Source organism: Acomys russatus, chromosome 7 (genome assembly GCF_903995435.1).
Source record: "Acomys russatus chromosome 7, mAcoRus1.1, whole genome shotgun sequence".
NCBI lineage: Eukaryota > Metazoa > Chordata > Mammalia > Rodentia > Muridae > Acomys > Acomys russatus.
In genome coordinates, this window is record NC_067143.1 from 7,134,962 (window position 1) to 7,276,752 (window position 141,791).

Consider the following 141,791-nt stretch of genomic DNA (forward strand, 5'->3'; position numbering starts at 1 on the left):
GACTTGCTTTGTAGACCAGGCTGGCCTCGAACTCACAGCGATCCGCCAGCCTTTGCCTCCTGAGTGCCAGAACAGATGTGTTTAACTAGGGTATCATATGGGAGCATGGGCAATTCACCACTGGTTGCTCCTTGAACACAGCATCTTTCCCTCCCTTGACTGCCTATAGATCCACAGGAAGGGGCAGAGCCTTGTGAGACTCTTGCTGCGCAATGACAGAGTATTGATGGTCCTAGTGTTACACAGGTTATTGCTGCTGCTTAGAGACCAAAAGCACAAAGGCTATGTCATCCCTGAAAGACAGATGCAGACAATATTCTATAACAGTCTACTCCTTTTGGCTCTTACCTCTTTCTTCCCCCACCCCCTTTTCCTCAGTATTTATAATGCCTTGGAGCGGGTGAACCAGATGTTCAATTTAAGGCTGAACATCAATGTTACTTAGTCTCAGTACTGGACCAATTAATCTCTGCAGTAAATTGGCTTGCTGCTCTGACTAAAGCTGACATCATACTGATCCTGGGAATAAGCAAGGGTTTCTTTGTGTAGCCTTGGCTGTCCTGGACTCTCTTTGTAGACTGGGCTGGCCTTGAACTCATGGAAATCTGCCTGCCTCTGCCTCTGCTGGGATTAAAGGTGCTCTGCCATGCCCTGCTTGGTTTTATTTTAATTTTTGAGACAGGGTTTTGCTAGGTGGTGGTGGCACACACCTTTAATCCCAGTACTTGAGAGGCAGAGGCAGGCAGGTCTCTGTAAGTTCAAGGCTAGCCTGGATTATAGATAGCCATGGCTACACAGTGAAATCCTGTCTCAAAAAAAAAAAAAAACCAAAACCCAAACAAACAAGGAGAGAGAGACACACACACACACACACACACAGAGACAGAGGGAGAGAGAGAGGGAGAGAGAGAGAGAGAGAGAGAGAGAGAGAGAGAGAGAGAGAGAGAGAGAGAGAGAGAAGAGAAGAAGAGAGAAAGGGAAGGGAGGGAGAGAGAGAGGGAGAGAGAGGGAAGGAGGGAGGGAGAGGGAGAGAGGGAGAGAGAGGGAGAGAGAGGGAGGGAGGGAGGGAGGGAGGGGGAGAGAGGGAGAGAGAGAGAGATGGGGTAGGTGGGGAGAGTCTTGAGCTCAGGCTGGCTTAGAACTTCCTATGCCGTTGCTGGTGACTTTGAGCCCATGATCCTCCTGTCTCCGCTTCAAGTACAGGGATAAGCAACAAGAGCCATCTTTCTCATATTGGTCTTGGTTAATAAGAAATGTCTCTTCAATCAATAGAATTCTTTTATTATCCTAAAACACATCCCTGGTTGTACACATAAGCCAGGGGCTTGTTTCTGGACAAGGCTGACTTGGATCTCACTGACCTACTACACAGTTCCTTTTTCAGAAACATGGATGCCAAAAAAGTTCACATGTCCTTGCTTTAACTGTTGTGCCTTGTTGGATCCAAGACTTTGAATTTGAAACAAGTTAACTGTAATTTTTAAAGGATTAATTCGAGAGACAGAAGAAGAAACACTGGTCCTCATTGGAACCCTGTGAATGTGTTTTTCACCCCCAAAACTTCAGATTTCAGTTGAGACAATTCAGAAAACCATTTTTCCCCCTGCCTAACTAACCATGTTGACGGGAAAGTGTGCAGTGCTCCACGTTCACCTCATCATGCTCCGTACTTGAGCACAGACAGTTCACACACAGACAGTGGCCAGTTCCTTTCTGTTTTTCTGCCGCGTGTCAGCCTGGATGCTTGTCTTCTTTCTTTCCCACGGAGACTCAGCTCTCCATCAATGGGATGGACGTTCCTCTGCGACCCTACATGATAACTGTGTGTCCTTTCAGAGTGGAGCTGATGTTTTCTGGAAAGCCAATGGCCTGGTTGCTCAGAATGGTCTTCATTCAGAAACAGATGCAACAAAGAGCTTTTTATTCACGTAAGTGCTTCTGTTTGGTGTGTGTGTGTGTGTGTGTGTGTGTGTGTGTGTGTGTGTGAGAGAGAGAGAGAGAGAGAGAGAGAGAGAGAGACAGACAGACAGACAGACAGACAGACAGACAGGGACAGAGAGAGAGAGAGAGAGAGAGAGAGAGAGAGAGAGAGAGAGAGAGAGAGAGAGGGAGAGATCGACACAGCAAGAAACAAGACAGAGAGAGCAGTGAGAGTTGGCAAGAGGCCAGAAGGGGGCAGATTAGAGTTAGAGGTGGTTGTGAGCCCACATGGCTGGGCACTGAACTCAGGTCCTCTGGAAAAGCAGTAAGTGCTCTTAAGTCTCCAGCAATTTTTAATTCTGCCCCCTAACGACGGGGTCTTACAAGGCCAGCTTGGTCTACGAAATGAGTTCCAGGACAGCCAAGGCTACACAGAGAAGCTCTGTCTCCAGAAACCAAACCAAACCAAACCAAACAAAAAAAAGGCAGGGTCTTCCTATGTAGCCTTGGCTGTCCTAGAACTTTCTATGTAGACCAGTTTGCACACAAACTCACAGTGATCTTTCTGCTTCTGCCTCCGAGTGCTGGGATTAAAAGTGAGTCAACAATTCCAGATAGCAAAAAAGATTCTTTTTAAAAATTAATTTTACAAGTTCATGGAGATCTTCGTCCCAGTGGAGCCTTAGTAAATGACCAAGGGACCTTATAGCTTTAAAACAAACAATTATAAATTTGCAAAGAAATGATATGACACACAGATATCTGGGCTTGGGCAGTAAGTTCTGGGGGTGTTTCCAGTAAATGAGGGACAAGAGGGTGTTAAGACTGACGGGAAATAAGAGTAAATTTAAAGCATTTGTTTATTCTGTCTCACTGAGGCCCCAGTTACCAGTTTCTGATGACCAAAGGCCTCTTGGAATGAGAGGGACTTTCCTCCCAAAAGAATCTTTATGGCTTGTTGCATGTGGGGAGAGACAGGACAAATGGCTTTGTAGCTATAGTTTCTAGTTGATTTCAACTGGAAACAGTCAAAATGCCTGTTCCCCAGCACTCGGGAGGCCCAGGCAGGTGGATCACTGTGAGTTTGAGGCCAGCCTGGTCTACAAAGTGGAAAAAAAAAAAAAAAAGATGCCCATTTGGCATTTTTGGAGAAGCTATATCTTTAACTCCATGTCATGGCTAGTTTTATGGTAACTTGACGCAAGCTAGAGTCGTCTGAAAGAGGGGAACCTAAGTTGAGAAAATGTCTCCATAAGACCTGGTCATTTCCTTAATTAGTGATTGTTGTGGGAGGGCCAAGCAGCACTTCTCCATGGCCTCTGCATCAGCTCCTGCCTCTAGGTTCCTGCCCTGTTTGAGTTCCTGTCCTGACTTCTTTCCATGAAGAACAGCACCGTGGAAGCGAGAGCCAAACAAACCCTCTCCTCCCTAAGATGCTTTTGGTCACTGTGTTTCATTACAGCAATGAGAATCCCAATTCCTTCATGGGCAGGAACCACTTAAACAAGCTCTGGAGATGATCCTGCCACAAGCTACAGACATTACACTAGATGGATTTCTCCAGCCACAGTGTCTTTGCCTGCACTCTGGACTGTGCCATCCTGTGGACTTCACGCCAGCTTGAAGCTTGGTGTCCGAGTAGATCTGTTGCAATCCGGTCCTTTCTACCATTTCCCTGGTACCCTAAGATGGAGACACACCTACAATTCTTAGCATGCATCTACAATGGAGGCTGGTAAGCCTTATCCTTTAAATGTCAGACATTCTTTCCCCTAGGAAACCTTTTCTCATATCTTCCCTCTGCAAGCATCTTTTAAAAAATATTTACTTATTAATTTATTATCGTGTATACAGTCCTCTGCCTGCATGTACGCTTGCTGGCCAGAAGAGGGCATTATAGATGGTTGTGAGCCACCACGTGGTTGCAGGGAATTGAACTCAGGATCTCTGGAAGAGCAGTCGTGTTCTTAACCTCTGAGCCATCTCTCCACTCCATGCAAGCACCTTTTTTTGTTTTTTTGTTTTTTGAGACAGGGTTTCTCTGCGTATGTAGCCTTGGCTGTCCTGGACTCACTTTGTAGGCCAGGCTGACCTCAAAGTCACAGCGATCTACCTGCCTCTGCCTCCTGAGTACTGGGATTAAAGGCGTGCACCACCACGCCCGGCCACAAGCATCTTTTTAAAAAAGAATTTTTATTAATTATTTGAAAGTTTCATGCAACGTATTTTGTTCATATTTACTCTCATTCCTTTTCCTAACTCCTTCTAGATCCTCCCCCCACCTCTCTACTTCCTCAACTGCACTGGCCTCTTTTTTTTTATAACACATTGATTCCAATTTGTGCTGCCTGAGTGTGGGGCCAGCCACAGGAGCCACACCCTTCACACCCTTAAAGAAGACTGACTTTTTCTTGCTCCAAGCCTTCAGCTGTCCATAGTTCCTGAGTCAGGGTTAGTGGCTCATGAACCCTGCCCTTATCCATGCTAGAATGTTGACTGGCTTGGTCTTGTGTGGGTCTTGCACAGGCAACCACAGCCCCTGTGAGCCCACCCTTTCTTTTGCTTGCAGTTTATCTATAGATTTATGCCTGTTGTCCCTAACTGGTACATCTTCTTAAGGGCTATTTTTTGGGGGGGGGGGGCAGCCGTTGAAAGAGTTCTCACTGTGTTATCAGGGCCCTGTATGAGGCACCTGTTTTCGCTAGAGTTCATTGAATTTGCCCAGCTGCTGTACATACCTTCTGGATGAACGCCCTCAAGCTGCAGGTGCACACAAATAACTTGAGGGAACTTGTTAAAGTGCAGACGTCAGAGCTCCACCCTAAAGCCCTTGAATCAGAGGCTTGTGGGCAAAGTGTGGGCACCCATGTGTTTAACGAGCTTCCCAGTGCTTGTGATGCGTCCAGCTGCTGAGAAGTTCCCCCCTGCTCTTCTGATGTGTCCAGCTGCTGAGAAGTCCCGTCCCCTGCTCTTCTGATGTGTCCAGCTGCTGAGAAGTCCCGTCCCCTGCTCTTCTGATGTGTCCAGCAGTTAAGAAGTTCCCCCCAGCTCTTTAGAAGATCATCCTCATATTATTCCAGGCAGACAGAAGCTCATCCTGGATTTCAGCTCCCTTAAGAGAAGAAAAGCACAAACTATAAACCAGAAATTGCGTATTTTGATGCCTTAGGTACTGCTCTTCTTCCTGTACAAGGAAACTATTTGCTTCCCTATTTCAAAGGAAACTGAGGCCAGAGTTAGTCACCTTTCCAGGAGGAGTTGCTGGAGCTGGAAATCTAAGCCTTCTGGTCTCTGATGCTGTCCCTACGGCATGGGACTGCCTCCCCACACCTGAAGTAATCAATGCCTTTCTTATGTGTGTCCAGTTGTGATGTCATCTTGGTTGATTTTACCTTTGATGAGTATGAAGTGTCCTTCCTCATCCCTTTTGATTAATTTTGGTTGAAAGTCTATTTTATTAGATATTAAAATGGCTACACCAGCTTGCTTCTTTTGACCGTTTGCTTGGAATATTTTTTTCAAGTCTTTTACCCTGAGATAATGTCTATCCTTGTGTCTGAGATGTGTTTCTTGAATGCAGAAGAATGTTGGATCTTGTTTATGCATCCATTCAGTTAGTCTGTGTCTTTTTTATTGGAGAATTGAGACCATTTATGTTGAGAGATATTAGTGATCAGTGACTGCTAAGTCCCTTGATTTTGATGTTGGTTGCAGTAGAGTGTTTGTGTGGTTATGTTTTTGCAAAGGTGTAGTTATCTATTTCCCATGTAGTTTTGGTTGTAGTTTGTCACCAACGCTACAGCTGACAAAGATATAATGTCCAAAATATATAAAGAACTCAAGAAATTAAACACCACCAAACCCAGTAACCCAATTAAGAAATGGGGCTCAGAATTAAACAGAATTTTCAATAGAGGAATATTGAATGGCTGAGAAACACTTAAAGAAATGCTCAACGTCCCAGCACTCGGGAGGCAGAGGCAGGTGAATCCCTGTGAGTTCGAGGCCAGCCTGGTCTACAAAGTGAGTCCAGGACAGCCAAGGCTACACAGAGAAACTCTGTCTTGAAACAACAACAACAACAACAACAACAACAACAACAAAAGAAATGCTCAACGTCTTTAATCATCAGAGAAATGCAAATCAAAGCAACTCTGAGATTCCATCTTTTACCCATCAGAATGGCTAAGATCAAAAACTCAAATGACAGCACATGCTGGTGAGGATGTGGAAAAAGAGGAACACTCCTTCATTGCTGGTGGGAATGCAAACTTGTACAACCACTTTGGAAATCTATCTGGCACTTTCTCAGAAAACTGGGAATAGGGCTTCCTCAAGACCCAGCTATTCCACTCCTTGGAATATACCCAGAAGATGCTCCAGCACACAACAAGCTTATATGCTCAACCATGTTCATAGCAGCCTTATTCACAATAGCCAGAACCTAGAAACATCCTAAATATCCCTCTGTCGAAGAATGGATAAAGAAACTGTGGTACATTTACACTATGGAATACTACTCAGCTATTAAAAACAAGAAAATCCCGAAATTTGAGGGCAAATGTGGAACTAGAAATGATCATACTGAGTGAGATAACCCAGAACCAGAAAGACTCATATGGTATATACTCACTTATAATTGGGCACTAGCAAAAAAGGCATGTCCCATGAAAGTCTTCCCTTACCAGGAGATTGGGATAGATGTGAGGACATCCTATTGGGACTCTAGGTGAGAGAAGTATGGGAGAATGGGGAAATAGAAGGATCCAGAGGGTCCTAGAAACCTGCAAGAAGAACATCGTGATAGGAGGATCTGGGCCCAGAGGTCCTGCTCAAACTATGGCACCAGCCAAGGACAATATGTGCAGTAGACATTGAACCCCTACTCAGATCTTGCCAGTGGACAGGACATTCTCCACAGTTGAGTGGAGAGTGGGGACTGACTCGGACATGAACTCTTGTGCCCCATATTTGACCACTTCCCCTTGGTGGGGAGGCCTGGTGGCTCTCAGAGAAAGAATAAGCAGGCTACCAAGATGAGACTTGATAGCCTATGACCATATAGTGGGGGAGGAAGTCCCCATCGGTCACAGACATAGGGGAGGGGAAAAGGGTGAAAGCAGGCGGGAGGGAGGAGTGGGAGGATTCAAGGGATGGGATAACAATTGAGATGTAATCTGAATAAATTAATAAAATTAAAAAAATCTCAAAAAGTCAAAAGAAAAAGAAGAGCAGGGGAAGAATTAAACACAGCCTTCCAAAATAAACTTCATTGTAAAGCTTTAAAAAAAGGGGGGGCTGAATTTTCAGTTCTGGAGGATAGAGTGGGAGGAGACAGGGCCAAAGCCTCCACTTGAATTAACTTTGACCTTCTTCTGGGGCTTTTGATCAGAATTTGGGCCCTTCCTCCTTTGGAGTGTCAACCCTATTGTAACACAGGAGCCTGAGACATTTCTAAAGCATGTGGTCCTCCGGATGGGAAACCGGAAGCTGGGCTAGGATAGGAAAAGGTTTGGAGAGGGCAGGGATATTATAAATAACTTTCCTGACCTTTGTCCAGCTTCCCCCAGCCTCACTGTCACAGCGGTCTCCTTAAAGGCCCAGGCCAGCCTTCACTGTCCCTGTCCGCTTTTCTGGCTCTTGGAAGATCTGAGGAGAGAGAAGTTACCATGTTGGCTTCCCAGCTCCATAACGACAGGGGAGCTAGCTCTGTTGTGTTGGTGTCTGTGGCTCAGATGCAGCCTGGCCTGGTGTAAGCGGTCAGCGAGTGCCATTCATGCGTCCCACAGAAGGAGCAGGTGTGTGCGCGCACGTGCACGTGGGGATAGCCAGAGAAGTGGTCTGTACAGGAGAGACTATTTGGAAGGAGCTGGGCCCTCAGTGTTCCCTGTTATCCTAGAAGTGGCCCTCAGAGGCTGATGGGGTGGAGGGGGTGGTGGTGGTGGTGTTGGTGGTGTTGGTAGTGGTGGTGGTGGTGGTGGTGGGGTGGGTGGGGTGGGGTGGGGGATGGAGAGCTGGGGGGGGGGGGAGGGGAGGAGGGCTGGGAGGGAGGATAATTACTAATTCAGTCCGAGGGCTTCGCAAGTGAGATCTTGCAGGTATTTCCCCCCAAGGCTATTATTCAGCTCCTGAGAAACTGCTTTCTTTATCTTCCCAGCTTTCCAGCACTGGGGAGGGAACAACCCTAAAGTGAGCCCCAGATGTTATAGGATCTAAGGGGTGTGTCATATTGAGGGGACTGGGATGACAATATGGGATCTGGGGGGTGCTGCTGAGATGGCTTGTGTGTGTGTGGGTGGAAGGGGTAGGAGGCGTGAGGGGTGGGTGGGGGGGGAGGAGTAAAGCTGCTTGCTGCCAAGCCTGAAGACCTGAGTTCAGTGCTCAGGACTCACATGATGAAATCATAGAGGAAGAGAGGAAACAATTGACTTCTTGAACTTCACCCCTAATGTCTCCATGTGTGTTATGGTATGTGTGTGCACGCGTGCACACACACACACACACATACACACACACACACATACACACACACACCTTTACTCCCCATCTCCCCTACCCCCCCACAAGCCATCTTAGCAGTGCACACATAGACACACACACACACAGACACACACACAGACACACACACACACAGACACACATGTGCTTTACTCCCTATCCCCCCCACAAGCCATCTCAGCAGCAGCACACACACAGACACACACATACACACAGACACACATGCAGCTTTACTCCCCATTCCCCCACCCTACCCCCCACAAGCCATCTCAGCAGCACACACACACACACACAGACACAGACACACACAGACACATACAGACACACACACATAGACACAGATACATACACACAGACACAGACAGACAGACACAAATACACACATACACACACACATGCAGCTTTACTCCCCATCCCTCCCACCCTACCCCCCTCCACAAGCCATCTCAGCAAAACACACACACACACACACACACACACACACACACACACACACACACACACAAAGTTTAGGTGCTGGCTGTCATCTAATCCCACATATCCCTCTGGAAGGGAGGGATCCCTCCTGGGGCATCCCTGATACTGACCATTCCCAAGAGACCCTTGGGCTTGACAATTTTTTAGTTATAAAAGTCTACTTGGGGCCTGGAGAGATGGCTCAGAGGTTAAGAGTACTGACTGTTCTTCCAGAGGTCCTGAGTTCAATTCTCAGCAACTACTACATGGTGGTTCACAACCATCTATAATGAGATCTGGTGCCCTCCTCTGGCATGCAGGCATACATGCGGAACACTATATACATAATAAATAAATAAATCTTTAAAAAAAAATTAAAAGTTTATTTGGCGGATCAAGGCCCTTGTCAATAAACAAGAGAGATCCGCATCTTCTGACAGCTGGATGTGGAACACGTGTCAACAAACTTCCTTTTGCATCAGCCCTGCCAGGCTGGCGTTATTTAGAAAAAGAAGCTAAGAGAGGCTCAACCATTTGACAAGGGCACCCAGAATATGAAGAGCCTTAGACCAGGCTGTGCCAGCCCCAAGCAGAGTCTAATCACAGAGCCCGGGACATCTTTATGAGACGACTCCTAACGCTACATCGTATCTCTGACAGTGTCAAAGGTCAGCCTCAGTGAGGGTCCAGAAAGGAGTTCTGCTAGATTCTTTGACCCTGAACCCTGGGTTCCATCGCCAACTCCGGGGCTTATGTCCCCACCTCCATGACAGAGGCATTCTGGAATGAGTGTCCTCAGATGATTTGTCACTCCTGGGTTGGCTTCTGGAAGCAGAGAGGGTAGCACTGTGTGTGTGTGTGTGTGTGTGTGTGTGTGTGTGGTGTGGTGTGTATGTGTGTGTGTGCATGCGCACATGTGAATGCGAAGGCAGAGTCTCACATAGACCTTGGGGGCATGAAACATAGTTAGGAATGGGGATGAGTCATGGTTCACCATCTCTGAAGCTTCTGCCACACCACAAAGGAAAAGTAGCTCCTCCATTCATCACCTGTTCTGGCAGGAGATAACTAAATCACAAATCCCATGTGATCTCTGGGGGTGGGGCATATTCTCTGGTGGTGCCTGTCTCTGCGCGCCCCCCCCCTGCCCGGAGTGCCCTGTGTCAATGTATATCAGAGCTTGCCAGACACATCGTCAGCATATGTTTACCTATGTTTGTCTCTTTCGGGGTGTTCCTTATGTGACATTGTCCCTCAGAGCTTGGCTTGGTACTTCTTTTCTGCTCTATCAAGACCCTTTACTGGCTAGTGGCGTCCATAAAGCTGTCAGAATGTCTCTTACTTATGCACTTGACCTTAGTCAAAAGCCCAAGAGACACTTGGCTGTGCCTTGGGAAAGTCTAGACGTCAATCTTCTGGTCTGAGCTCTAGATCTGTATCTAGTGTCTTCCAGACACCCCCATCTGGCTGACACGTATTCATCTCGAGGGAAGTAGAGGCAGGTGGACCTTTGTAAGCCAGGCTAAGCTACAGTGAGTTCCTGGCCAGCCTGGGCTACACAATAAGGCACTGTCTCCAAACAACCAACCCCAACAGCCTTATCGACCTACTCTCACATACTTTTATCGTAATTTCATATTGACCTTGTCACACCACTAACATTTCTTCTCGAGATCTGCAGGTGAAATGGGAGTATGGTAGGAGTGAAGGTGCTCAAAGCTGGTTAGATGTGCCCTGGGAAGTCTGGACCAAGCAGAGGAGTTAAGAACAGAAGACAAGTGGCTCTACTGGGCCAAGTCCAGATTCCTTAATAGAACCTTCAAGATCCTCCCCCCCCCCCCGCCACTGAACTAGCTCCTCTTATTCCTTCCCCCACGTTCTTTGTAGCCACTCTCCAGCTCACACCGTCCACCTCCCTCTCCCAGAGACGCAAGCTTGCCCCCGATTCAGCAAGCCTCTTGTGCTGTACACGTCTGACTCCGTCTTCCAAAAGAGTCGCACCTATTGCTGTTTGTTCAGTGAAGGCTGCCTTATTTTTCTAGATTAAGCCCCACCTTCTTCTGCTGCGACAGGCACAGTGAGTCACTCTGAAGTCTTCTTGTGACATACCTCAATTATCATTTTTTTCTTGAGGCTGTGTGGACCATAATGGTCTTGACATTGAGGGCCCTAGGAATCTTCACACATCAGGCTCCTGAGCATCCGGGACTACAAGGTATGTGGCACCACACCTGGCTTCACGCCTTAACTGCCTCAGTTGCCACATCACCTGTTTGTTTACCTGCCTGCTTGTGAACTCCATGAGCTCAGGGGCTGATTTTTACTCAGTATTTATAACTCCGGTATCTAAAATGATAGCAGGTGCACATGGACACTTTATACATTTCTTGGTGGAGTCAGTCAGTGAATGGCCTTCTTACAGACAGACAGGTACAGAGAGAACGACAGGGCTGTGTGAGCAGGACCAGATGACAAGTCATTCTGGGTACAGAGAGGAAGGGGTGCTGGTTTTCATTACCCTTGCTACCTGGAATACAAAATCAAGAAATCATAAAACAACCCTCCCCAAACAACGGAAGAAAATAAAAATCTAAAGACTGAATAAAAAATATTTTACCTATAGGAATAAAATTAAAGTAAGTTCTCTCTCCGAGAGAAAGCAAAGTCTTTAGTGTCTGTGTCCATCAAGGCTCAGCACTATTTAACTGATGAGAATCCATTACTACCTGTAGAGATGTGGGCAGATTAACCAAACTGCTGCTAATATCTGGTTCCCTTTCTCCTCTTGGCGTTATGGAGCCCACAATAAAACGGAATGCTCACTGAACAGTGAAGGAGACGTTTATTCTTGGCCAAGAATAGAAACAGAAGACAATGTGCAAAGTAGTGGCTCCAATGGCCAGTGTCAGGAAGTCACAGCCATCAGTGAAAGAAACAAGGGAGGGGTGGGCTAGTGGAGGCCAGAAAGAGGCTTATCATCTTGGGATGGAGGGGGATTTTCAGGATTTCCTATTTTTGTTCCTTTTATGCTTCTTTCTGATCATCTGTTATGGTGCGGAGAAGCGTCATTTAGCATACAGTCATAGGATTGTAAGGAAGTTGAAGGTCATGAGCAGTCCCTCTGGTATCCATCTTAGACCCAACTGGTTAGTTGGGCCTTGAAGAGGGACTTCTGGCCATCAGGCATTCTGTCTTCCAAGATAAGATTAGGGCAGGGCAGAAACTCTGTTAGTTCAGGCAGGCAGAGTCAGGTAAGGATTCGGTAACACCATCAGCCATCGGTCCAGAGGCACACTGCCATAGGCCTGAGGTTTTAGAAAGAGGGCCTGGAGTTAGCCAGGTAGGAGCACAGCTTCTAGAAAGACCAGATTCTCTGCCTGGTCAAGTGGACCTTGTCTGTTTTCCTCCCACCCTGACAGGCCTCTGACACTGAGTTGAACTCAACTAGAAGTGGGAATCCTGGTGAACACTGTACTTAAGTCTAGGGCTTGGGCTCCCAGGGCAGAGAGAAGGAGCAAGGATGGACCCGTGTTGGGTATGCTGGCACACACCTTTAACCTTAACTGTTGGGAGGCAGATGCAGAAGAGCTCTATGAGTTCAAGGCCAGCCTAGTTTACATAAGAGTCCCAGGTCATTCAGAGCCAAACAGTGAGACTTTGTCTCAACAAAACACAATGAAGCAAAAACAACAAACAGCTCTGAATGGGTAGGAGGTCAGACAGACAGCATGGGGGGTGGGGGAGACGCTATGATTTTGTGGGCCACCTATTTATATAACTTCTTTGCCCACTGGTAGAAATACCCTGTGAATGACATTTCTAGACCTTATGGTTTTTGTATATGTGGGTATTTGTATGTGAAATGCATGAAAATTGGTGAATTAGTAGGGCCCAGGTAGGACAATGACATGTTTTTAAAAGACTTCTCAAGTAATTTTGGTTGACCCTAGTTGTTGTTGTTGTTTTTTTTTTTTTTTTTTTTGGGAGGGGGGAGTTTCAAGACAGGGTTTCTCTGTGTAGCCTTGGCTGTCCTGGACTCACTTTATAGACCAGGCTGGCCTCAAATTCTCAGAGATCTGCTTGCCTCTGCCTCCCAGAGTGCTGGGATTCCAGTAGTTCACCACCATGCCTGGCTTGGCCCCAGTTTTTGAGAACAACTAATAAAGTTTATTCTCAGGGGCTGGAGAGATGGCTTTGTGGGTAAAACCATATACTACTCCTGCAGAGGACCCAAGTTCTGGTCCTAGTATCTATTTCAGGCAAATCACAGACATCTGTAACACATCTTTAGGGAGTTCTGACAACTCTGACCTCAGGTACACTCCCCCTCCCCCCTAGTAAGTGAAATCCTCTTAAAGGTCCACATTTCCATCTTTATAATTAGGCAAACTCGGGTTCAGAGAAACAAAAATGCCCTGACTTGGGTACTCCCTTGGGTGACATGGGAGGGGTTGATCTGAAACTGGAATGTATGAGGTGATTTTATACTGAGGCTCCAAAGATGGAGTGGCATTGGCCAATTACACCGCCAGTGAGTCCCGGGTAAGGAGGGACCAAGTCTGTATTGCTTTCAGTTCACGGTTGGTCACAGTGTACATGACAGAGCCTTGCTGACGGCCATTCTCATTTCTCATTCAGATAAGGTAGGTTCCTAACTGAAACAGCAACAGCAGCCAGCCATGGATGTGCCTCTCCTCCCTTTGGGATGAGGGGTACCCAGGGAAGTCCTGGAGGAGAAGTGAAAACTGCCGTGGGAATGGCTCATCAGAATGTGCGTTCAGCGCGTGTCTCTCTTTGGCCAGCACAAGGCAGGGCTCCAGCGTAGGGCCCTGTATCCCCATCTCAGAAAATGGCTAGTGTCCCTTCCCTTCCCAACAGCTGACACCACAGCTAACGCTCTGTGTGTATCACAGACCACATACCAGGTCTTTGAGGCGTGTTTGGAAACCTCCATCTCCACGAGGCCGGCTGGATAGACTTGTATTTCCTGAAACCAGCAACCTTTCCTCTTCCTCATCCTACACAACTTGTCTGGATTGGGCAGGACGCTAGAGGTCACCTAGTCACTTTATAGATGAGGAAATCTAGGCCAGAGGAGACAAAGGGCATGGAAGTAGCAAACAGCTGCAATGTAGTTCATTAGACTCCTTGCCAGTCCACCCAATTCTGAACACATACTTCTAAACCAGCAGTATAACCACTTACGTTGTATTTCAGGCAGTCAGTTCACACTCCAGCAGTATAACCACTTACGTTGTATTTCAGGCAGGCAGTTCACACTCCAGCATTATAACCACTTACGTTGTATTTCAGGTGGTCAGTTCACACTCCTTCGGGTCCTTAAGCATGCTCAGATTTGCATGCCATTCCTGTTTTGCTCTTGTGTAGGTGTTGTCACTGTTGTTCCAGGTGTGAGGGGTGTGTGACTAAGGAAACCTAGTGCCTATAATTTGTTTACCTGCTGCGGTTATGGGGTCCACACACTGGCTGCAGTTTGCTTTCATCCGTGGCTTTTGTGGTGTGGTGAAGGACGGTGGTCAACCCATAGTTCCCTTTCTGTACCTTTATTTGTTCAGTGCACGTGGGCTTAACGCAATTCTCCGATGCAATTAAAAAAACTACGGTTCAGTATAGCTTATGTACACTGTGTGCCTGGAACATAGCTCTCCCATGCTGAAGGTTGAATGTCTGTTGATCCACTGGGACGCATGACTACACTGTCAAAGGCATGTCTTACAGGAATCGCGTCCGCTTAGACTGTATGTTTAAAAGCTGACAAGCATCTATCTGTCTTTGGTTTTTGTTCCGGAGTTAAGAGAAGATGCATCTCGCGGTGCTCCCGGGGCAAAAGATGTTTGTCTTCCAGCCTTGGGGGGGACCGGAGGAGGGGGGAGGGTCGCCGTCACGTTCCGGGATGCCCTGGCATGCCTCCCGAAGGGGCGTGGCCTCGTGGCCCCGCCCCCGCCCGGGGAGGACCTCCTGCTCAGTGCAGAAACAGAGATAGCCTGGCCGGCGCCCCCAGACGTCTCCGCCCACCCGAGGCTCCGGCCCGCTCATTGGCTGGGTCTGTGGTGACGTTGGGGGGTTCGCAGACAGTACTCCGAGCGCCCGGCGCGCGGGAGGTATTGTGCTTCAGCCCGGCTTTGTTCGGTTGTCGGCTCACCTGTCCCTGGGTGCGTCCTGGCGGTGCAACCCGGAGCGGGTGCCAGCAGTCGCCGCCGCCGCCATGGTGTCCCCGGTCACTGTGGTGAGTGCGCGAGCGCGCGAGCACCCCCCCGGGCCTGGGTCAAGGCAGCGGCAAGCCCGGCCGCCTGGGGGCGGAGGAAGCTGGTGTCCCCTCTGGGGAACCGGTGCTGTCACGGCCCCCTTGCTCTTCACTCCCGTAGCACCCCTCCTCCGCGCGCCCCCCGTCTGCCCGCGGGAGGAAGGAAAACATTGTGCACGTGACTCGGAAGCGTGACTTTGTTGATCCATGTGTGTCTGGAGCGGGTCTTGCGGGTCTTGGCCTGGGACTGGGACGCAGCGGGCTGCAGGGTTCTGCGTGGCGGGACCTCAGAGAAGCATTCGAGAGGGTGGGGGGAACCAGAGCTCCTGGGAATCGTGCCTCGAGTTGGTTTTCTCTTCATATTGTAAGCGCAGGAGGCGACGCCTCTTTCTAAGCAACGCTGTTAAGGCGCTGGGTGAAGCTGGACCGCTCTCTATAGACTTGACCTCCTCAGACTTTATCAACTCCAACCTTTGGCTTGTCTCCTCACCCTTCTAAGGCTAGCTTCTCTGACTCTGATTTCACCACTTATTACCAGATTCTTCTAGGAAATATGGGCCTGGGGAATGAGGGGAGAGCAAAGTTGATGTTCCTGAGGGCTGACAGGTGGAGCCGGGATCCCCTGGGTGTCCTCCCTTTGGCCATGACCTCACTCTCACTGTCGGTGATGGCGATAGCGGAGTTTCCATGGGAAGGGAGTGTCACCTCTGCTCCCATCTCTAACCTCTGGCAGAACAAGAGCATTCTTGTATTCTGGACCCACTGGCTATCTCTTCCTACCCTTCCTCAGTTGTGTCAGGTATCTGGTAACCTGGGGATCTGAGTGTGTCCTCAGAGCCCCCTCCCCCCGTGGAACAGCTTGTTCAGACAGCTGGAGCACTTTAGGTGGAGGGTGAGTCTATAGGGAACCCCAACTGCTCCAATTCACCCCCAGAAATCCTGAACTAGCGACCCAAGGGAAGGCACGCCGGGAGACCACACAACATCTGCGGAATCTCTCCCCCCCCCCCCCAGCTCAGACTGTGCCTGCAGCGGCCTTGAGTAAAACCTTTCTTTAGCTGCCCTCCCCCTAATCCAGCTGAGACCCAGTCAGCTGCGCCAACTTCCCCCTCTTGGTTCCCCATCTCCTCCCAGCCTGTCTGCTGGCTCCGGATCAGAAGCTGGGACCAGAAGCCCTCCCCACCCCCTTCCTGTCTCTGGTGCCTCAAGTTGTTCTTGTTCTCTGGGAAAGAAATGGCCAACGCCCCCCCCCCCCCCAGCCCTGGAAATCTGTGGTATTTCCAGGACTGTTTATTGCTCCCAACACAGATCTATTTCACCTCCCGGCATCCTTAGCACTTCTCTTTGTCCTTGATGCCACCTTTAGGTAAAGTGGAAGCTTCGAGGGGCAGACTGGACAGGACAGAAAGCCTGTGGGGTGGAGGTACTGTGACTCCCCTACATTCCTGGCACTCACCTGGTGTTGCCAGGGCTCTAAGCCGGAGTCCTGGCTCTAAAGCTGGGATCATGAGTTGGTTGGTCAGTCGGTTTGTTTCTGTGGTTTCCCCCTGACATTACTCCCAGTTCTCCACAGCTGGGAGCTGAGGCTGACAGGGAGAGGTGTTAAGGGATCCCTCTAGGACAGGGAGGAGAAGAAAGCCGGAAGGGAACAACATTAGGCTGCCCAAAGGAATGTCCTCATAGGCACTGTTGGTCCAGTGAGTGGCTGTTCTGGCCAAGTTCCAGGGCCAAGAGTGGACAAGAGTGACAGGACAGCGGAGCCCTTGCCTGTCCCCGTAAATTGAGCCTCCGGTGATAATGGCTTTGTTCACATCTCGCTGGCTGGCCAGTTGGAGCCTGACAGGCTAGGTTTCTCCGTCAGCCCTCCCTGTTCTGAGTGCCTTAGGGCTAGTGCATGCACAGTAGCTTTGGGGAAAAGGTTAGGGTTTTAGGTCCCATCGTGGGCTTCTGTGCCCCCAACCTCTGAGTGTTGCCCTCATTCTGTCTCTCCTCCAGGTGAAGAGTGAGGGACCCAAACTGGTGCCCTTCTTTAAGGCCACCTGTGTGTATTTTGTGCTCTGGCTGCCCTCGTCCAGCCCTTCGTGGGTCAGCGCCCTTATCAAGTGCCTGCCCATCTTCTGCCTCTGGCTCTTTCTTCTGGCCCATGGCTTCAGATTCCTGCTGGCCCACTCCAGTGCCTCCCTCATCTTTGTGGGACTTGTCTTCTCTGCTGTGGGTGATGCCTTCCTCATCTGGCAGGACCATGGCTACTTTGAACACGGTCAGTGGTTGGAGGAGTTGCCTGGGAGGGTGCCTGGGGCTGGAGGAAAGAGGGTCCTGGCATGGGGAGTGGGGCAAGGCTTTGGAAGAGGGAACAGAGAGCTGGAGGGTTTCTGAGGCTGGGGACTTTGGTCTTCTGTTGGAGGAAGACCAGCTCTCTAAGGGAGATGGTGAGTTTAAAGCTACAGCTCGTCCCACCCCTCTCAGTTCCAGAGCTAAGCTGCTAGGTTATCCCCAGTCCCCTTGATAAGTCATGAAGCCAGCCTTTAGCATGTTATGTTTTGCCTCTCACTCCTTCTCCTCCTCCCTCCCCTCCCCCTCCTCCTCCCCCCCTTTGGTTTTTTTTTTTTTTTTTTTTTTTTTTTTGAGACAGGGTTTCTCTGTGTAGCCCTGGCTGTACTAAACTCACTTTGTAGACATGGCTGGCCTGGAACTCACAGCAATCCACCTGCCTCTGCTTCCCAAGTGCTGGGATTAAAGGCGTGCGCCACCACAGCCCTGCTCGCCTTTAGCTTTTTTTTTTTCTCTGTGTTAGCCTTGGCTGTCCTGGACTCACTTTCTAGACCAGGCTGGCTCGAACTCACAGCGATCCACCTGCCTCTGCCTCCTGAGTGCATTCTTTATCCCCTCTCTCTTCCAGGTCTTCTGATGTTTGCTGTGACGCACATTCTCTATGCTTCGGCCTTTGGCATGCGGCCACTGGCTCTCCGGACAGGCCTGGTGATTGGAGTGCTGTCAGGCCTGTGCTATGCCCTGCTCTACCCGGGGCTATCAGGTGCTTTCACCTACCTGGTGGGGGTCTACGTGGCCCTTATCAGCTTCATGGGCTGGAGAGCTATGGCAGGACTGCGGCTGGTTGGGGCAGCCTGGCGGTGGACGGAGCTGGCGGCTGGCAGCGGGGCACTGCTTTTCATCATCTCAGACCTGACCATCGCTCTCAACAAGTTCTGCTTTCCCGTGCCCTACTCACGGGCACTCATCATGTCCACCTACTACGCTGCTCAGATGCTCATTGCCCTGTCGGCCGTCGAGAGCCGAGAGCCAGTGGAAGACTATAGACTGAGCAAGGCCAACTGAAGAGACTGGGGTCTGCTCACCTCTCCCCTGGGGTTGGGGCCCAGACTTGGGGCGTGTGCTGGAGTTGGATCAGTTGGTAGCTCCTGGGAAAGTGGCAGGCTTGAAGGGGTAAGAAGAAGGAACGCCCAGCAAAGCTGGCAGGCTTAGGAGCAGCCTCATAGCCCTCGCCTGAGTCAGGACTAGATGTCTCCTCACCCCGTCAGGATTGTCAAAGCCCTCCCATAAGGCCATGGTGCTTTTCCACCCCTCTCTTTTTACTAGCTGTGAGAATGTGACCTATGCCCAGGACCAACGGCCATGCCAGGCTCGTCCATTCCCACCTCTCTTCCAAGACAACCCAGGAGCAGGCCTTGAAAACTCCTTCCCCAGGCTCCCCAGTTGGGAGGACTGGTTGGAGGAGGAGCCTTGTTTTCCCTTGACTAGCCTATGCTCCTCCGGCAGTCTCAGTCTGTGAGTGGTGAATGGACGTCTATCTGTGAGGAGGAGGGTACCAAGGCTGCAGATCGGTCCGCTTTCCCTCACAGGCCAGCCCAGAGCTTGGGCCTCAAAACCATCGCCCTCAGACTCTGTCCCCAGAGCTAGGGTGTACCATGCCAAAGGAAGGGGCCAGGCTCCACCTATATGTCTTTGTCCTGCTGTCTGCAAAAGACTTAAAGGGGTAGGCCTCAGAGGGCTCCTGAGGGGTGCTTAACCTGGCTCAGAGCTGGGGCCCTCTCCTGGCACACCAACAATGCTTTCTTCCTGCCCTGGGAGTGAGTTCCAAATGACACTTTGGGGTCTTAAGACCCGAGGCACAGTCAATGCAAGGGGAGTAAGGATGGGGCAACTCCATCCTCTGCTGCCCATGTGAATAAATAAAAATAAAATGAAAACCCGAGGGCCAGTGGCTTCATAACTCGTCTGCCTGTGTGGCACGTGCCTATTCTGGACGTGGGGGTGGGGTGAGGGTGGAGGCGTGGTGCCAGGAGTCCTGTTTGTCCTCACAGCCTGGGTCAGAGTCGTCTTGGCTCAGGCATCTTGGCACCAGGCTGGGTCTCTGGCTGTGCTGACACTTGTTACTTGTTTCAGTGGGTCTCATTTCCCTGGTCACGTGTGTGCGCGTGCATGTGTGTGTGTGTGTTTATAGTCAAGACGGTGGGTAGTGTTTCATCATTGTCTGCCATTTGTCCTTGACATAGGCCCCTGTGTATAGGTGTCTAGCAGTCTTGGTCACTGTTAGCTCTGCAGTGTTCTCTGCTGCTGTTTTACCCACCGCCCCAGCCCCAGCCCCACTGGCTGCAGCCTCCTCTAGTCTCCTCTTGGACTCTGGGTTAGTTGGGCTGCTGAAAGGAGTGGGGTTAGATTGGCTGATTAGTTTAGAGCTGAAGCCCTGGCAGAGGCACTCAGATTTTAACAGGCAGTGCCCTAGTCCAGAAGCAGAAGGAGTCAGAGGTGAATATGCCACTGGTCTATTTGTGGTGCCTTTGGGGGGTGTGATAAAGGGGATTCAAACCCAATGGGTGTTGAATGAACCTATTAATTTTTATTTTGTTCCTGGGGATCAAACCCAAGTCATTTCCCATGCTGAAATTATGCTCTGCTATTGAGCTGTGTATTGCTGTGAACTGTGAACATAGACCCAAACTGTCTTTGAGACCTCTCATGGGGACCGAGAGCAAAGAAATATGGGGAGGAGCAGGGTTCCGGGACTGTCTATTGTGTCAAGCCTCTGGTCGAAAATCCTTTAAGGGGCCAGGCATGGTGGCACACACCTTCCTTTAATCCCAGCACTCAGGAGGCAGAGGCAGGTGGATCACTGTAAATTCAGGGCCAGTCTGGTCTACAAAGCGTGTCTAGGACAGCCAAGGCTACACAGAGAAACCTTGTGAAAAAAAAAAAAAAAACCACACAAAACAAAACAACAAAAAAACAAAAAACCCAAAAACAAACAAACAACCCCCCCCCCCCAAAAAAAACCCAACCCAAACCAAACCAACAACAACAAAAAATCCTTTAAGGAAGTATTCTACTGTAAAACATGTTTAGAGCCAGTTCCTTCTGGCTTCCGTGGGAGGATGGCTGGATACTAAGGGAGCAAGGTCTAGAGTTCTGAATGCAGACATACAAGGTGAGAAGAAAGGGGAGCAGGCTGGGGAGAAGGAGGAAGCCAACAGAACTTGTCCTGTGCTCTGAGGGGCACTGTGAGGGTCAGGAGTGTGGCTGTGAAGAAGGGAAGAAAGCCCCATGGTGACTTCCTGTGGGCAGTTTTGGAGCTGGTCCGTTCCGTATATGTCCATCCCTATTGCACTCCGCTCTCGGGAGCAGAGGGTAAGCTCAGTGAATTTCCTGTTCCATATGTTCACAGCACACAGAGCCAGGTACAGGACAAGCCCCTCCCCTGCATCACAGCTGATGTTGGTACCTCGAGGATGGAGCTCTCGGGAGATGCTCTGCCTTCTGCAGAGTCTCAGTGATTGACCCTGCACTTGACTTGGCGTCTTTGAAAGACCAAAGCAAATATTCACTAGTGCTCACGAGAGAGCTGATACTGCTGCACTTCGAGGCGCCACCTAGGAACTGAGAACTGGTCTCCATGTCTCCCTAGCTGGATTAGCTGTGTGTGGGATCAGACGCTGCCATCTAGTCACCCTTGATATTTTCCGGGAATTGTTAGGCACTTCCTCATAACCGTGTAGGTGAGGAAATTGGCTCAGAAAAGTGGCTACGCAGTTGTGGCATCAGGCCCCTAAGCCATGCTCCTAAAACCAACTAGAGTGAGTCAGGGATCTCTGGTTGGGTAACAGCTGTCTCCCCACACCCACAGTGCTGCTGACCTCCTGGCTTGGTTCTGTACATGATCCGGCAGCCATTCTGGAAGCTTTATCTTCTTAGAGACAGTGCAATGGGTACCATGTTTCCCCGCAAGGGAAGACATCTCTTGCTGAACAAAGATCCGTAGTCACAGAGACCGTAACCATGGAGGGGCACCACCATAGAGGGTTTAAGGGAGTGAGAGCAAGAAGCCGGAGAGAGAGGGAACAGGATGCCTGGCCTATTGGGATTGGGAAAGGCTTGGAGGAATCAACCACGCATGGCAGGTTGGGTCACACTGTTAGCCCTGTAGCCATGAAGGCTATAGACTGGGTGAGGGTCAAGTTATCTCAAGGATGCACATCACAAGTATGCCTGGCAGGCATGTGTGAGAGGAGTGGGCTCCTTTGGTCTTGCTGTGTTTGGGTCTCTTATCTGCCCTTACCTTAGACCAGTGATTGTCAACGCTGGTGCATATCAAAACCACTTGAGAGAATTTGTGAATGGACCAATTTCTTTTGGAATCCTGCTGGATACATCGTGATGGGACAGATGACTGGCATCTTTTTAAAAGGTGGGGCTCAGCCCATCAATATATGCTGGCACTCTTTAGTAAGGGACCATGAACTCCCACAGCTTCAGGTACCAGGAACATACATGACAATGATAAGATGGGAGAATATTTGTACCACTTGATGGCAGATTAAATTAAAAACAAAACAAAAGCCAGCACTAGCCAATTAAAGAGTGATTGATGGCTTGAGCCCCTGCCCTTGGACAGGATGGACGTGATGCGCCTGGTGGTGGTCTCGTCATAGACACTGAGCATGCAGCTTCTGTGGCCCTTGCTTAGCAGTACTCACTGCTGTCCTGTGGTGTGCAAGGGGGATGCAGGGGTACATAGGCTGCTGGTGGAGTTGTGCCAGAACTTAGGATGGACAGCGATGTTGGATGACCTTTGTAGCTAATCACCATGAGCCATGGGTTCCCAAGGAAGGTGTCAGGCACGGTGTAGTCCTGGCCAGAGAGCACAGTGAGTGGCTGGAGTTGGGTCAGAAAGTGGGGTCCATGGCGTCATTCTTGCTGACAGGACTTGAGCTTGGTGCTCAGGTTCTCACTGCATAGGTGGGATGACGGGCAGCTGTGAGCCGTCAGCATCTTAGAGCTCAAAAGAAACCCCCAGGGCTGTTTAAATGGAACCTGGAAGACCTGGGTTGTAGTCTTAGGTGCTAGCAACCATGGGAGCCTCAGCTGTGTACTTTTTCTTTGCTCCCTTTCCCCCTCCTTCCCCGGTTCTGTCCCTCCCCCCCCCCCCACCCTTCACAGAGACCTTCTCTTTATTCAGCCTTGGCTGGTCTGGACCTTGCTGTGTACACTAGGCAGCCCCCACCCCACCCCCAGTGCTGGGACTGCAGGTGTGACCTGTGCACAGTTGTTAAGGACTCTTGCATGCTCACGATGCCCCTAGGTGCTCCAGGGTTTGAGTAGCTGAAGCAGCGCCCCCCCCCCCAGGTTTTTATGTTTTCCTAGTCTAAGGGAGTCTGGATACCTTCCCTGTGCACACTTCTTGGATCCTGCTAGTCTCATCTTTTTATCCTCAGCATGGAGCTCTTCCTCCAAACCTCCCCCGTGTCAACTCAGCCTTTTAAATTCTCCTCTTTGTCCCATTTAGCCCTCCTTTATGGCTTCGTGATGTTATCTGTATCCCTTCAGACTTCTCAGAATCCCAGCCTGCACCCCCACTGGTCCCTTGAAGGCTTCAGATTGGCCCTATAATCTTCCTCTCGGCACTATTATCTTGGCCCCTAAGGTACCTCCCTTTTCATTTCTGTATAGTTGCATTCCCCATCAGATAGCATAAATGATAACCCATCTTATGGTTCTCTGATCTTAACTCTTGGGTACCCTTTGGTGACCCTATGTCCTCTTCACCATCAGGGCTTCCTGGCACAACCGAGACCCCCAGTGCTGCATTCACTCTGGTCCTTACTGACAAGCCAGGTGTCCTTGGAGTACAGTGGGTCGCTGTCACCCATTTCATTTTGAGCCACCACTCTGAAGTAGCGTTTTCTGCTGGGCCACCGTGTACTTGTTGTTGAAGACATGTTTAGCTGCAGTGAACCAGGTGGGGGAGGGGCTCCTTCCATCCATCTTCAGGTGCTATAGTGGGCATCAACATCTCCTGGACATCAGGATTCTGGGTCACAGTCACTGTGTTGGGGGGGCTCTTTAAATAGGTGCAGGCTTGCAGGCAGCCTGGGGAAATGCGGAAGAACTGGAGGTTTGTTGGCTACCCTGGGGACAGAGTTGTCCCTTCACTGTAGCCCCATGCCCAGCCTGTTAGAAGACGGAAACGTCACACTTTCCTTCTGTGAGTGGTAGGCAGCAGATGTCCTGGAGTCGGGAAAAACCTGTTTGTGAAGTGTCACTTTGCCATTTAATAGCTTGTGACCTTCGGCAAGTTATATCTCTTTTATGACACCCGTTGCCTCATTTGCAAAATGAAGACCTTGCAAGATGGCTGCTCATTTAACAGGATTAAGGGATAAGGTGGCCACCCTGTAGTTAATACTCAGTGAAGGTTCCGCTCGCTCTCTCTGTTCTGTCCAGACCGCTGCTGAAAGCCTCCAGCCCCGTTAGGAGGGCACTGTAGTTTGTAGTAGATCCCTTTCCAGTGGCACCTCCTGCCCCTCACCCCATCTCCACTCCTCTCCTTGCGGGTTGTGCTCTGTTTGTGCCTCATAGCTCATCTGATATGGCCAGACTGCAGAATCTGAAACAGGGGCCGTGCCTTAGGTCAACGTCTCCAGGGCTTCAGGACTCTGAGATAAGAGGGTAGAAAAGCCTTTCTATCAGTTAAAGGCTGATAAGGCCTTGCTTTGTGGTGTCAACGCAGGTTTCACTCTCCACCCACCTGCAGAGTTTGTGCCCGTAGGTTGCTAAGTAGCAATGGGGAGATGCATTTTGTAAAGTGTGTAAAGGTAGCTGCAGAAGGCATCTGCCAGCGTCTGTACTTGCCTGGAAAGTATGCCCTGCCCACTGTCTGTTCCTACCACATGCATGCAGTAGTACCACACGCCCCCTGCCCCCTCAGCCCCCCGCACCCCCAGGCCTCTTCCTGTACCTGCCACTAGCAGGTAGACATCATAAGGTGTCTCCAAACTCATTCTGGAGTGAAGGCTGACACTCTCCAGGGTCAGAACAGTTAGTGTTGCCAATGAGAATTGGGAGTAATTTTTTTCCCTTGGTGATGGTTTCCTAGCCCTTGATAGCGATGCTGTCTTTCGGCCAGGTCACAGCGGGTGGTGGTGAGCCCTGGGTAATAACAGGTGACAGCACAGTCAGTCATGGGCAAGTATTTGGAAGAGGGCTCTTTTCCGTTATCAACGATTCTCCTTCCAGGCTCCAGTGAGAAGGATCGGTGAGTGACAGAGTTAGTCAGAGACAATCGGGTAATAGTGCCTACGACATCCAACTCGGTTATGCAGGGGAGAGTGTGGGGGGCAAAATCAGGGACAAGTCAAAGAGGTCTATGTGCATGCAGAGGGCTGTGCCAGCACCTACCATTGTGTGGCTCTAGCCAGGTGCTGAGGTCAAACTGGGCGGCTGGGGTGGAAGACACACAGGTATGGACCGCTCTTCAGCTTTAAGCCTCCCCTCCAGAGCCTTTCCTGACCTCTTTCGTGGTGAGCCACCATGTGGTTGCTGGGAATTGAGCTCACGACCTCTGAAAGAGCAGACAGTGCTCTTATCCGCTGAGCCATCTCTCCAGCCCTATGGTCCACTTCTTGCTGCCTTTGGCTCTCATCTCAAGGCAGAGATAGAGTGAGTCCCTCCCCCAGGCTCATACCAGCCAAGGGAGGTGCTTCTGTTAGAAAAGTGGCTCTCGGCCTTCTTCATGCTGTGACCCTTTAATGTGTGTTATGGTGACCCCTCCACCATAAAATCACTTTCATTGACACATCACAACTGTAATTTTGCTACTGTTATGAACCATAATGTGTTTTCCTAGGCAATTCCTGCGAAAGAGTCACTCAGCCCCCAAAGAGGTCATGACCCACAGGTTGAGAACTGCTGAGTTAGAGGATTCAGACACGTTTAGGCCCCTTACCACGCCTGGAGGTTCTAGGGTAGCACAGACATCCAATTGGTCCCCAAATTCATCTATCCCAACCCCGCGCCTAGTTCCCACAATTAGTATGCCCAAATCCTACTTCCCATCACTTCTACAACAGCTTCCACGGCAAAACCCTTAATATACACACGATTACTCTTCGATGTGCCAATTTAGTTATTTTACCGACTCAGGACTTTCATTATAATTCAAAATTCAATACATCCAACACACTCCACTCATTTACATGCGAAGCCCAGGTTTAATTTAGCCATCTCCGCCACGTCCACCTCACACTCCAGACTCAAGACCTGCCAAGCAGCCACGAGCATCCTCACTCAATCCCAGCATGCCTACTCATGTACATAACAGGAGCCAGCAAAGCTTGAGAAAAACTCTGCCCGTTCTGCCTTCTCGCTGTCCCAGATGCTCAATCTTTATTTGTTGGCTTCCTCTCGAGTGTGAATCCCGCTGCTCTATGAGGCTGGCAGTTGCCAGAGTGGAGATGGTAGTCCTTCCTGTCAGATTTTTCTCCAGCAAGTCTCTTTTAAAGGGGCTGGTTCCACTAATATGTTGGGCCTGGCCTCATACTAGCAGGATCCTTGACCGCCACTGAACTGGTTGGCATGCTGGCATGGCTTACACACAGCCGTAACTTGGAATTTATAGTCTGTGTCCTCTACAGTGTATTCTGTGCCTGAGGTGGGAAGATGAGGGGTCATGAGGCCAGGGACATCTACGAGATAAGAGACCAAAGAGTGGGAGACCACAGGAGAAGAGGCAATGGGATGTTAACACTCCTAAAGGAGCAGCTGGTGGCGCATGCCTGTAACCCCAACCTTCTGGGAAGCAAAGGCAGGCAGATCTCTGTGAGTTCGAGGCCAGCCTGGTCTACAGAGTGAGTCCAGGACAGCCAAGGCTACATAGAGAAGCCGTATCTTGGAAAAGCAAACCAAACCAAACGAAACAAAAAAATCCCCAAAGGAGCTTGAGGTGGGAGTATACCCACTCAGCAAGACTTTCTCTGTCTTACCCTCTCCTGGCTCAGAAGCTTTTTTTTTTTTTTTTTAGGTTTTTCAAGACAGGGTTTCTCTATGTTATCTTGGCTGTCCTAGACTTGCTCTGTAGACCAGCCTGGCCTTGAACTCACAGAGATCCACCTGTCTCCGCCTCACGAGTGCTGCGATTAAAGGGCGTGCACCACCATGCCTGGCTAGCTGTCCCTAGGACCTCGCCCTGAATGGGTCCTTGTTGGCTGGCACCCACAGCTTTGTTGCTTTTCTTTCTCCACTTGACAAAGTAGCCAAGCACTGCTCCTCAATCCTGGGCAGGAACATTTTATGTGATGGTCACCAATTCCATGGTCACATCAGCCACTTGGCGCTGATTGGTAAGGCCAGGGAGTTCTATGTGTCACACTAGAGAGAAAAAGTTAGAAAGGGGGGGGGACACATAGGTAATTCCCCAACCCCTGTCAATTTCTGCTCCTGTTTAAAACACCTTAAACTAACGATTGTTAACACTGGTTAAACATCAAATGGGAAACACATGGAAACCCACCACTAACAATTAGTATCTGGGTCCTAATTCAAAATATCCTAATTGAATTTTCTAGGGGTAGAGGGCAGGCATGGACATTTACTAAGGTGCAGGTGTGTGTGTAAGATGTGGACAGTACCAGTCCTCTGACTCCTGCAATTTTGGTGCCACAGGTCTCAATTGTGACACACTGACACACTGGAAGGGGTGCAGCCAAGCAAATTAATTAGCAATCATGATTTAAAATACTGCCAAGGGGTTTCTTTGGAAAAAATGAAAGTGGCTTCAAGCTTATCCCTAAGTTAAGTGTCACGCATCCTGCAGCTTCCAAAGTGATCTCTGGAAGGAAGAAAGTGGAGTTGGTTTTTGTTTGCCCTTCGTCTGCACTCACTATGTCCTACAGGATAGCTAGAGGCTGAGCCTGTGGTACTCCCTGCCCATCAGCATCCCTCAGTGACCCCTAGGTGCACCCCTTAACACTAGGCAATGTCTCTCAACTATTATGGGATTATGGGATTCCCTGCAACGGCTTCCTCAGTCTCAGGTGGGTCACTCACACCCTCTTGATGGACTGCCAGAATATAGAGTGTGTAAGCTTCCACCTTGTCATCTATCTCTCCTGTTTTTGTTTTTTAATTTCACGTGCATTGATATTTTGCCTGAATGTATGTTTGTATGAAGGTGTTGGATAACCCTAGAACTGGAGTTAGCAAGAGTTGTAATCTAACATGTGGGCCCTGGCAATTGAATCTCGGTCCTCTGGAAGAGCAGCCAGTGTTGAGCCATCTCTCTAGCCTCATGTCTCCTGTCTTAACTCAGGACTTCTTGCCAATAGCTCTTGACTCTACTGTGACCTGTTTCACAGGCAGGCCTTCCATTTCATGTGCCCAGTTACCCAAGAGCTCCAGGAACACACTTGGCCTTAGGAGGCTCCTGATGGTCTAGAGACAGGCAGCAGGAGGGCTTCTCACTGACCTGAGGTCTGGCTAACCTGGGGCATATCTGGACTCTTGAGTTTTCTGCGTCCATCACTTCTCCTGTGCCCAGTGCTCCTTCTGAGGTGTGCTCAGAGAGTTTAATCATTGCCTCTCTGAGCCTCCTGCCCAACTGGAAATGTCTGCTCTGCAGCTGCTGGCAAGCCTTGTTTGGGTGACACACACCACAACCCCTCCCAGAGAAGTTCTCTCTGTTTTCAGAGGTTCCAGAGTAACCATCTTTCTAGTGTTACTGTCTATCTTGGGTTACAATTTCTTATCTGTCTACTAGTTTTACCCTTTTGGGTATGCTACATCTGTGTGTCCCCAACATCAAGAACACAAGGGTGGTAAAACTGAGTGAAAATTCAAACCTTCTCATGCCCCAGGTTTGAGGCATGGTGTGTGTGTGTGTGTGTGTGTGTGTGTGTGTGTGTGTGTGTGTGATGTATGTTGAACATCCCAAGGCAAGCTCACCATCATGTTCAAAGCAATCTAAGATCCCCTTACTACATAAACTCCAGCTTTCCCTTCTTACTTTATCCCAAGTCTTTGATTTCCCACTTCATTCTGTTTTTCTTCCCACCTCAGTGTTCTTTGCAACCAACCTAGCTGACACTCCCCAGTCCTACCCGTTTTTCACCTCATCGCCACCTTACCTCCAACCATATTCTTAGTGTTTAGTTCATAGCAACAGCCAAGTGACTGCTGGGAGATGTGCTGTGTGCAGTGCACTTGGCTGTGCACTTGAAAAACATTAGAAATAGGCACTAGGGTAAAACCCGTACTCTGTCCCTGGTGGAAAGCTGACACTCAGAGCGGTCTATTTGACCAAGGCCACTTAAGGTATTAGCAGTTAGCTTCTAGTTACAAAGCCAGCATTCCAACCCATTCCCAGTCAGAACTCAAACTCTGTCCAGGGCCTCTGTCCCAGACACCCACTCTGATCACTGGGCAGCTGGTGCTCTCACACAACACCGTGCCTGTGCCCTTACATGGCACATTGAGGTACACAGTGGCAATTGCTGTGTGATGATGGTCGTTCTTGAGATTGACCAGGACCAAACTGCAGTCCTTATGTAAACAGCTGGAGATGTTGAGCTCCATGGACATGGCCTCCTCCTTGGTCACCTACATACCATCCTTGTACCATGTCCCTTTGGGTAATGGCCTTGCTCAGAAGGGCATCTTAGCCAGATGCTGGTGGCAATGAAACATACAGGCTGGCCCAACATCCTTGAATATTTTCTCCCTTCAGAGGGCCTTACCTGCGATGGATGCATAGGCTTCATTTTCTGTGACCTTCGCACAGAATGTGTATTTTCCTTCATGCTCTGTGCCCATGTTGGGGAAGATGAGCATGGACACCTTACCCTGCTTCACTATCTGCATACAAGGCAAGTCTGTGATCTGGAGGCGAGGGGCACACATGAGTGTGAGCATGGGCCAAGTCAATATCTCTTGATCTCTCCCTCAGACCCCCCTGCTTCTATCCTTCGGCCACCTTTTTGTTGTTCAGCACTACAGACAATTCCGGTGGGCTGCCAGCAGCTGAGTACCTGTCTGACATGTAACTCTTCAGAGTTGCTAGATGTTCCGAGAAGAAAGAGGGCCAGGGACTGGGTCAGTGTGTTGGTGTGAAAGAGAATTCTGGGAAAAGAGTTCGTACCATGGTTGTGGGAATATTCAAGAGTGTTGTGCCAATCACAGTTTATAATGACCAGGTTGGCAAAGGTCAATAGGTGATGAGAGGGCAGCAAGCAGGTAGAGGGGTGTTGAGGAAGGCTCAGAGGCTTAGCAGTTAGGAGGATCAGGAGATGGTTAGTGGGAAGCTGATTAGTGGAGGATGGACCTTTGGGACTAGGCATGCTCTGTTGATGAAAGAAATAGATGGTGGAGCTTGGTGGTGGTGGCACATCCCTTTAATCCCAGCACTTGGGAGGCAGAGGCAGGCGGATCTCTATGAGTTCGAGGCCAGCCTGGTCTACAAAGTAAGTCCAGGATAGTCAAGGCTACACAGAGAAACCCTGTCTCGGAAAACCAAATAAATAAATAAATAAAAAGTGAAGATATAGGCTGTTAGTGGAGTTGGGATATTTAGTTGTACCTATACTGTTCTGGTCTATGGGACATCCTGACTCACTGAGGTGGTAAAGGGTTGATGTGGAGTCATTATGGTGAGGATGAATAGGGGATGGTCAGGATCAAGAAGTTTGGGATAACTAGGGTTTCTGGAGATGGGCTACTTCAGAATCTGGAAGTAAAAGATGAAGCTAGGGAAACTGGTTTAGAATCTGGGAGATGGAGGTTGATGAGGGCATAAGAATGCGAACAGTGAGAGGTGGCCAGAATTGGGAATGGAGGCACAAGTTGGTTATAGTCTGGTAGAGGGCTGGAGCCAGGAGAAGGGTAAGTCAGTGTCCGTTATGAAGGAATGCTGGGGTCAAACACGTTGGTCAGTGCGGGTCTGCAGAAAGGGTGTGTGTCTTCTGTGGTGAGGGTGCAGTAGGGCGGTATTCAGTAGGGGTTCCCATCCTGCATGGCCACTACGGTGGACTCCCCACCTTCACTGATCTGTGCACCACTGATGACCACCTCAGCTTGCTTGCCTTTGTGGCTCTTACTTTGCTTGGAGCTATGTGACAGCAGTCACTCTTCTTTCTTTGAGGGCAGTTTCACATCCTTAGCCATCAAGTCATGAGTGGCTCCTTCCTTTTACACATGCACTTTTGAGGTGGGTCACAGATCTAAAGGGAAGGCCTGTAGACAGATTAACATTTTTGCCTCCTCCCAAACCACCACAGTTTCCTTGCAATTGTGCACGTTCCCCCCTCTTGTTCTGACCCTAGAAATCAGAAGAACTTGAGACACTGTATATTTTGTGCAACATGTGACCCATGGGAGTGCATGGCAGAAGGAGCATTGTTGGCCTTACACAACTCATTTGCCCATGCACTCTCTTTGCCAATATGTAGAAAGGGACGACAACTTTGATAGCCTTGCAGTCACGAGCTGTGTTGCCCTCCCTGCCTCATCTCTCCGATGTCTGGACTTTTATACAAGTTGTTTCTTTGCGTGGGGATGCTGTTTCCTTCTCTGAGAGCCGACTTACCTTCTGTTCTTCTGGATGAAGCTTGGGGTTTTATGGCATTGCCTGCCTGTCCTTGGCTCCTCACAGCTGCTGTCCCTCCCTCCATCACAGTGGCGATGAATGAGCATGGCAGATTCCAGGTGTGGCATCGCACCATCACACACAAATGCCCCGCGGTAGTTATAATATGGGACCATGTGAGATTGGTGGAATACATGACGTTAGAACTGTAGAGCTGTTATGCAGCTATTTCCTGGACAGACGCATCCCTTCCTGGAGGCAATGGAGGCTCATAAGACACCCGAAGCTAAGGAAACTTGCAACTCTCAGGAAACACAGAGGGTTGCAAGGCCCCTCCCCTTGGTGATGTTGGCAGTAAACAGTCTCGCAGGCAGAGGGGACTGAACGCTGAGCAGCAAGCTCGGGGAGGAAGCTTTTGTGAGTTATCACTCATGCTGAGGTGAGGCTTTGGGGATGCAGTTGATTTTGAGACATCCACACTTCTGTAACACCTAACTCATGTGTGTGAAAGTAACTCTAATAAACTCACTGGTCTGTCAAACTACCCTGGATGGGATAGTCTTTGGGTTATTGTCGGTGCCCTTTCTGGGGGTGAACAGATGTGGATTCATATCTCCATAGGGGAAAGTCACCCAGCTGATAACATGACCCCAGTGTGCGTAACTCCAGCTTAGTAGCGATTACAATGTCACTTTCGCACCTGCCTCCTCTGCTAGAGGAACCTTTCCTTTTCAGTACCCATCACAGAGTCTTATCAGATGGATGGATGGATGGATGGATGGATGGATGGATGGATGGGCATACAGGGGCTGCTGTGACATGAATTCCATCCCTCCAGCTTGCTCGTGAGGCTGAGAGGCTGGTGAGATGAGCCTTCTGTCCCATGTTCCTGCCTGGGCAGAGAACTCACGGTTTTGCTGAGTCTCACATCTTTGTGTGAGTCAGCCTGTCCTCCACCAGTCTGAGATCTGCTGTTTGTCACCCCTCTTCAGCTCTGTCCTGTTGAACTGCTGTGCAAAGGTCACTCACTTCCTTGGAGAAGTGGGGCTCAAGCACAGCGGCGTGGTATTGGCACCATCACCAGTTTCACTTCTTCCGTGAACTTCAGGGCAGGGACAGGGAGTGAAGGAGTGTGGGATATGTGGGCCGTGCCCCCAGGGGAACCAGCATGGAACTGGCAAGGTGGAGCGTGTTCAGCCCCACCCCCCCCCCCAAATCTCAAACTTGGGATCAGCAAGAATAAGAACTGCTCCCTCCCTATTCTGAGCCTGCGTGCCCGCCACTTGCAATCTGGTGACCCTCCACTTTGAAGGTAGCCATTTAACTGGCACCTGGATGCAAACAGAGCATCACCACCATCACAGCCACAGCCAATGAAATACATTCACCCCGAAGACCCTTCCTTCTCCCCAAGGTTCATATAGCACTTGCTCACCATGGAGTAAACCTAAGCTGCTTCACTAAATGCCAGCTGCTGTTTCAGGGGCATAGCTCTGAGCTAAGAGAGCTGTAACTCTACAAACCTTTGGGGAAGGCCTTCTCACCCCCCTGCCCCCCTGCTCTGCACCCCCAGCTGGACTGGGAATCCTGTGGACCCCACCCTTTCCAGGTTCCATTGCATTCTTCCTGGCTCTGCGTGCACTGACGCTCGGACACCCGAGGGAGCGATGGAGCGGAACGCGGGACCACAAAGGAGAACAGAAACACAGGGGTCGTTGACCTCTGTGGCCCACAGCTGGGACAGTTCCCTTCCTTTCATTCTTTTTGCTAGCCACCTTCTGCTCTGGAGTCCCCACCTTATGATGTTTATATAGTCTCCCCTCTAGTAATACTAACAGTGGTAAAAAAGAGAGAAAGAAAGAAAGAAAGAAAGAAAGAAAGAAAGAAAACCCAATATGTAGTATTAGAGATCTGATAGGCACTATTTTAGCTAATTTTTCACATATTGACTAGTCAGTTCTCATCTAGATGGGTTCTATTATGATTCCCCATTTTACAGACAGAGAAACAAGGACAAAGAAGTAAGGTGACTTGCTCTAAGTCACACATGCATAAGTAGCAGAAACTGGCATCGGAACCCCAGTAGTTTAGCTCCAGAGTCTGTCGTCTTAACCACTATGCTACACTGTCCCATGACACTAGTTCATAGCCCGTAAGGAATATCTCTACCCTACACCTCATATTTCCTTTTTGTGCTAACTCCCATCCCCATGCAGTCCTTTTGTGCATAGACCACAGTCCTGTCTCCAGTATAGAGCGTTCAAGGCCATTCCTCTCCCTGAACCCTGACAGGCCTTTTGGGCCTCCATGCCGACGTTCATATCCATATATATCCATATACTGCTTATAAAAGAAAATGCTCATTTGGGTCTAACAGTTTCAGAGGGCTAGCGACCATACGTATAATGGCAGGGAGTGTGGCAGCAGGCAGGCGGGTATGGCACTAGGACAGTAGCTGAGACCTCCCATCTTGAGACATTACTACAAGGCACTGAGAGCTTACTGGGAATAGTGTGGGCCATTGAAACTTCAAAGTCTGTCCCCAGTGACACACCTCCTCCAATAAGACCACACCTCCTAATCCTTCTTGAACAGTTCTACTGCCTGGACACCAAGTATTCAAATATATGAGCCTGTGGGGGCCGGTCTCACTCTCAAACTGCCATGGCGCCCATCCACTTCTCTCCCACAGTCAGGCTGTAGGCATGGGCACTGCTCATGTTTATGCTAGCAATAACTAGCGTGTACTGCTGCCCACCTGCCTCACGCTGTACTTGCCCAGGGAATACTGGGTTCGGAAAGGCTTAGCGTTCTGCCTTATAGAGCAGGTGGGGAAGGTGGTGAAAGTTTTAGGGAGGGACATCTGAGTTCCTCATTCCCCAGAATCAGCATAGCTGGCTCTGGAGGGTGCATACACATCTCTCTAAACATACTGAGGCCACACAAATCTCTCTAGCTTTACTTCCAGACCAGTGAGACCCAAAGTTCCTGCCCTTCCCATAAGGTGTTCTCTCTCTCTCTCTCTCTCTTTCTCTCTCTCTCTCTCTCTCTCTCCTTCTCTCTCTCTCAGTCTCTCTCTTTCTTTCCATACTTTTTTCCATTTATTTATTATTTTAATCTCTTTACAGCCTGATCCCCGTCCCCTTCCTCCTCTCCTCCCAAGCCCGCCTCATGCCCCTCCTCCAACTCTCCCTTCTTTTTCTCAGAGAATGGGAGGCCCCCCAAGGGGTACCACCCAGGCACCTCACGTCACACCAGGATTAAGGGTGCCCTCTCCCACTGGGACCTAACAAGGCAGCCCAGGTAGAGGGAAGGGATGCAGAGGCAAGCAACAGAGTCAGAGACAGCCCCTACTCCCATTGCTAGGGGACCCACATGCTGACCACACAGCACATCGGCTCCGTGTGTGTAAGAGGTCTAGGTCCAGCCTATGCATGCTCTTTGGTTGGTGGTTTAGTCTCTGTGAGCCCTATGGGGCCAGATTAGTTTACTATGTAGGTCTTGTGGCGTGTGTGCTTGACCCCTCTGGATCCCTCCATCCTTTCTCCCTCTCTTTCACAGAACTCCCTGAGTTTTGGCAATGAGTCTCTGCATCTGTTTCCATCCACTGCTGGATGAAGGACTCACATTCTTCATCTGTGTGAACCCATTGGATGCTTTTCCAGAGGACCAGAACTTCCAGGGTAGCCCCTGGCTAGGTGTTCCCCACCTTGACCCATATCATCTCAGTATTGGGGTCCTTCATCTCCATGATGCAGCTGGAGACTTTGGTGGTGTCAGCCTTGGCTTCTGTGTCTTCTAGTGGCTTTAGATTCCTGATGACCTGAGGAACTGTGTCAACAAACTGCAAGGATCCGAGGCATCTGGACTCTGTCTGGAGTCCTGGAGGAGCTAAGCTCATTAGGTAACACCTCCTGCCCCACCAAACTAATTGATCAACTGGAAGATAGAAGAGTAGGATTGGAGGGGATGGGGAAGGAACCGCCATTCTTAGAACAGTCATTATGTGTCTGGACCCAGGACAGAGACTCTATAATTACATGGTCAGTGTTTAGCAAGAGTTTGTCGAATGAACCAGTACATGACAACAGCAGAATAACAAATGACAAATGTAAGAGAGAAGTATTTATTTTTATTTTTTATTTTTTATTTTTTGCTGATGTAGAAGCTGGAACTCAGAGAGATACCGGAGCCAGGGGAAGTGGGATTTGAACTTAGTCTGTCCAAATTCACCTGCATACACCTGAGTAAAGGTAGGAGGGTGACAGGTACTCTCCACGCATTTGTGGTACACAGCCTGCCTTTGAGTGTGTGTGTGTGTGTGTGTTCTGCAGGGCAAGAGAGAAACCCAGCTTGACCCCTGCCCCAGGTCCCTGCTTCTGCTGGGCACTGACCACATCCCCCAACTTTCACTTTCTTCTTTATGTCTTCGAGCTTTTTGAGCAGCCAAGTCAGGGAAACCATACTCCATACACACCTTTGCAAAGTCCTTCTTTGGTGTCTTGGCCCAATTCGTAGGCATCTCTTTCTCATATGTCACCTTGCGTTTCTTTTGTGGGTCAGGAGAACCATAGATTATCAGGGAGGGACCAAGACTTTTACTTACTGTTTCCCTCTGCACCAAGCTTGAGATACCCCTTCACTCTCTGTGGGTTTTTGAATTCAGGGTGTTGTGACAAAGCCTTTGAGACTCCTCAGATGGTTGGGGGAGACCACATCCTGGGCAGTGGACCTCCCCCAACCTCACATCGTGATCTACGTTTTCTTGGCCTGAGGACAGAAAGAGGGCATCGTCCAACAGCCAGACATCTAGCTCTCAGGAGAAAAAGCCAGGAGGAGGAAAAAGGGATGCCCTCGGCTACCAGCAGGGACCGTGTAACGGCATCTGTGTGCTCATTACTTGCAATGCCCCTGTGGTCGTCTGAGTCCTCTGAGGTCAGTTGCTCCAGTTGGACCAGAGTCTGACTATTAGAGAGCAGGAGGGGTGGGGTGCACAGAGATTTTCTATGAGATGGAAAAAGAAAAAGAGAAGTGTGTGTTTTTTTAAGGGAGAGGAGGAGTTAAGAGTTGGGGTTATGTGTAAAAATCTGGGCAAGCAGTGTGGGTATGGGCATGTACTGCCCAGCTCTATAGCAACAGCATTAGCACCCCATCAGACTCTCCCTTGGCTATGAACTCCTACAGGGCATGGATCTCCTGCGTCTCGCAGTGAGATGAGCATTTCATTTAATGCAACTTATTTGTTCATCTCAGGCACTGGCTTGGGCCCTGCAGGAAATAGGAGCGAATAAAATTGGTTTGGTTCTTGCTTGCATGGTGCTTCCAGGCTTTCAGAGAGCTTGTGCGATGGGTGCCCTGTGGGGAGACTCTGGGGGTGGGGCAGCTTGTATGTGGGCAGAAGATCCCAAGACCGGGCTGTGGGAAAAGAAGCCAACTTCTGTTGGGGGAGGGAGGCAGAGCCTTGCCTTTCACAGTGGGAAATGCGGAAGAGCCTTAGAAATGATAGGGTTTCCCAGTTACCCATTTCTCCCTTCCCTTAGCCTCTGGAAGGCAGAACTTGCAGCTGGGCAGTGGTTCTCAGGAAGTGACCCAGAAAGTGGATACCTTAAGGATGCTAGGTCCTTGACAAGGCTTTTTTTTTTCTGAGGATCCAGGATGTCCGGGCCCCACCCCTCCCTCATATGACCAGTTCCTTACTGGATCCCTATGGCCCCAGGTTGGTCTCTCTCATCCATCATGAGCTTCTCTCTGTGCTCACTCTGTAGCTATCCACTTCCTGTGTCCTTTGTCCGCTGGAATCCACTTGTCTTCCATCTGGCTGTATCCCTGTCCTCTGGCTTTGCGCAAGTCGTCACCTTGCCCTGCAGATAATTTGGGGCCCTCTCCTTGCTCTAACAACATCTCAGCCCCCAAGGCCTCTCCCACCCTGCAGTGCCCCTTTTCCACACCACTATTTTTGGATTGTCATCATGGTGGATGTGGGCTGCCCTGGCCCGGCGGGGGTGGGGTGGGGTGGGGGCAAGTAGGGTTGGGTGAGTGATGGGTGGGAGCCTCCATGTTTTCCTTGTTGATTCTGTCATAGAAGACCTTAGCAACCCTTTCCCTATTCTAGGATGGGGTGGACTTGGGGCCACCAGGGTTCTGGACACTGTTTAATTTCCTATGGTGGACAGAGCATGCATGTTGGGAAACACTGCCACTCGTTGCCTCCTCCTGGAGGTCTGGGACCAGCCTGGAGCAGGAAGGGGACATAATACTTAGGTTCTGTACTGGGGGGACATTGGGGAAGGGGCTGGAAAGAAAGAGGACTAGGGGAGGCACAGGGAGAGGCACACCCTCAGGAGAGATGGTAGGATGAGCTTTCTCATGAACTCAGAGACACTTCTCCAGGCAGGGTGCTGGAACTCTGGTCCGAAAACAAAGAATGACACTGTGCTGGACAACTTCCTTTTCATGACTTCCTGTGAGCCAAAAGAGAGGTCAGGAAGGGCTCCAGGTGGGAGTTCATGAAGGGATTGAGGGCTCAAGGTCGCTTGAGTGGGTGGAGCATGGAAAGCAAGGGCTAGAGGGGACAGGAAGTCATCTGTGGCTGAGAAAAGCCTGTTAGAGGAGATAGTCATCAAATCCTGTCAAATTTCAGCCACTAGGGGGCACTAACACCTCTCCATCATTCAGTGGTCAAGGACCTTCATAGGACCACTTTCTAGTCTCACACAGCTGTGTAAAAGGAAACCACCTTTTTAGGATGGATTTCTCTCCCTCTCCCGCCCCTCTCTCTCTTTCTCCCTCCCTCGCCCCCCTCCCTCTCTTGTTTCTTTCCTGGAAGTTCTGGTTCCCTAGTATAAGGTGCTTGGGCCTCTTCCTCTTTGGGAGGGCTGAACTCTGTTCTAGATTTTCTCAGCTAGCCTGTGGGTTCAGTATTAGTTTTCTTGGAAGTAGTGAATCCTAGGTGAGGGACAGGACACATTGCCAATCCAGAGGGAGTGTCCATGGACATCACCGTAACTGAAAGAGCATACCCCCCTCCCCCCATTCTTGTTTTCTCTTCTTGTGATGATGCTGGGGAGTGAACCCAGGGCCTATGCTCTATCACTGCAGTATAAACTACAGAAGATCCTCATGGCTGATGACTTAGCAATGAATAGCGATTGATCTGCCTTACGAAGCTCCTCCCCCGTTTCAGAGGTGATTTTGTTGATCGTCAGGGCAACCCAGTGAAGAAGAGATGCTCGTGCTATCTGCACTCGTCTGGACTGAGGTGGAAAACATTTCGTTAACACGCTCTCACGGCTTGATTTTAAACAGAGACTAGAGGTTCTAAACAGGCGCCGAGGCGGTACTTTGCCTGCAGATGTCTTTTATTTGACCTCCACGATGTGTAAACAAAAAGCAGCCGTCCATGAGAAAGGAAAGATGCCACATGTGGATTTCAACTGCTCGTTAGTGGGAGGTGAAATCACAGCTGTGTCTTGAGAAGGGCGTTCTCTCAAGTGTCCCCCACTCTTCCCCCCCCCCCCCCACATTCGCGTTTCCCCATTCCCAGCCTGAACTCTGCTGGTCAGTCCTTTCAACCCTGGCTGCACACCAGAATCCCCGAGGAGCTTAAAAACATTCCCCGATTTAATGGTCTGGGGAGAGACTTGGGCATGGCTAGTTTTTCCAGCCCCACCCCTACGCCGAGATGGTTCTACTTCACAGCCAGGGCCGAGAAAGCACGATTAGAAACCATTTTGCCATTTCTGGTCTAGACCACAGTCCTTGAGTCCTGCCTGTTTTATTTACTTCAAGGCTCTTTCTCACTGGCCACGTGGTATGGCGTTTATCTCATGACCTTGTACACGAAGGACTTAGAGAAACTCTGCCCTTCTGGGACCTTGAAGGTAGATGCAATGGCTGTGAGGAAAGATACTCAACACCCTGGCCTCCAGCCATCTTTTAATTGCTTCCACAAGAGGCACAGCTAAAATAGTCTTGCTCTGAGACCCCTCAGCTTTCTTTTGCTGCTCTCTCCTTCAAGTTGGGCCCCCAAGGATTAAAAGCTCAAACACTTAGGGCTTTTGTTTATGTTCTTGTTTTGCCTCTGCAGTGGCCAGGTCTCCCATTATTTTTTTCTTTCAATTTTTTTCTTATTTTTAATTTTTTATTTATTTAATCACTTTACAGCCTGACCCTAGCCCCCTTCCTCCTCTCTTACCAGATCTGCCCTCACACCCTCTTTCCCCATTCTACTCTCCCCTTCTTCTCAGAGCAGGGGAGGACCCTAAGGGGTACCAACCCACCTAGGCATCTCATGTCACAGCAGGACTAAACTCATCTTCTCCCACTGAGACCAGACAGGCAGCCCAGCTAGGGGAAAGGGATCCAAAGCCAGGCAATAGAGTCAGAGACAGCCCTTACTCCCATTGTTAGGGGACCCACATGTTGACTGAGCTGCACATCTGCTACATATATGTAGGGGGCCTAGGTCCAGTCCATGCATGGTCTTTGGTTGGTAATTCAGTCTCTGTGAGCCCCCATGGGCCAAGTGGGCTTGCTCTGTAGCTCCTCTTGTGGTGTCTTTGACCCTTCCAGCACCCTCAGTCCTTCCTCCTACTTTTCCTCAAAACTCCCCGAACTTGGCCCATTGTTTGGCTGTGGGTCCTTGCCTCTGTTTCCATCAGCTGCTGGATGAAGCCTCTCAGAGGACAGCTATGCTAGGCTCATGTCTGCCAACATAGCAGAGAATCATTAATCAGGGTTGGCTCTTTCCCATGGGGCAGATCTCAAGTTGGGCCAGCCATCGGATTGACATTCCCTCGATTTCTCCTCCGTCTTTATCCCTACACTTCTCGTAGGCAAGACAAATTTTGAGTCAAAGGTTTAATGGGTGGGTTGGTGTCCCCCTCCCTCTGCTGGAAGTCCCACCAGGCTACAGGAGATGCTGAGTTCAGACTCCATGTACCCCGCTGCTAGGGTCATCCCCATAGACTCCCAGAAGCCTCCCCTGTCCCAGAGATGCCCCTTCACCCATTTATATTCTTTCTCCAGGCCCTCCACACCTGATCTCTGCCCTCATTACCCCACTCACCCGGCAACTCCCTCCCTTCACCTAATTCAGATGAGTGAGTACAGGTCTGCCACTTTAAAAGCGAACCAGGATCAGCATTACTCAATGGTAGATAAGGTGTCTCCTTTCTTGCACAAGTGACGGTCACACAATCCATTTGTCCCTGGCTCTGAATGTCTTAAGCAATCAAAGAGTTTATTAACCCTTCATGCCATCTGTGGGATTCATGTTTTTTTTAAAAGTCTCTTTCCTCAGAGATTTGCGTTGTGTTGGCCATCCAGCTTATGCCTTGGATTGGAAGCACAGATTGGGGAGAGGTTGCTGCTAATACGGGGTTCCTGAAGGGGCAACTCAGGGCCAAGACTGAGGCCACCCATGAGTGGGTACAGAAAAGGAAAAGCTTTCCTGACATTCCCTTTCCCCAGCCCCTCCACCCCGCCACCACATACTCCCCCACACACTCCGCTTGCCTCCCACGATCTTGGTTGTCGGGGAGAAGGTCTTCCCGTGGGTAGTGGAACAGGAGAACTCCATGGACACATAGTCCTGTACCATCTGCCAGTGTTGAGTGGTCGTCATGGTGACAGCAGGCTTGGGCACTCACCTGTGTGGACCAAGGGGGAGGATGGGGCCACTGAAGATTAGGGAGTTGGAGGGATGTTCAGAGGTGTGTGTGTGTGTGTGTGTGTGTGGGTGTGTGTGTGTGGGTGTGTGTATGCGCATGTGCACGAGGGTGTGTGTGCGCACATGTGGTGTGCTTGTGGACACACGGGGAGATGGGAATGAAAAGAGGAGAGTAGTTAGTCAATGGACCTTTACTCTCTGGCCTCTGCTTTCTTTGCTCCTCCTTTCCCTTTCCCTGAGTGGTTACAGGGACAGGTGTGCCTGCTCCCTCACCCAGCAACACAAACAATCCCAGGGTTGTGGGAGGGAGGGATACTGGGATAAGATTTACCCAGCAAACTGAGTAGGGCTCACAGGGAGCTGGGCTACCTTTTGAGAGGTGCATGGGAGAGGAAGGTAGATCTGCGTATTGCACCAGGAGGAGATGAAATCAGGCCAAGTGAGGAATTTCTGACTATGCCATTCTGGGGCGGGCCTCGCAAGGAAGGTGATTCGCTCTTCTTTCTGGGTCCTGGGGACTTGTGTCTTTGGAATGGTGAGATAGCTGGAATGGTGCCCACAGCCCTGCTTCCGTTTGTCACATGGCAAAGCAGAGGCTTAGGTTTTATTTCTTATATATATTTTTTTGAACCAGTAGTCTCATATATTAAAGACATAAAATGCCATCAACATCTCCTTTTCATCTCCCAGCCTCCCTGCCCCTCCCCCTCCCCAGATGGGGACCTCAATGCAGTCTGGGGGTTGCCTCTGGAGTTCTTCCATGCAGACATGGATATGCGTGTGTGGCCTTCCCAGCGTACGCATCAGGCGGCCTGTCATACACACAGTTGGGTGCCTGTTTTCCCTCTGTGCCTTGGAGAGCTCTCTCTGTGTACCAGTTTACAAGGCCTGGCCTTGTTCTTGATGATGGCCCCAGTGTCTCAGTGAACGGGTGTACCTGCTTCTTCGTTAACCTGCCTGGTGGTGCCTTAAGAACCTATTCTGCATGTGAGGCAACATGTCTGGTTGAAATCGCCGATCCAAATTTGTCACCCAGAACGGAACCAGAGCTTCTTGCGCTCCTTGAGCCCTGCCTTTGTCCAGTGGCCTCCAGGAACCTCAAAGCCTTCTTCAGAGCAGGGGCTGTGAGGCTAACTCCAGGATTCTATGTCATACACCTTCACCTGGGTCACATCTGTCTCTGGGGTCTGACCAGACCCCTCCATATTCAGCCTTACTCCATACCCGCCTCTGGCACAAGAAGTACCAGTTCACGTCTCTTTGCAGGGGAAATGGCAGGCAGCCTCACCCTCTATACTAAGGGCGCCTTCTAACCCTTGAATGCGGTGCCTGTGGCTTAGAGGCTCAGCTTCTGTCCTGGCAGTAGGCTGGCCAGTCTCTTTCTTCTTTGTTCTAGTAGGGGGCGCCGATCCTCACCAGGTCCTTACATGCCACGTACACCCTTGGCGGGGGGGGGGGGGGGGGATCTCTCTCTTAGGCTTGTATTTCAGCTTGATGGCTTGGCAGTGGGGGTTGAGGGAGGGTGGCAAGCTGGATCCAGGAATGGATGGAATGCTGGGGACCAGGTGTGAGGGAAGCTGAGGTGACAGCCCAGGAGTACGTTTCCTGTGCCTTATGGTGGGAGGTTCTGCTTCTCATTGCTGCAGGCTGGGGCCTCTCTGAGCGGAGGAGTTCAGTCAGGGTGGCGTATGTACCTGTCCATGCTCACGCACAAGAGCATGCTCAGCCTAACAGGGTAGGGAGCAAAGCCAAAGGCCTTCGTCTCCCCAGGCCTGGGAAGAGATGCGACCTAGAACAAATCCTGGGAATACCGTTTCTTCCGCCTTGTGTGGCCTAGCGGGGTAGGGGGCAGATGTCAGCTCCTACTTCCTATCCCTCAGTCTGAAATGTGGATAGAAAGGCTCATCCTCTGTGAGGGAGATCTCTGAGCTGGCAGCCCCGCCTTGGACCTCAAGGGTCCCAAGAGCAGCTGCGAAACAGCAGGTTCCCTTGTAAAGCTTTAAACACAAAGGGCCCCAGGGAACTACATCCTAAGCCACCTGGGACACTTCTCTGTCCTTGTCTTCTGCCCCTGGGATAATGCTGTGAGTGGCTGAAGCTGTATATATGGAAGTCACCCCAGGGCAGGGCTGCTGACCAGCCAGCAGGGCCTCAAAGGATTCAGCTGTGCAGGGGATGCCACGGGCAATAAGGAAAAAATAAGGGTGTCTAAAGCTCAGGTAGGGTTCCAGAGAAAAGGAGCACTGTATCCAACCAGAGAGGGGCCTGGGTGTGATGGCAATGTCCCTTTGCCCCACCCCTTGGCCTCCCTGGCTCAGCTGTGAGCTACTTTGCCTTCCAGGGGGCTCCTCCTACCCATCTCTGAGGTTCCCTAGGGTGCAGTGTGCCTGTGGCCGGGACTGAAGGCGGGTGAGAATCCCGAGGTATTAATGGGCTTTGGCTTTCAAATCCAGCTTCACGCATATTCCCAGTCTCCACAGGGGGCGCCAGTGAGCACAAGGGCCAACTTTATGCACATGGGCTGGGAAGGAAAGGCACAAAAGCCTGGGGTGTAAGGAGGGAACAGGAAATGACAGACCAGGAGGCTAGTTTTGCTCAAAATGCTCTGTTTATTGCTCTATTCAATGACCACGAGCGAATTATAAAAAGACACCAAATGTCTCTGTTTGCCGTGGAATAAATATTTAAAGTCAGCAATAAAAACACGTGGGCTCCAAGATAACACATGTTGCCGAAGAGTCATGCATGCCCTGCTCATGGGCTCTCAACACGTGTGGACAAGGGAACACACGCAGGGCGACACGCAGCGAGACATTTGGGCTTTCCCATAGTGACACAGAAAGATGTCTCACAGGTCTGGAGTCGTGTCCCCATCCTACTCTTGGGGGGCCCCCACTCAGGGCCCAGCTCTTTGGGGTTCCCTGCTGCACCTGTCCTCTTTCTCACCTGTGCCTCCTGAGAGCATCAAACACTCAGAAGCCGTCTATGGTGATGCCCATCCTTGCTTGGGAACCTTTCTTAGCAGGAATCTCTCTGTGAACATCACGTGCTCCCCTGCCTTGTCTCTGGGTCCTATTCCTGCCATCTGCATCCTGGTGGCAAAATACAATCTGCCTTTTCAGAGGAGCTGGTGGGACCAGAGGCAGTTACCTCTGCCCTGGGAGTGGGGTGGGGGTGGGGGTGGGGCTGAGGGACGAGAGAGCTCAGTTCAATTCTTTCCTGGCTGAGGGGACACAGTGTCTGGTACAGATAGCTAATGATGGATGGACAGACAGAACACATTGAGATAGGATGCTTGGGGTGTGTCGCGGAAACGTTTTGGACCAAGTAGCAGGGGAACCATGGTTAAAACTGAGGCCCCATATCTGTACGGTGTGGGGTCAGGCCCAGGGGCCCCAGGCCTGGCCTGGCACATTCCCTCCCCCTCTGCCCTCCGCAACTCTGCAGTATGTATAGTGGAAGAGCTAGACGGGGGGTAGGGACCAGGCCAGGGCAACAGAGGGGGAAGGAGCAGACTGAAGGGAAGGGAGAATGAGAGGGAGGGACAAGGAGCAGGCCCAGGATCCAAGGCAAGATCTTGGGTAGTTGGGGTGAAGGCCCAGACTCAAGCTGGGCAGTGCCCAGAGGATCTCAGAGGAAGAGCGTGGTCACTCTGAGGACTGGAGGGACAGCTGCTTCTCATAGAGGCTCATGACGTGGTGCACAAACTGGTATTGCTCGCAAGTCTGGATCATACCACCCCTGCCCAGTAGAGAGGTGGTGGGCTGCTGGAGGGGCCCCCCCAAACACTAGGGGAACCAATTGCTCCGCAGTCTGTAGAGACCAACTCTTCCCAGACTTTCCCTCTGCCCTTTCCTTTCGGGGGACACACCCTTGTTTTCAGCCCCTGCCCTTCCCCGCCAGCTGCTTCTCTTCCGGCTTCCTCCAGAGCAGAGCTGCCTGTTTGATTCTGCTCCCCATTCTGCCTTACAGACTGTGTCTGCATTGTCAAACTGTCCCTTGATTCATTCATGCACACGTACCACTGCCACCCTCTCCGTCCCTGATCAGTGGACTGACCTGTCCTGACGGAGCTGGCACGTGGTCTTTAGGATGTCCACCACGCCCTCACGCCGCAGCTGCTGGCAGCAGATGCTGGTGGCGATGAAGCAGCCAGTTCTCCCAATCCCTGCACTGAGGGTCAAGGGGATGGATGGATGGAGTGAGGGGCAGAGCAACCCAGGGATGGGGGTGGCTCTGCCCTAGGTGGTGGCCAGGAGAACCCACCTGCAGTGTACAATGATTGGGTAACAATGGGCTCCCTCTTGTTGGGCTGCCTCCTCCACCTCTCGTACCAGGTGCAGGAGTGGGGGTGCCCGGTCTGGGGTCTTCTGGTCAGGCCAGGATGTGAACCAGTAATGCTTCAAGCTTCGCTCTTCAGTCCCTCTCTGCCCAGGAGAGAGAGAGAGCCCCCACACCCGACCCCCACATACATGTAAATACTTTCAGACCTAATTCACCCAAAGATGGAGCTGGGAAGGGAGGGAAGGGAGGGACACAGAGAGAGTAGGGATCCTCAGGGCCCTATCTACCATATTGCTTCATGGCACAAGACAGATCCGAGTCAGCTTGGTATGCAAGCGCACGTGTGCATAGGCATCTAAACTCTAAAATCATTCAAGAAAGGCAAGGAGCCTCTTCTCCAGCTCATTACCATGCTGAAGTTCCTTATCCTGACAGATGTTCCAGGTGCCCTTTAGTCACATGACCCAGAGCATAGGGACTTCTCTGCCTGCCCATGCCACTGCCCTCATTATCTGCTGTCACTCTCCTCCCTGTACTACCATCCCACAGGGGGATGATCCCACCTTCCACCTCCTCCCTGACCACCAAACACCCAGAGCATCAAAATGGTCCCTCCCCAACCTAAATCTGGACACGCTGCACTGTGTTTAAGAATTTTTGCTGGCTGGGCCTGATGGTCCAGGCCTATAATCCCAGCTACTTGGAACCTGAGGCAGGCAGATCACAAACTCAAGGCCTATATGGTCTACAGAGCGAGTTCCAAGCCAGCCTGGGAAACTTAGTGATAAAAAGGGCTAGGATGTAGCTCAGTGAGAGAGTTCTGGGTCTAGTGTGAGAGACAACCTTGGTCAGATCTCTAGTATTGGAAACCTAACCCTACATACACCCAACCAAGAAACCAATCACTAAGGGATGCGGTGGCTTCCCGTCTCCCAACTACATATGCTGAAGCCTCCTATCCACTGTGTGGGAATCTGATGGTGGATCAAGAGTGCACACCGTCACATGTGACTCCTACCCTTAGATTAGATGAGATGAGACCCCCGGGAGCTTCCTTGCTCCATCACCCTTTCTGATCTGGGAGGACAAGATCCAGGAAATGGACGCCTTCGCTCACGCGTGTGCACACACACACACACACACACATGTGCTTGCACACACAGCTGCTCCTTCTGCATGCTAGGAAAGCTTTCCCACCTGTCCACTTCTGGTCACCCCTTACCAATCCTCCAAGACCCCACACAGCCACGTCCAGGAAACCCTCTTGCCCCGCCTAGAGCATGCCCCCTGGCAGTGTGTCCTTCTGTATCATTGCCTGTCACTAGTTGCTATTTGCTCCTTAGTATTTGCTGTGCCTTCAGTGTTCGTCCACAAGCAGATCCACTAGCCTGCCTCTAGGTTGCTTAGCAACCTCCAACATCATCACCTGCTGCCAGGTAGCACACTACCACCTTATCTCTCTCTTTCCTCTCTCTCTCTCTCTCTCTGGCTCTTTCTCTCTGACTCTCTCAGTTTTTCTCCTTTTTGGGGCACCCATTCCCTCTCTACTCTTTCCCCCTTTTGTATCAAATTTCTTTCCCAATATTAAATATGTTGTGGCTGATTTCTTAATGACAGTACCCAGTACCCAACCCAGAACCACGCCCAGAGCAGGTGCTTGCAAATGCCTTCAAACCCTAAGACACCCTGGCTCTTCCCTACCTGGTCCCTCAGCACTGAGAAGACAAGCAGCCCCACACACCAGCTTCTTTCTACTTGGAAGCTGTTTTCTCATGTCCTTGGGCTACATGGCTGTGACAATGACCACAGTACCTTCCCCTCACTCCCTGGCCTTCAGGGTTTCCAGGAAGTCTTGACGTTAGATGCTCATGTGGACACTGTCCTCTGGGGGGGGGGTGGAGCTAAAGGCACCCTGGCATCTTTCCCAGCACTGCACCCAGTGAGAGACAGCGCAGCTCAGGGGAACTGAGGTGCTTTCTGTGGCTGCACCCTGTGGCTGTCAGCATCAGTGGCCTTTGCAGGCTGTTTCTGAATAGGGCATCAGCTTCCTGGTGCCCAACTTAACTTCCCCATCATTCGGGGCTATCATAGGAGACTCCACCTTCCACAAACACACGACTGTCTAAACCAGAACCTTCTAATGCCCCACAGGAGCAGATAATGCCCCTGCTTATCTTGGAAGAAGCCCAACTTTTGGTGGGAGGATGCCTTCCCCCACTCTTCTGGGCTGTTTTGTGTTGCTCATATTTTGTGTGTTTCTTCCTTTCCTGCCATTTCCTATAACTATGACTGTGTGTCCTAGAGCAGCGAGGAGCGCCTGCCCTCTGGTGGTAGACATATTGGGTGCAGCACCCCAGTGGAAGGGACATTGTAGGGCACTCAAAGTCATAAAGAACCCCCAGTTACGGTAAGACAATACTGGAAGCGCTTGAGGCCTCCTCACCCAGCCAGTCCTGGCTTGGAGAGGCTGTAGAGGACAGCTGTTGTGTGCGACAGTGCGCAGGAAGAGCTTGATGGCACATGCAGATAAGGTCTGGGGAGGCAGCTGAAGCTCCGTCTTGCCCCTAGGGTCTTACCAGTAAGTCCTGGGAGTGCCACAGGCCTATGTATCTTGTACAGTAGGCCTTTCAGTACCATTTTCTGTTGGGAGTCTCAACTAAGCCTCCCAGACAGCCCTGCCCTGTCTAGCTCCAGGCCTCACCCTGAGGGAGATGAGACGCAGCCGGTAGTCCTCTGTGTGGATGACTTTCTGTATGGTGATCTCCACGCCATCATGGACTACCTGTTCTTCAGGCCAATATTCTGTGCACTTCTGCAAGGACCAAGATCAGACTGTGTCACACACCTATTCTTCTCCCACATCGTCTGCTGCTCTTTTGGGGCCAACAGACAGGAATAGAAGGACAACAGGCCTTGCTTTGGAGGACTGTGTTGAAATCTTGGCTTCATAACGTGTGACCTACTCCGCATTCCTGAGCCTCAGTTTCCCCATTTGAAAAATGAAAATGAGCCGGGCGTGGTGGCACATGCCTTTAATCCCAGCGCTCGGGAGGCAGAGGCAGGTGGACCTTCATGAGTTCGAGGCCAGCCTGGTCTACAAAGCAGTCCAAGACAGCCAAGGCTACACAGAGAAACCCTGTCTCAGAAACAAAACAAAACAAAGCAAAACAAAACCAGAAAACAACAACAACAACAAAAACCCCTCAGGTCTTCAGCTGAGCTATCTCTCTAACCTTCCTCTGGAAAAAAAAAATTTTTTTTTTTGTTTTTTTTTCGAGACAGGGTTTCTCTGGGTAGCCTTGGCCATCCTGGACTCACTTTGTAGACCAGGCTGGCCTGGAACTCACAGCGATCCGCCTGCCTCTGCCTCCCGAGTGCTGGGATTAGAGGCATGCGCCACCACTCCCGGCCTAAAAAACATTTTTTTAAAATGGAGATTCAATTGAATGAACTGTTCATCAAGTAATTTCCACATCAGTGGCAAAGTGGGAGGCAGCAGAAAATCATGGTTGAAATCGTGACCATTGGATGGAAAGGAAGGAGCCACCTCCAGGCTCTGCCCTGCTCTGTGGGAACCTGAGTGTATACCTTAACTTTCAACACCTTCTGTTGCCTTGAGTACACAGCAGGCTCACAAGATCCTCATCAAGATTAATGGGCAAGTGAGATGCTTCATGTGGGGACACAAAACAGGGAGCAATGAGCAATGGCACGGGGTCCCTACCTCATTCATCTCCTCGATATTGGTGATCATGACAATGATGGGTGTGTGCTCCTGCCACACCATGCGCCAGAAGTCGGCCACGGTGCTGACGATGGGTCCCTGTGTGGCGATGTACACCTTCTCCTTCCCGCTGTAGCCCTGCAGTCACCCAAGGCCAGCCTGTCAGGTCAGGAGCAGAGGCAGCACTCCCGGGGCCCAGTCCCACACTTAGGCTCCTCTTGGGGCTTGTAGGAGCTGAACTTGGGGGCCGGCCTGGAGGATAGATCCCAGCTGAGGCTGGGAGGGCCATGAGATGGAGCTACGTACCCGGATGTAGTTGGCATTGATGTAGGAGCTGAGAGGATCTTCAGCGTCAGGAGAAGTCAGACACACCCTACTGTGAGGATCTGGGGGGGGGGGCAGGGGAGGTTGTGAGCTGGGCCTTCTGGGACAGGGCCCAACTTCTCTGTCCTATACCACAGCACCCACATTTCCTCTGGGGGTCCTAGGCAGCATGTGCTCTCACAGACACTGCAGGGATGCTATTGAGAATCATTACCCAGTGCCCTCCTTTTTTCTTATAAAGATAAAAACAGTTAGCAGGGGTTGGTAAGAAGGCTCAGAGGGTAAAAAGACGCTTGCTGCCAAGCCTGAGTTGGATCCTCGAGATCCATGTGCTGGAGGGTAGAACTGAATCTAACAAGTTGCCCTCAGACCTCCACACGTGTGCCCCCCATATGCTTACATGCATATGCATACAAAATAAATTAATAAAATAATTAAAAAAAAGAGTTAACAGGAGAAAGCTGAGCCCAATAGCATATGGCGAATGCTACGTAACAGGCAGTTGCTGTTTGTCATGAGCTTCCAGCAGACAGAGGCAATAGGAGAAGAATCTACAGCTGTTAGGGCGATGAAGGTGACGGGCATATGCCTCTCATCTCCAGCCCTCCTCTGCCAGTCCCTGTCTCTGCCTGGCTAGTGGTAGGTGACGTGGGGTGGCCAGTTCTTGTAGAGAGGGCATAGAAGGGGTTTAGGGATGGGAGGGGTAAGAGCAAGTAAGAGAGGGTTTCCGCATGGCCAACAGAGAGAGTTCTCAAGCAGGCAGCTCTGCCCGGACCATCTCCGTTTCACCTATCCAGGGCTGGAAGGATCGATGTGGGCACTGCCCTCTCTGGCCAGATGTGAGAGCTTTGAAATTGGTCAGAGAGCTGCCATGGTGATGGCTGTGATTGCATCCTACAGACCAGGCTTATGCTGGCTCTGCTTGGTGTTGTGTTTACGAGAAGAACCATCTAGACCAACAAGACACGCAGGTCTCAATCTTAGAGAGGGTGTAGCATCGGGCAGGAAGACGCGTGGTGCATGGTTTGAGAGCTCTCGGGCTGGAGTGACTGGGCTAGGGTGACCGTGCTTCCCAAAAGATGTGGCACCTTTCAGGGATTGGACCAGGGGCACAGGTCGTGGTTGAGACTGATGAGGGATGGAAGCTGGCACACAGAGGCGCCAGATGCCACACAGCCTCACTCCCATGCTTAGAGAGGGTGACACTGACGGTGCTCAAGGGGGAAGGTGACATGATTAGGTTTCTGTTGTGCCTCATTGTTGAGAGAGGTACAAGATGGAGAAAAGGCACGTCAGGAAATGACTGCCACAATCCAGTAAGAAATGTCAAGGTCACAAGCTGCCTTGTCTGGCACCTCGCCCAGGGACATTTATGCCAGTGCTCCATATGTAAAGGGTGCTCATTAGAATTGGGCAACACGGAAGACTGAACCCCCCAAAAATCATTTGGTAGTAAGGATCCAAGGGAGGGGGCAGGATCTGAGAGAGCCATGCATCTTTGCTGACTGGGACAGCCATTGTGACCTTGACTCTTGACCTTCACACAGCCTGCTGACTCGGTGCTCACCCTAGGACTGTCCACAGGGCTGTTTGTTGTTTTTGGTTTTGCTAGACACCAAGCTCTGTGTGTAGAATCCAAATTCTCAGTCCCTGAGGTGGGGTTCAGGAAATGTGTGTGATCAATAATAGGACTAAATCTCAGGGCGTCCCCGATCCCAGAGGCTGCCTCTGCTGAGCCTTCCATGCCCTTTGACCCCTGACCCCAGTCCAGTCTCTTAAGGTTCAGGGTCAACTCTTCTATGTCTGGTGTGGGGCCCTGGAGGTTCAGCACGTGGCTGGGGGAGCTGGGAGCCTGCTGACGATCCAGCAAGACCACATAGCATATATGGCTAACCCCAGTGACCATTCCAAGGCGGCCAGAAAAACTCTAGGTTCCCGGGGGGCAGCCAGGCTCCTGCCCCCAGGAAGAACAGGAGCAGGGAGGATAAGCTGAGAGGAGAGGTGAGCAGCCCAAATAAGGCATCCTGGCCTTAAATGGTGCTTTGTTTAAACGTAACTACCTAGAGACTGTGTAGCCATAGCAACCACAAGTCGATATTTTAAAAGTTAAAAATAAGTCATGACATCTTCTTACATTGCTGTTGGAGATGCTGATGGCAAACTGAGTTTTAAGGGCTCACACTGGGTGGAGTGGGCTTTGGGGGATTCACTCTCAGTAAGTCAACCCCCCTCCTTCTGAGCTAGCCCCCCAAAGGCCTTGATGAAAATGACACCATGGGACGGAATGGAGACAGTAGGTCACTTGGTCTAATCACCTCCAAAGGAGACAAGCCTTATGGGGGGCTCTCTGTGTAACCTCACTTGCACACACCCTGTGACAGCCAGATCTCTACAGCATGACGGTGCCTCATTTCCTGCTAGAGGACTGACTCACAGGCAGGTCATACAGAACACAGGTAAACAAAGGGTTCCAGGGTCACAGAAGCAGCCCAGGTGTGTGAGGCAGGTCTTTGCTTACTAGCTGTGTGACTGTGGAAGAGCCAGTTACCTTCTCTGAGCCTTTAACGTCCTCTTAAAATATACTATATGTACTCATAAGAGGAAAAAACCCACACCAATACACCAGACACTGCTCACTGCCTCACAGCCATCCTTTCTCTCAGTGCTTCTACTGCACCACTGGCCAGGAAGGGTGAGGGTCCAGGGCCAGAAACTGAATCTGCTCTCATTCCCTTCCCTTCCTTGGCTGTCTTGGCCTCCATCCCATCTCCTTTGATGACTGTCCAGCGTCCCAGGGGGCCCAGCTCTGGACCTGAGGATTTCCCAAATGACAGGCCCCACTGCCTTTCCCACCCTGGGGCAGCAGGTACTCACTGGGAAGGATAGTTTTGTAGCGATTCTTCCGCACCAGCCCTGGGATGTCATATTCTTTAGGATCCACAAAGTTCATGGGGATTTCCTACACGAGAAAGACACGGGGCTGTGAGCAGCTGCAGGGTGGTCCTCTGATTTCAGGGGCTGCTTGCCTCCAACCACCAGCTCAGGGGCTCTCTTGAGTTCGTGTGTTCATTGACAAGCGCTGACTGCTAAGTGAGTTAGCACACACCCGCATTTAGAATAGTTACTGGCAAATGCCAAGGGCATAAAATATACAGCGCAGCAATCGTCTAGTGAGGGACAGCCTGGTTTGTGATAGACATTCAATAAAAGACCACGTGAAAATGAGCAAGACAAGAAGTGACCTTGCCAGTCATCACCTTCTTCCCTGCTCTCTTTGCAGGAGCTGGCCAGGTAGCTCTGGAGACATGTGTCCCTCCCTTTGGTCACTCTCACCTTGGATTTTTGTTTGTGTTGTTTTCTTCTTGCTAACCCTCTACCCATGCCCCCATCTCTTCCACAAATCTTGTCTATCTGAGGCCACTTTCTCTAAGAACTCTCTGATTGCCCAGTAACGAGGAAGTTGGCTTCTTATCCTTTAAGGGCCACTTGTCCCTTCTAAACAGCTGCATGTGGCATGGGCACCCTGGCCTGTGAGGTCTCTTTGGACCAGGCCTGTTTCTCACGCCCCTTTCCCCGTTCCTCCCACTGCCTCCACATTGGAGACTAAAGCTAGAGCCTTGTGCGTGCTGGGCAAGAACCTCATCACTGAGCAAATATTCCAGCTCTTTCTCCACCCCCCCCGCCCCTTTTTAAATTTTGAGGCAGAGCCTCAGAAACTTCCTCACTATGTAGCCTAGGCAGGCCTTGAACTTGTGATCTTCCCAACTTGGCTTTATTTCCTTTGATTTGCCATTCTCAGTTGTGCCTCCCTCCTCTTCCCAGGTCCATGGGGGTCTGTGTTCATGGCGCCCCACTTGCTGAGAGTACTAGTTTCAGCCCTGCACCGCCAATTTGTCTCTAACTCTCAGGTTCACCTCAGCTCCATCCCCTCACCCATGGCCTCTGGGGTGCCTCCTAAGAGATACCTCCCTATGGACACCCCTCTAATCTGTCTGCACACTTTGGCATCTGGTCATACGGCTCCCTGTTTCTGGATATACTCTATGGTCTTTCACAATGCCAATGATGGTACCTTCTAGGCCTCTTGTGAGAATCAAAAGAAATAATGAATACCCCCCCCCCACCATACACATGTGCAGAACTGCCCGTGGAGTGGGTGAGCAGGCTGTGTTCCTTCCTCTCTGCAAAAATCTATGGTATCGACTGAGCAGGAAGTGACATGCAGGACTGTTGATGGGAGCTGAGAGTGGGAGCCGAGGAAGGCTTTCTAGAGACACTGAGCGGGATTGATGGGAGGAAGGCACCAGTCACCTGGCCCAGGAGTGGGCAGTTCCTGCTGGGATGGAGTGGAGCACAAGGCTGGAGGAGAAGGCTGGGGCCCATCACTCTGTGGTTTTCTGCAGGTGGAGTCTGGAGCACAGAGCCCAAGCAGTTCAGCAGGTGAGCTACCTGACTGGTGGCTTTGACAGGAAATGAATTGGGCTTTGAGGTCTCAGTTCCTTCCCCCTCTTGGTTTTTTTTTTTTTTTTTTTTTTTTTTATTACCTATGGGTGCAGACCATGGGGGCAAACAAAGCTAAGACCTCCATGGCAGTGGAGTTTGCTATCTCTGAGGCTCAGAATCAAAGGCTTATTCTTGTCTCACTCTGCCGAGTCTCATTTCAGACTTACTGATACAGGCTACACTTTCCTATGGCTGAGCTCTTACCTGGCTCAGCACCTGGCAGGAGATCAGGATTGTTACTTATTGGGAAAGGAGTTAGGGCCTAAGCTTGAAACCCAGGGGAGAAGAGCGGAGACCCAGGAGCATGGGATAAACGTCCTTGATGAAGTAGGCAGAGGAGGGAGGGGAGACGCGAGAGTCGGAAGATGAAGTGTTCTTTCCTATGGGCTTAACCCAGCTTTGTCTATTTGGCAAGGCATGTACTCTACCACTGAACTACACCACCACCATTACCACCACCACCACCACCACCACCACCACCAAGAGACTGCATTCTATGGCTTCCAGAGCACAGCCCTCGCAACAAGACCCCGAAGTGCCACTCTCTGCCTGATGTGTGCTATTGTCTTCCTTAGCTCCTGCAAGGACCCTGCCATTTGTCTGACTTTCCAGATGAAGACATCAGGTCTCAGAGGGGGATGGGTGGGAGGGGAGAGAGACTGCCCAGGGATGCTGGGGGAGAGGACAATGAAGGGGTGTTAGTTTATTCCGTGTATGGGTCTCTACACTCTGGAGCACTGGCTGGCCGGGTGATGGACCATTATGAGTGCAAAGGTGGGTGGCCACTTGGAAGGACTCACAAAGAACTCCGCCTGCAGCAAGAAGGGGTCCAGGGCCTTCTCGTGCAACTCCTCAGCCCGGAGGACACGGGATGCACTGAGCAGGTACTCATGGGCTGACTCCTCTCTTGGGGACACCAGGTAGCCGAAGCCCTCCTCGTTGCAGCCGGGAGTGCACATGTCCAGGGTCAAGGAGACATTGGAGCCCCTCCTGCAAGGGCCATAGAAGAGGATATTAGCCTTAGGCGTGAGAGAAAGGGAGGTGGTCAGCAAAGAGCAGAGTGGACTCCAGGAAGAAGGATGTGAAAAGAACCTGTCCTAAGGAGCTCACTGCTCTGCTTAGGCCTCTGTCTGCTCCTACCCACAGTGGGGGTGCGAGGGCAGGTGTGTGTGTGTGTGTGTGTGTGTGTGTGTGTGTGTGTGTGTCCCTGCCCCAAAAGCTTAACCCCAAAGCAGTCGCTAATGGCCCTCCCTTAGGCTCTGTTGAGGAAAGAGGCCCCCCTGGGGAGCCACCTGCTAAGGCGAGGCTCAAGCTCAAGATAGGCACAGTGTCGCTGGGGCCGGTGGTGGCGCACGCCTTTAATCCCAGCACTTGGGAGGTAGAGGCAGGTGGATCGCTGTGAGTTCGAGGCCAGCCTGGTCTTCAAAGTGAGTCCAGGACAGCCAAGGCTACACAGAGAAACCCTGTCTCGAAAAACAACAACAACAATAACAACAAAAGAGCACAGTATCAGCCCTTAGCAGCACAGTCCTAGAGTGAGACTGTCACTGGGTTAAGTGCATCTCAGCTAGGAGAGGGGCTAGCGTGCTCAGCGTCCAGGGCAGGAGGGAGCCCAAGGGGTGCTGGCAGCAGCCAACTTCATCAGGCTCAGTGTCTAAAACACCAGGACCAGGAAGATCCCCATTACATAGAAAGAGACATCGCATTTCAGCAGGGCACTAACACTGTCCAGGCTTCCACTATGAGTATTGCCTAGGTCTTCTGAGTCTTTATCCAGTATTTTCTATGACATTCTGTGGGCAACTCAAACCAGGTGTAAGCTGGCTTCCTTAGCTGTAAACTGACGGGGCCACTACCTCCTAAAGCACACTCATGGAATACTATGGGGGCACTCTAGGGAAGTAGGGTTCCCTGCCCTAGAGGTTTTGGGAAAGACTACGTACTGTCCCTTAGTCAGGTTACAAGTTATGAGGAACATGGGTAAATTCAAGGCATCAACGAGCCCCATATAAGGAAACCAACCCTGACTTTCTCAAGCCAAGGAAAGCACAAGTATGTCTATGTGCACACCTGAACGGGACTGTGTGTGCTTGGGAAGGAGCTGTATTTTTTTTTTTTTTTTTGGTACCCTGATCAACAGTCGTCACTGGAAAAGTACCCGTCTACACATGCTAAGCTGGGAGGATAACCCTGTCTGTACACTATACCACGAGTTAGGCGCCTATGCTGTAAAAGAGGCTGAGAATTTGCCATCCCGAGGCCCTCCCCCTTCTCTGCCCCTCCCACCTCTCCTGCAGACCCATGGACTTGACAGTCAACGAGGTGGGGTCAGTCTCGGGCTTGATGTCCATCACGCAGTCGAACACAGGTGTCTCGGGCACCGCGTCCAGGTCCAGGAAGTCATCTTCTACCTTCTCCTCCATCCACTCTGAGTAGGTGAAGGAGGGCTGGCGGCTCACTGACTGGCGCCTGTCCTCTGGGGGCAGTGGGGCGGGTGGCTCTGGGGGTGCCTTGAGGAGGTGCCACACCTGGTTGGGAGGATACAGCTTCATGGAGTACCGCTTAGGGGTTGTGCCATCTGATGCTGCTCAGAGCAGCCACATTCTCCTGGCTCCTACATGTCAGGTCCGACCCCCCACCCCTCATTTTCCCTTCTCCATCCCTGGTTTCTTGGGGATTTAATTCTTCTCGGTGGAGCCTGGGGTTCTTTCTGCCTCAGCCCTTTCTCTCAGGCTCAGCCAGGTCTAGAGAGGAGCCTCTTGCTTTCAGGAGGCATGCTGGCTGAGGGCGACAAGCCCATCTTTGCCCTATTCAGGATCCAGGTCAGGTGGATCTGGTGGGAAGCGGGGCTTTAGAGGGAGGGAAGGGACGGCACTGAGGCTGAGGACAAGCAGACACCTTACCAGGGTGGGGATGATGACCAGGCCCACAGTCAGAGAGACCAGCAGCAGACTTGGGATCCCCCACGTCCCAGAACCCAGCCAGGCCTGGGGAACATCAGACAGAGAGGTCAGTGCATGAGGGCTTGGAGGAGGGCAGTGCTCTTATCTATTTTATCCTGGGTCTGGGTGGGATGCACACAGAAGGCCTTTGGGTTCTTGGGAGCATCTCTTGAACTCAGATGCCCCAGTTGGGTGTTGTGAGGGTGGGAAGGGGAAGCCCCAGCTTAACCCACTCCACCCCACGATCCTAGGAGGGGGGGAGTCTCCCCAGAGTTTACTCACCACAGGTCCCAGATGGTTCACCAGTGTGAGCGAGGAGATGAGGTCTGTGGTGTTCTGCAGCCAGGAGTGGCCATGGCCACTGAGCCAGAGCACCCCACAGGCGAGCTGGGGCAGTCAGGGGGGAAGACTGAGCGTACAGCTGTAGCTCTTTGCCCCTATATTGCCCTGCAGGGCTCACCGGCAGCCCGAACCTGGGCCCCCAGGAAGCTCTCAGACAGGGCAGCAGAGGGAAGGGCCATGCATGTACCCAGAGGAGAGACCTCAGCACTCTTTGGGAGAAAAGCTAATCGTAGGCAGCTTAGACAGAGCCCTTCCCACGGGAGACCCCACCGGTACACACAGAAGGGAAGTCTCCCAGAAAGGCCTCCTTAGACAGGAGGCCCTCAGAGAGAACTCAGTAGGATGAGGGGCTCATGGACCAGTGGTCCCTGTCTTCTGAGTTGGGCTATTAGGGTTAGCGGGATATGAGGAGCTTACTTCCTGAGACTGGAGTTCAGACGCCAGCCCTCCCTTGAGACTGGTCGTGAAGGCTGGGAGTAACTGAGGCCACCAGATAGGCCTTCGTCCCCCAGCCTCCCCAGGCATCTATCTTGGGGAGAAGTAAAAGGTCGTTCCTCAACCCACCCTCTCTTCAGGCCAGGGGCGAGGCCTGTGACATCCTTACCAGGAACTGAGAGGCAGCAAAGAGGCACAGGCCGCTTCTGACGGTGAGGGAGTGGCTCCCAGTGCCTTGAGGTGGCAGCTTCTGAGCTGGCTCAGAGGGCGGTGAGGGTGACGGGGGTGGTGGCATCTCTTTCTGCTTGCTGGGGAGTCCTTCAGCCTCGTCCAGTGCTTCCATCTCTACCGGCTGGGGAAGGCCTACGGAAGGAGGGACAGGAGGGCTTGGTGACTCTGGCCTCTGCCTCTGATCACAGGGCTCTGCCGACCTATGGTGGTCTGGCCCCTTTCAAGGTTGCTGTGCCTTTCCTCTCAATCTGGGCTCAGTCAGTGAGGCTCCACTCCCAGCAGCCTTCCTCGATTCGCAAAGCAATATTCACCTACCTTCGTCAGAAAGAGCTACGTGTGGGTGGACAAATTATTTCTCTTTTATTTCTGCAGTAAGAGAGTTAAAATGGCAGGGGGTTTTCAGAGTTAATACCGTTGTATTTACGCAGCTTCATTCTTTTCCCATTTCTTAAGGAAACAAAAACAACTACCTCAAACTCAATTAAAAAAAGCAAGGATGAAAAAAAAAAAAAAAAAAAAAAAAAAAGAATATGGCATACGGCATAAGCAGGCTGTGACCCTGAACAACCCACCCACTTCTGCTCTCCAGAATTTCTTTTGTGGTATGTGCTCCATGTGGGGTTGGAAGGCTGAAATCCTGGGGTGACTATGGCTTTGCCTTCCCCCCACCTTGAGACCCCTCCCACACCAACTGTGAAGTGGAAGTCAGGGCACCGTGGAGAAACATTTTGCTGAGAAGGATCGATAATGGCTATCTATCTGGGGTCTAGCTCTGCTCTGACGACAATTGGTATGACCTAGGGGACTTGGTCTTTGAACCTCAGTTTCCCCATCTGAGAAATGGGGGTTGGGCTCAATGTTAGCCCCTCTCTTTTAAGAAAAATCATTATTTTGAATTATACATAAGTAGTTAATGTGGGTGTTGGCACATGAGGGCAGGTGCCCAAGGAGGTCAGAGGCATTGGATCCCCTGGAGCTGGAGTTACAGATGGCTGTGAGCTGCCTGACGTGGGTGCTGGGAACTAAACTCGAGTCTTCTGGAAGGACTGCAAGTGCTCTTAAGCACAGAGCCATCTCTCCCCACACCCTACTCTTTCTCTTCTTAGGAAGAAGTTCTAAGGTGTTTGTGTGTGTGCCTCTGCCAAAGGGTAACTTTTTGAAGTAGTCTCTCTTGTTTCAGTTGTGGTGTGGCAGGTGTTCCCAGAAGATTCTCCTTCCTGTCTTTTTCTCCTCCCTCCACTTAGAAAAGCTGGGATGCACGCCTTTAATCGCTGCACTTGGGAGGCAGAGGCAGGTGGATCACTGTGAGTTCTATCTACAAAGTACTCACCAGGACAGTCAAGGTGACACAGAGAAACCCTGTTGTGAAAAACCAAAAGAGGAAGAGGAAGAAGAAGAAGAAGAAAAAGAAGAAAAAGACAAAGAAGAAGAAGAAGAAGAAGAAGAAGAAGAAGAAGAAGAAGAAGAAGAAGAAGAAATAATGCTGGAATGGCATATGCATACGAGATACCACATTCAGTTTTTCTGTTTTTTTTTTTATATAATTTATTTATTTTTATTTTAGTGTGAGGGTGTTGCCATTGGAACTGGTATTATAGACAGTTGTGAGCTGCCATGTGGTGGCTGGGAATTGAACCTGGGTCCTTTGGAAGAGCAGACAGTGCTCTTAACCACTGAGCCATCTCTCCAGCTTCCACATTTGGATTTTCTATGCAGGTTCTGGGATTGAACTCAGGCTGTTAGACTTGCATACTCATCCTCTTGGCCTCCTCCTGCCCTCTTTCTTTCTTTCTTTTTGAGGCAGGGTGTCATGAAATGCAGGCCGATCTCAGACTTACTATGTAGTTGAGGATGACCTTGAGCTTTTGATCACACCACCCCCCTGCAACCCCAAATACTATAGTTAGAGGTGTGTGCCCCCATGCTTGGTACTGGGGACCACACCCAGGGGCCTGGTGCAAGCAAGGCTACCCCTTTACCAATTGCGACATGTGTCCAGCCCACCTCTGCTTTTCTAACTGAGTCCCTTACACCTTGTCAGGGCCAGCACAGGTTGTCAACCAGTGCTCTGAGTGCCTCTGTCTGTGCCTGCACAGCAGGGACTCTGCCCTATCCTGATCCTGGAGGCTGCTTTTCCATCAAGACTATTCAGAAAGAGTCCCATCCCCAACACGCTGACTAACATCCGAGCCTCTTGGTATGTCATGGGAAACCAGGAGGAAAACAGCCTCCTTGCTGAGTTCCAGATGTTGGAGATTCCCACCCAAACTCAGGTCAGGATACCGCCCCAAGGAAAGCGCCTGATAAAATGCATGTGCACAGCTGGGCAGGGCAGTTGGGATGGGGCTGTGGCAGACAACAGAAGCCAACACAGCTGTATGTGTGCTCAGCCATTCACTCAGCATTTACCGAGCCTCTCACCGGACTTAGGGCCACAGGGTTACACACGAACCCTGGTCCTGGAGATGCCTTGTCAAGAGCTCAGGCTCTTTTGCTACCAGTAGCACTCAGGATGGTTCCTTGCCGCTGTGGTCCAGCCACACCCTGGTAGCCCCTCAGGTACTTTCCTATTCCTTCTACCTAGAATATTCCTCCAACACCCTGTCCCCTCCTTAACCTCTGTATATGTCACCTAGGAAACCCCTTTTCATCTTGTAATTGTCAATTAAATGTCACCGGAACTCAGTTCCGCCCCATTACCCATGCCACCCCTCCATATTACCACCCACGGCAAGGTACCTTGGCATGGCTCTGTTCTGAATGCTGCATACATCGTTAACTCACTTGTTATTCACAGCACCCCTAGGAGGCTGGTACTGCCACCACATCTCCCTTTTTTCAAAGGGGAGATGAGGGGCAGAGTGGTCAAGAGGTCCCTCCCTCAGCCCCTCCCATCCGCCACACACAAAAGGTGACCTGTTTGGTAAGTAAGTGGAAGGGGTGGATTCAGTCTGAGGCGCTCACTGTGGTTTGTAAAATGACTTGTAGAACGTCACTGTCCCTGTTCACCTACAAGTCCCTGAAGGCAAAAAGTGCTATCAGTTTGTTTGTTGGCATGTAGATTTTGATACACATTGACTGGGTGAGTGCTTGATGGACAGATGAGATTATTTCCCACCCTGTTTCTTTTTGTTTGTTTGTTTGTTTGTTTGTTTGTATGGTTGAGACAGGTGTAGCTCTGGCTGGCTTGAAACTCACTATGTAGATCAGGCTGACCTTAAACTCAGAGATCGTCCTGTTTCTCAAGTGCTGGGATTAAAGGTGCACAGCACCCTGCCTGCCTCCTCCCCCTCCCTCTCCCCATCCCCTCCTCCTCTTCCTCCTCCTCTTCCTCTTCCTCCTCCTCCTTTGCTCAATAAGGGCGTGGGGTGGGGAGATAATATATACTTTGCAAAGATGCTATGAAGACTTTAGATAATACAGATAAAACTGTATGCTCCCTGACACTTTGTAGGTATCTGGTAACTGGGAGATGTGCTTGGTACTTACACAATTCTATACAATTCTTGCTTTGGAATGAGTGGGTCCTAGCTTCATTGGAAAACCATAACAAATTAATGCGCTGGTAGAACCTAAGAAGGAAGGAGGGCAGCTCACCCACGGTGGGCACAGCTGGTGACCACGAACCTCTGTTTGGTCCTGGGTGCAAAGAGAAAGAAAAAGCCGCTGCAAGGGAAGCTGGCTTCCACCTTAGTAGGAGGGCGATTTCTCAGGGGCAAGGCCCCCACGCACACATTTGACAGTGATGTCATGCAGGGAGGGATGGGAGGGTGCAGGCCAGGGCCACTGGCTTCTCTGTCCAGTTCAAGCTGTAGCTCTTCAGTCACGTTTCCTCCCCGGGCACTTTCCTGTGCATATGTATGCACAGGGGCTTGAACTGGAATTTTGTTCTCCTCTGTTTCTAAGCTCAGAGGGCAACAACACATTAGGTTCACAGAGATTGGGGCCTTGTTGCTTTCTTTTAAAGATTCTAGACACGGAGGCATATCTGTACTCATTTTGATACTGAAATTTTTTTTTTCCCTCCCTCCCAAAGTTTCGAACCAATTTTGTGCTTTCGGGAAGATGGGTGACACTTTTCCTGTGGCTTTGCCCTCGGGGTTACATATGCTCCCGGCTCAGAAGCAGGAGACTTGCCTGCAACAAGGCATCATGCAGCCATTGTGCTACGACTCGGCGGATGAATATTTAATAACACGGGAAGAAAGTTTGGAGTATGAAAGATGAGGTTATGATGCAGCATGATTTTATTGGCCTTAAAATGTAAGAAAAGGTAAATGTGCTTAGAAGAAGATGGACCACACCTGATGATGCACACACTGGTAGTGTGATGATCGGACACATACGGAGTGTTGACAACAGTTTTTATTTACTTACTGAGAAAGGGTAGCCCGACTGGCCTAGAACTCTCTATATATACTAGGCCAGCCTTGAACTCACAGTGATTGACTTGCCTCTGCCTTCCAAGTGCTTAGAGCAAAGCTGTGTGCCGCTATGCCAATCATGGGGCACTGGGGGAGAGGTGGGGGAGTGAGATGAGAGGTGATTTTATTTATATATCTTAGATTCCAATATCTATCTATCTATCTATCTATCTATCTAAACATTTGTAGCAAGAAAGAAATTCTTTTTAAAATTTTTTGAAAGATTTATTTTATGTATATGAGAGCTGTATCTGTGTGGATACCTACATGCCAGAAGAGGGCATCAGATTACATCAGAGGCAGGGCGTGGTGGCACACACCTTTAATCCCAGCCCTCGGGAGGCAGAGTAGGTGGATCACTGTGAGTTTGAGGCCAGCCTGGTCTACAAAGTGAGTCAAGGGCAGCCAAGGCTACACAGAGAAACCCTGTCTCGAAAAACCAAAAACCTAAACCCAAACCCAAACCCAAACCCAAACCAATACGAAATCACATTAGATGTGATGGTTGTGAGCCACCATGTATGTGGTGGCTGGGAATTGAACTCAGGACCTCTGGAAGTGCAGGCAGTGCTCTTAACCAGTGAGCCATCTCTCCAGCCCCAAGAAAGATATTCTTAAAAAGAGACAAAAATTCTGAGTTTAGGTCTCTCGACTCCTCAAGTTTCAGGTGCTGACTCCACACATGGAACCATGGGATATGTAGAACAGTGGTACCCTAACATGACAGCCACACAGACTGCCCGCAGGCCCCTCTAAGGCCCTGTGGTCATTACATTTGTATGTAGGAGACAGCAGACCAACAGCTTGTTTATGGTAGGGGTGAGAGGGCAACAGGCTGATTGGGCCCTGAATGAAGATCTCAGAGACAAAGATAGAGGCTTTACCTTTTTTTTTTTTTTTTTTTTTTTCTTGAGACAGGGTGTCAGGTATTACAGACTGGTTGCAAACTTACAGTGCGGCCGAGGATAAACTTGAACTTCCAATCCTCCTGCCTCTACCTCTCAAGTTCTGGAGTGACAGACATAACACTGCACCTGATTTGATATGGTGTTGGGGAGCAAGCCCAGTCTTTGTGCCTTCTAGGCAGGCATTCTGCCAACCATGCCGTGTAACTCTAGCCCAAGGCTCTGCATTTAAAGAAAAGACTCTCCGGGGTTCTGATGAACCAAATGAGGAAATGTACCAGGAGATGGGCAGATATACATCTTTCACAGCAGAACATTATTTAAAATCATTTTCTGGGGCCAGCTAGATGGCTCAGTGCATTAAGGCCCTTGCCACCCAACTTGGTGACTTGAGTTTGATCCCTGAAACATGTATAAAGGTGGAAAGGAGAGAATCAACTTGACAAAATTGTCTTCTGACCTCTACAGGTGTCATGGCATGTGTGACCCCCCCAATGCCTCTCCCCCTCCTTCACTAATGATAATAATGACAATATAAAAATTAAAAAAAAAAAACTGGGGTATCAGGAAGATTGCTCAGCGGCTAGGAGAACTTACCACTCTTTCAGAGGACCAGAGGTCAGTTCCCAGCATTTACATTAGGAGGCTCACAATTACCTGTAATTCTAACTGCAGGAGATCTGATTCATAATTCTGGATTCTCCAGGCACCACATGCATGATTGTTGATATATACAAGCATATGCATAAAATAAAAGATAAAAATCTTTCTACAATTAAGAAATTACTTTCTGGACACAAATTATCAGGTTAGATCACACTATACTGTGCATATGGTCTGGAGGGGGTTCCATGGGCCTCCAAATAAGGAGCCCTGATCTCCAGGGGTCCGTAGTGGGGATCCCTGACAGACAGTGGAAGAAACTGCAGACACAGAGGCTGCACTGGCATCCCAGCCCTGACATTAGCCTCTGCTCATTTGTGTGTGAACCCAGGGCACGCTTACTCTCCTGCCAAGCACTCGGGCTGCAACGGTTTGCTTCCCTACCACTCAATAAAGACTTGCTGGGTGCCCACTTTGCCGACCACAGGGCCAGGCTCTGGTAATTTAGCAGTGAACATACAGGCCTGCCTGTGAAGATGCCGGGGTCCTGGCCTTTTGAGGGGGGTGAAAGGTTTTTTTTCCCTCTCAGGTGAAGAAACTCAGGCTTAGAGACGTTAAGCACATTTCTCAAGTACATGCAAACCTCAAATTTGAACCTAGGGCTTAGGAGAGGGCATCTGCAATACAGGTTGGGAGGATGGTGAAAGCTTGGAGGCTGAAAAGAGGGGCTTTAAATATGTGGAGACCTCAAGCCCTATCAGCTGTCCTGGGGTGCCGGTGCAGTCTTAGCACATCATGGCTGGCAGATGGATCCTGAGATACTGAGTGGTATTAAGGGGGGGGGGGCGGGGGAGAGGCATGATCCGTAAGCCATGCCAAAACATCTGAGATCCTGGGTAAAGCGTGAAGGCAAATGGCCTTCGGGTGTCATCAGGAGCATGTGAGGACACACTGATCTCTCTCTTGTACCCCAGCTCTCACATTGCACTATTCAGTTCTGCAGCTCCTCTGCCTGGGGGTTGGCGCCGTGGAGCTCCAGAACCACCGAGGCTTCCCAGTGACTCACCTGCCTGCTCCCAGCGGCAGCTCACCATCACTGGCTCAGCCTATTCCTGTGTATGTGTGGAGGGAGACTGTCCCACTCAGCTTTTCTTCCTCCTCAGAGTGGCCAAGAGTGACTGGCCAGCCAAGCCTATGATTGCCAGGAGACCACACCCACCTAAGCATGGCATGTAGTCCTGGCCAGGCTTCCCAACCCTGGGACAATTCCAGGGAAGGCTATCTGGCTCCGCTAGCTAGTTTCTCTGAAAAGACTGAAGGACAACTTGGGGACATGGCTTGCCCAAGGTCAACAGGTAGCCAGTGGCAGAGCCCATGATGATGGTGGGGTGGGGTGGGGGTGGAGGGTGGTGGGGGCTGGAGGGGGTTGCCTGCTAACTTAAGCACTCTGAGCAAACAGACCCACACCCTCCGGCCCTGTAAGAGAGCATTTCTTATCATCCAAGCTGGTTTTGAACTCTTCACGGAGCCAAGGATGATCTCCCAACCCTCCTGCGTCCAGTTCCTGACTCCTGGGATCACAGATGGGAGCCACCATGCTGAGCTTTGGAGACACAGTTTCCCACATGCCGGTGTAGCTCCCAGAACTGTATGAGCAATGACTGTCAACCCTCCCAACAACTCAGGAAACAGAGTTGCTCAAGTGTGTGTGTGTGTGTGTGTGTGTGTGTTGTGTATGTGTGTGGTGTCTGTGTGGTGTGTATCTGTGTGTGTGTGGTGTGTGTCTGTGTGTAGTCTGTGTGTGAGTGTGTGTGTGTGTGGTGTGTATGTGTGTGGTGTCTGTGTGGTGTGTATCTGTGTGTGTGTGGTGTGTGTCTGTGTGTAGTCTGTGTGTGAGTGTGTGTGTGTGTGTGGTGTGTAGTGTATGTGTATATGCGTGTATATGTGTGTGTGGTGTATATAGGTGTGGTGCGTGTGTGTGGTGTGTGTGTGTGTGTGTGTGTGGTGTATATGCGTGTATATGTGTGTGTGGTGTGCGTGGTATGTGTGTGCACGTGTGGTGTCTGTGTGTCTGTGTGTGGTGTGTATGTGGTGTGTACTTGTGTGTGTGGTATGTACATGTATGTGGTGTGTGTGTGTGTGTGTGTGTGTGTGTGTGTGTATGTGTTATTCATGCATGCCAGTGCAGTGGGGTTCCAGGAGCACCAGGAATCCTGGCTCCCCAGAACACCTCTCTCTGCCTCATCAGTCCTGCTAGCTAGCGAACACCAAGACCAAGAGGCCCACAAGATGAAGCAGGACAGCAGGTGCCGAGGGGCAGCACGTCTCAGCACGTCTCTCCACGTCTCTCCTGCGTAGTAAGCTGGCTGAGGGCAGACCTGCACCTTGTATCTGTGTGCATTGTGTGTAGAGGCCAGAGGCCAACATCTGATGTGCCTCAGGTGCTGTCCACTCTATTGTTGGAGGCAGGGTCTCACTGATGAGGACAGACAGGCTGGCCAGTGAGCCGCAGGGACCTCCTGTCTCTGACTCCCAGCAGGTGGGTGGTGGTGGATGACAAGTACATGATGCCATCTTTTTAAAATTTGTTTTTGTGGATTCTAGGGGGTCCATACTCAGGTCTTTGCACTTTCTGGAGTGAGCTATCTCTTCGGCCCCAGCCTCCACATCTTCTTCGGCACGCAGGATGGGGTAGACTAAGAAAACAGAAGATTCTGGGGCCAGAATGCAGGTGCTCACCATTTTCAGCCCCGTGGCTTGGGCAAGGGGTACAACCTCTCTGTGGTTGTTTGAATGAGAGTAAATCCTCAACAGTCCCTTCATCAATAGGTGGGGTCGATGCCCTCATCCCAAGCAGAAGGGATGCCAGGCGGGGAATGGAAACCCTATGTAGTGTTTTCTGGCTTCTTGTATGAAATTTGGCTGCCTGGTAGGGAGACTTGAGTGACCTCTTACAGGCGCTGATGGCAGAGGTAACGGGACTGTCCTTTTATAGTACCAAAACCAGAAAGACGTTCGAGAGAAAGTGGCTTACCCAAAGCTGTCACCATGGTTGGAAGGGTCAGGACACAGACCCACGAGGCCTGGCACCAGCGCCTGTCGTCTCATCCTGGCTCTGCCACTTAACCTAGACAACTCCTTCTTCTCTTTCTTCTCCTTCTCCTCCTCCTCCTCCTCCTTCTTCTTCCTCTTCCTCTCCTCCTCCTCCTCCTTCTTCTTGTGCTACTTTTGCCTCTCCTCCAGGACATAGAAGGCAGGGTGGGGCCAGGCCTCCCTAGATACTGTCAATCACACTCAGAGGATGGGCTTTTCTGGCCAGGGAGACCCTTAAAGTAGCATTGGGGCCAAGACGATCGGAGGGGTTTGCAGGTCAAGGATACCCAAGGCTTAGTTTGTGGTGGGTGCGCATGCCTCTGACCACTGCTCAGAAACATCAGAGTCTGCTCTCTGGAAGGGGCCCAGTGGGGGACAGTGCTTGAAAACTCAAGGAACTTGAAGGTAGTGCTAAGGCCAGACCCAGTCTGTCTTCTGGGCAGGAAGCTTCTTGTAATGGCTCGAAGTCCAAAGATTTAGAGTCCTACAGACAGAAGCTTGAGGCCCAGCTTTGCCATTTGCTAGACCCTGGATAAACACTGTGGCCGTGTGACAATCCGAACCTAGTCCTCCCCTAGAAACCAGATGTTCACTCTCTCATAGGACTTCTAGGATACCATGAGGCAAAATTGCATAAATGGTTAGCACAGTGCCTAACATGAGTGCTCAACAGACGGTTAGCCAGAGGTAATAGATGAGGTGGGCGACAAGTGGGGTGGGGAGGCAGGAAGTGGTAAAGATTTCCTTTCATGTGCCAGCTGAGTCTCCTGGAGGACAAGGAGCGAGGGAGAGCGAGCACCCCACCTGGATGTGGGCTGGAGCTTTGAGATCGCTGGCTGAGAGCTGGGGTCAGCAGGTAGAATGGGCAGAGACTGGGGGTGGGTGAGGGAAACAGCAAGGCTTTATCTCTGCCAGTTAATTAAATCCAGAATGATAACAAGGCTTTCAAAACAAAACGCAGCTCAAGCACACCTTGGCCGGGGATATAATGGAACAGTTCTCGGTGAAACGGCAAACAAGCTTTGCAGCTGCTTTCAAAGGCTCAGCGCTCCGTGCTTCTCTGGAGTGGAGGCTCCAAACTATGAGGGTGAAAAGCATCAGTGAGGCCCTGTGAGTATATTTTCTGCCCCAGGCACCATGCTAGGAACCAAAGGAGCAGACATCAGAGACCCCAGGGCGATGGGGAACTAAGCGTGAAGACAGAGGGAGTATGAGAGCTTCCTGTTTCACCTTCTTATTTCTCTGAGGTCCATGGATAAGAGTCTTGTGCTTTATTTTTGAGAAGAGGGTCTCATATAGCCTAAGGTTGGCCTTGAACTCATCATGTAGCTGAGGGATGATTCTGAACTCCTCACACTCCAGGGTTTATCTCCTGAGTGCTGGGATTACAGGTATGTAATCCCACCACACCCTGGCTCTGAGGTTTGTCCCCAAATTCTCTTACTTAGCTCTCTCATTGATGAGACAGCGAAGAGGTTTTACAGGCACTGTACAGAGGTAGCCTTAAGAACTGGGCGCTGAAGTCTCACAGTGGTGGCAGGCCAAGTCCTAGCTTGGAGTTCTTTAGCAGTTTCAATGACATGACCTCAGAAATCCAAATGCACTGCTTTCTATTGCTTTTATCTTAGGATGAAGAACAAAAGTCCTGGCCGTGGCCAGTAGGAATGGCCTAGCATGCTCTGGCTCCTGTGTGTCACCTCAGGCCCCACCTGCCACATCTGCTTCCAGGTTCTCTGCTGAACTGGCCTGAAACCAGAGTGGTGTGCTCCAAGATGCAAAGCTCAAAAGACATTGCTACGTCGTCTCTGAGTGTTCTAGCCTGCTTTCTGCTGCTGTGACAAACACCACGACTGAACGCTACATGAAGAGGAGAGGGTTGACTTCATCTTACAGCTTACAGTGCATTACGGAGGGAAGTCCAGGCAGGGACCTAGAGGTGGAGGCTGAAGCAGGTCTCACAGGAGCCGTATGGGGCTATCCTGAAGGACTGATGTTGGCTTGCCCATGCTGCTCACTGGCTGGCTCCCATGGCTTGCTCACTTCATTTTCTTATGTAGTCTAGGACCACCTGCCTCGGGTGGTGTCACCCACAGTGGGTGGGACCCTCCCGAAATAATCATTGACCAAACCGCCCACAGAGAGTATGGTGGAGACAATCTCCCAAATGCGATTCCTTCTTCTCAAATGACTCTAGTCTGTGTCATGCTGACAGAAAACTAGCCACCATGGTGAGAGAGGCGAAAGGCCATATTTCTTACCTGTGCTATTGATGGTAAAGTGAGGGAAGAGATGCGCCTGCGTGCCCGTTGCCGGGGGAGGGGGGTGTGGGGGATGAGAAAGGCCAAATGCTCGGGGACATATTTGCATCCATGAGGAGCAAAGGATCGACACACACGGCATCATGGTAGAGTTTAGAATCCCTTACAATACCAAGTAGCAAACAGATCCAACACAAAGCATGAACGTTTCACTGAAGATGAAGCAACTAACTGCCCAAGAAACTCACAACAAGTTGAAAACACCCTAAGCAGACATGCATTTATCCCACTTGACCTACTGACCAGCAAGCATAGCAATCCGGCAGACCCTCCGTGATTTACCTCGGTGATTTACCCCTGTGATCTGACTGACTGGAAGCCTCGGCTCACTGTTGCTGAGCCCAGCATCCTGTTGGTGTAGCATACTGTATGCTGCTAGCCTGGGAGGAGATCGGAATTTCAAGTTCTTTTTCTACTGCTTTGCCTTCAAGTCAAAAAACCCTTTAATTCCAACCACTGTAAGTCATGGGTCATCAATTTAATACGTGCACGCACACACACACACACACAATATGAAGTATTGACATTGTTCAGCAAGGGGAGGAAGAAGAACGGACATTAAACACATGAATACGTATAGAAGGCACAGCAAGTTCCTGTGAAGAAGCCTCTCCACCTCCAAGGAAACCAGAAACCAAAACACTGAACTAACAATTGGTCCAGTGTCTAAAGAGAAAGACAGCACAGGAGCCTGGGCCCTTTGTTCTGCCTCCGAAAGCCTGGAGGTCTGAAGAGAGAGCCTGCTTAGGAGTCAACACCTCCCAGGAGGAAAGGCTCATGGGTTTGGTTGCCGCATAGATGGCTGTCAAGGAGCCTTTGGCTCGCCTCTTCCCCGAATGGGCTCATGAACGTGACCTCTGAGTCATTTTGCTGGTTTTCTAGAAGGAAACAGGATTCTGTGTTTTGGGGTAAGCTGCCTCTTCAGAGATTCCATAGGATTAACTAGCCCTCATTAGGATTCGCGGGCTTGGGCCAACCCCAGGTGTGGGGTCCGCCAGCAGAGCAAGCAGGGGTAGGGGTGTCCCCCACCAGTTACAACTACTGTTGAACTAGCATTTTTGGAATGGTCAATCCTTTTGTGTACAAATGATTTTAGAAAGTGCAGAGACTACCTTTAAAAAAAAAAAAAAAAAAAAGAACAAAGGAAACCAAGCCTTCCACAATCCCACCACACCCAGGAAGATGCTGGTTTCACTTTGATGTTCTTTTTGGAATTTGTCTCTTTTTGTAAGTGGACTTTCCCCCTACAGTTCATTGGCATACCCTGATTCAACTATGTTGAAAGATGGACATTTTATATTCAGATCTTAAAGGCAATGGCACACCAGCTCATATATACAACTACATAGAACCTAACTCGGAAGTTGAACGTTGAAAGATGCAGAGAAGGACGCACACTGACACATCCTGGTGTGTTGAAGACGAAGCTGGTTGGAGGATGATAGCTATATCAGGCTTTATTAAACACTTTTCACATTTAGTTATTCAACTTTTAATCAATATGGTAGCTAGCTCCCATGGTGGCCCTCAATGTCCCTGGCATTTACAACCCTGTGCAGTCTCTCCCACATACTAACTACGTTAGGCTGTGTGGCCAAAAGCACACAGCAGAAGTGAAGACATATCACTTCTAAGGTAGGGTGAACAGACACTGTGACTTCCATCTTGGGTGCTCTCTCCTGCGTGGCATGTTTCCTGGAGTCATTCGCACAGGGGAGCCAGCATCCTTATTGGGTAACTATGGAAGGGTCAGCTTGGAGGGAAGTTGAGACCGAAAGGCTGCGGGCTTCTGAGGCATGCTATAGCTTGTGGGTGAGCTTAGACAAAGTGGATGTTCAGTCTTAGTTACGTTTCGAGATGACTGTATAATGGCCAACATTCTGAGATGTTCTGAGAGGCTGAGCCGGAACCATAAGCCCTTTAATTCATCCCTGGGATCCTGAATTAAAAGCATAATAAGATGGGCCGAGCGGTGGTGGCACACGCCTTTAATCCCAGCACTTGGGAGGCAGAGGTAGGCGGATCTCCGTGAGTTCGAGGCCAGCATGGTTACAGAGTGAGTCCAGGACAGCCAGAGCTACACAGAGAAACCTTGTCTCAAACAACAACAACAACAAAACCCCAAACAAAACAAAACAAAACAACAACACCCCCAAAACAAACAAAAACAAAAGAAAAAACAACATAGTAAGATAACAAATGTTTTAAGCGGTAATGTTTTTGGTAGCTTGTCCAACAAAATTTTCCTTACGTGTTGCCTTCTCCCTTTCTGAGACGACAGACTTCCACAACAGGCTGGACTCACATTGTGTGCTGGCAGGCCTGAGAGGCTGGGTGTGGCTATGATGGGCCTTGTTTCTGGCTTCTAAGACCATTGGTTTGGGCTGCTCAGGTGGGCAGAGGGTGGAACTGGGTTAGGTGGACACAAGAAGTACAATCCCATAGGGCCTTGTTGTGATAGAGGAATGGTATTTAAAAAAAATCATGTTTTCAATTAATTCAGTACTTATTTTGAGGTATGTTTGCCATGGCATGTGTGTGGGAGTCAGAGGTCACGTTGTAGGAGTGGGCCTCTCATTCTATCATGTAGCTACCAGGGATTGAACTCAGGTCATAAGATTTGGCAGCAGGCATCTTTATCTGACAATCTATCTTGCTGGCCCAGAAATGGCCTTTTTTGAAGCAAGGTGACAGTTAAGGAGAGTTTGGCAAAAAGATAACCTTTCTTAACAGTCACAGTCAGCCACAGCCTGGGTGGGGCTGACAGACATTTAGAGGTGTGAAATGATTTGTGGAGGACCCCAAGCTTTAAAAGGAAGAGCTCAGATTCATATCCAGGCCTGAACCTAACAATCAGAAAACCAATGGAGAAGAGCATAGATTCTGGTTTACAAGCTCCAAGAACATACCAGCTCACGGTGGGCCCCCTAACTGCTATGTGAAAACCGACGTCCCCATTTCCCAGCGCAGGGGAGTGACCCGAGGGCTAGAGTGGGGCTGGAGCTTGTCCTTGTCCACCTACAACAGTGCCACCTAATGCCTGGGCAGACTTGCTCAGCACTGCCATCATACCAGGAAAACGGCTCTTGGTTTGGCCTTATTGTTGGTGGGCTCTGCTTTCCTCTTTGACTTGGTAGCCTTCTCACAGGTGAGGGGTCCACAAAGCCAAGGAAACATTTATGTCCGCTTTTCTACTCAAAGGTTCTCTGGATGTACTGGCCTGAGCCTGCTTGCTGAGCATGGTGTTCTCTTGTCTTGTTTTCTGGTGAGCAACACACTGTTGCCTGCACTTCTCGTGGGTAGCAGGTGTGTCCGGAGCTCAGATGTGTGGGTGAGAGGTGCTCTGGCACATAAGTGCATGTGAGCATCCCTGCAGTGGATGGAGCCAGCCAGGCTAGTTTTGGCTTTCTCCAAACCTCGCATTTTAATGCAGAATGCCAAGGAGTCATAATTCTATCCTGGCATAACTCATAAGTATGCACCTGGCTTTCCAACTCCTTACAGATGAATACCGTCCAGGTGGAAGGACAGGAAATATTTCATTTAAAAACTTATTGGCTCTATTTCTACCTTTAAACTATTTTGACATAGCACACAATGGCCTTACAAGTGTTAGGGATGAGCTTGCACAGAGCCATGCTCTTTGCAAGAAGAGAGAAAAGCCAAAGCATTAAGATATTCAGAAATAAGGAAAGGCTTGGAAAAACAGCAGAGCATGAACCGGGAGAGGGGAACTGATATTTAGCAAAGAAAGGAGTGTAAGAGGAGCAGAGAAGGTGATGAAGGATGCTATGGTAGATGAGGGTCGTGTAGATTCCTGAACATGTACCATCAAGAGATGCCATGTTCCTCCCTCGACTTGAATCTGGGCTGAGTCTGTGGCCAGCTTTGACCGATAAATCAAAATAATACTGTAGTTTCTGGGGCATAGGAAATTTGAAGCTTCTGTTTCTATACTCTTAGAGTGTCATGTCTTGAAGGCCAGTTGCTATAGGAGAAGTCCACGTACTACCATGCTGTGAGGTGACCCAGGCTAAGCAAAGCCACATGGCGGAGACTGAGGCACCAGGCACATAAGACAAGCTTTCTTGGACATTGTTTCCCAGGGCAGCAGCAGGTGAACACAGTCCGGTGGATGACCTCAGCTAACACCCAGAGGATTCCCTGCCTGATCCTGTAACTTGTGAGCAGGTAAGATGGTCTTAAGTTACTAAGGTTGAGAGTTTATAAGGCAGTAATGGCTGACTAAAACATATGCTGAGATCTGGAAAGAATTCATGAGCCGGAGTAAAAGGATGGTGCAGAAAGGACATCTTTAAGAAGGCTGTAAAGAATATATCGAGAAGCCGGGCATGGTGGCACATGCCTTTAATCCCAGCACTCGGGAGGCAGAGGCAGGCAGATCTCTGTGAGTTCAAGGCCAGCCTGGTCTACAGAGTGAGTCAAGGACAGCCAGGGCTCCACAGAGAAACCCTGTCTTGAACACCCCCAACACACACACACACATACACACACACACACACACATGCACATGCACACGCACACACACACACACACACACACACACTGAGGGCTATAGTGGTGTGACATTGGACAAAGCAAAGGGAAAAGGGGAACATCTGTCCCCACACGCCTTGGCAATGTGACAAACTCTCATCTCTCTCAATGAGCTTCAGCATCAACCTCGGTGGAGGCACCAGCTGCAGAGACTCTTTTCAGTGTCTTCTGCACATCAAGTAACTCCCTGCATATCACAGCCATGTCCACACCGCTGAAGAAAAGGGGGCAGAGCTTCTCCTCCCACCAATGCTGGCTCCTTTCCCACCTAACCTTGTGAGCAGCTGATACTCTGGTCTGAGGCTGTGTTGGCTCTGTGAGATCTCAGGCCTGTCCGGGGGGTCATGGAAGATCTCAGCTACACTGCTGAAGGACTGGCCAGAACTGGAAGTCTGGAGCAGGCTCATGAAAATGAAAGCTCCTCCCCCTGCCCCCCTCCCCTTGCTTCTGTTCCCACTCCATATTTTGGAATGAGCACCATCGTTATCAGCTACCATTTACTGAGCACTGTGCAACAAACACTTTCAATCTATTAACTCATTAGTTATCAGAACCCTATATCTTATGTCATGCCTGTAGTTTAGAGACTAGAATTTTGAGGTAAAAACAGACGATCTGCCATGGTGCCAGTTAGTGGCAGGACTGAAATGTGAACTCAGGCTTGTCTACCTCCTCCAAAGCACTTCAAGGCTCAGCTTACACGGCTTCCTGCTCTCATTTCTGCCTTGGTATCAAGGAATAGCTAAGCTCTCCCATTGCTCACTAGTGGACCCCATTCCCAAGGCAATGATATTCTAAGATGTTACTCCATCCGTGTCTTCGCATATCCTAACAGTCTTGTGTTTCTCTATAACGGTCCAAAGACTCAAATCATCACTCACTGACAATATCTCTAAATGCACTGGAAGTCCTAAATGAAAACAGAAGCATCCATCTAGTAAGGAAGTGAAACCCAGCAGAATGAGGGCCAGGCAGACAGCCCAGCGCTTGCACACAGCCCCAACCTCACACAAAGACAAAGATGTGTGCAGAATGTGTGCTGTGCTTGTGGACAAGCACGAGCAGCACCTCGGCCACCTGCCACAATGGCTTGCCTTCCCTCTGGTTGTCTACTTGAGCTCTTGACCTATTCCCAGGCTGGTTGGGGCCAGTGCTGGGTACCAGACATGGCTGCTCAGGGAAGACAGGGCTTAGTGATGGACAGGTAATCTGCCTCTGAGGCTAGCCAGCTCTGTACTTGAGATGCTTGACAGAGGCTCCTGGGGGCCACTTCCTGGGAGCCTTTCCTGGTGTTTGAGAGTAGGGGCACATCTGCCTTGCTCAGAAGTGTACCACAAATTTGGAAAGTGTTGGGATGGACTGGATACCCTATAAATGTGAGTTGGTCGAAGGACATCTTCAATGGTCCATTGGCTCCTAGCACAAAGCCTCCTAAGTGGCATGTCAGAGATGAAGTGAAGGCTATGTGATCTTCTGCTGGTCAGTGTGGGGGGTGGCAATGGGAGTCACTGAAGGGTTTGGACAACCAAGCCTTCATTAGGACAGGCCTCAACCTCCTTTACCCCACAAAGTGGTACCCCAGATAAGCAACCGCTGCTTGCTGAGTCCGAGACCTCCTCCCTGGCCACAGAAGACAAGGCACTGAACACTGGTGAATGCACTTACGGAGTGCTGTCTCCAGTGCTGGGCTGCCTGGGTCCTGCCTTGAAGTTAACAAGACTGAAGATGGAGGTAGGGCTCATAGCTACCGGCCCAAGACGTCATCTCTGTCCCTACCAAAAGGACAAGGTCTAGGTCTCCAGTGTAGGCTTGTGTGAATGCAGCTGAACATCACACACGTGACCCTTAGGGAAGCTGGCACTATCGTGACTCTAGTCAGCTATGAGGGTCCTCTGGAGTACCTTGGTCTCAAGAGCAATGCCATTCGTAGACATGGGCCACACCATTCTTATAGGGCGATAATTCAAAAGGTCCAGGAGAGATGTCCCTGCCCTCTTCTCAGTCAGTCCTCTAATCATGAGGACTTCAGAATCCCCTTCTACCATGACCCGATGCCTGCAAGGTTTTCCCCTCAGGAGCATCTTCCTGAGGGTACACACTGATTGGGGTGAACCGTGGACCGTGATCGATTATACAGAGCGATGTGCCCATATGCATACATGCAAGGAAGGGCCTTTGAAGTACGAGATTGGACAGCAGGTGTTGTACCATTAGAGGCCTCACTTGTGGTCTAGCCTCAGGTCCTGTAAATCTTAGGAGCCAGCCTGTCCACGAGTCTGCCCATTGGAGACTTAATGATGTCAGTCTATTGCATGGCCATGGTCATCCCTGACATCAGTGTTCTTCTCGACCTCCTGTGTACCCTTAAGGAAGCTGTTGGATTTGAGGCTAGGCCAATACCAGTGCTGGAGATGGGGGAAGGAGCAGAGGCCCCAGCATCAGCAGTGTTGTTTGCTTTCATGCAAATGCGAGCACCTACACACCAACGAGCAGGGAGTATGGGTTTGAATGCACTAATGTGTTTGGATGACGGCAAGCAAGTGAAAAGAGAACGCAAGTGGAGTGGAAGAGAAGAGAGTGACCATATGAAAAGGAGTGTGTGCATGAGGGGAAGAAAAAAATCGTCTGCATGTACATGGAGTGGAGAAGGCAGACAGGCCAGCCAAGTGCCTATGGTGGCTCCTGAAACCAAAATTGGCTAAGTGTCAGGAAAAGGACAGGGAATAAATACAGAGGGAAGGGGTGAGCGTTCTGATCTTTGCACATGTTCATGAGATCAGGGCACAGTCCCAGGAGAGACCTAAAGGCAGTGAGAGAGCTAGCGTGTCTTTCAGTTGCCAGATAGTTTGTACAGTGGATGAAGGTGGATGAAGCTGCCGAGTGGAGCAAGCCGAGCACGCCAGAGGAAGACGCCATGCAGGTGTGTGTCCTTTGGAGGCGCGTGTCCTCCCCCACAGGGCCCTGTGAGTCTAGGCAGGCCACGTGCTTGGGTGACTGTGTGGGCTTGTGCATGTGTGTATGCGAGCATGCGGCTGTGTCAAACGAGAGCAAACACAAGCGCGTGAGCACACGTGGGAGTCACCCTGGAGGGTGTGAGCAGCCTACCCGTTCTGAAGGCAGCTGCGGGCTTCTTGGATTGCTGGTGATAGCCTAAAGACATCACTTCAGGAAGCATTATCTAAGAGGTCTATATGACCTGCCTGATCCTGGCTCAGGCAGGTCCCGGTGACCGAACCTCTGAGTGTTGGCCATGTCACTCTGAAGTTTGTGTGGGAATGAATGAGTCATCCCGGCATGGCTGGCCCTCACTCTGCCTGTATCTTGCCCAGCAGGGAAGACAGTAGGGAGGGAGGGAAGGAGACTACTTAGAGCTGTATTCTCATACCATTATGCAACTGCTCATAGTGCCTATGAGCTCTTCCAGAGGCCCGGCAGGCCCGTGTTCTTGGCTTCCATACATTGATTTGTTTTAGGGCCAGGTTTCCATTTAGGTCAGCAGATCCGGATGGCCAGGCTTTATGGCGATCTATTCTACACCGGGGCCCACACGGTCACAGTGCTAAGCCGCCTTCCAGGTCTTCCTCACCTCCCGCTGCTTAGCTTTCATTTTTTTTCAACAGTTGTTTCCCCTGCTTGCTAAACGATTCCCCACTTGTTATTTGCTGCCTGTCTCCCTTTTATAGTGAATGCTTATGTGGCACTACTGTGTGTCAGTCCCTGATCTCAGTCCTTTATTAAGTCACTGAACCATTCAACAAGTCTGTATGGCACCAAAGAATAATATTTTTAAAAATGTTTTCTTTTTCTTTTTTAAATTTATTTTATGGGCATTGCTCTTTCTCCTACATGTATGTCTTTGTGAGCGTGTTGGGTCCCCTGGAACTGAGGCTACAGGCAGCTATAATCTGTCATGTAGGTGCTGGGAATTGAACCCAAGTCCTCTGGAAGAACAGCCAGTGTTCTTAGCTGCTGAGCCACCTGTCCAAGCCCCACAAAGATTAATCTCAACAATGTGTAGATAACAGATACGGGAAGATAAAATTATTACCTCACTGATTACTGACTGGGCCAGGTCTAAGGCCAGAGACCTCACTCCTTTTTCTTTAAATTGGTTTATTTAATGCGCATGGGTGTTTGCTTGCATACGTCCACGTACACTACATGAGTCGTGCAGTGTCCATGGAACTGGAGGCACAGACAATCTGTGAGCCTCCATGTGGGTGCTGAGAATTGAATCTGGACCTTCTGAAAGAATAGCCAGTGCTCTTAACAGGTTAGTCATCCCTCTGGGCCTGAAGCCCCACTTTATCATGTAATATACTCCTGCAGGGTAGGTGCTTTCTCAGTCTAGTTTTCTATTGGGTCTCCTGAAGCTGCTACAGTGTTAGTCACATTTAGGTGTTCAGTAAATGGTGAATAAATGAAGACATGGCTGAATAAATGCTGGGCATGGAGGACACAGAATTGAGATGGAGAAGGCATTGCCTTAAAGATCTCATGGTCACAAAAAGACAAATAATTGTTATGATACCATATCTGCCTGGCATCATGGGTGTCTGAGGGGCACATACCTCCCTAGCCCTGGACAGGCAGGGCTTCCTAGAATTGGGAAACAGAGGGAGACAGGCACAGTGACATTGCCTAATTCCTCCCTGGGGACAGACACACCTTTACTGCTCCCCCCCTCAATCTATAGACACCACTGACTGTATGGGGACAATGGAGGTAGAAGAGCATACTGGTGTGGACATTGGTTGACATTGGTTCAGGAAGGGCTGGGCCGAGTCTCCTCTTCTCAAACATCAACCAGCTAAGAGAATTTGGGAAGAAAGCCCAGCTTCCCTGGGCCTTGGTCCTGTCATCTGTACAATGGGGGCAGTAAATGATACCCACTTCCTGAGCATTGCATAAGGCAGGCGATGTGCCAGCTTCAATGGGGATATGACTAATCTCCACTTCCATTCGACATTGTTTGCCGGCTCTGGGGGAGGAGAGTCGGAATTAAACGCATTGTGCTTCTTACTGTAACCTCTCTGCTGGGGCTCTGTCCCATTTTCCACAATTGGTCTGGCACAGAACTTGTCCGCGAGCCTTCACTAAGGTAGGGACCATGTTTCATCCACCAGTGTATCCCCAGCACCAACACAGTACCTGGGACGTGGTAGTTAATAAATGCTCTTGCAGAACAAATGAGTGGTCACATCTATTTACTTCCCCAGGACCTCTGTGAAGATGAATATTCATGTTGCTGTTATTTCTGTTTTCAGATGATGGACCGGAGGCAGGTCCAGCAAGGTTAGATGACCCTTCCATAAGCACATGTCCTGTAAACAGCACAGCCAGACTCAAATGCCAAGCCCCATGCTCTTTCCTCCACACCATGCTCCTCCCTGCGTCCCTATACGTTATGTCCTACTTTCTGTGGATATTTTCTAGCCAGTGGGGCCACCTCTGATTGTAGAATCATCTCCGAATTCTATGACTCATATCTGAATCACAGAAGTGTTTAATAGTTGAAAGAGACTCTGATGTCACTGAGATCTCCCACCCACTGTGGAAATTTCCTCTCCATTGCTTGTCTTCCACTCCTTGAATGCCTTCAGTGATGGCGCACTCACTTCCCCCAACTGGGGTCATCAGTGCTATGGCTGGACCACTCTGAGAGTCAGAGAGTAAGTTCTTCATCCCGTGGCCCAGGTCTTCTTTCATGCCTATGTGTTGGGCTTATGTCATCACCCTAAAATACTTAGGATGGATCTGCTGTTCCTTGCACATGGCAGCCCTTCCTTCACATGCTCAGCTTTAGCAGCCCTTCATAAAATCCTTTCTTTCCAACTGTCTCTCCTCTGGTCCTCACCAGGATACCTCCTATGAGTCCATCTGCCATTAGCAAAAACAGGCGGTTATGGTGCGTGATGGCGCCCCTACTGGAGAAGGGGGGAACTGCATGGAGGGCTGAGGCTGCTTCCGGGAGATGCGGGAAGGGTGGGCCCTGGATGCTGTCTTTGCTTGTTTTGAAGTCGCTGCTTCAGAGTCATATCTGTTTGTCTTCAATGCCAATCTTAAATGTCACATACAGAGGCTGCCTTTTACAGCTGCTTACCTGGTATGATCACGAGGTTTCTCAGGCACCATGCGTTTGAGGCTTCAGAGTTAGAATTCAAAAGGCTATTTTTAAAGCAAACATTTGGGTGGAGGAAAATGTAGGCTGTGCTACAAAGGTATGGCAAATTTTCATCTGTTTTACTTGCCTTTATTTATTTATTTTTAATATAGCCACAATGGACACTTGTTATAAAAAAATAGCTAAAACATATAAAAAGAAAATAAAGCCCGTTCATTTTCTTCTCCACTCTATTCGTTTTAATGCATTTATCCTGATCAGGGATGTGGGCTCCAACTGGTGGGCCATGCTGCTACCCTGTGGGCAGAGAGCCCTGGCCATCTCCATGGTGACAGCCACGGCAGGGGTTCAGGCAGGCAGACTCCCACATCTGTGGTCACCTGGACTCCAGATGTAGTTTCTGACGCCCAGCCAGGTTTCTCTGCAGGACTGGCAGGAGGCTCCGCATGCTGCGTGGCCACCCTCAGCGCAGCCCATAGCACCTGGCTTGTGTCTCCACCATTGCTCCCGAGGCCTTTACCGACACGTCACTGGTCAGCTGCTCTCCTCCTTGCCAGGCTCCCTGGCCTACTCGCTTCCTCTCTACCTTCAAGCACATCTTCAGCTGTCTGCTCTTCCTCCCAGAGGAGCCAGAGCTGCCCTAAATGAAACTAGGACAGAAAGACACCGGGGTTTGAGAAATACATGTCTATCTAGACAGAGATCTTGGAACAGCAAGTTCATAGCCAAGCAGGCTTCTAGTTCTGTGTCAGCTGGTGCCCTCTTCCTCAAGTCTGAGTCCTTGGGTCACAGGACTGCTGAGGACACTTACCCGACAGCCTCTCACTGCAGCACATGTCCAGGGTCCCTCCGTCGGAGTCATCAGCAGCCTGGCTCTCTCTCTCACTCCTGCAGTGGGAGGGAAATTGTCAGGAGAAGTTGGTGGTCCAGGATCAAGAGTCCCAGCCTCTAGCAAAGATGAAGATCTGTTTCCCTCTGTATCCAGTTGATTATCTCCACCTCGTTATGTGGGGAGTGGGGTCGGGGTGACACCCAAGGGAAAGAACAGCCTCCACGGTGTCAAGCTGTAGAGGAGGAGCAGGATTTTGCAGGTGCCCTTTGTTTATCTCATCATCATCCTCTCCTTCATCACCACCACCATTAACATCATCATCATTGGCATCGTCACCACCACCTCACCACCACAAAAGACCAGTTCACCTTCCAGAGACTCTGAAACAGAGTCCTCATCATGACCCCATGAAACAAGGCTCATCAAACAAAGTTTAGGAGATCATGCGACTTGCCCAACGTCTCATAAGAGTAAAGCTGGTTGTGAAGTTACACTGGAGAGCTCCAAGCTAATGAATGCTCTCTCACTCTGTGCTATTCTGTCTCCTAATATCTTTGTTAGTGATGACGATGATGACGACGATGACGACAGAGACAGCGACAATGACAATGATGACGACGAAGACAGCGACAGTGATAATGATGGATAATGACGTATATAGATATATGTACATGTTTGTGCCGTGGTGTGCATACAGAGAGTTACAGGTGAGTCACTATGTGGGTGCTGAGAGTTGAACCCTGGTTCTCTGTAAGAACAGCAAGCCCTCTAAACCATGGAGCCATCTATCTGACTCCCAGAAAACCCTCTTTCTAGCCCAACAGGGTACCCAATGGATTGCCCTAGGGTCTCGTTTTCGTCACACAGTGAGCTGGAAAAAGCATGCTGGAAATAAACTAGACCCCCCCAGGAAGTGTCTCCAGACTCAACAGATTTGGAGAGCAGGGCACCACGAGGCCCCCAGGATGCCCTGCTCTGGCAGTGGCCTGCAATGCAGGTGTGTGCCCCAATGGTTCTGGCTCCTCTTCATGCCTGACTCTGTGGGCTGGATGAGGGCTGGACACACAAGCCAGGCTCTGCCTATAAGAGCGTCATCTCCTCATGTTTGCTGTGCATTCCCGGGGTCTGGTATCCGTATTGCTGCTGTTGCTGGATCATGGCTGTGGCCATGTTCTGAGCGAAGGCTTGAGTACTCAGGATTGGGCCGCAGAGAGCCTTAGTTCCTTCTGTGCTGTTTCTTGGTGGAGAGCACATTCTGCAAGACTGTGAGGGAGCCAGGATTTCCTCACTAGGTCCCCAGGTTAGCCTGTGGAATTGGCAACTGGAAAACCATTACCTCAGTAGCACAAACTTCTAAAAAATCGAGAAAGTCAGCAGCCTCTCTGCCCACTAGTCCTGCAACATGGCCTTTCTCATTGGTCCTACAGCCCACTTCAGGACCACTAAATTTTAATAATAAAGGCAGAAAGGTTAGGATAAAGTCGATTATTCTCACTCTGGCATTTTCCACTTTCAGCTAGCATTGTCTCATTGTATCCCCCCTCCCCCCAACTCTAACTGGCAGCATCTCTGAGAAGCCCAAGTTCTAGGGACTGGATGACCATCAGACAGAGGGACACTAACCTTCAAGGTAAGTGTTCTCTTTCCCTAATTACCTTAGGCATCCACTCAGGCTGGCCCTCGAAACATCCCCCAACAGAGTGCCAAAATCCATCACTTGCATAGGTTCTGAAGTTACCAACCTGTACAGAGTATGGGGAAGCCTTGTGCTAGAACCAACTCGTCAACATTCAAGTTCATCACATAACCTTCCTTGGAAAAATACTCCATGACCTCCCATTTCACTACGAACAAAGACAAGCATCCTTCAGTGCAGCTGACTACGTTATTTCGTATCCAACCTTGCTCCCCGCCCCTCCTCCTGCCCTTGTCCTGGCCGCTCTGAGCAGGCTCCTTCCTTCATTTGCCTCTGCACCCACGTCTATCTCTCCGCCTGGAGACTACAACATCTCTGCTCGCTGGAACATTTTTATTTAGCACTCAACACAGTTGGAAAGCCGTCGTTGAATCAACATCGTTGTCAGCCCTTAGGTGGGTAGGCTGCTGGAGGGTAAGGACCACTCTTGTAATTTTACTTAGCTCGCATCTTCAAAGCCCAGTGCCTGGTCCACAGAAGGAGGTTCAATAGACAAGAACTGTGGAATAAACGGGCGTCGCCACGATGTGCTTCTGAAAGCATCAGATGCCTCAAGCAGCGGTCATTGGAGCCACTTTTTGGGCGGGTCTTTGTTAAGGCCCCTGAAACCTTCATCAAGGGCACTCAGGGAACCACGATCTTAAAGGCCTCTCATTTCACAGAGGAGGGTACTAGAGAGAGTTGAATGCAAATGTGGGGGCCATGGGCATTCTCAATAGCCTCTCAATCCTGAGCTTGCTTTACTATAAGAGCAGCCCTAGATGGAAGGATACCCTAAGATGGTGGCCAATGATGTAGGGCGGAAAGGTAACCAAGGCATCTGGAAGAGGACCCGCATGTGACTCACACCTGCTTTCACACCCGAGCCACATTCAGAACAGCTTAGGGCTGCATGCATGCAGTGGGCTCTATAAATAAGCTTCCTAGAAAATGACTAATTTCATAGTCAGAAAAGCCACCAGAGTAGCACCCCACCACTGTGGAGGAAAACAGAGCAGGATTTGGTTTTACCCTGTGGTGGATTCTAGCCCCGACCCCTGCTTATAATTGTGTGCCTTGGCTGGGGCAGGGGTTTGACCAGATTTCCAAAAAGAAGATGGTCCATTCACCCAGCACAGAGAAGGCCTGCTCTTTGCTCACCAGGAGCAGGAATAGCAGCTCGGAATGGATTGTTGTGGGCCACCCTCTCCTCCTCCACCTCTATCAGCTAGCTGGGCAACGTCTGCTAAAACTCGCCTGTGTTAACAGGCAGCAGCTCACTCAGTGGCTTCCCACTGCCACTCTTAGGAGCAGAGAGCCTCAGAGATGATGGGCTGCCTTCAATATGCATTTGCTGAGCACCCCTGCTAGCAAGACCTACGGCAGGTCCAGAGATGCAATGCTGAGCGAGCCAGGGCCTTTCCTGTCTGACCAATGAGCTGCGGTGCTGACACAACTGTGTCATGGCATCTCCTTTAACTGCTGTCTGTACAGGGGAGAGAGTTCCATTCAAGTCTGTGGGAGGAGGGAGTGTCCTCCCAAAGGAAAGCAGGAACTACTTCTTAAACAGTGTTTCTAAGTAGATGAAGGCAGACAAAGGAAGAACATGGGTAGTACAAACGCTATACTTGGGGCACCAGCTGGAATGGGAAAGCAGGTGAGACTCTTCCCAGAAGTCGTGAGCCCTGCCTCTTGGCTGGGGAAACCAAGCATTTAGCTGTGTGGCTTCTCTGTACTGAGAGGTGGCACGAGCCTTCCAGTGCCAGCCTGCTCGGGAGGTCCTGTGGCAGGAGCGGGGTGGGACTATAAGGAAGGAACATGGGATTTAGCAGGTGGCATCTAGCCGTAAAGTCCGCACAGCATAAAATCCACTGTTTATTTATTTACTTATTTATCAAGACAGTGTCGCTATGCAGCCCAGGTTGGCCTTGAACTTCTGATCTCCCTGCCTGTGCCTTGAATACTGGCACTGTGGGTGTGCACTACTGTGCCTGGATAAAACCTATTATTGTGCACTGAATGTACTCATGTCGTCTAATACCAGCACCATCTAGTTACAACATGGCTTTACCTCCCCAAAGGAAACCCCATTAAGTAGCCATACTCCATCTTCCATCCCTTAAGCCCCTAGCAACCTCTGATTTTATTCCTAATTCTTTGGCTAGTTCTGGATATTTCACAGAAATAGAATCATACATAGAGACTTTTATGTCTTGTTTCTTTGACTTATCATAATGTCTTCAGGGCTCACCCAGCTGGTATTTTATTCTCTCTCTCTCTCTCTCTCTCTCTCTCTCTCTCTCTCTCTCTCTCTCTCTCTCTCTCTCTCTCTCTCTCTTATAATTTCCCACTGTATGGACAGACTGCATTCTATTTGTCCACTTTCAGCTGACGGACTTGTAGATTGACCCTGCCTTTTGTGAATAGTGCTACTGTGATTCAGTGCTACTATTATTCCCACAAACTCATGGCTGTGGGACATCCCTTCCCTGTTCTGGGAGTGTTCCTCATCTGCAAATAAAGTGGTCACACCCCAAGCTTCTTGCAGCCTGGATAGCATCACTATTACCTTTAACTGTCCCTTTATGTCTATGGGCATAATGTCACCCTGTAGTCACAGACCCAGCCTGGACCACCTGCTGCTATGAGTTGGAGGAAGTTCCAGCAGGGGCTTGTTCAAGGAAAATGGGGAATGCATTTTTGTTTGTTCTAATCCTCTGCCTAGGAGTAGGTGGGTGGGTGCTACAGGGCACCCTGGAGCAGGTGCTGGCTTCGCCCGGTGTTTTTGAAGAGAAAAGTGACAGATTTGGTGTGGCAGGCAGAGGAACCTGAGCAGGCACCCATCCTAGCTGATATGGGGAGGTGGGAGGAGGAAACAGCTGGGAGGGACTTGCCATTCGGGCTGTGAAGCTGGGACAAACCTGATAGGCTTGCTCTCTAACGTGGACTTCCTGTCTGCCCCCTCAGCCCTCTCAACATGGCCCCCATCACCACAAAGCTCTCCACTCTCCTCTCCTCAAGATCCTATCCCCCATCTCTATTCGCCAAATGGAGCCTCTCTCACTTCCGTGCCTTGGTTCGCTCTGTTCCTGAACCTGCAATGTTCTTTTTCAGTTTCTGCCACATCCTACCCTTCTCTGTATTCTTCTCAGCCATTACCTCTTTCATGGAGTGTTTTTTTTTTTAATTTCAAGGGAAGATATTAAATCAGGCCCCCCCCCCCCACACCTGGATCATGTTTCTCCTGTTCCTGACTTTGCTCCAATGCTTCTTAACTGTTTATGTACCTACTTCCCCCCATCCACTTCAACGATGTGGAAGCAACCCCGCCCCCATCGTGATGCATTCTGGGCTTGCAGTCCAGCTCTTGAGCCTTTAAAGGTCTTTAAAGGTCAAACATAGGGTACTGTCAGGTTCTTAGGGTTGGTGGCTTCGGGGGGCTCTGAGATGACGGGTTGACTCTAGTTAGGAGCTTCTCACTGTAGGGAAGATGATCAGGTAGAAGACCACCCATGTCTGTTATCAGCAGGTTTAGGATGGAGAGGCAGAGGATGATGTGCTGGCCTGATGGAAAGGAGATGATCAGGCTGGTCCCATGATGCAAACGAATCACAACTCACAGAATATGCAGGTGAAAAGGTTCAGCGCCCTCCAGGGACCACACCCGAGTGCTCACTCACCTAGCTCCCTCAAACTTCATTCCCAGGGTATCCAGGGAGGGAAAGGTGCCATCTGGGTCTAGGGCCAGGAATTTCCCTCAGCACAAAGCAAACTGTAGAAGTAAAGAAAGAAGAATCCAGCTTTAGAATGTCTAGACCGGGACACTGAGGCATAGAGAATAACTCATGCCACACAGGGTATGGACAAATGGTTTGCAGGTAGCTCACACAATCCTGAATTCTTGTTAGGAGTTACCTACCCCCTCAGTCTGCTCCTCATCACAGGAAGGACCCTGAAGCAGAGCTCAGTTGCTTATCACGTCTTTGCTGCCTGGGTTACTAAGTGTTTCTGTTGTTGCCAGCCAAAGAGCCCAGAATGGTGCTTGTGGTAAACTCAGGGAACAGACAGGCTCTGCGCCCAGGACTCCCAATGCCTAGTTCATGCTATTTCCATCCCACCAAGCTGCCTACCCTCCTGGCCCATCTGTCCACTGTCCAGCCATCTGTGCCCTCATCTGAGCAGACCACAAACTTGGAGTGTTCTGGATCTCAAAGAAGGAGCCGAGTCTTCTCTGGCTGAGGAATACTCAGATGAAGGGCCTTCTTTTCCGTCCATCCCTAGTCTGTGGTTGGCATTATGGAGCTTGGGACTACCTGAGACCCAAGGAAGGGAGGATGGAAAGGGCCTGGATAGGCTCAGCTACGGGCCTTGGCAACTCAGCTTTCTACTTTCCGGGTAAGTCTAACTAACACAGGGGCTGGCCCATCCATTTCTTCAGTGTGTGTTTACTGCAGCTACTGTGTGTGAACCACACAAACGCAATGATCTACAAGCATCTCTCGTAAGCAGCAGATAAGGAAAAAACAAACAAACAAACCAAAACCCCATGCCTATGAAGGTGTTATGTCTGACAGGAAATGTTCAGGGTGTCCTGGGGTACCATCGAGGCCCAAACAAGGTAGAAGAGTCATCATATTGACAGAGGAGTGCGAGTGTGTGGCTGTGGGGTGGGAGTGGTGTCCAGGCAGAGGGAGGGCACTTGGAGTTGAGAGAAAGCAGGGCATATTCAGGGAAGAAAAGAGCCAGTGTCAGAGGGAGGGTGGCATGGGACGGGATGATTTGCTGAGGTGGGTACTGGTGCTTCTTTCCTCCTCCAGTTTCTTCCCCTCCCTCTCGCTTCCAGAGAGGTCAGGCAGACATGTCCTAGGCACCCCGAGACAGGTTTGGCTGTAGCTCCCAAAGCCATGCTCTGTGAGAATCTATCCTTCACGGTCTTGGGGAAGGCGAAGCCTCTTAAGATGGGCTGTCCTGGACAAGCAGGTGGGTGGTGAGGATGTGGAGAGCTGTCTTCAGGCCAAGAGAGGTGACATAGCCACCCCCACCCTATGCATGCACAGGTGCAATGCACTGTGTGTGTGGGGGTCCGTTTTCTCTTTCTACCAATGTGGGCTCTGTGTATCGAACTCAGGTCACCAGGCTTGGTAGCAAGTGCCTGCTACCATCTAAGCATTGATAAGCCATCTCATTGGCCCCTAAGTTCTAGTTTACTCTTCAGTTCCCCAGGAGCTATCTATCATACAACCTGATAAAATAGAAGATGCCCAGAAACTCTACAAGTGACCAACAGAGATGCGATGGAGGAGAAAAAACGGTGGTGGTGAAGGCAATTGTACAGATGATGTGAGGCTAACTCACTGAAGGGGCCAGGGCATGCTTCTGAAAGGGCACAAGGCTTTCCATGTTGCCTACCTGCCTGGTACCTTCAGGAAGAAGGAGATACCCAAGGACTGTGCCCATCCTTGGAGACAATGTGGGAGTGTTGTCAAGCCTGCGGGTATCTGTGGCTTGGTCCAATGGCTCAGCCTGAACTCTACCTGCCTGCTTCCCTCTGTGGCCTCAGGGCCCCGGGTGGGGGGGGTGCGGGGGATACAGTTGGATGGGAAGACTAGATACACAGAGGTTCTCCGCTGGCTTTGACTCTCATGCATGGACTGAGCAGCAGATGCAACAAGGAGAGACATCAGAGACTCCTTTCTATGGCTAAAGGCATCTTGGTCCTGACTCCATCTTTAGGGTGAGGGTTCGTGAACCTCACAGGGACCCAGCTCAGGCTCTGTGGACACTGCCTAATCTTTCTCTGGGTCACTCCTGATCTTTGAAGTCTGTGTCTTCTGTTTCTCATGGTAGATTTATGTGGATGGAAATCAGGAGGAGGGGAGGAGGAGTTTGAAAAGGAAGTGGAGGAGGAGGAGGAGGAGGAAGAGGAGAGGAGGAGGAGGAGGAGGAGGAGGAGGAGGAGGAGGAGGAGGAGGAGGAGGAGGAGTTGCCCAGAGGAGGGAGGGAAGCAGGCAGAATTAGTCTTGTTTTTCCACTGCCCCATGCCTGAAGCAGGAATGAACAAGGGTTAACAGTGACACACCTCCAGGCACTGTCCACGTGTGAGGTATCTGGCCCTCCCAACAGGCCTAGCAGGAATAGACTGTTAACTTTAATTTTCTAGAGAAGAAAGTGACTTGCCCAGTTATAGATCTGCTCCCACTGCCTACCTTCTGAACCTTCCTCTTCCATGTTCTAGCCCTGGCTATTAACTATATTCAGAGATAGGAAGATGACACATTCTAGCAGGTACCGGGTGCTCTTCATGAAAGCTGCCCCCCCGACTCCCCCCCAGGCCCCCCCCCACCAGACAGATGGGGAAGCACATGATGGTCTGTATTTCACAGAGGAAGATTACTACGGTTTGAGAGGTAGAGTGTTTCTTCTGGGTTCATAGTGTGAACCAATGAAGGAACTAGAGAGCCACTCCTGTACCTGCTCCCCCAATCCTAGGCCCCAGACGCGCTCCCTAATGTCCTCTTTGGAAACAGAAGGATTAGAGGATGTGACCACTGGTTTCTCGGGAGGCATGAGCCTGCCTTAGGAGGCAGTGTGAGGGCTAACGACAACCATGCTCCATCGCTACATGGACTGGGGTATTCACAGGCTCAGAACTTACTTGTAGCTTGGCTACAGTCACAGGTGTGATATGGTCGGAATTTTAATAGTCTATAATGACAACGAAAAGTGTGAAACAACAACAATACTCCCCTCAGGCGCCATCCCCCCGCCACAAAGTTTGACGAATGGCCTATCCCCACAGGTCAGGGAGGCAGATGGCCCACCAGCTGACACTCACAACACCTGGGAAGTCAGGCCATGGTCCAGGGAAGCTGGGGAAAGGCTTCTGGCCAGGTGTGGAGGGTGCACCAAGCTGAGCCAGCTGTTGGTGGGATCTGAGTCCGGCTGTGATCATTGGTCAGTGTGAATCCACTGCACGGGTGGATGGACCTTTATGATTATGAACTGTGCAACAGGCAGGGACTCAAAGAGCAACTGAAGGTCTCGAGGGCTCAAAGGTCCCCGGGGTCTGCCTGCCTGTGTTTTCTAAGGCTCTGAAAGCATTCCATTCTGCTCCCCCCTCCCCAGGTACACAGTTTAATTTGCAAGGAGAAAACAGGCACTCACCAACGTGAAGGTGTGATCACACCTCCCCGTGGGGATGCTGGTGTGTCCTCTACTTAGACTCTCACTCCATCTCTAATGCCTTGGAAATGTGTCTTCCTTTCTGCTGGAAAAGCCCCTTTATCTGTCTGCATGGAAAACACTCATTTTCCCTCTAAGGGAAGTGGGGACTATTTAGAGGGAAGAAAGGGACCAGCAAGGTAGGGGTGGGAGAGAGGGGAGGGTAGTGGGGCATAAGAACAAAATAAAACAATGTCTGTTTATGAAAATACCACAATGAAACCCATTACTTTGTGCTAATAAAAAAGTTAACTAAAAGACCCCATTCAAATGTCACCTCCTTAAGAATTCCTGATGACACCCTGAGGGAGCCTGGTGCCCACTTTCCTGTTCTTATCCCTCATTCTGTGATTAACATGCGGGGTCCTGCCACACTGGAAAGACTTGCACCGAGGCCTATGGTGCGATCATCATGGCTTCCCTTTGCTTAGGCCTTACTGTGTGTTGGGTCCCACACCAAATACATCACCTCCTTTCTTCTTTCTCACTTTAACCCCAGGTAGGAAAACAGTATGCTTCTTCTACACATGTGCACGTAGGCCTAGGAAGGAGGGAAGAGTATTTCTTCAATTTCATACTTGCACCAGCAGAGGCAGGCTGTACACTGTTTCGACTCCAGATCCTGGCTCTATGTGAACCACTAGGTTTATAGTCTAAGATGCAGGCTTCCTGTTTCTCACACTTAATTTTTATCCATCCAATTGTTCAAAAAGTACTTCTAAAAAAATAAATGAATCAAGGTGGGCTAGAGATTAAGTGTTTACAAGTGGCCTATTAAAGTCACCACGAAAGAAGCAAATATGAGCCCCTGATACTGCTCTGCAAATCAGGGCTCCCGACTGGCTGCCTGATCTTGGCCAAGACACCTGATTCCCCGGGCTCTGTGTCCTCACCTGGTACACACTTCAGATCTGAGTGTGTTATGAAGATTGAGTGAACACTGGTTCCTTTTTTACAAGAGCTGTACATACAATGTTCAGGCTGTGATCCCATAAACTCCCAAAGATATTGGCTGTTGAACAGTTTTCAAAGGTATGTGCACAAATGTCCAACGACTAATAATAATTTTAAAAAGTGTCTAACATCCTTAGCCAACAGAGAAATGCAAATTACAACTAATGGCTCTACCCCACTCTAATCAGAATGGCTATCTTCAGAAACCCAAACAGTAAACTCCAGAGAGGAGTTTGTTGTTGGGAATGTAAAGACACTACAGCTGCTACGGAGAGCAACATGGAGGTTCTTCAAAAAGCTAAAGATACAGCTTCCATACGATTTAGCTTTACCACTCCTGGGTATTTGCCCAAAGAAATCTAAGTTAGGAAACGACTTAGATTGCACACCCAAGCTATGGTGACACCGTTCACAAGACCCAGGCATGAGTCAGCCTAGACGTCCACCAGCAGCTGAATGGACAGAGAAAACGTGGTATATTCACACTATGAAGTTTTATTTGGCTGTAAAGAATGAATATATGTCAATTGCCAGAAAAAGGATAGAACCGGAGAATATCATGCTAAACAAAATAAGCCAGGCTTAGACAAATATCACATTTTCTAATAGGTAGAATCTACATTAAAAAAAAAAAAAAAAAAAAAAAAAGACATGGGCGCGGTGTCTGCTCAAACTACTGCACCAACCAAGGACAATACATGCAGTAAGCATTGTACTCTTATTTAAATCCAGCCAATGGATAGAACATTCTCCACGGCTGTGTGGAGAGCTGGGACTGACTTTGACGTGAACTCTGGTGCCCCATATTTGACCACTTCCCCTTGGTGGGGTGGCCTGGTGGCACTCAGAGCAAGGATAAGCAGACTGCCAAAATGAGACTTGATAGGCTGTGACCATATGGTGGGGGAGGAAGTCTCTTTCTGTCACAGACCTAGGGGACGAGAATAGGGTGAAAGAGGGAGGGAGGGAGGAATGGGAGGATACAAGTGAGGGGATAACAATTGGGATGCAATCTGAATAAATTAATTAAATTTAAAAAAGACATGAGAATAGAAGTGAGATTAAATGGGGAGAGGAGGAGCAGCAGGAGGGAGGAGGGGGATTGGAGCCTGGTAGAAGTTGAACAGGATTTCCATGTGTATAATCACATCCATTGATTTGTACTGATACACACTGATTTTTAAAGGGGGGGGGGAGTACAATTATTGTTTTGTGTGAGGTTCTGGGTATTCTGCAATGGCTACAGCACTTTTCCTCCCATACAAGGTCTGTGGAGATTCAAGAAGTGTCCTAAATCATGCAGGACAACAGTTTTTAATGACAAAACTCTGCTTTGGAGCTTTTGCCAATTTCCATGGTGTCAATGCCGCGACTGTGGCTGATTTCAAGCTGCGAATATGAGGGGATTTGCTGCCAGCCTTGCAAGAGGCCCAGAGCATTGTTCAATTTCCCTGTGCCTCAGTTTCCTTATCTGGTAAGGAAACTGGACGTGGTAAATCTGGCAAACTGGCCAACAGAAATACCTGTGGTAAATAAACCTAAAAAGAAACAAAACAAAACAAAAAACCTTAGAAGAGCACATAGCACATAATACCGTAAGTGTCAGCCATCAGTTCTGATAAGGGCAAACCCAGGCTCAGCATTATTTGTGTGGCTTTCTGTCCTGGACCCTGGTCGGTAAGAGTTCCCGCCTTCTAGGACTGAGGCCATGCTCCTTTTCTGGCTCTCTGCTTTTTTCCTGTAATAGAATTTAGACTTCACCAATCCTGGCTTTACCTGACCATACTTCGTTTTGTGTGGTTGCCATCAGCTACAATGCAGCCTCCCAGGAGTCCCTGCAACTAAAGAAAAGGGCTCTCTAGCCACATTCCTCTCTCCCCTCTGGAGAGCCCTGGTTTGTTTCCAGATCCTCAGAGTCAGACTCAGAGCCTGGGGAGGAGCAGGTAAAAAAACCGACTAGATTCTCCAAGTCCTCTTCCGTGATGAGACGAGTCTATCCCCTGCCATGCTCTCTCCCGCTTCTGAGCTCTCTGCCTCCTAGCCTTCCTTTTTGGACAGGCTCCCGAAGCTGTGGCCTCCTGCCCTTTCGTCTGATGCCCACCCCAGCGCATGCCTCTTCCAGGAGGTCTCTCCAATGAGGCTGCGACATGCAACCTGAACTTTGGTCGGATTCTTTCTCTAGTGCTTTGCTGGTCTGGGATCTGGGGATCAATCCCACCTCCCCTCATGCTAGGGGCCTTCCCTGGCTCTCCTGTCCATGACTGTGGCTTCTATGAGCCGTCCAGGCAAAGGAGGAGCAAGGGATGCACTTAATCCTGTATCCTCCGACAGGGAGACCAGCAGAGAAGAGATGAAGGCAGCATGATGGACCTTCAGTGCTTCCCTGTGTGCTCAGACCTCAGAGGGAGATGGGAAGGGAAGAAGTGAGAGAAGACAAAGGCTGGAATGAACAAGAAGGACAGAAAGAGGAGGGATCGAGACTCCGCATTCAGCAGAACAGGACAGATCAGGGTCTCTGTGGATTGTCTCCCATCGTATCATCCCTTGGTCAACACAGGTTCATACTTGAAACCCTTTGAAGTTTGCCTCCTCTAGGCAGCTTTCCCTCGCTGGTCTCCTCCCTGTGGCTCCCTGGGAGACACAGCTCTTCCTTGGCCATAAATCCTAGGTTATAATTCTCATCTGTGCTCAGAAGTTTTCACCACTTTTCTTTTATCAGCTTCAGGGATATAGTTGCAGTTATTTTAGTTTTTAAAAAGTGTTTTATACACACACATGCACATGCGCGCACGCGTACACACACACACACACACACACACACACACACACACACACACACACGCGCGCGCGCGCCTTGACATGCTTGTAGAGGTCAGAAAACAACATTTTTCCTCTTCAATCAAATGGATTCCAGGTAAAGAACTCAGGTCATCAGGCTTGGAAGCAAGCACATTTATTCACTGAGCTATCTCACTATCCCCCTCCCTTTGTGATGTTTTGGTTTGGTTTGATTTTTGAAACAAGGTTTCTTTGTGTAGCCTTGGCTGTCCCGGACTCTCTTTGTAGACCAGGTTGGCCTTCAATTCCCAGAGATCCGTCTGCCTCTGCCTCCCCGATTACAGGCTTGCGCCACTGCCCGGCTCCATTGTGCTTCTTAAGTTTGTGTTTTTATATTATTTATTTTTGTGGTTCTGAGGATTGAATCTGGAGCCTCTTAGACACTACACAAGGACCTACCACTTAGATAACCCCCACTACACACACACACACACACACACACACACACACACACACACACGCACGCACACGCACACACACACACACACACTCACACAGAGTCTTTTTTGCTTTTATTTTACATGTATTAATGTTCTGCCTCTGTGTACTCTTGTGCACTGCATGCATTTCTGGTGTCTATGGAAACTATTAGAAGGTTCTGGATCCTGTGAAAATGTTGTAAGTCACCATGTGGGTGCTAGGAACCAAATCCGGAGCCTCTGCAAGAGCAGCCAATGCCCTTAACCACTGAGCCATCTCATCAGCCCCTGTATGTCTTAAACTCTGTATCTGACACAGTCTTAAGACAAAACTCAGTAGGTGTGATGCTATATCCGCAGCCACATAGCTCATCCTGGAGACAAAGCTGGTCCCAGTCTCTCTGCTCTCTCCTAGCTTGCAATCTAGTGCAAGATACGTGCAAAGTAAAACCTGAGGCTATCCTGTGGGGACGAGTAAGTGGAGTCTGAGAGGCTGCATAGATGAGAGCCGAAAGACAAGGGGGAGTTCCTAGGCAGCAGGGAAGATGTCTGGGGTGGGAGGAAGCAGGAGGTAAGTGGACAAGGAGGGACCTCTCAGTTTGGCTGGAGGCTGGGCAGCAAGCCAAGACACTTCTGAACCCAAAGGCCACTTTCCCCCCTAGGAATGTAAGGCATTGAACCCATTTGTGTGGGTCCAATCACATGAATGGACCTCAGAAACTACTTTATATTGCAAAATACCAGCCATGACATGAATCTACTTACGTGAAGACCCAGAAAAGATAAAACTCTCCTGCCATGATAGAGTTGGGAGTAACTATTGCCTTTGACGGCTGGAGGGTAATAAAGTGCTTCACGTCTGTATCTTTTTACCTTTTAGACATGGGAAGAAATTTACTCTTTTGATTCGAGATAAAGCTCTACCAACCTAAAAGCTGCCATACACTAGGTACACAGCACTTGAGTAGCATGCTTAAGGCATGCCCACACCTGTATCTTTGTGATAGTCATACATGTTCACAGGACTGTAAAGACTCAGTAGACCACTGTACATGCAAATACACCTTAAGATTATATGTGAGCAACCTTTAATAAAGATAGGCTCACATGTATCCCAGGCTGGCCTTGAACTCACTACGTTGTCAAGAGATGGCCTAGAGCTTCAGATCTTCCTGCTTCTACTTCCCAGGTGCTGGGGTTACTGGCATGCACTACACACCCAGCTCAAGCAGTGCTGGCAACTGAACCCGGGGATTCCTATACGCCACACAAACACTGTACCAAGCGAACTACATCTCTAGTCCGCCCCCGCCTCTTTAAAATTTCAACAGACTCTCACTAGGCTCCCCAGATTGGCCTTGACCTCACTGTCTTCCTTCTTCAGCCTCCTGAGCAGTGGGGCTGGCCAGCTTGCACCACCTGTTCTGTCTGAAAGTCTGCGCACGTCATGTTCTCATGGCACACGTTGATATGGACCGTTGTTGCCAGACTGCTTTTCTGCGCCCCCCTCTCGCCCCCCCCCACTAGATCAGAGTGATTCACGGGCAAGGTCTTCCAGGTCATCCCGATTGCTGAGGCTCCTGTGTCCACCTTGATGCCCAGTTCAGTAAATACCTGCGCTTGAATGAATTCCACCCACTGCGATCTCTCTTGAGAGCATTCTTTTTCCACCCACAGTGCCTTTAGATCACAATGATCCCTCAGAAATGGAGGCTGCGCTCATTTGTATTCTGTTCCCTTCCTTCTTCTCCATTGTCTCCAAGATCATGCAGAGCTCACACAAAGTTTACTTGTTTTAAATTAATGGCTTCTTCCTGGACCCTTCGTTCCTAGGACTTCCACAGGAGGTCTTCATACTGGGTGAACAAAAATCCTTTTTTTTTTTTTTTTAAATAAAAGCACCCCATAGCATCTCAAAAAGTTAAACATAGAATTACCATATAAGCCAGCAATTTTACCTTTATGTATATACCCCAAAGAACTAAAAGCAGGGGCTTAAGCATCCCTCTTAAGCACTCCTAGAACTTAATCTCCTCCACGCCCCCCCCCCCCCCCACCTCGCACCCTTTCTCTCTCCATTTTCTCCAGGACCCAGCTTTTGTGTCCCATGTTTTCTTCCTGTTCCAGGATATAGAGGCAACACATCTGCTAGATTCAGATAGAGTTTGGACCAGGAGGTTCAGCCTTTGAGTCTAAGACCAAAATTACCTGTCAACTTGCTCCCCACAAGGTGCAACTCCTCAGCTGGTCCCCTGTTCCTGAGAACAGCTCCTGTCGGCAGCAGGCCAACATGTTACCTGTTTGCCTTACACTCCCCGTCCCCCCGCGCACCCAACTCAACTACATAGGATAGGAGGGCTTAGTGTTGCTGTGTCCTGGAAACCGGAACCTTATCCCCCCAGAGATAGGGAAACTGAGGCTTGGGGACAGGAAGAACCTCATCCCAGATCACTCAGGCACGGGCAAATTTAGGGTCAGAACACTGACACACACACTGACACACACACACCTACAGTTGTGCCAATCCATATGGCTGCATGGGTGTTTTCCGGTGAGCTCTTTTTTGTTTTGGGCACAGGGCCCCACATAATTAGAAATATCCATAAATACCTTGTCCAGTGCAATGCACAGGTGTTTTATATGGCTAGCTACCTTCTAGAGTCTTACCCTCGACACCTGTAGATTCACGAAAATATCAAGTTAGGTGCCTAAAGTATTCATACTCCTATAAATAATTTCCATGTCCTATTGCTCTCTTTGCCTCCTTTTTTGGGGGGACTCTGTCATTTGACCAGAGATGATAGTGCCTTGTCCTGAAAATCCATGCCTTTGCACAAGAAATTAGCGTCTTCCGAATGTCGGTTAGAAAAACGGCGGAGGACGAAGGAGTTAAGCGGGAGGAAACGCGGGATGAGCAGAAGGATAGAAGTTAGTGGTAGAAGGAAGGAGCCAAGACCCCAAGTGTTACCATGTTAATCGTTTAGTCATCATTTCAGGCACGCCTTTCTACTTAGCCCCAGTCATTAGCGGTGCTGATTATTGAGCCAGACCGAACAAAATACGAAGATTAAAAAAAGAAAAAAATCGCTATGTTTGCGTGTGAGCGCACGAGCATCACGTCTGAGTGTAGAGCACAGAGGCCAACTTTGCAGAGTCATTGCCTTCTTTCCGTCTTTACACGGATTCCAGGCATCAAACCAAGGACGTTAGGCTTGCATGGCAAGTGCCTTTTCTCTTGAGCCACCTTGCTGCCCAAGACACACATATTTGACTCAGTTTACAGCACAGGCACTCGAGTCCTCTACGTTTTGTGAATGGGGACCCACACTACAAAGTTCCCTATGTCTTTACTACGACACAATGTATCTATTGACTCATGCAAGTCTAAGATATGAAATCTGGTATATGAATGGCAGGCTCCAACAGTTATCCCTTCAATGACCATATTTAGTGAGCCGCTGTACAGCACTAGGGTTGCTGCGCCAGGCACCAAGATTACACAAATAGGACTCAGGTCTTCTTGGACTCATTCACACCAACGTATTATAAGTCTCATTCCTCAGACCTATAAGCGGCCGCATCACGGGCCCTGCCCTCTTTATGTCCTTTTCCTTGTCACATTTCTGCTTTGCCTATCTCGTATAGCATCATGTGGCTGCTTAGAAATACCCATCTATTCTTACCCCAGGGCTCTTGCGCTTGTATCCTCTTCTAGAGAGTACTGCTTTCTCGGAGTCTCCTCCTCACTTCCTTCAGGGCTTAGTTTGGATATCAGCTCCCGGAAGGCAGTTTTTGTTTAAGGAGAATCCCTTCCTCCACCCTCACCCCCACTTACTCCTCCTCCTCCTTTACCCTGCTCCAGAGGTGCACCTCAAGCGCTTTATCTTTGCTTAGGTTTTATTTTCTGTCTCTCCTGAGGTAGGAAGTTTGTCTTTCTCGGCACCACGTCCCTGGAACCTGTAACAAGCCAGCCCATCACGCGGATGCGTCTATGCACTGGAGTATGAATGGATGAACTGGCTCTTGACAATATCAGGTGCTCGGCAAGCAAAGCTTTTGCGTCAGGAGTCATCATGGCTCCTATCGGTCACTCCTGCTCCTCTCAAGTCTCCTTCCCGCTGCTGCTGCTGGGCTCTTTCTGTGAATGGCCACATCAGCCATTCAAACCACAAAGCCCTGGTATCACTCACCCCTTTTTCCCTGAGGTGCCCACATGCAGCCACCTGCAGGCTTTGGTAACAATGAGGCCTCTTGCTGATGCCAGATCCCTTTTCCATCCGTTCTTGCAGCCACCCCCAAGTCCAGACCCTTGGTATCTCTCCATAGGCCACTGTCATCTCTTCCTACTCCAGCTCCCTGTCAGCAGGCTGTCCTCATCCAGGCTGTTCTCTACGTAGCAAGATCGATTACATCTCTCCTTCCCTCAGCAATGACAGTCCAGCTTTGCCTTGGCCCTCTGTGCCCCAGCACCTGCCTCCACCAAGCCTTGTCACGTGTGGATTGGTTTTAACCCTTTGCTTCAGTGGAGATGGATTGTCTTCTAGTTTCTGACCATGCTCTAAGTCCCTGAGTCTGTCTGTCCTCTGCTCTGGCTCTCTCCACCCCTTGGAAACATCCCCCCTGTCTTCAAATACAGAAGTCATCCATACGGATCTAGCTCAGGTGCCACCTAGCTTCAAGGAACCACCCTGATTCTGAAGAAGAAGAAGAAGAAGAAGAAGAAGAAGAAGAAGAAGGAGAAGGAGAAGGAGAAGGAGAAGAAGAGGAGGAGGAGGAGGAGGAAGAGGAGGAGGAGGAGGAGGAGGAGGAGGAGGAGGAGGAGAAGAAGAAGAAGAAGAAGAAGAAGAAGAAGAAGAAGAAAAAATTTTAACAACATCTTCCAGACTCGGTCAGTGGCTTAGCCGTCTTGCATGCTTGTATCTTTCAGTCTTAACTTCCTCACCTGCTTACTGGGGTTCATGACACTACCAGGGTCACTGCTGTGCTGCGCGGAGTAAATACAAGTGTCTAAGGGCAAGAAAAGCTTTGACACCAAGTAAAGATTAATTGCTAGATCCCTCAAGTTAAAAAACAAAAGCAAAAACAAAAACCCAAAACCTGCAAACTAACTAAGCAACAGCGCTGTTCCATCACGATCTTGTCATGGGTGCCTCAGATGGGCTGAGCACTGAATCGAGGCATAGGTCAGTGGGAAAAGGACTGGCTTTAGGGAGGAGGATGATGAGAATCTAAAATCCCACATCCTCAAGTGATCCGAAGATGGGAGGAAAGCAGCGTGCGTATCTGCAAAGTGAAGGCACCAGTGCTCATCTGAGTTCTCCCTCTGTCCTGGGAACTGCGTTCAGTAGCCAATGTGCATTATCTCTTTAAGTCAGGAAGCATTCTCTCACTCAGTGAAAGGAGAGGAAACCAGGCCCAGTGTAGTTATATAAATAAATCCCCGCCCCACCCACTCCCACCAGCTATCCCCAACAAATAGTGCAGACCAGAAACCCTGGCCATCAGAGAATGTTCCTTCCTCAAGGAGAAAGTGCCCTGCAGAGGTTACATGGAGCTTCTGAACTGCACAGCAGTGAGGAGGAGGAGGAGCTAGACCTTGGGGCAAAGGTCTCCCACTCTTAGAGTGGGAGCTTTGACACACCCCAAATCTAAGGGTCACAGTTCCTTATGAAGCCACTATAAACGGTGCCTCTTAGGAGGAGGATGGCATCTCCATAGGCTATGATGTCAGTGCTGGCTCCTGGAGCTGTTCCGAGGCCACCTTTGCTCTGCTCCGTGCTAGTCTGCTTATCTCACTCAAGAAGGAAGCTGTTGAGACAACCTCATGTCCCTAGAGACTGAACTTGGTCTCGAACTTGAACTCCATCCCATTCAAACTCTCCAAGGTGACCGTCTTCATCCTTTGCCCATCAAGTGTGTCTATGCTCTGGAGGCCCACCGCTTGGGCTACCAGACAGCCTACTCTGCATGGGGACACCCAGCTGTCCTTGAAGGAGCCTAGTGCAGCTGTAACTCAGGCTTTCCCAGCAGCTTCTTAGCAATACCAAGAGGCCATCCTTAACAAACAGCAGCAAGAAGAAGCATCAGTGGGGACTCTGGGGGCCTCCAGAAAAGAATGATGATTAGATCTCTACAAAGGCCTGGTTGGATGAGGGAAGATGGGTGCTTCAGGAGGAGGGCAGAAGGGCTGATTGGGAGGGCATGCGGTCAGCCCAAAGTTGCGTGGAAAGATGAAGCCTGGAATGTCACATCACTGGGTCCAAATGGGGAGCAACCTCTGGAAGGGCTGAATTAACACCCAGGAATCTACTTGTTGTTTCCATCTCCAAATCACCTTCGGAGCCATGGAGTGCTTGCAAACAGAGCCCTCCTAGAGGTAGAATGAGGCAAATTAAAGCACCCACTCCCATTTTTTTTTTTCAAATGGGAAGGATGGCAGGAAATGAACGGCATCTTTAGCTTTAGTTTGGGGGAAGGGCCAGCACTGCCAGGATTCACCTGGCATACTCACGTGAATTTCTGTGCTCTGGGGCTTCATGGGGGATGGGGTCTGATTGTGTAGGGGAGGAAAATGAATGTAAAAACCAAGCACTCCAGAGTCTGATGCACGCTTTGCCACTAACTACCTGGTGACCTTGGCCATGCCACCTCATTGGACCTCAGTTTCCCTGTCTGTAAAATGAAGCTATCAAATAAGTTCTTCTGGCCCTAAGATCCTACCCCTTTCTCTAAACTGATCCTTGATGAGGATTCTGACCTGGGCTTTGCAGGAGCCTGGGCCTCCTCCAGGAAAAAAAGCAATATGTCGGGGGAGGGGAATGCACCGGGATTCTATTTTGGAACCGGGTGGCGGATGGCTAAAGGGTCCAGGGAAGGCACAATTTGGAGACTAGCCGGCTAGTTACCGTCTTCATCTCCCATTTCTGGGGTTCAGACTCCGAAGAGGCGCTGCAGCTGACAGCTGCACACCAGCCTGGGCCACAGAAGCTCGGACCAGAACCTCTATCCGGATCCCTCCCTGGACCCACGCAAAAGCATGAGGAGTGGTGGCCGCTCCCTCTGTGGCCCCCAGCGCCATGCCCCCACCCCTGCTTGGGGACCCCCACTTCCAGCCCTCGAGGCGCCCTACGGGGGGCGTGGCGGGGGCGGGCTCCTGGGTCCGGAGGGTTGGAGGAGGTGTCAGTTTCGCTGCCGCCCCTGAGGGGACCCTGTATCAGTGCCTCCCGGCTTTTTACACAAAGGCGCCCACCAAGGCGCCTCACTTACCGGCCAGAGCAGGTTCCAGGCGCCGGCGGACAGGCAGGCTGGCGGGAGGATGAGAGCGCGCGAGTGTGCGTGTCTGCGTGTGTCCCTGTCTGTGTGTGACAGGGGCCGTGCCGAGCTCTGTGCGTCTGCGTGTGCGGGGGCGTCCGTCTGTCGGTCTGTCCGCGGAGCCCTCAGTCCCGCGCTCCTTGCGCTCCCTGCCCAATTGCCCCACCAAATGCGCCTAGGCTGCGGAGTCGCGGGAGCAGCTGCAGGGGCTCCTTGGCACCCCTAGCCCCGGCTCCGCCCCGCCCCCGGACGGGCTTGCGCCGCTCCCCGGGAATTGCGCAGGGCTCTCGGGCTTCGAGGGGTGGGGGTGGGGAGCGCCAGTATCGCCTAAGGCTCTAGGGGGCGGACCACAGACCCTTAACATCGGAACGCATCTCCGGCGCCCCTCACCCTCAGCAACTCTGAGCGGAGTCCCCACAGGCGCCTCCCCCATGCCAAGGTTGCCTGGACTGAGAGGGCGGGGGAGTGGGAGCGCCGCAACCATTTCATTCATGATTTTCTTCTCCCGGGAGCCCCGGGTCGGGGCTGCGCGACTACGGCAACCGCCAGAGGGACCCCACTAGGGCCGTGCGCACTGAGTCTGGAGCAGGAGGGACAGACTGATAGATAAGAATAGAGGCAAGGTAGACAAAGGGGTCAGGGCTGGGGTGGGGGTGTTCGTGCACAGAGGGGATGCTGTAGCGCTTCCTGCAGATGCTAGCACCTGCACCCGCGGAGCGCGCCCCTCCCCGTCCCCCCCAGCCTGGGTGCTCAGGACCTGTTCCAGGACTCGGAGGAGGCGCCTGACTTCCCACTCCTTCCTTTTCTGTCTCTGTAGAGCAAGAGCGGGTGGACATCTCTCTCTCCCTCTCTCCCTCCAAAGGGGGTTAGCTCTCCTGACTTGTGCAGCGGGGCAGGCACCCATCTATCTGTTTTGCTTTCATGTGAGCACCAGGTACAGCCTATTCCCAATCTTACCTTCTCCGGGGCTGGTTCCTGACATCTCACCCCACTGGAGGCTCCGTGAGGCAGTGGACTGTACACGCAGCCGTTTTACATGGCGAAAATGAGAAGCAGCACGCGGCTACTAAAGAGAATGGTTCCAGCCGCTGTTCTCTGTAGCCTGAATTTCCGCATAGCCTCTTTACTAGTCTTCTGTCCTTGGCCACCTGCAGTTGGTTCTTTGCAGAGCCGTCCTTTTGTAACGTGCACTAGGGTGCATCTAACCGTTGTCGGAACTCCCACAGCGGCTGCTCATGGCATCTAAGGGAAAGCAGAGGCGCCGGTTACAGCCTGGGAGGGTCTTCCTGAGCAGGACTCTCCTTCTTCCCCTCCTGCCTTTCACTCCTTCGCGATCTGTGCCTATAACCAAGATGGCAGCCACGCAGGCCTCAGGACCTTTGAATCGTCTCTCTGCTCCAAACAACCGTGTGGGTTTTTTACCCCCCCTTTAATGTGCTACTTCCATGAGGTCTTTGGTAATTATTCTAGTTAGGATGGAGGGCCTGCTCCCCACAATTTCCTATGGTAGTTAAACCTCCGTTTTGTGTACCCAGAGGTGTTCCGGTTTCTTATGCCAGCTGTTTCTTCTCTGCTGCCCTGAGTTCTCCACTGTCATCAAACTGCCGGTTTCCCATCTCTAGGCTACTGACCACACTGTGCCTTAGCCTGGAATGCCATCCCCTCCCCGCAGGTTTTGCTCAGTTTTCAACATCAAGTACTACCTCCTCCTTGGAGTCTCCCTGGCCGCCTTCAGAGTGAAATATTGCTTCTTTATCCGGCTACCTACAGCGGCTCTCGGTTTCACCCAACAGACAGCTGAAGTGGGGTTTCCAGAGACACGCCGCCGTCTGGTCCCCATTCCTTTCGGTCTGTGGTGAAGGAGTTCCCTTGTTTTCCCCCCTTGATGCACTCTAGACTTTCAAAGAGCAACTTTGTTCTTTCTGCTTCCCAGCACGGGATGGCCCAACAGAACCTGTCTGAAAGTCGGGAACGTTGATCACGAAGCCCTAAGCTGGGCCACGATGGATCTTTTTCTTTTGTTCAGGGGGCTGGGGCGGGGGCACACAGAGACAAGCTAGACATCCTGCTTAACCTCTAGGAATTTCCTTTCCAGGCAGGGGTGGGGGTCGGGTGTGGGGTGGGAGGATGGGGACGGGGTGGGGAAAGAAGGACTCAGTGTCAGGCAACCAGGACATACCCCTTGGCAGCCTGGGAGTGTGGTTGGCGTGCTTGAGGACCCACTGCCCCACCCCACCCCACCCCTGAGTGCATCAGCGCCGGGGTGACTGGCAGGCTGAGCTTCCCCAGGTGTCAGCCATGTGACTAGCAGGCACCCACCGAGTGCTACTCTGTATGGGGTGGCCCTTTGTACAGTGGTCCAGCGGCTGCACGGCTTTGTTTAATCTTTGTGTCCACTTTGATGAGTGGCAGGCATTTCTGATATGCCAATACTCTGGGGGAACCAGAAAGAACAAGTAACCTAATTAATGTCACGTTAAGAGGTGTGGTCTTCAAATGAAGCTCTAGACAGTTACAGAGTCTGAGCTCATAGACTAGAGAGCAAAGGCTCCAACTGGGGTGGTGAAGGAGAAGAGGCTGTAGGGATCCCACGGCCGATTAGCCGAATCCACAACCGTGCTCTATCCGTGCAGGAACCACAGAGGAGACACCACAGCTGGACCCATGGTTACTGTGATGGGGGACTAGTTCTTTTCTTTGCTGAGGGCTGCCTGAGGAGGCTAGGGCTGCCTCCTGAGCATCCCTTGCTGTGTGCAGGGCCCACTCCTGGCTGTCATTGTGGCTAGTGATGCCCATCTCCAAGAGAGAAGTGAAGAAGACCAATGGAAAATCCTTTGAAAGTAGTAGGAGCCCCCCCCGCCCCCCAGGGCTAGAAAGATGCTCGGTGGTTAAGTGCACACAGTGCTCTTGGAAAGGATCTGAGTTCAGTTCCCAGCACTCAGAGGTGCTCACAATCACCTGTTAGTCCAGCTTGAAGAGGTCCAGCATTGTCTTCCAGCTTTCACAGGCACCTGCACTCCCATCACACACACACACACACACACACACACACACACACACACACACACACACAAGTTAAAAGTAAAAAAAAAAAAAAAAAGTAGGCCGGGCTCAAGTGATTTTTCTCTTTTGTTTTTTGCCGGGTCTCTGTCAAGTACGGATCTATCTCACCTTGTGTCTGCCATATCTACCTTTTAGCTTCATAGGATTTGGGATTTCTGTGGCCCTCTGAGGGTTACTTTGGTATAGTCAACATTCATGGAAGACTTTGAAAATAAAGCGGCACTGTCCCGAATTCTATCTTTTCACCGACACAAGCACGTTGAGGGCATTACTGTTGCTGCCAATTAAGAATTAGCGTCACTGAGTGGTTCAGGGACTTTCATGTCACCCCAGAGCTCAGCCCCTCGTTGACAAGAGAGAGTTTAGCCTATGTTTGATAGCTCACAGAGCCAGCATCCTCTCCTGCAACTTTGTCAACATAAAAGTGACCTCATCTGTTTCCCATCTCTTTTCTGATGGGGAGGAAGGGCAGTTCCATGAGGTCCATGGTTCTGAAGCTGTTAGGAGGCTGGGAGGGTTTAGGGGGCTACTGAGTCATATTGTGTGACTCATTTACTTTCCTGAGGGAAGAAGAAAGGTTTGGGAAAGAGGAAGAGAGGGGAGAGGAAGGAGGTGGGGAGGGATGGCCGGCAAAGATGGCTGAAGAGAAAGTAGAGGATATCATGCTAGTGGCTTTTTCACGAGCTCTGAGGAATCAGAATCAATATTTCTTGCTTTTGGCTTCAGTTGCAATTCAGTCTGTTGGTAATGAAATGTTTTGCTTCTGTGTAAATGTTCTGCTGTCCAGATTTTTATTTATTTACTTACTTATTTATAACCTACCCTAATCCACAAAGGCTCCGAGGTGGCTTACCACAGAAGCAGAAACCATAAACAATGTTAAAATATCAATAAGGATAAAGAACCAGGACCAAGGAAAATGTAAGTAAATGTTGAGAGACCAGAGCGAGGCTCAGTAATTACAGCTGATTTTTTTTTTATTGAGTTCTTCCTGTGTGCAGAGGAATTCACCTGTGTTATCTCACCAAATCCTGAAAAGGGCCTCATGACGTAGGTACTATTAATAGCTCCAGTTTGAAGTAGGGAACTGAGGCTCGGAGGAACAGAACACCACACACAAAGCCAAGTACCTTGAAAGTGGGAGAGCCAGGGTTTGAATATAGCTTGGCACTGAGAGCCTTGCCCTTAGCCACCGCACTTCTCCAAGGAACAAAGGACCTTGAGTGCACAGTCCTCAGGGACCTCCAAGGTGCTTCAGTGAGGCTCAGACTGGGGTCTGCTCATCTTGAAAGGTAAAGAGAGAGAACAGCCGCTGTGTAGCTGCAGCCTCTTTGGGTTTTGCTGGAGCACCACTTTCTCAGCGAGGCACACCTTCCACAACTGCTTTCTCTGCTGACCCCTCCTTGCTCCCTTTGGCTGTTCTGATGTTCTGGTCTACTTGTATTTTTTTTTTTTTTTCTTTTACTTTGGTTTATTTTACCTTCTAACATACTGCAACACTTGTTTATAAACTATATTGTAATAGTTCATATGGCATATGCATTTCTTATGAGGTTCTATAATATGTTCTATGTGCATAAATTAAGGAACAATATACTATGTGATTTCTTTTATAGGGTCTGTTCTGGATTGAATAGGAATACCCCCTCCCCAATAGACTCATGCGTTTGAATGCTTAGCATTCAATAGTGCTTGGCACTATTAGGAGGTGTGACCTTGTTGGAAGAGCTGTGTCACCGTGGGGTGGGCTTTGAAGTCTCATATGTTCAAGCTACACCCAGTGTGGCACACAGTTGTCTCCTTCTGCTGCCTGCGGATCAAGATGGAGAACTCTCAGCTCTTTCTCCAGCACCGTGTCTGCCTCCGTGCTGCCATGTTTCCCGCCATGATGAGAATGGACTAAACCTCTGAAACTGTGAGCCAGCCCCCAATGAAAGGTTCTCCTTTGTAAGCGTTCCATGGTGTCTCTTCACAGTACTACAACCCTAACTAAGACAGAGTCAATATTACATTTTGTAACTTTTATTATTTATCATGATGCACATTTGTGCGTGTCTGTGTATGGGGATGCACACGTGTGTGCTGGTACCTGAAGAGGCCACATCCCCTTGTTGGATCCCTCTGGGCCCGAGTGAGAGTCTCTTGTGAGTTGCCTGAGAGGAGTGCTGAGCTTGAACTCAGGTTCTCTGTGAGAGCAGCATATACCCTTAGCCATTGGGCTGTCTCTCCAGCCCCCAATAAAGTCACTATTTAATGCCTGTCTTCTCTCACTGAAATATAAGAGGCACGTGGGCGGGCATCTCTACCTGTTTGTGTATTCTAGGCTTTTGGCTGTCCAACACCCATGAGGTATTCAGTGAATTTTTGTAGAGTGTGTGGCACTGGGGAAGAAATAGATCAATATACCCGATTGACAATGTAGGCGTTTGTAGCTTGTGCTTTCTTTCCGTTTCCCTTTATTTGCCCATTTCTGTAAAGAAGCAGAGGTCGGCCCAGCTCTTAGGCATGAGAACAGGTCTTCAGGTGCTTTCTGCAGACAGACCCTTGAGGGTTTGTGTAGCTAGTGACCATAGCATCATTATCATTGTAGGTCACTGTTCAAGGCAAATAGGTGAACGAACTTTGTGAACTTGATTTTGATGGGCTCTCACAATAAAAGTTAGATGTTACCTGAATATCAAAACCAACAGAATTGATCCTATTAGGAGACTAAACATAGTGTCCTGATGTTATAATATTAAGAATTTGGGGTTAGGTCTGGCATGGTGTTAGTGGAGACAGAAAAATAAAAAGCACAGCTTTTGTGTGAATCAATTGGTTTCCAGAGACAGGCGATCATTCCTGGAGTTACATTTCCTGGCTGCAAGCCTGAAGGGCAAAAGGATGGCCAAGGCCATTAGCAAGCTCTCTCAGAGGGGAATCTTAGCTGAGGATAGATCGCTGTGGTGTACACAGTTGAGACATGTGTAGTGTGACTCCCCTGCCCCTCTTCCCTACAGATTAGATCATGCCTTTGGGAATGGCCGGCACCAGTCTGTCAGCTCACAGGGAAGGTTAAGGTTACTTGGCTCTTATTCTTGCCATGTAGTATCAGAAATACTTGCTCAGAGCCAGGCACCCTGGCAGTAGAGGCAGGGGCATCAGACATTCAAGGTCAGCCTTGGCTACATAGCAGGTTCTAGGCTATATGGGCTATGTGAGACCCTGTCTAAAAGCATAAAAGAAAGTAAAACAAAATGAAACAATCAAACAAACAAACAAAAAAACCCCAACCCAACCCAAAAACAAAACAAAATAAAAACTTGCTCAAGTGAGTGAGAATTGAAGCCCTGTCTCAAGTTTATTGTTTGAGGTTTCTTGAAAACTGTAGTAATTACTAGAGGCTTTATTGTAGGTCTACTCTGAGTGCCTTACTGCTGCTCAGGCCTGGTATGCGTTAAAGACCAGCCAGGTTCTCTGCTTTCATAGAGCTTACCTTGCAATGGAGGAACACCCTGGCAATCCATCGAGTTAAAACAACGAATGGCAAGATAATTCGACTGTGGCATGTGCTAAGGCAAGAAAGAAAAGAGACAAGCTGACGAGGACTGGAGATGGGGAGGCACAGCCCTCCTAGGGCATCCAGAGGAGAGGCTCGGAGCAAGAGACGCTCTCATCTGAGCTGCAAGAGGAAGCAGCCCTGTAGAGTGTGAAGGGCAGACCTCTTTCTACCAGGAATGAGTGAGCAGCAAGGGAGCAGACAGAGGGTGCATGGGGATGTGAGGAAAAAAAATCCGAATTTTATCCTACTGTGTGGAAACTACTGGAGGGTAGTGGGTAGAATAGAAAAAAAAGTCCCCCATAGGCACAGGTATTTGAGTGCTTGGCCCCCAGTTGGAAGCTCTGTTTCGGGGAGGTTTTGGAGGCATGGCTTTGCTGGAAGAAGTATGTCACTGTGGGCAGGCTTTGAGGTTTTCGGTTTGCGTTCTCTGCTTGGTGCTTGTGATGCGACCTTTGATCTTCCATCTTCCATCGCACCATGGTGTACCTCCCCTCTCTCTTTGGAGCTGTAAACCAGAATAACTTTCATCTGTAAGTTGCTTTGGCCATTGTGTTTTATCACAGCAGCAGGAAAACAATTAATACATGGGAGTTTTTTCCTCCTAGATGTGGAGAATAATGAGACATGAACCCAGACTGTGGGATTCTTTAGGGCAGTAGCATCATAGAAATACTGGGTCTGTAAATAGCCTTCTTAGTGTTGAAAGGGTCCCCAGAGGCCATCCAGGTCAGAGCTTCTTCAATGGCTGTGTCTTTAAGTCTTCTGGGGCAACTGTGAAACATATAGATAGTCTGAGGCACCCTCCCCAGACAGCTACTCTAGTGAGAGGCTCCCCCCCCCCAGCTACTCTAGTGAGAGGCTCCTCCCCCACAGCTACTCTAGTGAGAGGCTCCTCCCTCCACAGCTACTCTAGTGAGAGGCTCCTCCCCCCACAGCTACTCTAGTGAGAGACTCCTCCCCCCACAGCTACTCTAGTGAGAGGCTCCCCCCAGCTACTCTAGTGAGAAGCTCCTCCCCCACAGCTACTGTAGTGAGAAGCTCCTCCCTCCACAGCTACTCTAGTGAGAGGCTCCTCCCCCACAGCTACCCTAGTGAGAATGAGGTGAGGCTTGATGGAGAAAGAAGGCCCCTAGGGGCTCTGCTAATTATCCAGGGCTGAGGACAAGCACCCTACCCAGGGTCCTCCACTTTGAAGGGGAAGACTGAGGCACAGGGAAGAGAAATACTTTGTGTGACATCTCGCAGTGACTAGTTTCTGTGTCTGAAGCAGTGCTGGGTCCCTGGCCAGTGCCCAGGAAGGTCGTGAGGAAGTTCACAGGTGGAAGAAGGCTGAGGAACCTAGCTCGGAAAGCTGGAGGGGGGGGGGCAGCTCCAGAGGTTTTTAGGGTTAATAAAATCCACTAGGATGCATTAGAAGCTAATAGTCTACTCCCCCACCCCCCTGTTTTTCAGTTCCAGGAGAGTAAGTTGACTGAACTCTGGGTGTAGGGAAGGGCCAACCCCAACTGACAATCCTATCAGAACTATACACAAGAACTCCTCCATGCAAAATGAGCAAATGCTTGCCACCCCCTGTACCCCAGTGGGCCATAGAGCTCAGTCATCATTACCCTCATCTGATGATACTTGCAGTATGTGAGGTGCTGTTTGAAGCACACTGCATATGCTAACTCACTTAACTCATCCTTTAAGGCCATGCAGCAGGAACCAGGCCAGGAGACGGAAGCGCAGAGGAGTGAGGCAGCTGATGTGTAGACTCAGGTTTTATAGGTCCTAAAACACATTTACACCTCTTGCTTCACTTCCCCCTCACAAGAACCTGTAAGGACAGGTGCAGAAAGCAAGAGCAAGTTCACTGTGGACAGGTAGCTAGAAAGTGACAGAGTCCATGGTGGATGACGCCAGCATCCGTACATCCACCATTTACTGCCATCAGTGACTGCACTGTCTGTTAGGGACCAGGCAATGCAAGGTGCCGGAGACTCGTCGGTGAACAAGCTAGAGATTCTGTTTTTCAGTCTATGATGATGCCAAATCAGAACGGAAAGGTGAACGGACAAAGGCCCCTGAGACTGCTGTTTCAGAAGAGGTCTTGTGTAAAGTCCTGATGGGAGTTTTAAAGTGGACACAAGCCAACCCCGTCACAAGCCACAAGCCAGTGCAGGTAAGCCCACAACCCGATTTCAATCAGCTGAACACTTACTCTCCTGGGACGTTGAGTCCTGAGTGGCAGAAAGAAGGGTCAGTGGTTAAGGGCCCATGCATGCTGGGTCTTGGGTTAAAGAGTGTTCTGGGGGGAGGGGGAGGGGGGAGAGATGGCTCAGTTGTCTGTTCTTCTAAAGGTCCTGAGTTCAATTCCCCAGTAACCAGATGGTGGCTCACAACCATCTATACTGGAATCTGGTGCCCTCTTCAGGCCTGCAGGCAGAACATTGTATACATAACAAATAAAATCTAAAAAGAGAAGAGTGTTAACGGTTTGAATGCTCCCCACCCTTCAGCCTTATGGATTAAACACTTACTTCTCTTTAGGACCTGAAGTAGGTGGCTCGAGGCAGGCCTTTGAAGGGTACAGCCCAGCTCCTGGTTCTACGTTGCTCTCACAGCTTCGGGATTCACCATGGAGTGAGGCACGCCCACCGTGCACGCCCAGCACTATGAACACATAGCCCATTGTGATAGACAAGAGTCCTCTGAAGCTGTGAGTCCAAATAAATACCCCCCTTTAGTTAATTTGTTCTGTCAGGCACTGCCACAGAGACGCCAAAGCAAATCATATAAAGAGTTTGGATTTTACCATGAGGGCAGACACAGGCTGACGATTTATTATAGGTATGCCTTCTGCAGTGATTGCGTTCGCCCCATTATGGTCACTCTGTCCTCCTCCCACTCTGATAACTCCTTTCTTCTTAGCCACGTGCCTACTTTCATATCTTCTTTTTTTTTGTGCATGTCTTTTGCTGGTGTCATAGCTTCCGAGTGTTCATAATAGCATCAGCCTTGCCCTGCTCAGATGGCAGCACTTGCTCTGCTCAGATGGCAGCAGCACTTTATAACCCTCCTCTCCACGTCCCAGCTCTTACAGGTCTTCCACCCCTCTTTTGAAATATTCCTGGGCTTTGGAGTAGGTGATGTAGATGTCTCCTTTGCAGCGGAGAACTCAGCAATCCCTTATTTTCAGCGCTCTGGTGAGTTAGGAGTTTCTGTTTTGGCCTACGCCCATGGCTGAAAGAGGCTCCTCCGAACCAGGCCAAGAGCAACACCAGTCTGTGGGAATGAACACAAACAGCCAGAGGCAGGTCAGCTATGGTTTCATTATCAAAACCTCTGTAGCACCACTAGTGGATTCTCCCATAGGCCCAAGACCTCCTTAGTCATAGCTTTTGGGCAGGTTTACAGCACAGACACGAGTTCATTCCTGTGGATCAGGCCTCCAATAACCACAGGGTTTTAAGCTGGGCACCTGTGTTTTATGAAGAAGACTCTGGCTATGCTATGAAGAATAGACTGGAGAGAGCTGAAAACAAAGGGGGGAGGAGAGAGAGAGAGAGAGAGAGAGAGAGAGAGAGAGAGAGAGAGAGAGAGAGAGAGAGAGAGAGAGAGAGAGAGAGGCTGGTGCAGTGTGGGTGAAGTTCATGGTTGTCTAGATTGGGAGGATAGTGCTTTGGATGGAAAGAGATGAGCAGAGAGAGCTAAGAGACAAAAGGGAACAGGGTAGTCAGGTACGGTGGGGGCACGCCTGTAATCCCAACATGTAGGGAGGCAGAGGCAGGCGGATCACTGGGAGTTTTGAGGCCAGCCTAGTCTACAGAGTGAGTCCAGGACAGCTAAGCCCACACAGAGAAACCTTGTCTTGAGAAAACAAAACAAAACAATAACAATAACAAAAAAGAAATAGAATCGACAGGGTTTGTGGTTGGATGAGGGTGCAGTTTGGGTTAGAGGTGGTACCATCTGCTGGGGAAAAGGCTGGCAGGAAGGGTAGACATCTGTGCTCTTTATGGACAAGTTTGGAATTCCAGTGGGATAGGAGTGTGTCTAGGAAAGGCATCAGCTGGACACTTGGCCTCTAGAGATCACGATTGTCCCATGATGCCTTGCTAATTTCCTTCTGTATAGACTCCAAAACCCAGAGACCATCTAATGAAATCTGGTAGGTTCTTCCTCCTCCTCCTCCCCCTCACATTTTATATGAGAAACAAAGCAAAGAGGTCATAAAGTAGAGGGACATCTAGATGAAAAATGGAGCTCAGGACTTTTCGGGACACTCCTTCTTTACCACGCATGGTGCCCCAGGACAGAGGGCAAAATGGGAAACCAGGGACTGGATCCAGACTCCAGAAGGGTTTTGTTCTTAATTAGTTGCCATCATTTTAAAAATAGCTGGGTGTGGTGGCGCACGCCTTTAATCCTAGCACTCAAGAGGCAGAGGCAGGAGGATCGCTGTGAGTTCGAGGTCAGCCTAGTCTACAGAGTGAGTCCAGGACAGCCAAGGCTACACAGAGAAACCCTGTCCTCAGAAAAACAAAACAAAACAAAATCTGAGTATTTTAACTCTCTCAACTTTCTCTTCCTCCACCCAGTCTCCCCCCTTCCCTCTCTGCGTGTATGTGTGTGTATTATGCATCCATTTATCTATATATATGGTGACAGTGTCTTTGTGTATTCCAGGTTGGCTTTGAGCTTACTAGATAGCCAACAATGTCTTTGAGCTTCTGGTCTTCCTGCCTCTATGCTTAGTTCTGGGATTATAGGCATGCACCTCCTTGCATGTTTATGAGGATCACTCTTATGTCTGGGCACGGTAGACAAACACTCTACCAACTGAGACACATCTCCAGTCCCCATCTCATACTAAAAAACCCAGAAAATTTGGCAACAGCCATGCTCTCATCCATCTGTGACAGTGGCCAAATGAAACTGGGTAGCAAATGGTGTTTAGAGGCAGGATGTGTCCAGTTTGCCAAAGCCCTAATTGGTATCCTCATGATTAAGGACAGATGTTGCTTATTACCTATCAATGCTTCCTCTGTTGATGTTCTTAAGAGGGAAAGTTCTGGTCTGCTGTGACCTATTTAACCTGTGTCTTACGTACCTTAGCTTCCACCATTTCCCTGGCATCTGCAAGCCTTCGACTTGCGACTCCTGTATTTCCTCTTAGGACTAAATCTTCATGGGTAAAGTGAAATGCTCGAATGTGTCACTTTCAAGGGCCTGCCAGGCTGCCTGGCTCAGAGGTTTTCCACGCCCGCCCTTCAGAAGTGAGTGGAGCTATTGACAATGCTTAATTGTGCTGCAGATGGGTTTTGAGGGATTGCTCACCCTTGACTCTCCTGTCCTTGATTCTGATTTATCTGAGCCCTGGGAGGAAAATGCCTTTTGTCCTGGGAGTTCATCCCTCATCTTTGATTTGGTACAAAATGAGCACTTCACACAATGCAGTGTAGCCTCAGTTGCTAGGAAGGCAGAGCAGCCGCAGAGGCTGCCTGGGGACCAGGCCTGGGGAATCTTCATTCATATCCTCAATATCCCTTCTGTTTCTTTATTACTCCACCCCCCTCCCTCCTTCCTCCTTCCTCCTTCCTTCGCCTCTGCCTCCATCCTTTTCTCCTCCCTTCCTCTCATTTTTTTGAGCAAAGGTATGACAATGAACAACCCTTTCTATGAAGCCGAGTTTTAGACACCAAGAACTTAGATTGTACTAAGACAATCATCGTCGTCATCATCATCATTGTCGTCGTCATCGTTGTCATCATCATCTTAAGAAAAAGGGCGTGGATTTGAACTTCTGATCTTCCTGCTTCCACCTTGTAAGAGCTTTGAAGCCATGTCCTGACCCACTGAGTTGTTTTCTAAAGACCACATGCCACACTCAGTCAAAGGCTCAACGAAAGAACCTCCTGGGTTTATAGCCAGACATGGCAAATTAGTCACTTTTCCATTGCTGTGATAAAATACTATGACCAAGGCAGCTTACAGAGGAAAGAGCTTATTTGCACTTAAGGTTCCAAATGGATGGAGTCCGAGATGGTGGAGTGGAAGCAGCAGACAGCAGGACATGTTGGCTGGAGCAGGAGCTGACCGCTCACACCCTGAACTACAAGCAGGAAGCAGACAGAGTGAACTAGAAATCGCATGAGTTCAAAATTTCTCAAGGCCCACTCCTAGTGCCATACTTTAACAAAGCCACACCTTGTAAGCCTCCTTAAAAAAGCACCAAGTACTCAAACTCCCGATACTATGTGGGATCTCGCATCCCATCCAAACCATCACGATGTAGCCACGGAGCCATTTAATTGAGGGTAAACAACTTGTTTTTCTCTGGGCCCCAACAAAAGCAAAGAGTGCAGAAGCGCAGGCGTTGTGTGACTTTTCCTGAGCAGAGGTGAATACACTTCTTTTCACTTTGGATAAGGAACCAATGATAGGCCAGAGATGCAGTTTACTCAAGTCTAACTTAGTGGACCAATGAGGTTTATTTTTAGAAATATGAGTGTAGCTGAGCACAGGTGATACAAATACCTTCCTGCAGACAGCTCCACAGAAAGCCTTTCCCCAGCATTGTTTACTGCTTATATAATCTTAGGAGAGGCCGTGGGCATCGCACAACTTTCTCTGATTCCTGAGGCTTGTAAGTTTCATGAATTTCCTGAGCCCTGTAAGTAGCTTCCTGACTCTTATGAGCCTCCTTCATCCAGGAGGGACTTTTAATTTCAGAGGCAATAGATGCATGTTGCCTGATATTCTTGCAGTTTCTTCTAGTCTCAGCATTTACAAGAACAATGCCAGAGGTTAGAGAGTGTGCTGGATAGTTTCATGTCAACTTGACACAGCCTAGAGTTATTTAAAAAGGAGGGGAAATTCACTTGAGAAAATCCTGTATAAGTTACAACTGTAGGGCATTTTTAAAATTAGTGGTTGATGGGGGAGGGCCCAGCCCATTGTGGGTTGTGCTGTCCTGGGGCTGGTTCTATAGGAAGGCTGAGTAAACCACAACAAGAAAGCCAGAAAGCAGTGCTGCTCCATGGCTTCTGTATCAGCTCCTGTCTCCAGGATCTCACCCTGCTGTTTGAGGTTGCAGTCCTCCCAGTCTGGACAGCCACTCTGAGCTTAGCATTATGGGCAGGACTTCCTCTTCCCAGCAGGGCCTCCATCTCTCTGTATTGACTCCACCGGGAGAGCGTCTTTAGACACAGATGCCCCAACCATGTTTGATATATGGCCTTTGACACAGCTCCCTGCTAGCTCTCCCCTCCCTGAACCTATAGGATAATTAGGTACCGTGTTCCTGTCCATATGATAGGAGCATGCTGCCGGACACAGAACAAGCATCCTTAAAGTGCCTGGTTTCAACCAATTATGTACACCTATCCCGGAAGCCCCCATCCCCACCCCTGGACTCTGTCGCCTTTGTTCTCCTCAAGCTAGCTGAACTAGCTCCCTGAAGTGGTTCCTGGAATGTTCGATGTCCATCACGCTCAGTGCCTTCCAAGCCCCGTGCCTCGCCTTCTTGCTCTTCCCACCTTGGTGGGCTGGTGGTCAATAGCCCCTATGGGAGGAGGCGAACCACACCCTGCTTGAATTTCTGTCTTGACTTCCTTCAGTGATGAACAGCGCCGTGGAAGTGTAAGCCAAATAAACCCTTTCCTCCTCCAAGTTTCTTTGGTCATGGTGTTTCATCACAGCAACAGCAATCCCAACTAAGACAGACAGGAAGGTATTGCCAACGGGTAGCTTTTGAAGGACTCTGATTTACGGTTGAGCAAGGTCCTTTTGGTTTGCAGTGGTAATTCCTATTTTGTCGGTCTTAGGCTTGCCTCTGGGTCTCTTCAGTTTAACAGCGGCAAAGGATGTGTACACACTGTTCTCACTTCGTGCAGTTTATTGCCAAGTTCCTCTTCTGCTCGGGGCTATACCTTTTAGAACAGTCTCTGTGCTGTCAAAAAGGGCAGTGACAGAGCCTTAGGATGTCTGTCTCAATGTTTATTCGAGTGCAGTCAGCCTCAGTTTCTGCCGCATGCTCTGAGTTAAGGAGCAAGTATGCCCCCTGCTGGCTTCTGTGTAGAAAACCTAAGCCATCGAAGTCACTGAATTCAGAAAATCTTGTCTTTGCCTAAGCTGTGGTGCATCTAGACGGGGGGGGGGGGGGGGGGGGGGGGGGGGGGGGGGGGGGGGGGGGGGGGGGGGGGGTTCAGGGGGGGGGACGGGACGGGACGACACGGGGGACGGGGACGGACGGACAGGGACACGGCGGGGGGGGGGTGACGACGACGGGGGAATACATGCAGTAAACATTGAACCCCTACTCAGATGTAGCCAATGGACAGGACATTCTCACAGTTGTGTGGAGAGCTGGGACTGACTCTGACATGAACTCTGGTGCCCCATATTTGACCACTTCCTCTTGGTGGGGAGGCCTGGTGGCACCCAGAGAAAGAATAAGCAGGCTACCAAGATATATCCTATACGTTTTATTTAGCTATTGTAGCCACTGAGGTTCTCCCTAATATGCAGTTAGGGACTCATTCTGAGCATACTGCAGGATTGGTCTTCAGGGGCTCCTTCCTCTTCTGTGGGATAACACAGTTGTTCTGGAGAGGATTTTGCAGTGGGGAACTCTAGGCCTAGTGTTGAGATGGGGGGGGGTGCTCTCAGGAGGAAACTTCCGCCCTGCTCAGTGCTGGGTTGGACGACAGCTCTTAGGGAGATGACTTTGTAGCTGACCTGAATCACAGATTTGCTTGCTTGTTGCCATTGCATCACCTTGTCTGTTCTGATCAGTACAGTAACACACACACACACACACACACACACACACACACACACAAGAAAGAGCCATCAGCATCTCATGAAGCACAGTCAATAAAGCATGGGTCCTATTCAGAAAATGTGGTACTTTCAGATGCGGCCACATTAAATTCCTCTGGTAATGATTAGTCAAGCTTCTTAAAAAATTAAATAAATGGCTATTAGTTTGTAATTAGCTGGATGTTAGACTTGTATCATTGGGAGTGATCTCGAAATTTCATTTTGTGCTCATACAGTTCACACAGACACGTGCCTGAACCACTCAGTACAGGAGAGTGGTCTAAGCCAGCGGTTTCCAGGCTTATGATCATCAGACACACCCGGAGAACCTTTAGACCAGGCCCCCAGGTTGCGCTCTGCAGTTTTGGCTGTAAATTGTCCTCATCAGCTTTGATTGCCAACTTGACACAGCAGCCTGGAGACGTCCGAGATGGCTTCGCTCCATCTTGTCACAGGATTGCCGGGGTTTTCGATGGCCCCGGTGGGCCGGCAGCTCCCACGTGCGCAGCTGGCCCTGAGATCATTGGATCCCATTGCTACTATTCATCGTGGACGCTTCCCACTTTAGCCAGTGTCTTGGCTGCTCTGGCAGAGTGATGAAACCCTGATTCCCGAGAGTCTTAATTCCATCTTATTGTCTCCTCGGTGGGCCATTGTGGCTGTATTTTATCCATTTACCGTTAAAGTTGGGATGAAAGCACCAGACATCTAGTTATAAACTCACTCCCCCGTTGTCCCAACTCTGTCGCAAAAACCATCCCTTCACATGGTGAGTGTCTGTTGCTCCTGGCAACACGGTGAATCTTTTCTTTGATGGTTGGGATGGGAGAGCAGGGTACCAGGGAGCAGCCATCTTGTCCAGGGCCAGGAAAACTCTTGGGTAAGCATCATCCTGTTTTAGTGTGATACCTGAAGTCTAGCGGGGCAGGTGTGGGGAGCCAAGGGCTCCCCGTGTGTCTCTGAGAATGATGCTGAGTGAGGTTGTGCCTGATTTCATCTTTTAATTCTCGACCGGCCAAGCGTTTTACTCGTGGAGGACTTTCCGCCCCTGTGGTCCTTGGCTCCAGGGCACCTGGATACTCAGCTTACATAGGTGACCTCGCTGCTGCTCTTCGCCTTACATGGCGTGGCACGTGATTTGATTAGTGGATCCCACTGTACTTGGTGTTTTCTTCTTTAGTTGCTCAAAGGCTCCTTGGGCCAACATGGTGCTGCATGTGGTTTCATGGAGGTGAGTCAGATGTTTCCTGGAGGGGTGGGGCTGGAGAGGATGGTACCTTGGATATAATTTTAAAGTTAAACTTAATATTTACATCCTGCGTCCCTTGTCTAATCTTAGTTTTGACCCTGACTTTGAACCCACGGCTGATGATGCTAGCGAAAGCACTCTTGGTAGGAGCAACAAGTATTCTATCAAGAGTGTGTGTCTACAAAACGAGTCCAGGACAGCCAAGGCTACATGAGAAACCTTGACTTGAAACCCCCCCCAAAAAACCCAAAAAAACCAAAAACAAAAAACAAAAACAAACAAACAACAAACCAAACAAAAAACAAGAACAAAACAAACAAACAAACAAACAAACAAAAAACCAAAAACAATTACAACAAAAAGAGTGTATGTCAATTTTGTTCAGGATGAATTGAGGCCATTTCCTGTATCTGGGGTTCCAGCTGTTGGCAGGGTTACGGGCATCCTTGAGGGATGGGGACCTCGATGCTGGTCTTCACTGTTCACAGGTTATGTGATGATTAGTTAGCTTTGAATTAACACAACGAAGTGCCGTGGAGACTGTTAACTTTATAAAGAACAGCTGAATGGCTTTGGAGGCTGAAGAGCGTGATCAGCTCAAGTTGTTTGTTTGGCATCTAAGTGAAGCGTAGGAGCAAAACACTTACCAAAGCGCGCGCGCACACACACACACACACACACACACACACACACACGAGAGAGAGAGAGAGAGAGAGAGAGAGAGAGAGAGAGAGAGAGAGAGACAGAGACACAGAGAGAGACAGAGAGAGAGACAGAGAGACAGAGAGAGAGACAGAGAGAGAGCGCAATTGTTTTCAAGATCATATCTTTAATAACAACCAACACTGTCATACTAGCCTTTACCTCTCAACAGTCCACTCACCTCCCAGGTCCCTGAGACCAAGCTCTTAGGATATGGCCTTTTTGGAGACATTAGGGACACATTCAGACACAGAGGAGCAGTCTGATAGCCAGATAAAAGTTGGTCTGTGCAGAACTTTAGTCTCTGCCATCATGGTCGTTTCTGCCTGGTCTCACACGCACAAGCTGGCAGTCTTGGAGTGAATCCTAGTCATTTGTTTCAAGGCTTCTTTAATTTGCAGTGTGCGCCCTCTAGTGGACACTGGCGTGTAGTACAAATGAGTAGAGCAGACGTTTGTAGTTGGACAAACATCTTAACAATTTAATTAAGTTAATTATTTAATTTTTACATTTCTGTGTGGTGTATGTGTATGTTTATGTGAATTTATGCACACGGCATGTGGGTGTGGATGTGTATCTGTGTGTAGAGGCCTAGTAGACCCTGGGTGTCTTCCTCCATTGATCGCTCTTCATCTTAATTTTCTGAGACAGGGTCTCTTAGACCTGGAGCTCATCAGTCTGTCTAAGCTGTCTGGCCAGTGGGCTTTAGGAATCTGTCCATCAGCACCTCCCCGGTGCTGGGTGGAGTTACAGCTGTGTGTCATTGAGCCAGGATTTTGTTTAGTGTGTGCGGCAAACACTTTGCCAGCTGAGTCACTCCCTCAGCCCATAATCTAATTTTAGAACATTTTCTATTAAATTTGAAAGAAACCACGTACAACGGCCAGCTTTGACTGTCAACTTGATACATCCCAAAATCACCTGGGAAGACATCAAAGATAAGATGTCAACATTGGGTTGGCCTGTGGGTGTGTCTGTTGGAAAGTGTCTTTTATTAATTTAATTGACCTAGCCCAGTGTGGGCAGTATTTCCGAAGTAAGTGTCCCTGACTGTGTATGAGGGGAGCAATTCAGCTGAGCACGAGGAGAAAGCTGAGCAGGCAAGTGGGTGGGCTGTCAAACACGCAGACTGGCCAGTGGGTGGGCGAGCGGGTGGGCATGGATTCATTTTCTTTCTGTGGATGTAGTGTGACCAGCTGTCTCAAGGTCTCGCTGCTGCGAGTGACCTGCGGTGATGGCCTATAACCTAGAATTCTGAGTTTATCAGACCCTTTCTCTCCTAAGTTGGTTTTTGGCAGAATATTTTATGTCACCAACAAAAATGAAACCAGGACACCATGTGTTCTTTTCTTTTCTTTTTTAACATTGAGTCTCTGTCAAAATGTATTTTCTCATTTTAGGGTACAGTATTGAAGGACAAGAAGGTACAAGAAAATTTACAAGGGAAAAATAAACTTGACAAAAGTCTTTCAATTAAAGTAGTGTAACATTCAAACAACTTAAAATGTAACAAAAGAAACAAGATTACAAACAAAAATGTTTATGGATTTTCCAAACATAAATGAATGAAATAGTGTTTGGGCAACAGAGCTCATGCTGGTGGCTAGCAGGAAGTAACAGACTATAATATACTTGGAAAAAAAAATAACAGGCCAAGTGATGGATGGTGGTAATTTAATCATCACTGACATTTTTTTTAACTTCCAAAATAAAACCTTGGTTAATCTGTTCACACCTTGTATTTTTCACACCTTTATTTCGGAGACTGAGGACCATATACAACAAATGAATTTATTTTCTCCATAGGGATAACATATTCTACCTCTCTGCCAACGTTCCTTGAAAACGTTCCATGTCAAAACAACTCGACAGCAGACATAAACAATTAAATAAATATGCAATGATCGTTTTTTTTTTAATTTTTAAAATTAAAAAAAATTTTTTTTTACAGTCCTATGTGTGTTATTTCCTGCTGTTAGCCTTCGGGTCGCAGTGCACAGAATCCAAACAGAAACAGCTGGGGTGACTTTCAGTGTAATGTTGGACCCCTCACTTTCCTTATAATCCCACGATAACTGGTACATTCATGCCATAGGCCCCATCATGCGTTAATCACCGAGTGGCAGGAGTTAAGAAAACTCTTCCCGTTACAATGTCCATTGCTGGCAACGAACATCCCCAGACCACAGAGGAAGTCACTGCTACTGCACAGTACACAAGGGCCTGGAACTTTAATGGAATTATATTTGACATTTCCTGACCCATGCATTAATTAACCCTGTATGACTAATGTCAGTTGCCTGGACTGAACCAGCCATCAACATGTGCTCAGAATGCACGCCAGGGAAAACGCAGCAAAAGGAAGTAGTCCGCATTGCCTATAGGTCACTTCCTGCCAAAGGTTAAAGTTCAAAGGCTGAATGGTCAAAGTGCTCACTTTCTTAATAGGACCTACATCCTCTGCTGCGAGGATGAGAACAGTTGCATCAACAAGTAGTATCATAACACCACCATTTTGTTTTCTTTGGATTCTTGTTACATGTTCGCACATAAAAGGAGTTATCTGGTTGTCATCCCTTTTCCTTGCAGCTAGGAAGTATACGATAGATGCTACGATAGACTGACCAGACCGAGAGCGCTGGGGACCAGTCTCCTGTTAGAATGGATAAACAGATATGACCACTGCTGTACGCATGAAGATGAACGGGGAACATTTCAACAGTAAACATGACTTGAGGAGAGCCAAAAGGGTCTAGGCTCCTAATATTAAGCAGAAGTTGAAATTTTTCCCCTTCATATAAGGTCCCTGGTGCACCCTCCATGTCTATGTGCCACTGTGGAACTGAATTTTGAATGCTCTTTTCATTTAAAGTCATTCCAGAAGGCGAGTCATTTTGCAAAGCAAAGTGTTCTTTTTGTGGTCGTTTCTGCACCAACCCCATGATCAAACCATCCTCCCATGGCCAGTGAGGCCTAAGACCCATGTGCCCCCCTGTTTTTAGAAAGAAGCCGAGAAGTTCATTTGACACTGACACAGACCACAAGACTACAGCAGGTTATAAGAAAGGAAAGACTGACAGCTGATTGGAAGGGAGGAAGTAATTTACGTTTTTAATGAAGAAAAAGAAAAAAGCCTCATTGTTACAAATGCATCCTAAAATTCATAAAATCAGGTCTAGCCAACTTTATTTTTGGTATTTCCCCCCGCCTCCCTGTGAATTAAAAGTGAAATCTAATGTCTAACTAATATAACAGCTTGAAAGTGATATATACAAGTATAAATACAGTAGTAAAGATATGCTCTTTATAAACTTTTTATTGGTTCTTTGTGAATTTGACATCATGCGCCCCAATACCACTCATCTTCCCATTCCTCCATATCTGCCCTCGCAACCTCCCTCCGAAAAAGAAAAAGAAAAAGTAAAACAAAAACAAAAAAGAAAAAATAAAATCTCGCCGTGGAAGCTGCGGCGTGTCGTAGTGTGTGCCAATAGTATGTCCCTCTGGCCAAATGGCTTTACTTGCAGGTGTTCATCGCAGCGAGGCATTGGTCTGGCTTCTGTGGTGTTATTTATACTGGATCTGCACCAGGACTCCTGCTAGATACCCTGTCATTGCTCTGTGTCATGGATACCGCAACATTGGCTCTTCAGGACCAGCCCCTTCACATGCTCAAGGAGATCATAGGTGGGGTAGATGTTGGAGTGGGCCAACTCAGGGCCCTGGGTCTGGGCCTGGGTGGTAGCTGAATGGGTCAGCTGGCCAGTTCTCTGTCTCTCACACCCTCAGGGCAAGCTCTCCTAAGCCCATGCCACCAAGGGCAGCTCTACTGTGCTGCCCAGGTGAGGAGTTGGGCCAATTCTCCCACCTGCCACAGGCGTTGAGGGGCAGGGATGGGGCTGGAGGTGGCGGCATTTCTCCCTTGACCAGGACACTGCACAGCAGTCAAGGGGCAGGGCCAGATCTCCCACAGTCACATCTTCAGGATGGCTTTCCATCGCCCTCTGCCACGAGGGCCAGCTCTGTCGAGGTGCCAGCTCTTCCTAGGGCTGCAGCCAGCAGCAAGGGCACAGCGCCCTGACACCAACTTGGCTCCAGGGAGCAGTCCATAACAGGAACATCCACATGGCTTTTGGTAGTACCGTGGGCCATGGACATTGACACAGAGCACTGCTTCTGCAGGGGCACAGACCCAGACATGGCCCTATATGGCAGCACGGGCCAGGACCTCACCATGGCCTCAGGTGGCAGCGCACGTCACACTCACATTATGCTGCTCCTCACTACCCTTACATCTCCAGTTCCATTTCTTTTCATTGTGCACACACTGCTCTGCCTTTCTTTCTCTCCCATCTGTCTGCCACTTATCTGTTCATCTTAGTGGCACCTGGGCCTCTGGGTATCTTCTGACCTGTCCTGTGCTGCATGGTGGTGGGTAGGGGTCTGTAAAAGATAAGAGGTTTTAAATCAAAGAACATTAAAGCCTTTTGAAGACCTTATTTTTATTGTATGTGTATGAGTGTTTGAACGTGTGTCTGTGCACTGTGTGTGTGTGTGTGTGTGTGTGTGTGTGTGTGTGTGTGTAGTCCCTGTGGAGGCCGGAAGAAGGTGTCTGGTCCCATGGGACTGCACTTATAGAAGGTTGTGAGCCATTATGAAGTGTCGAGAACCAAGCCAGGGTCCTCTGGAAGAGCAACCAGGGCTGGGAACTTAAGAAATGCTGAACCATCTCTGTAGCCCTGTAGGATAAGAATATTCACTAGAGTGAATGGAAAAGATGCAACCAAATTAGTTGATTGTTACATCATCTCAGAACAGTGCCAAACTGATGAAAAGTAGGGCAAGTGCACCGACACACACATCCATTATTGGCTAAGATACTAATTACTGTAAATTTAGTCCAGGACCTGAAGGTCTTCTCCAATAAACTTCTTGTTTCATAACTATCTTAATGTAAGTGGGGGTTTGAACACTGTTACCCAATGTCTCCTTTTTCCTGTGCTAAAAACCCTCTGGGTTATGAAGAAAAACACCATCTCAGTCTTCAAACATCATAGTGAATACTGTGTAGCCTTTTGGTTTCTCTTGGTCCTCTTGAGTGACTTTCACGACTATTGACGCTGAGAAGTTAATGACACCCCCATCCAGATGAGAAACAAATGAAGATGTTGTAAATCCATGTCTCACCCTCATTTGAGACCTTTGTCCTTGGGAAACATGATTGGACCAAATGGCTCTACCTCTGTGCATGTGAGAATCTACAGTGCGGAATGAGTCTGACAGAGATGCAAAGACTGAACAGAGGCATCCTGTGTGTGGGGCTGTGGTCCTCATCCAAGCACGGAACAACTATTTTCATCTTCACATATCATCTTCTGTGATGAGAATATCAGATGATATAGAAGTGGGAGCTGAGAGAATAAAGTCTATGGGCACACAAGAGGCTGTGTGAGTGGGAGTAAAATTAGCCCTGAGTTCTCATGTTCAATTGCTGGGCGCCGCGGTGGCTTTTCCTTCTGGCCCTAAGCTCCTGGACTAATGACTCATGAGACTCAAACTATATTTACAAGTCCCTAGGCCACATAGATAGGCCTTTCTACAACTAGCTCATAACTTAAAATATCCCACTTATACCAATCTACATTCTGCCATGTGGCTGGCTACCTCTGCTCAGGTACCAGCAGTCTGTCCTCCCACATCTTCCCAGGCTAATTTCCCATGCTTGGTTCTATTGCAGACTTCTTTCTGCATGTCAGATGTCCCACACCTATTTCCTTCCCCAGCTATAGGCTATTATCTTTTTAAATTGGCAAGGCAACACACCCATACACAACACAAGATGTTCTCTCCATAGCTGGGCATACAGAAACAGGTTGCATAGTTTGGGATATCACAACTGAGTGGAAATGGCTCATTTATACACCCTTGTCAAGTAGCGGCCACATGTCTAACCAACTTTGTAGAGCCTGACATTTATTTATTTATTTATTTATTTTTTCGTTTTTCGAGACAGGGTTTCTCTGTGTAGCCTTGACTGTCCTGGACTCACTTTGTAGTCCAGGCTGGCCTCGAACTCACAGCGATCCGCCTGCCTCTGCCTCCCCAGGGCTGGGATTAAAGGCGTGTGCCACCAGACATTTAACAGCATGGCTTTTTACTGACCTTTCCACCCTTCTGAATTATTTCTACCTATCTCCAACTTCATGGCACCACCCTCCAAAACCCTAACTTTGGTACGTATGGTTAATGGATCCCAGAACCTCATCACACTGAGATTGGATAGTGCTTGAAAACTCTTCGGAAGAAAGCACTCCATAGCCTCTACTCAATGAACTGCCAGTACGAGAGGAAGCACTAAGTTATGCACTCTCCCCAGAAGTTTTGAGTTGAAAACTAGAAAAGAAGCAGAGGCCTCCATCTGCTTGCTTTCACATGCTCATTTACTGTCAATGTTTGTGTGTCATGTGGGATCAGGATCAAGATCTTTTTTTACCTATATTGCTATTCTGATTCTTCATTAAAAAAAAAAAAAAACCACAGTTCGTATTTGAATTGCTTTGACATTTTGCTGCTGATCAGTTTACGAGCAAGGTGTAGGCTTATGCTGAGTTGCATTTTGTTCCATATCTCTATTCTTATAACCGGTTTTGTAGTTTTGGACTTTTTCTTGAAATAATTCCCTCTTCCCCCCAAAATTTCCACGTAAATTAGAGTTTCCCTGTGGTTTGTATGAAAGCATGAATTGGGGTTGGTGTTTCTTATTTCATTGACTCTTTAGATATGGTGGGGGACCATGATTTCTTTAAAGATAACGGATCTCTGAATCCAGGAACAAGGACGTCTCCTCAGCCATGGGGGTTTCCTTTATCTCATTAATGTCATGCAGACATTAGGCATATTATGTTAAATTTATCCAGATTTCAGGATTTTGAAGCTACTGTGTATGGTACCAAAATCCTTTTAGTGCTATGTAATTGTAAGTTAATAGGAAGCTGTCAGCCATTTAAAAACGACCCATGAATTCTTCATCCAGTTGTTTACCACAATGACATTTTACACACATGCCGTACAAGAGCTGCACCTAGCCTTCTTCAGTGTGTCCAGTTTTACACCCACTTGTGTGTTGTGAACAAATCTCTACGCATTTTGATCTTATGCAAAGATTTGTGTGGCCCCCACTTAACGCAGATGTAGTTCCATCTCGGTAATCTGGGGGCAGTGAACTGTCTCAGATTTCACTTGGTGTGACAGTCATCACCTTTGAGCTCTATTCTCAGAGTGTAGACCTGAGTTGGGCCTTTCTCCCCCCCTCCCTTCCTTTAAAACATACCCCATTTCTATGACTTCTATAGCTTATAAGAAATCTACAAGATTAATTTTGCTTTTGTTTCTCTCCGCACAATTGTTGTGGATTCTCCGGCAGCCTTTAAGAGTTTCTCTTTCTCTTTGATTTTCAGTATAGACTATGCAGGGGAATGATGCTAATGCCCTCTAAATGTACACATGGAAGCCTTAATCTTCAATGAAAATGGAGTTGGAAATAAGGCTTTTAGGTGGTTCTTCAGGTTAAATGATGTCATCATGGTAGGACGGGTGGGGCGACAGGACCATGTGAGGGTGCTAACTCTCTTTTTGTCTTGTATGCGAGGAAAGAAAGGCCACCCCAGGCCTTGCTGTCTACAAGCTCACACTTTGCTATTGGAGTTCCCCGCCTTCAGAAGTACGAGAAAGAAATTCCTCTTGTCAAAGCTGCTCAATCTGTGACATTTTGTTTGGCAGAGTCACTGACTAAGACTGTACGAAATCTGTAGGTGTTTAAAAAATACATTTATCCTGATTGGGGGATGGAACTGATGTTCTTAGATATTTTCTTTGGCACCTCTAGTTAGTTTTGGAACATTCCCGAGCGTCATTTATTTTGGTTATTCTTCTTGCTTTCGTATGGGACTCTAGATACGCGTAGATTATATCTCTCAGCTCTTACCCACCCCTCCCCACTTTTACATCTCTCAGTGTTATTTTTGAGTAAATTTTATTGATCTATCTTAAAACTGACTGCTTCTTTCTCGCAGTGTGTCATGCCCACTGATGCTCCTGTCATAAAAATTCTTTATGTTTGATGTCTATGTTTTGTTTTGAGTAATTCCATTTACTTTTTTTCTTTCGTGTGTGTGTGTGTGTATGTATGTGTGTGTGTGTGTGTTTGTGTGTGTGTGTGAATGAATAGGCATGTATACATGTGTAGAGGCCAGGGGTCAACCTTGGGTTTAAGGCACTACACACAGGAAAATTCCTTACAAGGCCTTATTCATAAAAGAGGAGCTACACGTAACTAGTGGCTGCTGAAGGAAAGAGAGTCAGTTTTCTCTAGGAATGATCAGCCCAAAACAGGACACTAAATGATCTCAGAAGGCTATATTTTTATTAATTTTTGTTTTTAAATTTTTATGTGTGTGGATGTTTTGCCTGCATGTATATCTATGCACTATGCACTGCATGGGTGTAGTGTCCAAAGAGGCCAGATGAAGGCATAAGATCCCTTGGGACTGAGGTTCAATATGGCTGTAAGCTGCCGTATGGGTTTTGGGAATTAAGCCCTGGTCCTCTGGCAGGGCAGCCAGTGATCTTATCCTCTGAGCCATCTCTCCAGCCCTCAGATGTGTAGAGTTTTATTTTAAGACTGGGAGATCAGAGTTATACTGAGTAAGATCTCTGAAGGGAGGAAAAGGAGACAGTGTCCACTCAGGACATCTTAATGAGAGATATTTGCAGGTTTACTAAGTCACAGGTATCCTCAAAGACTCCTTTGCCATTGCATCTTTAAAAAAGGTTTCTTTATTTTACGTGTATGAGTGTTTGGCTTGCAGATATATGTGCGCGAGCTCGTGCACACACACACACACACACACACACACACACACACACACACACACACGCTTACCACGTGAGTGCCTGGCACTTGCAGAGGTCAGAAGAGGGTGCCAGATTCACTGGATCAAGAGTTATAGATTGTTATGAGCCACCATGTGGGTGCTGGGAACTGAACTTGGATTCTTGGTAGGAGCCATAAAACCTCTTAACTGCAGTGCTATCTCTCAGCCTTAGAAGTGCATCCTTTGGAGTAAGGCGAGCTTTAGGGACACTGGATCCAGGCTTGCCTATGTTACCAACTGGGTGTGGGAAAACAAAGACTGGAAACCACACCATGGCTTTAAGGCATTGGGTATTGATGTGGAAGATCTTAAGAAAAGACAAAGGCTTAAGTAAATGGAAAAATTGTTGAAAAGCCTGGGTAGCCTGAGCTGTTTTCTTAGTAACAGGAAGCAAACAACCCAATGTAGCCTTAAAAAAAGTTTGAATCACCTTTTTTCCCTTTTCTCCTTCCTCCTCCTCCTCCTCTTATTTATTTATTTATTTTTTGAATGAGTGTGAAGTTTTGGTATCGTGGCAGTACTGACTCCATACAGTGGATTTGGAAATGTTCCCACTTCCTACATTACCTGAAATATATATGAGGAAGTGGCGTTCTCTGCTCCTTAACCGCTGATGGACTTCTCCGGTGATGTCATCCTGGCCCGTGATCTTTCTCTGTAGAAAGGTTTCTCACCATGAGTTCAACACTTCTTGCTTGGGGCAGGAACATTCAATGTTTTTATTTAAATTTATTCTTAGTCTGTTTTTCACAGTTTTAACCCTGTAATGAGTTTGTTGACCCCATGTTCTGTTTATTGGCCTCAGTCTGCTCATTGGATATTCCACCGTTGTTTATGTTTTGGAGGTTGGCTATCCCGGTGACCCATGTTCTATTCTTTTTTTTCCCCTCCATTCTTCCTATTATTATCCGTATCTTCTTTCCACCACTGCACGATTATTTAATCACATGTTTGTTTTAATGATGTTTAAAAATTGGTTGGCTTGGTTGCCTTTCTGTGTATCCATTCTTAGTCTTATTGGCTTATGAAGTTGTCTCAATAATTTTGTTCCTTTCATGTAGAGTAGCTTTAAAATGGGCTCATTTTTCTTGCTTCTTCTTGTTAAAGTTGTCTTACTGCTTCCTCCACTCCCTCCCCTGCACACTTTGAGAAACGTCACTATGTAGCCCATGATGGGCTTAAACTTATGTTCTCCAGCATCTACCTGCCAAGTGCGGGGACTGTAGGTATAACGCAGTGCCTGGCTTTTTGTTTATTTATTTACTGTTTTTATTTATTTCTTTTAAAAAATATTTTATTAATTTATTCATATTACATCTCAGTTGTTAGCCCATCCCTTGTATCCTCCCATTCCTCCCTCCCTCCCGCTTTCCCCTTACTCCCCTCCCCTATGTCTGTGACTGAGGGGGGCTTCCTCCCCCTGTATATGCTCATAGGGTATCAAGTCTCTTCTTGGTGACCTGTTATCCTTCTTCTGAGTGCCACCAGGCCTCCCCATCAAGGGGACTTGGTAAAAAATGGGACACCAGAGTTCGTATGAAAGTCAGACCTCACTCTCCACTTAACGATGGAGAATGTCCTGTCCATCGACTAGGTCTGGATAGGGGTTTGAAGTTTACTGTCTATATTTTCCTTGGCTGGTGCCATAGTTTGAGCAGGTTTGTTTATTTCTTTGCTTTTTAATTATTTAAAGCTCTAGTTTTCCTTGCAAGATTATGAATACACTCCTCCAACTCTCACTCTTCTGGGTTCCTGCTTCTGCTCCATTCGGATTTCAGTACATACACCATAGAATTCTATTCACTTATAAAGAAGAAAGAGATCATGAGATTCTCAGGAAAATAGATGGAGCTGGGAATCCTTATGTTAAACAAAGTAAAGCCAGACACAGAAAGACAGTATCATAGTGTCACAGTGCTGACCATTAAAGACATGTCTGATGCGGAAGGGTAGAGGCTCTTCTTTGCTCCAATCTGTCTCTTGAAGGTTCCTTCACTCCCTGATGATGACTTTCTCCACATTCATCTACCCCAGGACTGTCCTGGTGAGCCATCTCTCCAGCCCCCAAGTTCTCTTATCTATTGAATCCAAGGGCTGTAAGTATCGCTTGACCTCACTTCTTGGGAACACATCAGAGTCAGGGTCCAAGAACATGAATTTCATAACTCTCTCTTGGGCAGCAGGTGTAAATACCCTTGGGGAAGGAGGCGAAATGTGCACGATTAGGAGCTACTGTTGCTTTAACAGTAACTATTCTTAGTCTTTTTATTTCACACACACTGTTTTTTTCCCTATGACCTGACCAGGTGGCCAGATAAACATGTCCCTTTTGTATTATGGCTTGCCTTGCTTTGGCTAGTCATTCCTACTCCAGTGTAATAGCCTGCTTGCTTGTAAGCAGATCCAGAAACCCTGATCTGGGTAAAGGAGCTCAGGGCTGGTATTTACTAAGGCCAGCATTTTGAGATGTGTCTTTTCAAGATGAAGGGCCTTTGAAAATGGACAGTTACCATATTATTTCTCTCTGGGTTCCCCAACCTTGCCCCACAAGCCAAAGGCCCATTATAGCCTTAACTCCTTATCCATCTGTGGGAGCTCCCTTGCAGCTTCCTTTCATGGTGAAGTCCAAGACCAATAGGTGGCCCCACAATCCATAATCGCTCTTTTGTCCCATGGCTACATCTGGGGCTGTCTCCATTCTGGGGGTAATTCTGAGCGGGTCAGTTTCAGAGGCTGGTCTGGGTAGGCTGTCACAACCCTTTCCTGGCTTGGGTCTGCAGCAGCCTTGGCGTGGGTGTGGTGTGTCCACTGCTTGAGATCTGCAACTTTAAGAACTGAGGGACTAGACATTTTTTGTGCAATGTGAGCTCCATCTGTCAAGAACCATTGGAGGCAGGTGTGTCCACACTCTGGGACACATCTTTGAGTCCTCTGGGAGCAGTAGAGGTGGGTGGCCAAACACAATCTCGAAAGGACAGGGCATGCAACTCACACTCAACAGTACAAGTGGCAGAATTTCCAGCCTAGGGAGGTCTGTTTCTTGGCAATGTTTGTCCAGTGCTGTTTTGAAATCCTGTTCATACTCTCAACTGGTCTGTTGGTTGAGGGTGGAATCATGTGCAAAAGTTCTCAGTAAAATGTTTGGGCAGGAAAAGCTCCTATCTAGCCTGAGAAAGTGACATCATAACCAGAAAACATTGGTACTTTCTGCTGGGTTGACGTTCACTAAACATCACTTCCAGATGTTTAGATGAGTAGGACACTTGTTTCTGTGTCAGCCTGGGATCTCAGATTTCTTTTTGAGATTGTTCCAAGCACAGTGAAGATGGGCTTTGTTTGCTCGTTGGGTCAGTGTTGGCAATCTCGGGATCACCACAAATCTTTGCAACAATTCTTGTAGGGCAGTTTTTCCAGATAAGTAGTTTCATGAGCTTGTCACACTAGGCTGGGGGATGTCATCTCAGGAATTAATGTTTTCCTACCCGTGGGAACCAGAAAGCTTTCTTGATTTTTAGCAGCCCCTTCATTAGTTATTAGGACAGACTTTCTGGGGGGAGGTAATGAGAGGGGACTGCTAATCTTCATGGATTAGACCTGGGCTCTTTGTGTGAGCTTGGCAGTATGCCACTGCCACAGCCGGCGTGCCCAGATCGCTTCTAGGAACTGTAGGGTTTGGTTTCTGTTTTTAATTTCTTCGTCCTCTGAGGCAAGTGGTTTCCTTTCTTGATATATTGTTGCTTTGAGTCTTTTGATGTAATGGACTATCCGGCGGCGTTGTAGGCTTAGTTCCCATCTGTAAGAGGTTCCATATCTGGAACCTTTAAGCCCGTCTGTGAGGAGAAATTCTGTGAGAATGGAGGGGCTCTCCATTCTCTTTAGGCAAGTATGTGGCTTGGATAACACAGCTTCCATCTTCTCGGACGAGCAGAGGGCCTAGCACTTCCCTCAGTGGAATTCCCATTGGGATAGGTTCCTCACAGAAGCACAGAAAATAAGAGTCTGGCAGAACTGGCTGGCCTGATGATGTCAGTGATCACGGTGTTGGGGCAGATGCCATTAGAGGGACAGGGTCAGGTGGTGTTGCCACCGCCTCAGAGCTGTGTGGCACTGGCAATTGGAGCTGGAACACAGGAGACATCGTGGAGAAATTTCACCCTCTGGGGATGCTAATGGGGTGCTTCCTTGGTGTTTTCCGGCTTAACAGTCTTTGCAGCCAGTATGGTTTGGGTCTGGGAAGATTCTGGTAGTGAATCCATCCAGGGGGTCTTGGGCCATCAGATACCATGAATACATACACAAGAACTGGTTTGGGTGGCCACATGATCCCATAAAGACCTCTCAGAGTCTGTTAATCAGAGTCAAATTTGGGGTGCCTTCAGATAGCCAGGTGACAAGACATCAAAGGAAGTCCAATCAATTTCACGGGGAGTCTTTAATGTGGAGGGCTTCACCTATATGCCATAGTCTGCGACAAATCCTCTTTTTCTCTTTTTTCTTTTCTTTTCTTTTTTTTTTTTTTGAGACAGGGTTTCACTGTGTAGCCTTGGCTGCTCTGGGACTCACTTTGTAGACCAGGCTGGCTTCGAACTCACAACAATCCGCCTGCCTCTGCCTCCTGAGTGCTGGGATTAAAGGCGTGCGCCACTACGCACGCCCAGCCTGGCAAATCCTCTTTAAATGTTGTTGAACCTGGTTTGTAGGACTGTTTGGGTCTCACATTGGGACTGTGCAGACCCCATGATAAAAAGAGTTCCTAACCAGGAGCTGGGGGACGTCAGATGTGCCTAGCCCTGTGTAATGCACAGGGTGGGGTGAAGATGACCAGCCTTGCCTTCAAGTAAGTGCCTGCCTGCCTGGCCACCTCACAGTGACTTAAGAGGTGGTAACATAGGGACACATGTATGTCCCTGTGCCCGGCCACCTCCTATTATGGGAGGTAAGTGCAGGCTCGGATGAACTGCCAACAGAGGCACCAGAGGTGAGAGCCCAGTCAGATCCTGTAGCTACAGAACCATGGGAGCATTACAGGCATACACACATCCATTTACCCTTCATTCAGAAAGCTGGACCTTCCCATTTAAAATTCCTGGACTGTCTATTTTCCTGGAGACAGACCAGTGCCACATAAGTAGCCCATCAAGGCTTCAGATGCAGTCTCCTGTGGGAGGATGAAACCTGCCCTGCCTCTTCCAGCCTACTCTCCAATTGTCTTTACCTGGTCTGGAGGAGCAACCTAGTCTTGTCTTCATTTACTGAAGACTCTGGTCCTGGGTCTTACAACCCCCTGGGCAACTATAAGGGGACCCCAGAATCCCATCAGGGCTCTATGCTTCTGAACTCTAAGGACCTGCAATGGGCTGAGAGGCCCTGGAGCGGCATCTTCCCTGGGCTGACTGGAGACTTGGTGATGGAGCACTCACTGGGAGGCCTCCAGAAGTGTTGCAGGAATTCTTCTGGAGTAAGCAGCCTGACACCAGTGAGAATGGAAGAGAGGAGATGCCATGGTGGACTGAAGCCAGGCCAGCTCCTGAAGGCTTCCATGGCACGTTGGCTTTATAGTCTCATTTCATTCTCTAAAGCCAAAAGGTGGTCAGGCAAGCAAGCAAGCTTTTACCTAGCATATGTGCCAGCTTGGTAAGGGCCATGACCCATCGTTTCAGCTCTTTCTCCAGGTCATTCTGTTCCAGGTAGCTTGGCAAACAGCCAGTACAAGCGGTGCTTTAAATAAGTCACTAAGCAAATCAATAAGCCAGTGTCTACTAATTGGTCATTTCTATCTTATTCTACCTCAGTCCTTGGGTGAGTCACAGATAAAACAACCAGCCACACAATTATGATATAGTCAAAAATTAAAAAGAAAAGCCAATCATTTTCACACGCTCCATTTAAGCACATAGCACTCGCATCCAGGAGGGTCAGTACCACTGACAGGGCCCAGAGCAGGGCACATGACAGCTGATGTGTGTGCCTTGGCAGTGACAATGATAGCAGATGGGCCATAGGACAAACAGGCGATGTTTAGTTAATGACACTGCATTGGGATGTGGGGAATAACTGCCCTATTCTTTAAGATATCGTGGTCTTTGGGATGCAGAAGGAAGCTGATGACGTGGCAGCAGAAGAAGGGTTAGGCTATAGAAGGGCTTAGGAGATAGACTAGCGTGACATTCTGCCCACGGAGAAGACAAAGAGCCAGAGAGCAATGACAGGTCCTGCCAGCCTACCCAGGGCAGTGCCGAGGACCAGCCCATCTAGGACCAACCCAATCCTTTGTGTCAAAAGTGTGAGGAAAGGGCAGGTAACCTTCATTCGTGGATGTGACTTCTGTCCTTCTCCTTAGTGGTTGAATCTGCACTCAGCAATCCACTACTTACTCCCCTAGGAACCTAAATAAGACCTGAGCATCTTCCGTAGAGTATCAAGTTTTTGGTATGGATGCCTCTATCTCCAGTTTTAAGAGGAGAGAAAAAGGACTGTAGAGACTATGTAGCTTATCGAGGCTGAGGGCTCTTGGAATGTTCATTGGGAGTCAAGTTATCCCAACAGCGTGAGCTTCCTGGTCTAAGCTTCAGGTCCTTTGAATGACAAGGAAATGCACTGAGATTTAAAGACCTATACTTAATGGGATAGAGCCAAGGGGCACTCAGGCACTGGTATGAAGACATACAGAGGCGACCGCGACACCTCTCTAATTAAGACATCTCCATCCAAGATGAAAGGTCGTGCTTGAAGGCTGTGAAGAGATTGGGACATCTTACTAGGACAAAGGAAGGATGAACTGGGTCTAGAAAGCTCCCCACAAGGGAGGGAAGACAGAACACTTTATATCTCTAGTGCTTAGTTTGATGTGTGGCCCAGTTGGTTTCAGTCTTTGTTCAGTGAATAAATAAACTGATGGAGGAGGGACAGCACAGTGCTAGGTGATTTAGGTTAAAGGGGAAATGAAAATACAATAAAAGGCATTAGTATGTAGACACAAAAGATATTAAACCTCCAGCTTCCTTTCTTTGTGTGAGGCAGCTCTGCCCATATTTAGAATTATTTATGGGCACCCATATAACTGCTGTTGATCAGGAAAATGGCTTTGAAGTGAGGATTCTCTGTGGCTTCGCCCGCACTTAGAAGCATTTGGGAGCACAGTGCATAAGATTTGTGCATTGGGGAGGATGAGGTCTGAGTGTCACAGCAGAGACATATTTGAAGTATAGAAATGCTCTGAGGAGTCCTAAGCTGTGCGCTGTGGAGAAATATGGGGCCGCTCCACTCCCTCTCCTAGAAGAGCCGTCATGGTGCCTTCTTCGTTGATGGAAGCTCACTCTGTGAGGAGGGTCTGCATGAAAAATGCAGGGGCTTACTGATGCATGTCCCGACAGAAGAAAGAGGATCTGCGCACGGCCTAGCGACTGCACGTTGTTTATCACGTGTGTTCTCCTCGGATCCCCTCAAGATCCGATGGGGTCAGATTTAGTACATTCTCCACTCTGCAGAGCCTGAGATGAGGGATTAGCTTCGGCTTTCCCGCGGCGTGGGATTTGAAACCGCTATGTTCCCTTCTTTGTCCCTCCTCTCCACTGTGTGTCGATTAGAGGTGGATGAGGGGGAAAAAAGACTGATAATTCCCCAGTTATTTCTAAGAGGACAATAAAAAATTGTGGATTCAATATAATGTAGCACAGACAGATTTCAGAAATAACGGAAGGGAAGCAAAACCAGTCACATTGGGAAGGAGAGAGGGGAGTGGAAGTCAGACACAGATGGTGATGCCCCCTCCCCCACCCCCACCAAAGCACCACCCCCCCCAGAGCACGAAGAGGAGGCTCTCAGTGACTGCACCCACCAGGAGCCTTCTCAGAGTTCTCATGGCTTTGGTTGGCTCAAACAGGGAACATGGAGAAAAAAACATTAGTGTGTTGTTTCTGCTCAAAGTACTTCCCAGTTTGGATATGATTTTTAGGGTGTGATATATTTGAGGAAGGTAGCTTCTTCCTCAAACACGGGACTGTAACGACTAAGGCACTGCTGCTTTATCATCCTATGGCTCCCCAATATTTAGTATGCCCCTTAGAGAATGCCTCTCACAATGCCCTCACCTAGCTCAGGAGGACTTTGAGGCCAAAGGAGACAAAGAGACTATCCTGGGGTTGTTTTCAAGGGTCATTTCAGTGCAGTTTCTGGATTAGCTGGAGCCCTGACTCACATTTCCTCCTATCCCTTTTTGGGAACTAATACTATGTAAACATAGAATTGAAGAGATCATCTTTGAAGACTGCAAGTGCACCCTAGTATTCCTTCCCTTCCTCCTCTTTTTGGTTGTGAGTACATGCCATAGTGCTTGTGTGGGAGTCAAAGGACAACTCGTGGGAGTCATTGGTTCCCTCATTCCATCATGAAGCTTGTAGGGGTCAAACTTAGGTTACCAGGCTTGGTAGCAAGAGCATTTACCACACCGCATGGTCCACTCTCCTCTTCTCTGTGATATTTTGAGTTTTAAGTTATAAATGGATCCTTAGATAGCTGTGGATAACTCAGAGTACTGGTCCTCCTGCCTCCACCTCCTGTCCAATGCTGGGATCACAGGCATGTGTCACCATACCCAGTCCCCATTTTTTTCCCCTTGATGCAGATGCAGATGCAAACACTGAGCATCTGCATAGTGATGTAACCAATGGGAGATGTGTTAAAGTGACACAGCCAATTCCTAGGGCATGGGATTAACAAAGGAAACAAAGCTCCTCTCCCCATCCCACATACTTTCCTTTAAGTCTCTGACTGGGTTGAGAGTCATGGAGAACCACAAAGTTGTGGACTCCCCTCTAGGATGGGGGAGCAGCAGTTTTGAGAAAGTCCTTGGGTCTGATGCTTTGGAGTTTCTGACTGAGGTCTAGTAAGGTCCCACTTAAGCTTATTATTAAAATGAATATGTTTTTACCTTTTAAAATTTATGTGCATGGCATTAAAAACTCTAGGGAACAAGAGTAAAAGACAGGAGATGTGAGGATGTGCCATGAGGATTCTCTCATTGGCATCCTTCTCTGCCATTTGGCATCCAAAGAGAGTGGGCACCATGGTCCCCATCCTTTGGATCCCTTTCCTCTGTTTCGATTTGGATTGAGCCAGTGGGGACACTGTGGGGCTCCAGAAGGCAGGAGGAGCAGGGTCTGGGTTTCTTATGCCCCACCTCTTTTCTATGAGGCTGCTGCCCTGGCAGTGCCTCCCCAGACAGCTCTACCGTCAGCCAGGTGGTCAACATGCTGCCTGGCTTCTGGCTTTGGGTGTGGTTTTGTGGGCACGGACATTACTCCTGTTCTTGTTCTGCAAACCTGTCTGCTCTTGTGAATAGTTCCTTCCTGAGGTATTCCTGTCTGTTTCTCCCTGGATCCCTGAGGAATACACGATGGGAAGTGTTTAAAGAGGCAGCAACATCAGGAAACCCACTTAGTAGCTCCAGGAAGCAAGAGATGCACATTGCCTTGCTTCTTAGGCAATGCAAGAGGCAGCCATTTTTTTTTTTTTTTTTTTTTTTTTTTTATCGTGGCAGATCTGAATGGTGGGAATGCATGGGAGGGTTTGGGCAAGTCTACTTAGGACGCCCACAGAAGGTTCTGGTAACACCTAGTGCTTCCTCTGGAGGAAGCACCATGCCTCTCTGCTCCTCTCACGCTGTTGGGAGACACAGGACACAGGGAGCAAATATCACAAGGGGGACACCTGAAAGTTCTGGAATGCAGCCTTACCTTTTTCCAGTCTCTTGTCAAGGGCAGAGAGCTGACCCTTGCTGAAAGGGAAGATCGTTTCTCAGCCTGAGTGACAACAGAAGAGTGCACAGGTCTGTAAATTTTGAGATGCCTGCAGAGCCTGCAGTAAGGGATGGAGAACAGCTGGAGCACATCAGTGCTCTGGACGGCTCATGCGATTTCCAGTGCAAGGAGTGGGAGCAAATCAGAGGCCAGAGTCAGCGGAGGCTGGACCTATTGCAGAGATGATTCTTAGCATCTAATTCCTGATTCCACTCACAGACAAGCCTCTCCTCTTTTCTCTACTTCTCCAAGTGTGGCTCTTCTCTTTAATGCTAACCCACTTTAGCACCTAGCAAGGAGAGAATGCGCTTTATAGATGATGCACAGATAATTGAACCATCCAAGGCTTCCCAAATAAAGATTTACTGCATCTTGTCAGCAATGAATTCACTTTTGTTCTAAATGATGGATTGAGAATCCCCCAACTCTAACACTCAGGAGACCACAACTTGCTATTGTTTGCCACTGTCAGCATTCTTTTTAATTAAATTAAAAAAATTTTTTTTCTGATAGGGTCTCATTATTTATTCTTAGCTGGTCTGGAATTTGCTAAGTAGAGCAGGCTGGCCTTGAACTCAAACAGCCACCTGTCTTTGCCTCCCAAGTGCTGGGATGAAAGACATGCAGCACTATGGTTTGTCCTCATTTGCTCTTATTTCTCTTACCATTATTAGCTCTGAATAACAAGCTTATCTTATTAATTATTTATTTCTATGGTTCTGGGGATGGAACCTAGGGCCTAACACATGTGAAACAAGCATCTAACTAGCCCATTTTACTTTTAAAAAATTTATAACTATGAATTAAAGTTCAGTTTGCTCCCCTTATGAAATATAAAGGTTTCAGCACACACAGCATATTTTGCTTTCTCCTCGTTTCACTTCGAGAAAATTTGCAATCAATGCATTTTCATGTAGTGTAGATACTTAAAGTTTTAAATTTTTGACTCACCTTTCGGTTCATCTGCTACAGTATCTTAGTGTCATTGCTAAGTTTTGAATATTGTTTAATTGTCTCCCCTTTACCCCTCAGAGCGCTCATATGATTGGCACTTGGTTACCCTGGTGATAGGCTCTGTGGACCTTTACAAAATGCAGCCTAGTGGGACCTTCTTAGGTGATCTGGGAATTCCATTCTCAGGCAACCCCTGGAGTTTGTGAGGCATGGCTGTTATAGAAGCATCAGGCCTGGCCCTCCCCGTGTGTCAGTGGTTTCTGGCTGGATATGTACACTCCCATCATCCAACATCGGGCTCATCCCAGAGCCTGGATGATGTTTGAAGCTTTAGCTTCCAAAATTGTGATCAAAATTAAGGCCTCTATTTCATTAAGGAGGCTGTGCCAAGCAACAAAAATATGACAATTAAGACACATTTAGAACATTTTTAGCATATTAATTCATCAAATACACATTAAAGGCTTTGTTATGCACTTACCTGTGTTCCACCTGTATGTGGACATCTCAGTGCCCTTATCTCAGACTGTGCCTATTTTCATTTTTTTCTGTCCTTTTAATTTTAACTTTGTAGTATTTTTTTATTAGAATAAGAGATTAGATTTGATAAACATCTGGATTGAAACTGCTAGAAGGGCTTTCGTACAATTTGTAGACACTGGACACGTTTACAATAGCATTGGTGCTTGCTTGGAGGAAAGACAGAACTCTGGCACATACTGATGCCTTCATCCATTTGTGACGTTCAAAATAACCTCCAATTTAGAAACACTAATCCAAACCTAAGAGGCATACACCACTAAGTACCCAACACTGAATATTTAAAAATAAATATAGAAATACAACCACAACTTAAAAATCACCATAGTAGACAGACTGTAGCCCCAGCTATCATGACAGTGATGGGCTCTGGTTAGATTAAAAAAAAAATGGGTATTTCTAAGTTCTATACCAAAAGCAAAAAATAAACATGCCGTGACGCACACATTCTGATGCTCATTTCAGCAGCAGTAAAGCATGCTTTCCATGCACTTCCTGTGTGTGTGTGTCTCACAAGGCTTCCTCTCTTCATACTGAGAGGTCACCAGCAAGAGTGCAGTGCCAAGGGTCGGAGAATCCTGACAATTTAGGCAGCCAATTAATAGCAGTGCAAACATCAGTAAGTACGACCACTCAGGTCACCAGGGTTTCACTGTAGTTCAGTTTGGCATGTGTTTGATCAACATACAAGTAGCCCCAAGCACAAAGCCAATCCACTCAGGGGAGTAACCATAGTGATAAGACTGTGATACTAAAAATGACACAAGCACAATTTGGCACATGTTGTGTTCTTCGTCCTTTGTCACAGATGGGATGCACATTTGAACAGAGACAAGCATGAGAGAGGCTTGAAAGCAACATGGCACCACCAGGCAGAAGATTCCTTAAGGAAGGAATGGTCTAGTGAATCCGATCAGTTTCAGGAACTTCCTGAAGCTATTTTGAAGCTATTGTTTACTTTCTGTCTTAGTTAGGGTTTCTATTGCTGTGATGAAACACCACAAGCAAAAGCAAGTTGGCGAGGAAAGGGTTTATTCAGCTTACAGGTCCATATCGCTGTTTATCACCAAAGGAAGTCAACAGGAGCTCAAGCTGGGCAGGAGCCTGGAAGCAGGAATTGATGCAGAGGCCATGGTGGGTGCAGCTTATTGGATCATTTCCTATGGTTTGCTCAGTCTGCCTTCTTATAGAATCTAAGACCATCAGCATAGGGGTGGCACCACCCACCATGGCCTGAGCCCTCCCCCGTTGATCACTAGTTGAGAAAATGTCTTACATCTGGATCTCATGGAGGCATTTTCTTAATGAGGGCTCTTCCTTTCTGATGACTCTGACTTAATCAAGTTGACACAAAACTAGTCGCTCACTTCACTTTTAAAAACATTGTTTTGGGGGCTGGAGAAGATGGAGTGGGATTTGAGACAGGGATTTGAGACCTCTCTGTGTAGTCCTGGCTGTCCTAGACTGTGTAATATAGACCAAGCTGTCCTTGAACTCATAGAAATCCATCTGCCTTTGTTTCTCAAGTGCTGGGATTAAAGGCTTGTGCCACTACCCTGGCCTATGTTATTTAGTAATGAGCACAGGACAGAGTGTTTCAGTTTCTAGGGAAATTCTATTCAACAATTGTGGAAGAATAAAATATGAAACACAATAAAGAGAAGAAGACATTAGGACACAGAGATGCAGAGCTTGGTCCATATGAAAAAGGTCCTGTTTCCAAGCCATTGAGAGAAGGCTCCTAAGAAACTAGTACTCTGTACTCTTAGAATGGCTAAAATACTCTTAGGTCCCAATGTTAGCAAGGACTTGGAGAAATCCGAGTTTTCATACATTCCCAGTGGGGAAGTAACATAATTTAGCACCATGGAAAGTACTTTTGCATTTTCTGGAAATTTAAATATGTACTTCTTATAATCTGTAACATCCCACAGTGGCCCATATCCCAGGAAACGGAAAATGATGTTCACTTCAGAATCTGTACAAGCACATTGAACCCATCTTTGTTTATAATTGCTAGTTTGGAAACAATCCAAACACCCTCTCACTTGTGACACGTGGAACAACGTATGCGATCTTATCATCGAATCCTGCTCTATCATGGAAAGATAATCAGCAGTGAACTATTGGTGCACACTACAGCCTGCATGAATCCTAAGGACGTTACACTGAGTGTGTGAGTCCATTCACATCGCACTGGAAAGAGTGAGATCTAAGGATGGGCCTGGGAAGAGAGCTCAGTCAGTAAGGTACTTGCTTTGCAAGTGTGAAGGCCTGAGCTCAGGTCCCCAGCATCCATGTGTGATGGTCAACACTTACTGTCAGTCTGGTAGGATCTAGAATCACCTAGAAGAAAGGGGCTATTTGGATCAGGTTAGTTTCTGGGAACGTCTGTGAGAGATGATCTAGAGTAGGTTAGGTGAAGTAGGAAGTCCCACCCTGAGCGTGGGCGCCACCATTCCGTAGCCTGGGGGTCCAGGACCAGATTAAAAGGGAGAAATCCAGGTGAGCATGGACCAGTCATCGCTCTCCGCCTCCTGACAAAGGATGCGATGCAGGCAGCAGCCCCATGTTCTTGCTGTCATGACTGCCTTGTCAGGACAGCCCTCGCCTTGGACGATAAGCCAGAAGAGTCCCTTCCTTTCTCAAGTTGCTTTGATCAGATAGTTTATTGCAGTAATAAGTAACTAACACACTGGGTAAAAAGCAGGGTGTGGTGCTGCATGCATGTAACCAGTGCTGCAGGTTGGGAGACAGGCTGGGAGGTAGGATGCATGGTGGCCTGCAGGCTAGCTCTCCTGGTCTGCGTGGTTGAAGTCCCAGGCTCATGGGGTGTGTGTGTCCCTAGTCTGTTTTCATCACCTCATCTGTAGCCTGTGGAACAGCAGTGGGGGTGGGGGGGGGGAGGAGGAAGATATCCTTGGGAGGAGGGCTGGGCTTGGCCTGTGCAGGGCTGACTGAACTGTCTGATTTGACACTGTTTTGGAGTCGACCCTAGCTGCTTTTGTAAATCATGCCAATACCTGTCTGTTTAGAGCCATTATGGACACTGCACAGAGCTCACGGCACTCTAGCCTATTCTTACTGCAGCTAAGATCAAGTAACTAGCAGATGACCAGGAGAGTAAAGATGTACGTGTGTATGCACGCATGCATGTGTATGTGTGTGTGTGTGCGTGTGTCTTGATAACCATTCCATGAAGAATCTGAAGGCTTTATTATTATTATTATTATTATTATTATTATTATTATTATTATTAACAATGTCACAATGAATTCTCTTCTCAACCATTTTGTTGTGTCTAGACTGTTTATCTTCCCACGCCTGCCACAAAAATTTTAGGTGGCAGTTAAAATTGTAGAATCGCCAGTTTAGACTTCGAGCAGCCCAAGAATTCCTCTCTAATTTACCCACCTCAATTGCACAGTTGTAACTAGAGTTGGTAAATGAGATATTCTCTTTGTACAGATC

The 141,791-nt window shown here is 49.1% G+C and overlaps 4 protein-coding genes across 5 annotated transcripts; 1 reads left to right on the forward strand and 3 right to left on the reverse strand.

Moving 5' to 3' along the window:
- The first annotated feature begins 14,964 nt into the window (after positions 1-14,964).
- On the forward strand, positions 14,965-18,891 carry Tmem86a (transmembrane protein 86A). The gene is made up of 3 exons (XM_051148581.1): positions 14,965-15,121; positions 17,135-17,399; positions 18,039-18,891. The coding sequence occupies exons 1-3, from the start codon at positions 15,101-15,103 to the stop codon at positions 18,473-18,475; spliced, it is 723 nt and encodes a 240-aa protein (XP_051004538.1). The 5' UTR covers positions 14,965-15,100; the 3' UTR covers positions 18,476-18,891.
- A 710-nt stretch (positions 18,892-19,601) lies between these two features.
- Igsf22 (immunoglobulin superfamily member 22) lies at positions 19,602-40,629 on the reverse strand. The gene is given in 32 exon segments (XM_051149690.1): positions 19,602-19,879; positions 22,129-22,494; positions 23,244-23,344; positions 23,346-23,405; positions 23,443-23,489; positions 23,491-23,560; positions 24,429-24,580; positions 24,752-24,842; positions 24,844-24,863; positions 25,323-25,390; positions 25,971-26,017; positions 26,019-26,076; positions 26,114-26,115; positions 26,610-26,659; positions 26,661-26,789; positions 27,431-27,537; positions 28,552-28,638; positions 28,888-29,327; positions 29,386-29,511; positions 30,411-30,590; positions 30,592-30,737; positions 31,550-31,589; positions 31,933-31,964; positions 31,967-32,014; positions 33,665-33,756; positions 33,759-33,816; positions 34,714-34,835; positions 35,402-35,451; positions 35,453-35,619; positions 35,804-35,965; positions 37,056-37,112; positions 40,510-40,629. Coding segments are annotated over 32 exon segments (3,573 nt in total).
- Positions 40,630-44,116: 3,487 nt separating this feature from the next.
- Positions 44,117-101,900, reverse strand: Ptpn5 (protein tyrosine phosphatase non-receptor type 5). 2 transcript variants are annotated; one of them, XM_051148569.1, is made up of 15 exons: positions 101,691-101,900; positions 85,671-85,762; positions 80,295-80,371; positions 57,398-57,591; positions 56,734-56,838; positions 56,413-56,496; positions 55,796-56,037; positions 54,310-54,499; positions 51,881-51,965; positions 48,989-49,068; positions 48,683-48,820; positions 47,660-47,770; positions 44,941-45,101; positions 44,734-44,847; positions 44,117-44,415 (listed from the first exon to the last, which is right to left on the reverse strand). In XM_051148569.1, the coding sequence occupies exons 2-15, from the start codon at positions 85,688-85,690 to the stop codon at positions 44,322-44,324; spliced, it is 1,695 nt and encodes a 564-aa protein (XP_051004526.1). In that variant the 5' UTR covers positions 85,691-85,762; positions 101,691-101,900; the 3' UTR covers positions 44,117-44,321. The 2 variants fall into 2 exon arrangements, with proteins under 2 accessions (XP_051004526.1, XP_051004525.1); XM_051148568.1 differs by lacking the exons at positions 44,117-44,415; positions 44,734-44,847; positions 44,941-45,101; positions 101,691-101,900 and adding an exon at positions 100,689-100,957 and having other exon boundaries at positions 47,114-47,770.
- Positions 101,901-120,666: 18,766 nt separating this feature from the next.
- LOC127191473 (ubiquitin-conjugating enzyme E2 W-like) lies at positions 120,667-121,038 on the reverse strand. Its single transcript, XM_051148584.1, has one exon. The coding sequence runs from the start codon at positions 121,036-121,038 to the stop codon at positions 120,667-120,669; it is 372 nt and encodes a 123-aa protein (XP_051004541.1).
- Between the last annotated feature and the right edge of the window lie 20,753 nt (positions 121,039-141,791).

What these genes read in the sequence shown, in the direction of transcription:
- Ptpn5 (XM_051148569.1), bottom strand. Translation starts at nt 85,690, where the DNA reads ATGAAGTTTGAGGGAGCTAG. An exon ending in TCCATGGGTCTGCAGGAGAG is followed by an intron (nt 54,500 to 55,795) that starts GTGGGAGGGGCA and finishes TGGCCCTTGCAG; the next exon opens with GAGGGGCTCCAATGTCTCCT. An exon ending in CCAATCATTGTACACTGCAG is followed by an intron (nt 44,848 to 44,940) that starts GTGGGTTCTCCT and finishes CTTGACCCTCAG; the next exon opens with TGCAGGGATTGGGAGAACTG.
- Tmem86a (XM_051148581.1), top strand. Translation starts at nt 15,101, where the DNA reads ATGGTGTCCCCGGTCACTGTG. An exon ending in TGGTGTCCCCGGTCACTGTG is followed by an intron (nt 15,122 to 17,134) that starts GTGAGTGCGCGA and finishes TCTCTCCTCCAG; the next exon opens with GTGAAGAGTGAGGGACCCAA. An exon ending in CCATGGCTACTTTGAACACG is followed by an intron (nt 17,400 to 18,038) that starts GTCAGTGGTTGG and finishes TCTCTCTTCCAG; the next exon opens with GTCTTCTGATGTTTGCTGTG.
- LOC127191473 (XM_051148584.1), bottom strand. Translation starts at nt 121,038, where the DNA reads ATGGGGTTGGTGCAGAAACGACCACAAAAAGAACACTTTGCTTTGCAA.